The sequence below is a fragment of the Amphibalanus amphitrite genome, unplaced genomic scaffold (genome assembly GCF_019059575.1).
Source record: "Amphibalanus amphitrite isolate SeventyFive unplaced genomic scaffold, NRLGWU_Aamphi_draft 000601F_arrow, whole genome shotgun sequence".
NCBI classification, from domain to species: Eukaryota; Metazoa; Arthropoda; class Thecostraca; order Balanomorpha; family Balanidae; genus Amphibalanus; species Amphibalanus amphitrite.
The window spans coordinates 1-126,762 of record NW_024882095.1 but is presented as its reverse complement, the minus strand read 5'-3'; the positions used below and the strand labels follow the sequence as shown (position 1 = coordinate 126,762).

The 126,762-nt window shown below is 48.4% G+C and overlaps 5 protein-coding genes across 14 annotated transcripts; 1 reads left to right on the top strand and 4 right to left on the bottom strand.

Annotated features, from left to right (window-relative positions):
- Positions 1-20,076: 20,076 nt before the first annotated feature.
- Positions 20,077-56,807, bottom strand: LOC122394592 (elongation of very long chain fatty acids protein 6-like). The gene is made up of 4 exons (XM_043391591.1): positions 56,217-56,807; positions 55,681-55,842; positions 22,766-22,876; positions 20,077-22,160 (listed from the first exon to the last, which is right to left on the bottom strand). The coding sequence occupies exons 1-4, from the start codon at positions 56,537-56,539 to the stop codon at positions 21,917-21,919; spliced, it is 840 nt and encodes a 279-aa protein (XP_043247526.1). The 5' UTR covers positions 56,540-56,807; the 3' UTR covers positions 20,077-21,916.
- A 6,731-nt stretch (positions 56,808-63,538) lies between these two features.
- LOC122394591 (NAD(P)H pyrophosphatase NUDT13, mitochondrial-like) lies at positions 63,539-70,658 on the top strand. 3 transcript variants are annotated; one of them, XM_043391589.1, is made up of 9 exons: positions 63,539-63,629; positions 64,024-64,208; positions 64,336-64,451; positions 64,802-65,010; positions 65,374-65,465; positions 65,912-66,063; positions 66,556-66,704; positions 68,344-68,441; positions 69,538-70,658. In XM_043391589.1, exons 2-9 carry the CDS (start codon positions 64,069-64,071, stop codon positions 69,644-69,646), a joined length of 1,065 nt encoding a protein of 354 aa, XP_043247524.1. In that variant the 5' UTR covers positions 63,539-63,629; positions 64,024-64,068; the 3' UTR covers positions 69,647-70,658. The 3 variants fall into 3 exon arrangements, with proteins under 3 accessions (XP_043247524.1, XP_043247525.1, XP_043247523.1); XM_043391590.1 differs by having other exon boundaries at positions 63,623-63,656; XM_043391588.1 differs by lacking the exon at positions 63,539-63,629 and adding an exon at positions 63,801-63,879.
- Positions 70,659-72,535: 1,877 nt separating this feature from the next.
- On the bottom strand, positions 72,536-92,323 carry LOC122394600 (sphingomyelin synthase-related protein 1-like). 2 transcript variants are annotated; one of them, XM_043391597.1, is made up of 9 exons: positions 92,237-92,323; positions 91,632-91,800; positions 90,843-90,997; positions 81,667-81,839; positions 78,101-78,200; positions 77,180-77,297; positions 76,386-76,536; positions 75,809-75,978; positions 72,536-74,423 (listed from the first exon to the last, which is right to left on the bottom strand). In XM_043391597.1, the coding sequence occupies exons 2-9, from the start codon at positions 91,797-91,799 to the stop codon at positions 74,157-74,159; spliced, it is 1,302 nt and encodes a 433-aa protein (XP_043247532.1). In that variant the 5' UTR covers position 91,800; positions 92,237-92,323; the 3' UTR covers positions 72,536-74,156. The 2 variants fall into 2 exon arrangements, with proteins under 2 accessions (XP_043247532.1, XP_043247533.1); XM_043391598.1 differs by lacking the exon at positions 92,237-92,323 and adding an exon at positions 91,968-92,183.
- Positions 92,324-92,914: 591 nt separating this feature from the next.
- On the bottom strand, positions 92,915-97,771 carry LOC122394588 (DNA ligase 1-like). 5 transcript variants are annotated; one of them, XM_043391581.1, is made up of 7 exons: positions 97,622-97,771; positions 95,838-96,056; positions 95,685-95,807; positions 95,171-95,307; positions 94,570-94,725; positions 93,957-94,138; positions 92,915-93,481 (listed from the first exon to the last, which is right to left on the bottom strand). In XM_043391581.1, the coding sequence occupies exons 1-7, from the start codon at positions 97,754-97,756 to the stop codon at positions 93,141-93,143; spliced, it is 1,293 nt and encodes a 430-aa protein (XP_043247516.1). In that variant the 5' UTR covers positions 97,757-97,771; the 3' UTR covers positions 92,915-93,140. The 5 variants fall into 5 exon arrangements, with proteins under 5 accessions (XP_043247516.1, XP_043247520.1, XP_043247517.1 ...); XM_043391585.1 differs by adding an exon at positions 96,335-96,412 and having other exon boundaries at positions 95,685-96,056; positions 97,710-97,734; XM_043391582.1 differs by adding an exon at positions 96,335-96,713 and having other exon boundaries at positions 95,685-96,056; positions 97,622-97,724.
- Positions 97,772-98,323: 552 nt separating this feature from the next.
- On the bottom strand, positions 98,324-113,422 carry LOC122394586 (zinc finger protein 467-like). Of its 3 annotated transcripts, none has more exons than XM_043391577.1 (9): positions 113,299-113,422; positions 110,968-111,068; positions 107,831-108,050; positions 107,217-107,473; positions 106,312-106,422; positions 104,289-104,337; positions 103,148-103,350; positions 102,313-102,610; positions 98,324-101,910 (listed from the first exon to the last, which is right to left on the bottom strand). In XM_043391577.1, exons 2-9 carry the CDS (start codon positions 111,040-111,042, stop codon positions 101,816-101,818), a joined length of 1,308 nt encoding a protein of 435 aa, XP_043247512.1. In that variant the 5' UTR covers positions 111,043-111,068; positions 113,299-113,422; the 3' UTR covers positions 98,324-101,815. The 3 variants fall into 3 exon arrangements, with proteins under 3 accessions (XP_043247512.1, XP_043247514.1, XP_043247513.1); XM_043391579.1 differs by lacking the exon at positions 113,299-113,422 and adding an exon at positions 113,222-113,252; XM_043391578.1 differs by lacking the exon at positions 113,299-113,422 and adding an exon at positions 113,133-113,182.
- Between the last annotated feature and the right edge of the window lie 13,340 nt (positions 113,423-126,762).

Below are 126,762 nucleotides of genomic sequence, written 5' to 3'. Positions count from 1 at the left end.
TATAGTTTTCGTAATGAAATTGAAAGATTGTAATTTTTCATTACATAATACAAATTTTCGTATGTGGGATATTTTATTTGTAGGCGGAATTCTCCACATAAAAAATGATAATGACGTCACGGGGGCTTTACTCAAAACGACTCAAAACATCGGACCTACCTGTTTCTTATAGGTATCTTGATTCTGGCATCGTCACTCGTCAGCATTCATCGAAGACATCGCCCTCAACATTCGCTTCCGCCGCTTCGGGACTCGTTCCATTATAGAGTTCAGTGGTTCCACCTCATCGTTGCACAGGTGTCCAACAACTCCAAACATCTCCCGTTCACCTCGACGTGCCATCTCGTATCCGGCGCCTCCAGCTCACAGAAAATATCATAACCGACACTGCCATCCGGCGGCGCGGAGACTCATCTGCGGTGACATGACATTTTTACTGGATTAGAGCTAGATTATAGCCCGGTACAAATCGAATTACGGAGCCACACGGGCCTCCGGTAACGGGGGAACGAGCCTCTGGGGACGCAGTGCGCACCTGTGCCCCACTGAGCGCGGGCGAGAGTGGATGTCCCCGGTCCGCCGCGCCAGCTGCGGGCTCTAGGGGAGGGGAGAGAAACTGGGACGGGAGGGGGGGGGGGCCTGGCCCAGTCACTGTGGCTGCGCTTGTCCTTGTCCTACTGCCAGAGCACCCATATCCATTCACTTGTACCTAAAAAGGTGAGGTGACTGGTAAGTGGTAACGTTTTCTCCGACCTGATTCCAAACAGTGAGTACGGTGAAAAGAAAAGGCATGTGTTCCGCCTGTAGTCCTCCTCTCCAAAAGCCGTAAGCTGGCTTTATCGTTCATTGTAAAACTGAAATTTTGGTTTACTTATCTTCCTCACGACATGCACGCGCTTTTTGAGGGTACGATCAAATATTCATATAAGCTTCCTTGTCCTACATCCATCTACCACCCACCCCAATTCCACACCCCCTAACCCCCTCGCGAACCATTCCCTCAGGACCCTCGTTTCTGCCTGAGCACATTATCGGCGTGCGAGAGGATCACGTCACCACGCCACAGCCAATCAGCTACCGGCTTCATTTCTGCTATGATCGCATCAATTGCCATGGCAACGCGTCGGCTGATCTCGTTGTGGCTAAAACAACGTTAGCGGCAGCGATAATGACTCGATAAGGCGAATTTGGCGCAGGATTGAGTGAGCTGCGCCGAATTTGCCGCCGGCCGGCCCGCGCGGGGGATAAGTGGATTTGATGCGATTTATGGAGGGTAAATTGCTTGGGACAGACGCCATTGTGTACAGAGTGAAACAGCAGCGAGCGCGCCGGAGACGAGCCTGCGTTGTGAATCGTATTACCATCAAACCAACATTAAATTAGGATTATAGAAATACAGAGTGACAGACTGCGTTTATGCTGCTTCGAACGATAAATGTATTAAAATAGAGGTGGTAATCAGCCTATAAAATTATGCCTCAAATTACCGAATGCAACATTTGATAAGATTATTTTCTTTCTATGCCACCTATTCACGTAAGCATCAAGCACATATTCCGTTATAGCAGAAAACAGAAATGCATAGGCATGCGATTATTCATGTCATACTCGTATGTCTAGGCGATGTATGTGCCAGAAATCAATCGGTTGCGATGCATCAGGTGGGTCAACTATATCTAAAACATATAGGTGGCGTAAATCAGCATCTGCTGAAGAAAAACACCCTGATACACAATAATCGGAAACAAAGCGCTCCTCCTCATGCCCAATGTACCACCCGAGAGCGTCCCTCGCCGGACAAAGTTCCCAGCCGAGCCAACACCCGCCGGAGCTCTGTAGCCCCACAGCGGACCTCGGCTCTGATGGGGTTAGCCGGCGGGCCGCCCGCGCGAGAACGATATTAATGGTACGTACGTGTGCCCACCGGCCATCCAGGCCGATGATAAAAATTACCAGAGATCCAGACCCCAGAGAGTCGTGTGGTGTCCAGGGAGGGCGGCACGGTGATTCGATGACAAATGTTATAGAGTTACGCCAGCGAATGAGGTGAGTGGGACCCTGGGCGACTGATTCCAGGACCAAGAGATAATGGAGGGACTACAACACGATGTCGAATAAATGCCACTACATTTCATTACTGAATTTTCAGTACGATTGGCGGGTAACTGATGTAGACAAAAATATTCAGAGTAAAACGATTTAAAACGTTTATATGTGCTGAATCATTCAAGTACAAAGTTGTAATTAATTTAAAGTGAGAAGACTTCTGTCCACGTAAAATCAAACACAAAATTACATGGAGCAATGCCACCTAACAACTCACATTCTTCAGACACGCAACGATTTCAAATACACGTATCTAGGGATTTTGTAAGCTCAATGCGCTTCGGTGCTATACAAGTGACAACCATTTAAAAGAGCTTAGGCCTCTTGCACCAAAATACCTAGAGCTAGGTAGAATCGGCAAAATACCTACCTAGTAAAACTACCTACGGCGGTAACTTCTCTTGCACCATTCTACCTACCTACCTAGGTAAATTTGACAGCTCGCGTTTTTAGGATTTGTTTTGATTGGCTGTTTGCGACGAATTATTTGTGGGCGCAGCAAATAGTAACTAAAGGAAACTATTAAATGGATATTGTTTTTTATTAATATACATTTTGGTATTACGAAATCATTTTTCATTTATGTAAATACCGATGAAAGTTATTTATACATTAAATTATTTGAACAAATAAGCTTCATTTCCATGGCAACGAGTGAGCCTTCAACGTGGTTGTTTTGGTACGGAGGTTTATTGGCTTGGTACGGGCATGGTACGGGGAAGCACGGAGCATTTGGTCAATTATATTATTATTCACTCAAAGCATTGATTTATCATTGTCTAAGCATTTTGTAATGCCTAATTTACATAAAAGTACCTACCCGTGGATTATCATGTCTTGTGCCTATTGTTACTAATTGAATCATTTTACCTAAGGTTTTGCTAGTTATTTTGGAAGCCCGAGTTTACCGTCAAATCGTCAAAAATTCCTCCGCGAGTACTTCTTTCCGGCTTTCGGTGCAAGAGAAAAGCAGCCGGTCGGACTTGAACAATTGGTAAGTTCCTAGGCCGTTCGGTAGAATTTCTAGGTAAATTTTCACGGTATCGTTTTTTGGTAGGTAGTTTGGTGCAAGAGAATCTAAGTAAAATCGGAATTTCCCTAGGAAGGTAGTTTGGTGCATGAGGCCTCTGGCTAAATATCCAGACGGATAAATCACACGTTGTGCCATAAGGCGTTTTCGCTTTCTTTCCAGCCACCGGATATCTTATAAATGGGGCAATATTTAGCCAAAAGTGATTCTATCTCATAGTCTGACAACCTAAATGGAAGGGTAAGTGGCGGAACTATGAACGCTATTATGTGAAAGCCGCAATCTCGCACCAAACGATGAGAGTGCTCTATCAATAGGGAGAAAGTGAGCAAAATTGTGAGCCTCGACTGAACGTACTAAGGTGATAGGCAGGTAAAACAGCACTGTTATCATTCGTTCAAAAAATAACCCGAAACAGCGTCAACGCTTCTAGGTGACATCGGTGGCATCGGTGGCCTCTTGGCTCCGGCTAAATTACTAAGCCACTGGCTCTGAATTTTCATTGCAGCAACAGACAAGGACAATTCTCAAAGTTCCCTGTATCTTCATTCCACTTATAGAGGGAAAAGAACGGGCGAAATCCAGCAAAGTCGGCAAAAAAAACTAGAACGTGCGGTGCCTACCATGTGACGCATATATTTGTGGACAATGGCACCACATAAACAAGTAGATACGCAACACGAACGGATTTCACTATACGCATTTAATCTGATCATCATGGGTGTCGATTTGTATACCTTTGGGGGTGCTGCAGCACCCCCAATGCTCAAATGAGCACCCCCAATGGTTTTCCGGGCACCCCCAATGATTTTGTCCCTCAATAACTCCCACTAACTCTGCTTGAGGAAAATAATTGTTCTGCAGTCTTTCACTACAAAAAAAAATAAAACAATTACGCAATTTACAAGGCATGAAATAAAGATGTAAAGAAAAGAAAAGTTAGTTTTAAGAAGAAGGGCGAAAAAAGACGTTAAATTGCAAAGACACTTGTGTGGGTCCGTCGTACACGGGTGTCGGACTCTTAGAGCTGCTGGTGCGTACCCTTTACAAGCCGGCAGGGGGCTCCAGAGACCGGCGACGGGCCCTCAGAGGCCGGCAAAGGGCCATCAGAGGCCGGTGGAACCTTCAGAAACCCTGTGGGGTCGTCTTTAGAGACCGGAACGGACTCAGACGCCGATGGGGCCCTCAGAGTCGCCGGTGTGGGGCCTTCAAATGTCACCGGTGGCAGGGTGGCCGTCACATGCGCACTAGTGGGGCCTTCAGAAGCTACGATGCTGGGACCTCAGAGCCGCCGATATAGGGCCTTAAGAGGTACTAGTGTGGGGCCCTCAGATATGGCAATGTGGGGCCCTCGGACTGGAGGCGCCGGTGTGGGGGCTTCGCAGTCGCCGGTGACGGCCCTCACAGGCGCTGTTGTGGGGGCTCTCAGAGACACTGGTTTAGGGCCATCACAGGCGCGCGTGGGGCCCTCAGAACTGCTGTTACGGAACGGACCCTTCATAGGCCGACAAAAAGATATCAAGAGGTCACCGGTGCCTTCAGGAGCCTTGTGGGGTTCTCAGAGACTGGCATGGTGCGCTCAGACGCCGCTGGGACCCTCCGAGTCACCTGTGTGAGCCGTCAGGGTCGCCGGTAACTGACAATGGCCCTCAGAACCGCCCATGTAGGGTTTTTAAAGGCATTGGTGTAGGGCCTCAGAGTTAGGGGTGTGGGGCCCTCAGGGACGCCGGTGTGGCGCTCAGGGGCGCCGGTGAGGGCCCTTACAGTCGCCGTTATATGGGCCCTCAGAGAAATAGGTGTGGGGCCATTATAGGCGGGTGTGCAGCTCCTAGAGCTGGCCCCCTATAGGCCGGTTAAGACCCCCAGAGGCCGGCAAGTGGCCCTCAGGGGCTGGCTTGGGGCCCTTATGGAGATCTTAATGTTGGTACTTGTGGGCCCATGAGGTGTTCTTACGAGCCCTGTGGGGCCCTTCTGAGTCTAAATATAGCCAACGTGGACCCTCAGCGGCCAATTGGCGCCGTAGGGCCCCTCAGGCCCGAATAACCCGATGGGCCCCTGAACCTGATGGGGGGGGGGGGAAATCCTGTGATTATCAGTACCTTATGGGGATACCCAACCATGCCTTGCACGGTTGTGCCCCATGGCAAAGCTGCAATCTTTCACCCGGTGCAGGGGTTGAGCACCCCCAACCATTTTGAAAAATCGACACCCCTGCTGATCATGTATTCCCTCCCGGTCGATGAAAAGCGCCTGACGCCGCGGAATCGCGCTGCCGTACGCTGGCGACATCTGTCGACGGAGCCGTGAAACACCATGCCCTGCGGTACAGCCCTCTTATACGGCCTTGGTACAGCCTATCCTGCAGGCACGGACACGTAGTGTCATCTAGCGAGAGGATCGGCAACTAGGCAGTCCAAAGTTCGAATCACAAGGTTACGGGGTTCCCAGCAAAAATTCGGGTGTCGCGATGGACGAATCGAAACAGAACTTTACCAATACAAGTAGAACAAGTAGTAGCTCTTTAGTCTGCATATTTCGTGGCAAAGTAACTAAGACCAGGCACGTACCCAGGATTTCGCCCAGGAGGGGGCCACCTGCTTTCGAAGGGGCCCCCCACAGTGTATAGGGCCCCCAGGTTCCCCGGGGGCCCCCGGGAGTCATGAAGAACCTTTTGATGGTGGGGGGGGGGGCATAGTGGGTACGGTCTCTCCTGCAGACGTAGGTGAGAAAACGCCACGTGTGTGGGAAAACGCAATTCAGTTCTTTACAACCTAATGTAGCATTTGGTTGTGATTTCTCGCGTTCAACTTCATCAAAGTCAATTAAAACGGTCTCTGTAACGGTCTAAGGCTAAGCCTTGAGAAAATGTGGAAAATTGGAAAGTAAAAATATTTTTGCTTGAGGAGTGTGCATGAAACGCACAGCATTTTATGAGCGAGCGCCTCAATTACTGAACATCCTCCAATTCCGAATATGTAAGTATATAATATAATAGTGGGGAATAAATGTCTCGTTATCGGAATTCCACTATCTGGCAACTAGCCCTATGTAAACGCGGCTATTATATGTTTCACTAGGAATCGAGCGCAATTGTACTTTTAGCCAGAAAATAAATGTTTGTGTAATTCTGGGACATTCTGTATTAATTGGAGGAATAGGACTTAGGAGGAAATGCGATTGCAAATCGACCCACATCCCTGTGTTAGCCAATGACGCCTTTGGGGCCAAGGTTGGGGGGGTATTCAGTTTAGCCTTTTTGTTTTTCTGTGATATCTCCGGCACCGTGAAAGATATTGGCTCCTTCAGATGAGTGCCTACTCCAGTCACTACTTATATCCAGTAGCCAGTAGCCACTCAGATGATTTGGGATCAATCAGGTGATAAGCGTACTTTCAGACGACCAGGGGCCCCCAGTCGACCAGGGGTTCCCAGGCGACCAGGTCCTCCAGATGACTAGGGGCCCCACTGCCCCAGGCGACCAGGGCCCTCCAGGCGACCAAGGGCCAATGCGATCAGGGGCCCCCATGCGACCAGGGGGCCCCATGCGACCAGGCCCCCGCTACCAGGGGCCCCCAGGCGACCAGGGGCCCTCTAGGTGACCAGCGGCCCTCAGGCGATCAGGGGCCCCCAGGCGACCAGGGGATCCCAGGCTACCAGGGGCCCAAGGCGACCAGGGTCCCCCAGGCGACTAGGGGCGACCGGGGGCCCCAGGCAACCAGGGGCCCCCATGCGACCAGGCCCCCCGGCTACCAGGGGCCCCCTGGGCGACTAGGTACCCCGAGGCGATCAGGGGCCTCAATATCATGCAACCAGAGGCCCCCATGCGACTAGGGCCCCCTAGGCGACTAGGGGCCACAGACTATCAGGGGCCCATACGACCAGGCCCCGGGCTATCAGGGCCCCCTAGGCAACTAGGGACCCCCAGTCGATCAGGGGCCTCATGCGACCAGAGGCCCCCCATGCGACCAGGGCCCCCTAGGCGACTAGGGGCCACAGGCTATCAGGGGCCCCCATGAGACCAGGCCCCCGGCTACCAGAGGCCCCCTAGGCGACCAAGGGCCCAGGAAACTGGGGGCCCTTGGATGACTGCAGGGGCCCCTCGGGTACCCAGGGCACATAAATGAAACTTTAATATCAATTTTTCTTCCGAGTAAAAGACGTTTTATCCAGTGTTTAAAAAAATATCCTGGGGCCTGAGGGGCCCCCTGAGCGCCGAAGGCGCTCAGGGGGGGGGCCTTGGCCCCCGTGGCCCCCCCCCCTTGGGTACGTCACTGACTAAGACTAAGCTACGCAAATGGTGTGTTTGAACGCAGTAGCGGCGGAACACCTTCAATTGGGGGGCACTGACGACTTTTGGTCCCATTCTTTCCATGCAACGCCCATAGGTGATAGGGCTAATGTTAAAATGCCAAAATCAAAGGGAGGCACGGTGCCCTCCCCGTTCCGCCGCCTATGTTTGAACGTTATTTCCACTTAGCACGCAATGTCTGCAGGGCCAGGGAGTCCAGTAAAGTGCGGACGCGGGACGACGGTGCAAATGGGTCACCTATCGCTAACTCATCAACGGGTATCCAAGGATTATAGGCTAAGCTTTCGAATCAAATTTTATCAGAAACATTTAACATTTGTGGCAGCACACGTTTAACAAATAAAACTCTACATACGGCTACTCAGCAAAGATATTCAAAGCGTGTTACCAGATAATTCTCCTCTATAACCCAGCTCTCCCCTGTCTGGCTTCTCCGCACGCCTCTGCCCAAACGATCCGGTCGTCTTTAACGGGTAATTTAGCGCACATCTCCATCTGGGAGCCATTAGGGCCCATCGCAGCCGGACCATTGCGTCTCTTCTCATTGCGTTAAAGCGTTTCACGGGCGGTAATGAAGTTGAAGAGAGCACGTTAGCCACGCTCTCTGGCGCGCCGGATATGTCTCAATTGTCGGACAAACAAAATGGCTGCCGAGTGGAGAATGGAGCGGGGCTCTCCGGATGCGGAGATGGCTCTGAGATTGGCCGACGCCGGCCCGACCATTGTGCTGAGGAATGGCGCCTTTGTGTGCCGCGTGCGCCAAAAGTGTCTGAAGACGGCCGAGAGAGCTTTGCGGCCGGCTGATAGATGGCAGGCCATTCGTTGCCAAAGCGACGGCCGTAAACAGTTGGTAAGTGCCCCGATAAAGGCGGGAATGATGCGGTTATGGACGCGAGAATCGCCCTATTGAATCGGACAGATTCGGCCGACCCTTCTGCCAGCCAAAACTGGGCATTAGGCGAGACGTCAGACGAAAATTGTGAGCGCTATTTCGGAATGAGATTGCTGTTCTGGAGAGACAAATGCGGTCTGCTGAATGCGTAAGTGACTGTATCTCGAGGAAATATGGTTTGGTCGTTTGAATGACTTTGGATTATCTCCGGTTTGTTTTGTTGAAGTTTGTTTGCAAAGCCAAAAGATCTAAAAGGGCAAAATGATAAGGAGCCATACTGAAACCGTTCGGTACTAAAATTGTATAGAGATGAGTCTTCGCTACGTTTCTGAGCTTATGGAAATGTATGTAGGTACTGGAGTTTGGAAACGTGAAATTAACTAAAAGTTGCAACTTGCAGCTTACGGATTACAAGTTCTACAATAATAATTATAATGTAATAGAAGTTAGAACCATAATTATATTGCAATAAAACCAGTCTAGCTGGGCTCGGTTCATGCAATACTTGCATTTCCATCTATGCGGGGATGTGAACTGTGAAGCGCAGATGGCTTTTGTGACATAAGCACGAAAGACGTATATTGCCGGCTTGCAGATAACTAACCCGTATATGAAGGAGGCGTTCTTCAACCTTATTAACATATCAACTGTTTATACAACTGAAAACAGTCATTTTGATAAAGTTCAGGCAATGTTCTTAGCCAGACTAGCGGTTTGCAGCCGTGCGGCGCAGCCTACCTTTCAGCGGTTACTGTAGTGCCATCTAGTGGCAAAGGCGGCAAACTGCGGTTAGCGCCATTCTATGGCGCCATGGAACATCGGCGAGGAGTACGGTAAACATATTTTACATCACTGTCTTTAACCCTATTACTGGTGGGCTCTCTGGACTACGTTAAATGGTGGAGGGGGGCCGATTCGGCCCCCCTTGATATCTAGAAAACTAAGTGTCTGCCTGATCTTAACCCGCGCCCCACTGGGGGGGGGGCTATTTATAGCCCCCCCCCCTCCCGTTTTTCTGCAATAACTTCCAAACCGCTTGACGAATCGACGCCAAACTTTCAGTATGTACCTTCGGCTGCATTAATTTGACACCTTGTGTCAAAATTTGAACTTCGTAGCTACCATAGGTCGGCCGGAAATGACGTCAGAGTGACGTCATGTTCGTCCGATTTCGACGCAAAACATTGAACCACGGCAATCGCTCCCAAGAGCTCAGTTTTTAAGCTAGATCCAATTTCTTTGCATGAAAGAACTCAGAATTGACCGCGCTATCAAACTGCTATCTCGGATTTTCAAAATTATGAAAATTTCGAAAATTTTATATAATAATATTCAAAATTTATATTTTTATATTTTTTCAAAAAGTTTTAGACTTTTCGAAAAAAACGGAATATATGTGACAGAACGCATGATTATGACTAACTCTAGCAAGTTTTAGCTAAATATCTTCAAAAATGGCCAAGTTATACGCATTATTGCAAAAAAATTCACAATTATTAATTTTTCAAATCAATTTTTCAGTACGTATTTGGCATCGTACACCAATATAAATGGCACCATCGTGTTCCTGAGCTCAAGCTGCATCCAATATACACCTTTTTGTTGAAAAATTTCAACTTCAAAATTTGACCTTTTTTGACCTGAAAGTGACCTGACCTAAGCTAATTTCGACTCAAAATGACCTTGAATGACACAGACGACATCAAATTCGAAATCTATGGCCTAAATGGACCATAAAACATGTGTCACGTGACCGACGCATGATATAATATTTTCGTGACCTGTGATGACCTGACCCTGACCTGAAAATCAAAGTACAAGTTTGGTACCCTCAAGGTATCTAGAGCATCTGTTCACGAGTGTGGAAATCAAAAATGAGCCTGATCTGACTTGTAAGACGGCGGCCAGAGCCCAAAATATGAACAAGCCAAAGTGCTAATAATTTTTACTTTGACCTGACCTGTGACGTCATCGGTGACCTCGAGGTCAATGAAATTAGGTTTCGCTCGACAGTTTTTCCGGGGCTATCAGACGCCGTTTGAATTTTGGCGATCGGCCCAGTAGTTTCGGAGTTAGGAGGGGGGGCTATGAATAGCCCCCCCCCCCCCCCCAGTAGGGCGTGTTATACACAGACCCCAGTGGGGCGCGGGTTAATGGGACAAATGCCATTCGATTACGCTCATCGTGAACTTTCAGACTGACTTTAAAAAGTAAAAAAAAAAATCAAAATTGGGGGTCCTGGAAGCAGAAATATTCGAAAAAAATCGCGTTTTACATCTCATCGGTAAAAATGCTATAACTTCTTTATTTTTTGACCGATTTTGATAAAACTTCAGGAAACCATTCTTTGTGAACTGGGCCTTCATATATATTCCGGTATCTTGGATATTTCAAAAATCATAGGCGGATTCAATCATTCAGGTAAGCTAACTTGGGATGATGTTTTGAGTTTTTGTCATGGCATATCACGTGTCTTATGACATGATGTGTCATACGAGTATATCATGTAAAATATGCAACGTGAGCACAAAATACACGTTTTCGTTAAGCATAGGCGGATTCAGGCACGCTAAGACTGGGGCAGTACATTGATATTACCCCCTTTCTCAGGTACCTGGATCCGCCTATTCCAATATTTTCATTGTAAAATGACGTCACATAGTCTTTAGGCGTATACATATGACGGGTGGTGCCACTGGTCACCAGTATAACCTAAGTAAGTCACTGCTTAGCGGCAAATGTCGAAACAGTCAAATCTGGGCCAAAACTACCCCCGAGAAACTCGTCCTGGAGACGCTTCTGCGGAAGCTAGAAACTCAAAAATTTGACACAATGTTCCCAATGAATAGCAAGGAAAAGTCACAAAAGTTCGAGCCCCTAGCTGAAGTGGTTTTCCGTCGAGAGCAAAAAAAAAACTACAGGAATCGCCCCCCCCCCCCCCCCCAACCAGTAATACGGTTAAACAGTGTCGTTAATTCACAATTCCACTAATGTATGTAGTTATCAAAGATCTAAGATCCACCCATCCTTCGTTTCGAGAATAAGTACTAAGTAGCTAAGACGACTTAATTTGAACGCTCAGGTGAATTCAGCATTGCCCTGAAAAAAATTACCTTTTCCCATCTAAAATCATGCGTCATTAAATGTGCAAACATTATTCGGGCAGGGAAGGAAGATAAATAGCGCTAATTTACTGTGATCCCTTGAGCAACGCATAACACTTACCAGGGTGAATAGGCAACGATTTATGTGTGTCTACAATGTCATCTACATGATGTACCTAAACATTTGCAATGTCTGTACTTTGCATGAAATAGTTAATAGTTATAACGAACCAAAAGTTTTCAGGATTCATAATTCTAAGATCACGTGATGTAATCGTCGACAAAAGTATGCTTCTCTGTCTTCATAGCGTTTCCAAATCCTACCAAACCGGCAAACACTTTTCGACTTACACAATACACAGACACCTCCAAGAGAGAGCCAGCCTGCGTCAGGGGGCGGGCTCTCCGCACCCATCCCGTCGCTCCCCTCCTCCCAGAAGAGTGATGGTCCCTCTTCCTGGCTCCGCCTTCCTGGTCTGATTACGCCCCTTATTCAAATACACCGCACTAACCATAATGTCCACACAGACATCGTTTGGCGCGCTTTTTCGTCGCATTTGGCGCGTTTTGCGCCGCCGCACCATAAACATTTCCGCGCGGCGTCCTGTGGCGTTCCCGGCCCGATCAGCATACAAAACGGCGCGCCGCCACGCGCGGCCAAATGGCGCGGGCGCGGCGTTACCGGCGCGGGCGCGGCGCGCCATTATCGTCGGCCGGAAATGACGGCGGCGTTTCCGGCGCGCCTCTTCAATCTGGCGCGGCTTCCGAGCGCCGCTATACCAATATCGGTCTGATGTGATTCGCCGGCGCTGATTTTTCCGGCGAGACGAAGATCGGGGGGACGGGGGGGGGTGATGGGGGTATGGGATGTAACGGGGGCATAAGGCTGCAGCGGGGGCTTAAGGGGGTTGTTTTCAGGAGACGTTCGATAGGACACAGGTGACAGAAGAATTAGCAGTAGAGACACTGATAGATATGTTGAGGGAAGAAATTGAGAGAAATCGGAACACCGATTCAAAAATTGAAGCGAAAAAACAGTGCGAGGGAAAATCCCTCTAGCCCAACACTTCACGAGACGACACCACAAAACGACATCGATGAACAACTCTGAGAGGGGAGAGACGACACTGAGAGCTGCGCCATGCGTCGAAATCACACCGCTGATCGTCGCACGAGCACCGCTGCTCGTCGCCGCCGCGCCGGAAAGCGTGTCGGAAGTGCGCCGAGTTTGTGTCGGCCAACAAGAGTGGCGCGTATCCGTCGCCCGGTGGCTGATGATGTGAATGGGGAGGCAGCGCGCGAGGGGAGCCGCCGTACAAAAGAGACCCGTGTTATCGGGGGAGGGGGCGCTGGGGCGTGCGGCCGGCGGCGGTCTGGTGCCGAGCTGGTGCCCTGCTGGTGGTGTGGTAGCCACAATAATGCGTTGGTGATCTGGTGGAGGCTATGTTGTCTCAAACTTTCACCCTTCATGGAGTGGAATGCTACCTGCTGCTTTATATGGGATTCCTGAGATCGTTTTGAGCAATGACGCAAGGGTGTAACTAGATGGAAATTACTAAAACACAAGTGATGCGCTTTTCCATTGAACTTACGAGCGTGCAATTACATTGTCGGTAGTGCTTCCTGTGAAAGCAATCAGCATTATCAAGTTTGTTTCATAGATAGGATACGCAATAAGCTAGTTGCTGAAGTAGCGCCTCAGCCCTCCACACTTGTGAAAACATTTTCCCATGCTTAAATTACTAAAGAAATCACACTTCACCAGAGCCGCTTCTACGAAGCGATTAACAAGTTAAACATTACCCGGACCAGAAACAGCTCCAAACATATTACCGAGTTGGACCCGCTAAACGACTCAGAAATCCAAACAGGTGGTCGAAACAATACCAGTCTGCCGCCCGGGGGTATCCAGAAATGTCGGGTTATCATGATCATTTACTTAGCCTGATTAACTTGCTAATGACATACACCTACTTCATTACTTGAAGATAATTACAGAACGGCAGTAATCATCTCAACCAGCGCACATAAGGGCGAGAGTTCCGGCGTAATCAGTCGGAAAATAGACCCAGATGTCGCAGCCTGTTAGGGTGAAAATGAGACGTCCTATTTACGAGATGGAGTGCCCTTCAAATCGGAAGTGCTCTTCAGTTTCGTGTCGAGATCAAAAGTGTAAACAAATAAAACAAAGCAGCGACGGCAGCCTCCACTCAGCCGAACTCGAGTGAGATGACTTTTTCTCCTTCAGTTGACGATTCTTGCAGTAATCACAGAAATCCCAGAGTTTGTGAATGAAAAATTATGAAATTCGTTCACAGAGAGACACATTTTAATGAAGATCCGCAACTGATGCAACGCATGCAATATACATAGAAAAGGTTGAAATATTATAAACGTTTATTTAAGTCAATTACACAAGTGGATACTCAACTTTAAATTTGTTTATTACTTCCCGTAAGGATATTGCAATAAACATCTTAGTAGAACGTCTTAAAACTTGCGTAAGTCAATTCACTCTATTTATTCGTAGAGTGACATAAGTCACTTCATTTCTCACATGACATGAAGATGGTTACGAATGGTTAAGTACGTAGCGTCTGATCCCGTAGCTGAGTTGGTTTGGTAGGACACTGGATTCAGGGCAATATAAGCCCAGGTTCGAATAGCTCCGGCACTCGATATATGAGAAAGTAGAACCTTGGTGGGATGGTGTGCGACCGGAGGAGCAGCCACAGCCCGTTGAAGTCAATTGGAGCCGGTAGGTATAGGACCGTGCCCAGCTGTGAAGCACACGAACGGAAGTAGTCTCACATTAGACATACTATGATGTCCTCAAGCCAGGGGCGGATCCAGAAAATCTCCAAGGGAGGGGCCATTAGAAACCAGGAGGCCCCCCCCCCATAATCCCACCTGTTGGAGGCCCCATCTTCCCACTTGTTGGGCCCCCCCCCCCCCCCAAAAAAAAAACTGCGTCTATTGAGCTTATCTAGCTGTTCAGGCAACATCTCAACATCTGTGCAGGCTTGGAGGCCCTCTGTGCAGGTTAGGAGGCCCTGTAAAAGTGGTCATCTCTGTGAGTATAAGAGACCTCCAAGTTATGAAAAGCTTTACCAATCTTCTAACAAAGAAGTCTTCTCAGCTAGTCTTCTAGGAAATAACTAAGTGGGTAGGTTAAAAAAAAAAACCTCATCGGATTTCGGCCACTTTATTTTCAGGAGGCCCCCTTTTCAGCTTTTTAACTTTTTAACTTTTTATTTTATTTTTGAAAAAAAAATCGGCCAAGGGGGGGGGGCCATGGCCCCCATGGCCCCCCCCCCCCCTTGTATCCGCGCCTGCCTCAAGCGGCCCCACCTTAGCAACTGGACAATATCGGACCGCTTGGCAGCATGAGCTTGAGCCATGAGCCCAGCGCGGTGCTCATCATATTGAACCTTAGTACCACTTTGGTGACAGTAGGTCAATGTAAAAAATAAATGCATTATAACCAAGGAAGGCAAGCTACAGCGTATCAAAGCTAAAAGTTCGAGGGATGTTTGTAAGCAACGAACTGTGCTGACCTGATGTGAGATGATGGCTGTTCACTGCTGAATGTTGCTCACTGGCGAATCCAGAAAGGTGGTCTCGGACGCTGCGGGGGCATACCCTCCCCCCCCCCCATCAAAAAAAAAAATCTCCAAATTTCATTAACTCATCGGAATTCGATTCTTCACGCAGTGCTATGCAATTTAGAACAAACTTTTTGTAAAAAGTTAAGTATTCATCTTACTCTCGAAACACTGCAAATTTTCGTTGATTTCGGGCGCTGCGGGGGCACCCCCCCCCCCCCTGGTCCGCCAGTGCGGCGGCTGACGGCTGCTTGTTCCCATTGTTTTCATAACCATAAAACAAAGACGTGGGTGCACCCCCCCCCCCCTCTTGTATTGACCCTTCGTGTCATATTTGATTGATAAATCAGGGAAGTAGTCCAATAAAGGCGGGATTACCATCGCGAGTATAATAACTGAAGTTCCTTATGGACCCTGGGCTCGTGTCAGACTTCTGCGTTGCAACTCGCTGGCACCAGCGATATTGCTCTGAGCACCTCCGCTGTGATGGAGCCGAGGCGGAGGCCGGAGAGTGCGGCAAAGCACTGAAAAATGCTTCGATTCGAAAACAGTCCGATGCAGGCTCGTTTGCTTTAAAAATAACAAAATACTCAATGGATATCTAAGCAAAGGTAACTGAAAATGAATATCACGTTCATTGGCGAAGAGATGCCATCGCTGTCGAATCACGAAACCTGTATGGTCACAAGGTCCCGCGAATCCGGACGCCCAGTGGCGCGGGAACTTCTTCCAGACTGGGGGGGGGGGGGGGGGGGCTGAACCATCATAGAGATCAACCTAGGGTACCCCCAAATCTAGTTTTCTCATCGGTTTTAGGCCACTTATTTTTCAGACCTTGGCCTTTTCAACGAAAAAAAAAGAAGAAAATATTTGCAAAAAAGTGAGATAGGTATTCCGTCTCAGCTGAGTGAAGAAACTACCGTTTTGGCAACCTGGAATAAAGGTTTTAAGCTGCCAAATGAGTTGCCGAGTCAGTAAAATAGGTAGATTTTTCACTTACATGCTTTCTTTCTTTGTGACTCACAACCCCTAATTTGGGGAGGACAAGCTGCCCCAACGGTTCCTGGCCTCATAAAAAGATGTGAGGCACCGCCCCCACGGCCCCAGAGTTGTGAGGGCAAGCTTCCCCCACTGCCCTCTCCCCCGGTTCCCGCGCCCAAGATTACTTTCTCGCGCCTATGTATGAATCTATGAAATTGTGTTGGTAGATTTCCGATTTCGATTCCTCCAGCTGGGGGGGGGGGGGGGCTCAAATACATTACGAGCCCCCCCAGCCGAAAAGTTGGAGGGGCTCAGCCCCCCCCCCTAGCCCCCCCGGTTCCCGCGCCACTGCGGACGCCAGTCGCCAATATCCTTCATTTACATGTTGCTTGCATTCAAGTCATACAATGCACGAAAAACATGATGCTTTTCAAAGCAATGACCAAACGTTTGAGCCTCTAAAACAACAAACAATAAGTCAGCACAGTGAAAACCACCCTCCAGGAAATGCCGAGCATCAGCCCCGAGACGCGAACCTTCCGGAAGGTTCGGCCGGGCGACGCGGCCAAGATGGCCGCCCCTCCGCCAGGTCAGAGACGTCAGGTCGGCGGGGCGTCTTTTTACAGAGGCGGATCCAGCTCAGAGGTTTGGGGGGGGGGGCAAACCATAAAAATTTATCGATTCTTTCCATGCATCGTCCATAGGCGTAATGTTAAAATCATGCCGTTTGGGGGGGGGGGGGCAAATGCCCATTTTGCCCCCCCCCCCTGGATCCGCCACTGTCTTTTTAAATTACATATAAAATGAATCCATGTGTGACTACTCAATTTATTATTTCAGAAAACCTGTGAGAAGAAACAGTGATCGTTTGATCACCGACTAACCTGCAGGCGATCCCAGAATGAAGCTCAGCCCCCTCAAAATCCGCAGCCTGTGTTTCAAAGTCAAAGCGCAAGGAGTCGGCCATCTTGATCGGCAGCAGACGACGCGCCGGCTTTGTGGCCACTCTGACTCACTGATACAGGGCCTCCTCTAACATACCCACTGGGTGGGCAAATGCCCACCCAGTCACCATAAATGCCCACCCAGTGGCGTCGATTTGCCCACCCAGAAGCAAATGCAAAAATAAAGGTCCGGCCGGACGTCCGGTACTACCACTTCGGTTTCCCGAAAAAGAAAAGCTAGCTAGCAGCCAGTGCCCCAGTGCCTCACTCACTTCCAGTTATTTCTTAATATGGAAGCATTCGTGACCTCTAGATGACCTCAGGTCACCCGAACTTGGAAAACCTGGATGTTGGTTATAAATATACAACTCGGTGAGCTTAGCATACCCTGCCAGTTTGAATCAAGAACAACTCTGTTACTCTAGATTTCATTGGCGAAATAGCTTATTTTCAGTGCCATTTTGACCATGTACCGGTTTTTGTGACCTTGTGACCTGACCTGAGGCCATTGGAACACAAAACTCACAGGTCACACGTCAATTGGCTGCCCCAAGTTGTGTCTGAAATTTGGTGACGCTAAGTTTTATGGTTCTTACGCTATAAACGATAAACTCAGCGATTCCGTCTCCGCTAATATAGTCCAATTTTACCCTGTTATTGTACCGGTTTTAGTGACCTGGTGACCTGACCTAAAATAGCAGAGACCTGAAAATTTTAAGGGAAGGTGTCTAAAGGTTGCCCCAGAGGGTATGCCAAATTTTGCGGCGCTACGCGCCGCCGTTTTTACGTTATTTGCGAAAAACCTAAGGGGGGTTGCATATCAACCCCCTTGGCCCGGCGAGGGTTAATGTCGATATAGGGCCGTATATAACTAGATGAAGAGGACGCGTCAAAAGTAAGCTGACCATGCCTCCTAAAAAGAGGCAGCGAACATTATTAGATTTCTGCTTCAAGGAGCCCGAGCAGTCATGGACATGGTAAGTTTACGTTAACTTTGCAAACTATCACCTTGTTTCCAATAATGGCACAGCTTATTTGGTCCCCCCCCCCCCCGGCCCCGTCACAGGTTTTGAAATTGGGTGAACCCCAAAAGAAGTGGCTGGATCCGCCCTTGGGCAGGGGAGCGGCGAAAAATTTTGCCCACCCAGTGAAAAATCCTTAGAGGAGGCCTTGCACTGATAAATACATCACTCACACTCACCACTAAAAACACTCATCCCTGACCCCAATCACACACTTCACGAATCACTGATCACTCAATGAGCACCGCACTACACCATTTTTCAACACGAAAACACTGCGCAACTCCACCAACGCATCGCTGTCACCTCCGCACTGACTTCCGGTTTAGGGCGGGCGCCGGGGGAGGGGAGGGAAGGAAGAAAGCTTTCGCTGGATACAAATCATGCTATGAGATTGTAATTTGTGCTAATTATGCATTAAAATGGACAGACGGTAAGATTTTGAAAACATTTGAACCAAGATAAAGTATTTTTATTGCAAAAAACAAAACCAAAATAAACATTTAGTGTGGTTTCAAGAACTAATATAATAGGTGTTCAAAAACAATAGTTAGAAAACAACAATAACAATCTAAGCAAATTATGATCATTGTGACAACACAGAGCAAATGTTGAACGTGGGCTTCCATTTATAGGTCTCGATTTATCGTTGTTGCATTGTCAAGCTTGCAGCATTTTGCCACCACTTTTGGAAATGGACAACATTTCCATGATTCTGGCAAGAGGCATCTATGATCATTGATCATGCCCCATACCTATGGTGGGTCGTGATGTACCTAACTAGCGTAAAAACGTCAGGTCCCGTTGCTTTCTCAGCTGCAACAAATCATAAACAGCTGCATAGTGCATATCTACCGAATCACTGGCACCGGTCACGAAAATTCCTGAAAAGTGGCCGCTCTAGTAGCCATCGCGTTTGTGCAGTGCACGGGAATTACAAAGCACAGAGCACTGCGGTAGTTTTTTTCGAAGACCTAGGGTAAAATGGGGCGGGCGTGGGGGGCCTTGAATGCCTGGATTTATGTCTATGAAGGAGTGGACTGAGGTCTACCGAGATGAAAAAAGACTGGCTGGAGATATTGCAATAAAAAATCTGACAAACGAAAAAAGAGGAGGAAGGAAAGGGACAAAAAAAAAGATGAGGAAAGCACTAAGCAGCAAGACTGAGCAGTTTCGCCGCAGGCAGAAGCTCTTTTCTGGCGAGTATTCAATCCTACAATGTCCATAAGAACAGCTCTCGGCAGGCACAGAACCTTTCCCTGCCCTCCTCCCCTCCCCCTGGCTGATGTTCTCGAATCAACAACCCATTTTCCGTCACCCGAGTGAGCCGCGGAGTGTTTTTACAAAACACCCTCGTATTTACACGCAGACCACGCGCTGGATCTTCGGCCAGATTTGAGATTGGTCAAATTTGGCCATTATGGAGATGTGCCAAAGGAGTCGCACCACGCCAGGAGTGACGCCGGCAGAAGGCAGAAAGCGATGTTGGATTTCTCAACATGTCTGAAAACTCAGATCGCGGCGGTCAACAGCTCCTTATGTGGAAATGGTGATGTTTTGATAGTTGTCAATCAGTCTCCAGTGATGGGGAATAACGATATGATTTGCTGGCGAGTGGTTATCGCGACAAAATAACCCGTGGGAGGTCTGGAGAAAATGCTCCGATATGTCCTGATTCCTTCTCAGATTGGGAGCCAGCCAAAATGCAAATGGAGATTCTAGTCAGGCGCCATCCGCTTATCAGCAAAACAGTGGAGACCTATAATGCTAACCGACGCATTTTATGTAAATTTATGCACACATACGGCGCACTTTCAATGTGTTCAATCATCTATGGCTGCCTACCATTGTGGCACGAGGGGGAAATAGGCAGTGTCCTACCATTTAGTTATGGAACATTCTGTATTATTTCATTGCAGCGTAGCCTCCCCTAGACGATCAGGCTAACGCCTGAATAGGTGAGTCGTTCATATCATATGAACAAATCGCGTTTTGTGTACAGACAGTTGCAACAAGTTTACAACTCATCTCTTCACTTCTCGTAAGCGACAACCATCAATCGGACCACTTCAAAAAGCTGCAATGCCAGCCACATAACGATTTATTCACATTCAAAACAACCACTTATCCTCACAGAACACTTCAAACTACAATACTTTCTCGCATCCCTCGCTGTCACATTTTTAGGAGGTGCCCACTAACATTAGGTATTTCACGTGCCTCATCGTTCAACAATTTGGCGCCCAGCCAAATCAGCGTCAGCGAATCAGACTTCTTGTAGGCTCGGAATTACATTGGGTCTTTGGTTCGCCCACATTCACGTGCATTGATCATCCAAACATCATCCATTCCACATATGCACGATCTGGCAACAAAATAAACTAAGCCATCCCGTCGCACTACGCTTCAGTATGTGCTGCCATCTTTTGACTAAGACAGAAAGCTATAGTATCCATACATGTCGCACCGTGCACACAATTGGGCCGGGAATCAGTTGTGTACGACCAACCACGAAATTTTCAACTCCGCGCTACATTTACAACACGTCGTAATTTAGCCGCGACGTAAGCGTTACAACATACTTTACGATATGCACAAGAAAGCTCTTACAACCGCAACTCAATCAAATTTAACAGCACTGTGAATCAACGACGCCGCAAATCTGCAACCACGATCCACACTTTTCCGGTGCAATCCTCCCTATTGTTTGTCTGACTCTTTCAACAGACAACACACCAAACCACTCGGCAGCTTACTAACCCTGTACGATGCACATTCACATGCCGAAACTAGCGCTCCGTCGAACATTTCAAGGGTGCATCACAGACAGTGTCCTCAATCCATAAACGGTTCGCCACCCGAGCTATGTAAGGCTGGCTCGACATTTCTCGTCTCAGGCAGCTCGGCCTTTGGTGCGACATCAGCTACACTAGCGCACTCTATCCTTTCAGTTCTGTTTCGCGCTCGCTGCTTCGCGCAACAGAGGCGTACTGTATTAGAACAGGCGCATTTAGAGTGGCCGTTTTAACTCTACGTGAGCTTGGTATTCAGGTCAACGTTCGAAGTTTTACGTTGATGTTTGGGTGTTAGCAAGGCTCTCTGGCCCGTTTAGATGACCAGCGAAGGAATGTAGAATGGACTCTCTGTTCTTATAAGCCACGACGTGGTTGTCGGAATGTCAAGTGGAATGAAGACGAAAACAAATTTGTCTGTCAGTAAATGCACAAACATGAAACAAAAGTGAGTATCTTTCTAAGTGCAAAAGTGGAGTGTCACCACGTTCAAGGATTCTCACAACAGCGTATGCTAGTTAAAGGACACTTTCTGCGAGTGTTGCATTGCTATTGACAGCTTTTGAGAAGCTCACTATTCAAAAGTGCCCGTGGATCATCTATGTGCTAGTTGTTTCCACATGCAGTGTTTGTGTAAGGCACAATGATTTTGTGATCGTAGGGAGCGAAAATTGGAGCAATTGTCTAGCATATGCAAGTGTGGCAAGATGACTAAACCGTGGATGAGATCTTGAGCATGACATAAAAATTTTCCTAGCATTTTCAAATCAGAGCTCATGATAACGACAGACCACGAAACAACGCATCTCTAGAAACAATGAGGAAAATCAGCTCCGATGTTTTGACAGTCTAAGTGACCGAGCTGGTTGAGAAATCACCAATAAATCACGTCAACCTAATAGAGAAAATGAGTCAACTTGAAACCGACGCCGTGCAACTCCAAACATAACCAAACGTCCTAGCCCGATGTAAGCATAACAATAAACAAAGCGGGTTTGCCCAGAAAATTGGGCCATTTAATTGACAAACCCCCTTCTTCCTTCAAATTCCCTTCAGCCTGCACCCTGCGGCCGACCAGTGGCTACGAATCCACCTCTGCACGATCACCCTGCCATCTAGCGGCCGCAGGCGTTACTCCAGCTTCTTCACCACTCCGTTGGTGGCGCTTCTTGGCTTCTTGGCAATGTACGAGTTGTAGAAGAAGTTGGTGAAGAGCGCGAAGTAGCTGAAGTACATGATGAGCGCCAGGTTGATCATGAGGTAGGAGACGTCACACTCTCCGCCGTTGGATTTGACGTGGATGGCGTAGAAGTTGACCAGACAGCCGACCACCATCTGGGCCAGCTGGCAGGCCGTGATGGTGACGGAGATCCACCTGTGACGGACGGAAGAGGTGCGCCGTGAACAACAAACAGCACGTGAAATAATTCACACGTAGAACGGACGAAAAGATATTCGAGGCAACCGGCAACGGACAGACGGCCTTGGGACAGACGGCACTTCGAGAAAATTGTGAGAACACGTAAAGCATCGTTATCCGCGGCACTCAGGAGGTCGAAAGCAACGGAAAGACAGCACTTTGAGGTTGAACGTCGTCGTCAACTGACCAGACAGCTTTGCTTTTCAGTCAAACACGTGGGAGAAAGAATACTTGGGAAACACGTCGCCATGACTATGCAAGAGACAGCCTCGCCTAGATCCGAAGACCATCTGAGAACCCTGGGACCTCTTAAAAAACCGTAAGTGAGCCGGAACTCACCAAGGAGGGGGCTCACTGGAGACCAAGGGCATTACCCACGGACTATAGACATTACCCAGGGCCTGAGGTTAGGCGAAGCCCAACAGGATTTAGTAAGTCACTTGGGGACGCGGTAGCGGGGTCCCTGTTCTGCATCTTACCTGAGGACCCGTGTATGTATCTATCTCCCTGGGATAGTTAGGCGCTGATGTGAAAAGTAGCTGACGCTGATGAGACCTTACCTGGGAACCCGGTAGCGCAGCGCCTTGAAGGCGTAGTAGCTGTACATCATCGAGTGGACCGTGTAGTTCATGTTGACGAACCAGCGCGCCGTGGTGATGTAGTCCGAGTAGCTGTAACAGAGAGGTCGCGGGTTCAACTCTCAGCACTGGCACATTAGTCCGAGTAGCTGTAACACAGAGGTCGCGGGTTCAACTCTCAGCACTAGCACAAAGACGCGATCTGTCTTGAGTGAGTTTAGTGGGGCGAATCGGCGAGACTGGAGCTTGGTAGATTCGGTTTCAAGATGACAAAAGTGCATTGCAGGATGGTTCAGTTGGTGGCGATGGCAAATAAAATACACAAGTAAAACATAAGAATACATAAAACGGTCACAAGTCAGAGCCCGCTCGGTCTCAGTCATGGCTCATAACCAAATACAGAATAGGCATACGGACAGACACAGCGTTCCAACTGATTGTAGAGAGGATGGCCGAAAACGAGCTGTTCCCGCTGACCTCAGCTCCCACTGAATAATCCACCGCTAGGAGCCAGAGACAGAGATCGCCATATGTCACCAAATCGTCATGAATACCGTATGCAAAGAGCTACCACATCCGTCTCCACACAGCAAATGTCACTCGCAAATATACCGCGGCTACGATCATGGCATAATGACAACGTGGATTGCATATTTGAATGGGTGGGCTAGGAAAATCGGTGACCAAACAAGGAAAATATGGCTACAGAGATGCTTTTATAGTCGACATCATACCCAAAATTGGGCGATATCAGCATGAGAACGTGGGTGAGAAGAGAAAGGAAAAGTTTGCCAGGACCCCGTAATCCCCACTGCTATGCTATGCGTTATGCAGTTGTAGTCAGCCCAATGGTGCAAGGCATTTGCAGTCAGGTAAGTTGTCAGAGGTGCTATTAATAGAGATAGGAGAAACGCACGACATGAGGCTTGCTCAATGTGTTCCATTTGCAGCTCTGCTGGTCTGAGCTACGGGTTCGAGCACATGCCTAAACCAGGCGCGAGTACATATGTGCTAACGGGAGCACCCGACTTATTTACATACACAAGAGTGCAACTGATGCAAAATATATATATCCCAGAGAGAGTTTATTTGCGTCGGGTGCTTGTAAATGCCAGCGCCTTATTGGTTACTGCGTTTCATGGCGTTAGCATGCAGGAAATGTCGTAACACGTAGACATCGCGAGGGAATACCCCTTGTTCGTTTGTTGGGGGTTAGGGGCGCGCCGACTGCGAGGTCATCGAGGGAATACTCCGTCCTCGCCTATCGAGATGCCGATTTCAGAGCATCGGGAGTGCTCACCAAACACTTCACAGGAGGATCTCAATAAAAACCCTCCCTGCTCCGAGTTACAAACTACAAAAAGGAGCAAAAGGGCGCTGCTGCTCTCACCTCCTCAGCATCCAAGAGATCGTTTAAAAAGAGAAAGAAATAGAGAAAGAAAGAGGCGAGAGAGATGTGGAGAGATAGAGATAGAGATAGAGATAGAGAGAGAGAGAGAGAGAGAGAGAGAGAGAGAGAGAGAGAGAGAGAGAGAGAGAGAGAGAGAGAGAGAGAGAGAGAGATAGAGAGAGAGAGGGGGAGAGGGAGAGGGGAAAGAGAGGAGAGAGAAAGTGGGAAAATAAAAAGGGAACAATGCAAAATCGTAGCGGCTTTCTACTATAGGAGCAGTTAAAATAAATACGAGAACAGTCCCTGAAATATCTCAGCACATAGAGCCACCGGGGATACACCAATCGCGTGCTAAAGCAGAAACGCCTCCAAAGGCGGATACAAAGTCACAATAGCCAGTCGATATTCTATTCACTCGTATCGCCAGCCATCAAAGGGCGTCGCGCAAGCATCACATTCGGAGCCAGAGAATACCAATCGATGGGCCATTGTCACCATACGGCGCGATGGCAGAAAATCGTTACGAACGTGCCGCTGTGAAACGAGTACCTGTCGACGGAATACTCCAAGAAGGCGTGGAATGGAGAATAATACCGGGGAAGTAACGGTATAATGGTTTGATGACTGACGAATTTAATGTTAGCTGTTAGCCTTGAATTTCAGCTTCTTTTACCTGAACTTCAGCAGCTTTTTCACTTTTTACAAAAATGGCTTTAGATGTCTGGGCGAACAAGGATTCCTACCGAACTTTGTTATAATAGGAACTTTCCAGAGCCTGAATACTTTGAAATATTGAACATGAGCTATCCATCATTTCCCTGGACAACAAACGTGTGCTCATTTAAAACCCAGGTTGGCCCAGCCCCTATTCAAAGCACCCAGCACCTACCCAGACCCACCCATCTGAAAATCCGGTGGACCCGACCGATACCGCACCCAGTTCACACTTTCATTCACACTACCGCACCAATTGGTCTAATTCCTTTACACTGTGCACACTTGACTGATTAGATATCCAACTCTGCACTGTGTATATGCGGGGTGGGGTACCGTCAGAGTCCCGTGGAGAGTAACGGTGGAGAGCTGCGGTGGCGAACTATTGGCGGGGGATAGGCCAGCATTAGCGGCGAAAGGAGGGTTAAGTCCATGAAGTTCACCAAAGACGTGATTGGAGCAGCGGGTAGGAGAAACGTCAGAGAAAGGTATGGGATAGCGTGGATTAGACTGGTGAGACTGGTGTGGATTACTGGGAGAAGTGAAAAGTGTAACAAGAAAGGGTAGAAGAGAACATAACAATACAAGACAAGGATATTATAGGAAAGAAGAAGAGAGGAAACAGATGTGGCATTATAAAAACGAGCAGCGAGACAAGCCGCGGCATCACGGACCGGAAGGAGTAAGCTTTTCCGATCAGTCACAAACAGCGATTACAATGGCACATCCGCATCGTCCTCCCCCTATCACTTCATGCACACACAGCTGACAAAGGCTCGACAACGTCCGCCCTCGCCTAACAGGGACGGAAGTTGCGTAACGCTCACCCAGCGAGCATACCATTGATCAATCCCTGGAGCCAACGGTGTCCACCGAAACAAATCAAATCCCGAGTCACCAGGTCCGGACCAGGTAGTCCGGACTCCGGATTGTATAGTCGACTACGGAATGATGTTCCACTTTTCACAGGCAATTATTTGCCTGGAGTGGTAGGCTGTGCCGCATCACACGGACTGAGTTCACAAAGTATAGCTGTGTCCCAATGCTCACAATCGACACGCTTAATTGCGTGATAAACGGCACAGCTTAGCGCTCCGGTCAACTGATAGCTTAGTGAGGAGTGGAACATCATTCTGTAGTCGACTATACGGGTCAGGGTCAATTGGTGGACGTAGGTCACGAGGTCCGGGTCATTACGTCCGGGCCACGCGGTTCTTGCCGCCGCCTAGTGACCCGGTAGGTCACCGAGTCCGGCTATGACGAGCCCTATGTCCGGGTTACTTGTGTGAGATCCACTGACATTGTAATGTCGAAAGCATCGCACTTCCGATGAGTGTCTTAGTGTCTTACGCAAACTGAGTAGTGAGTAATTGTGTTTCCCAGAAGGGATCCCGATGTAACTAGCTCTAAGTGGCTCTGAGATGAGGAATTCCCTTATCGTCACACCGTAAGCTTCTCAAGTGCGGACTGCGGAGACCGGGGTTCGCGAGAAGAAGGAGCGGAGCCAGCTTATGAATGCCCGCTGCCAAGCCTTGTCCGGTATGTATAGCCGATGTGTGAAGAGGGGTCTAACCAAACCACAAACTATGATGTAAGACGACGCAAAGGACATGTACATGTCTGAGGCTGCACCTTTCCAGACTTCTCTACCCTCACTATTGCGTGAAGTAAGCACACGTAATGAGAAGAGACTGAAAACATGTGTTCCCCACACCTGGGAGTTGTTAAAAAGGACGGATGTGACGCCTTTCAGGACATTTCTTCCCGGTCACCTTTCAGAATGCACTGATCTGATAAAATACATTGTCCACCAAAGCCGTTGTCACGAGCCTCACGCACAGCTGAGTGCGAATAATTCATGAAGCAGATTAAAGCAGCATTGTCGCACAAGCAAAAAAAAACACCGTTAAACAATGTAATGTACCGCTCGCATGATCAGGAACAAAATCAAAAAGATAATCTCGAACACAATCGTGTGGCAATCTCGTGAAGAAGAAATGGAAAGGCTCCAAGTCGCATGTTTAAAACCGTGTTTTAGCAAGTCAAGTGACACCTCAACGAAATACCACATCATCTCTAAATACACCCTGGTCATATCCTTCCACTGGCCCCAGTAACAAGCTCCGGAAGTCCGCTATCCCCCACCCCCACACAGCACCACACGGGACACCGCGACCGCACGTGAGCGCGCATCAGGCGACACGTGACGCGTGGCGTGACCATCCGTGACGTGTGGGGTGTCACACGCCGCGTGACGGCACACTCGTCAGCCGTGACGCGGTGCGTGCGCCGGCGGTCACGCTGTGACGGTGGCGGGCACGCAAACAACCACAGACCGTCACTTTCTCTCTCTCTCTCCTTCTGCGGCTCGGAGACGGAAGTGGCCGGCTAGAGTGTTGCCATGGAGATGGTAGCGATTGGAAAACAGTGTCTCCAAGCGGGGAGATGTAGTTTACGAGTTGGAAATCGAGAGGCGGTTTTGGAGATGAGAGGCTCGATGTTTGTTTATCGTTTGAGATTCTGTGTACACAGAACAAGGATATAGACGATTACATCTCAACTAGGTACTTGAAGTGTGCATAAAAACCACGATATGTAAAACACGATCCAATAGTGCATCGATATTAGGAGATTTCGAGCATTCTTACGACCTCAGCAAAAAGATCAAGCACATAAGGTTATGCTTTAGCAAAACGAAGCGTAGTAAAGGGTCCCGAATGAATGAAAATGAAAGGCACCACACAGACCTTCGTCACACGGCCGTCCCCAAACCAAACAATGGCAGGTGAACCAAGCGACGGAGCCGCAGACTTTCACCCAATTGCGGCTCCGTGGTCTATTCGAATGACGGCCTGTTCAAACTGTCGGGGCGCTGTGATGCATGCGGCCAAAACAGCCACTCGCAGCTGCTGCATATCGCCGTCAAACTATCAGTATAATGGGGCGACTCACAGCTGCTGCATATTGCCGTTGGGTAAGTAAACTTGCAGTAGGTATGAAGGCTGAAGCTACCTTAGTCCCCAGCTCAACTATCAAACAGCTTGGTGATCTGATTGTCGATTTCTGCAATCAAGATATCATGAGTGGCCACTTCATGGAAGAGAACCATAACGTTAAAAAACCTAGGCAGCAACAGCCTTTAATTAACGTCGAAACTCAAAAAGTGAAAGCAGCAATTTCATGCACAACATGGACACCCCAGGCCAAAGATCGCGGGTCAAGTACGACAGCTTTCTATCAGCTTCCCGCCCGTAATAGGGCAGCTCGATTGTAAATCACACTACGATGTTAGCCGTGCCTCGATAACACTATCACGGTAAAACTGCGCAGTGCATGGAGGTTCTCGTGAAAACACGAGGTATCACGACCCCACTGCAGCCCACAAGCGTGCTAGTTAGTATGGACGCTTGTTGACGTAAGTGAATGACTAAATAGGTTTTCTGTCATCAAAAAGAGCAGAAAAGAATGTGACAGCACATTAGAGACCATCATTCGCGAATGACCAAACTGCCTTCCCGATCCATCAAAGATTTAGGATTAAGAAAAAAAAAAACATTCTCTTCAGCAAAACGACAGATGACGCATAGTTTCGGAATGCGCGTGTTTATCATAGACAGAGAATGTACGAAGTAAGCTCGATCATTTGAAGTACAGAAGTCTGAGATGATGAGGTCGACAAGTTAGCGTTTTGGGCGAATGGACTGTGAAAGTCATCTGTACCCAACAGTGCACGAGGCTAGCTTTGCATACCATAGTGTGCAAGGTCATAAAGCATGCCTGGGGGAAGGGAAGTATCGCAACCACTACAGAACAATGGTCATGCACGCAACTACGTCGACCTCTTAATCAAAGGTTCGGTAACATTCTGAAGTTCGTTTCAGATTCAACTAACAATACATCACGTCTAGCTTCATAAACTACATAGGTTCTAAGGACATGCGATATGCGGTTTTGATTTTCTATTAGCGAGACGTGTCGCTCACAAGCATACGAAATCACAAAGTTCATGGCAGAATATTCAAAGTGATGATCTATGACATTCAACAAGCCCCGGTGCAAACCTCGTGCAATGAGGTTACGTGCACTCTTGTAATCCCTGTCCGTCAACCTAGGGCAATGGTTGATTGGTTATGTGTTATGTCTAAGACAACAATTGGTAGACTTTTTGGTAGACTTTTTTCTTCCTGAGTCATCTGTACCCGACAGGCCTCTCTCCTGATGGTGGCCTGTAACCAAAGAGTTACAGTCTTCTGCTCCCGAAAGCCCTGTCCGACAGCCTTCAGTTCAATTCAGTTCAGTTCAGACAATTACCTGTCCTAACAGACATCTACCCGACAGTCCTCTGCCCCTGACAGACCTCTGTCCTAGCATCCATCTGTCCTGACAGTTATCCAATAGTACTCTACCCCCAACAGCCTTCTGTCATCAGTACATTCCCCACACCCGCGATGCCGGTCCGGCTTTCACTCCACGGGGCTGACAGGAAACACGATTCAGCACCTCCGTACCTCTGTATACAAACGAGCACGACCAAGCACGGCTAGGGACGGCGTAGAGAACGCCCGAGCACGCCCGGCACGGCCCAGTATGGCCGAGGGCGTCTGAGGAAGGAACCGAGCGCTGTTCTGGGCGAGTGAGCTCCAATAGTGGCGCAACAGAGGAGAGGGGAACAGGAAGGAAAGGACATGGTGGGGAGAGGCTGCGCCGGTATGGGAGAAGAAAGACGGACAAAAGGGCATTGTTCCATGGAGATGAATGAAAAACAGGAGGTTGATAGGATGAGGTATCTGGAATTCCCCAGAGCGTTACTTGATGCTAGGACCATTTTCGTCTTTCAATATATTCCTTCCACGTCTTCATGTCATCTAACTAACAGTGTAAAAAGTCTACCCACGTCTGAACCAAACAATCAGGTAGCTTTTGAAATACTACCGGAAAATTGGAATGTAACACAGCCGAAAAGTAGCCAAAGAGCTCCCCGCCATGTTTCGTATCGACTTCGTGCCGACATCTCCCGTTTGCACATGTCTTTTCTAAATAAACACTCTCGAGTGGTTATCAGCCGCCACTATCAACTACAACGGACCGCTCGATCTTGCATCAAAGTTTCAGAGACAGTTGTAGGCTAGCGACGGAGCGGGAACATCACGAAAGACAGGCGCGTCAACAGCCCTCTGACATCGATCCAGACTGTGGAAGGACCTGTTACAGATCCCCGGACAGACCAGCCCCGTGGGTTCTGTGGCGGACCAGTCGAGGGAAGACCGGACCAAAGATGGATCAGCTACAGTCCCAGATGGACCAGTCCCAGGCAGACACCAGTCCAAGACAGACAGATCAGGTCCCAACGGACTAGCAACAGTCTGTGCAGGAATGATTAGCTACGGTCCAAAGATCGGTGTGCTACTCTTCAAAGATGGGCCGGTCACGGTCTAACGATATATAAACTATGTCTAAAGGATGGACGGACTACGGTTCAAAAGGAGCCACTTATGGATTCCCCGACACACCGTCTAACCCAAAGCCAAGACTGGCGCCCAGCGATAGCGTTCACCGTCTCCGGAAAGGCTGATAGCCGTCTCCGAATAGACCTGCTACGGTAATAAAAAAGTACAAAACACTGTTCAAACAATAATCAGACAGTCCCGGCCAGACACGAGTCTCCTAAACAACGTCTCTGATGACAGCGCCTGCTACCCTTATCTCCCTAAAACAGGCGTGGTCTGATGGCCACCACATGGCGCACCATCCCACCCTCGCCACACGCGGGTCCAAAGTCCTGACACGACCACGCTGCCCTCAGTTGGTCACAGATCAATGGTCAGCACGTGTGACGACGACGTCATATCGTGTACGAGGTATGACGTCATACGCAGTGTGTTGAGGTGACACATAGTGGTCATACACCGGAACGAGTCCACGATGGTTGGATCATGAGAGGAGGGGAGGTACTTGACCATCAAGCAGACCACTTCACATAACGAGAGAACACTTGACTAGATCTACGCTGTTAGTTACAGCTGAGTCATAAAGCTCACGATACGCTGTGCTCATTTCTAGGAACTGTTTGAAATGTTCTGAAGAGATACGACATTGCGACATGCTTGTTACGGAGCCGTGAATGAAGGAATGTGTGCTTGTTACTGGGCTGTTACACTGAAAATGTCCCTCATCGGCATGAATTAATTACCCGGGTTGGCAGGTAAGGTATAGTTCCAGTTTATGTCTGTCATGAAGGATTCAACATTGATCATGAAATCGATTGAGTTATTAGACATCCCGAATACCATGAAACGAACGGACAAACCGAAACCATGTTATCAAATTACTATTGACTGCTTAATCCGACCGTAATCAGTCGAATCTTGCAAGCTTTCCAACTGCCTGGAATTATGTTCAAAAAGATCGTAATTAGACTATCCTTCTATGAAAATGACGGGACGATCGCTCACCTCGTAGGTAATCCATTTTCCAATATCAATCGAACAAATCCAGCGAATTCAAAGAACCACTGAATCGCACACAGCACAAAGCAGATCCTTTACAGACTACCATAAACATTAATGTCCGGGGCGTGGCTGGCGACCATAATTTCGCCATAGTACGAGCTCCACATTTCCAGAGCTGCAACTCACCACTGCGAGCCCACAGCATGCGACCGTATAGCGGTTACTGCCGGGGAGGGGTTCATTTCCGATCCCTGACCCATGGAGGTCTATCTAGGGGTCATTGGGGTCATTGAGTCGGGGGAGAGGAGCAGAAGTGGAAAAGAGGGGAGCGGAGTAGAAATGGAGAGGGATGGGGGAGGGGAGAAGAGTAGGTGGGAGCAAGGTAGAAAGGGAGATGGGTAGAAGGGATGAGAAAGTAAGAGAAAGGGTGCAGGGAATAATGATGGAGGGGATATTCCTAAGGGCAGCAGCGCAAAGCCTGTCAAGGTCTGACCTCCTCTGTAGCCCTGGAGCCAGTGTGTTCAAATAAGCACATGTGTCACCCTCGATGTCGAACCGTCCAAGGATCAAAGGCTCACTCTGTCAGCTCAGAGTTCATTGGACTGCACGAGTGGCGAAAACGACATGACCAGGCACGAGTTATCTGACCCATGTTTCCGCCCGCAATGCACGAGGTCCGGGGGCGTGGGGCCACATCCGGAGGCCAGCTAGCGGGCGATAGGGGTGGGCCGGGTGGCGAGCAAACTGGAACGGTGGGTATGAGACAGGCCACAAAAGCAAGAAGATCCACAAAATTATTTCGTCATGTTGTGTATAATATGAAGTCGCCAAAATATAGCAGAAGTCATCTTTGAAAGAACTTTCACGTGTCTCAAATCCAAACAGCGTCCGTAGTCCACTCATTCCACATCGGAAGATCAACTATCTTCCATGTCCCAGGGAAGACCGGAAAGATCACGTCACCCATTCCAGACGGCACGATCACGCCCACACCACGTGTTGGACCGACGCGACGGACGGGTCCAGCCCGGACCAGCCCGGTCCATCGCCAGAGGCGTGTGTTGCCGGGCGGGGGCGGACGGCTGGGCAGAACGGTAGTGGTGTCAATCTATAAATATTGAGTGATCGAAATCAACACCAAATACCAACCGTAACTGGGCAACAATGACACAAACCAAACACATTTCCGAAGTCAAAAATAAATTAGGAAAATAAAAAGCTTTTTACCGAATTTGGACAATTTTAAGAAAACAGATTAGATCCATAAAACTATTAAAATACCAAACGAATAAGGAGTCAAATATCAAACATAAAGTCAGCATTATTTGGATATCAGAACCCGCGACAAAAATTTGGTGTCCAAATTGGCACCTCTAGTAGCGGTTAGCACTGAGTGGACAGATGGTTGCAGCAGCAGGATAGGTGGGGGTGAGGGAGGGGGAGCGGTCCACCCCACCCCCGATCATAGAGATCCGACCGCTCAGCCAGCTGAACAATGCGACATAACGCCCCGTCATGGTATTCTGCCGGCACGAAAGGCGGGGACGGACGGCGGTGGACGGTGGTCAGCCATATGGACAGCGGTGGGGGGGGGGGGGGGGGTGGATGAGGCGTGGGACGGGGAGCGACCGGACGGAGGGAGGCATGAGCTGATGCCTGAGGGGAAGGGGTTGAGGGATTGAAGGATTGAGGGATGATCAGAGGGCTATGGGCTTAGAGCTGGGGTGCAGGGAATGGGCTGAGGGGGAGGTAATGGGCGAAGGGGAAAGGAATGGACTGAGGGGGAGGGAATGGGCTGAGGGGGAGGTAATGGGCTGGAGGCGTGGGCTGCGAAGGGCTAAATCGAGGAGTGAAGTGGCTGACGGGCTGACGGGCTTGGAAGGAGGAGTGGCATGGGCTGAGAGGCGGTGGCTAAGGCGTGGGCTGTAGGGATAGAAACAGCAGCAGCAGCAGCAGCAGCGTGATAGGAGCATCGGGAACGAACAGGCCCACCTTTACAGAGATACGAGACAGCTGTCGGGACAGCACAGCTGGGACCGGGTTTGATAGACGGGGACGGCCGGTAGCAGAGTAGACCGGAACGGATGTGGGGAGGAGGAAGGGGGATGAGATAGGGAATGTGTGAGGCGGGGTTGGCTAGACGGGGCGGGTCACCATGCAGGCTTGTAGAGATGTGGGTTGGAACAGAGCTACACAGCAGACACAAGACAGCAGATATAGCGGAGAGACTAGGATACTGGATGAAACCGGACCAAACGGGACAACTCCGACGTGAGCCGCAATTTGACGGGGCGGAACGGAAAAGGGGCGGGACCGGCAGACAGACATCAGACACTGCTACACATAAACAGCAGCCCGCAGGACTGTATGTACGGACCGAAGTACCTAACAAACAAACTAAAATGAAATTAAAACAGGACTGTTTTAAGTACAGCCACTACTGTGCGAGTGAAAAGCAGACGGCAGGATGAGAGCAAAACGGAGGGCGGAGAGGCAAGAAGTCAAATCCACTGAAATACCGCTGACCAATCCGCTGAGCATTGACCTCGGTATACAGTATACAGAGGTCTACGCGCTGACTGCTCTACTGACCGATCAAATGACCGATTGACCGATCTGCTGACCGCTGACCGATCCGCTGACCGTCTGACCGTTCGGTCAGCCGGCGCGCCGGGACAGTCGGGCGCCGTATCGCCGCTCTCCGATCGATTTGTCTGGGTTCAGCAGTGCGGTCGATGTCACGCCGCCGCGACCGGGGTTCGGCAGACGGGACGGACGGGCGGGCCACCGGACAGGCAGGTGGAATACTCAGATGGAGAGGTAGGGGACACCTTTGGTGATTGAGTGGCAATCAAGTAAAGGCTATCAATCGACTCTAACATTAGTCATTGATCATATCATAGATGGTGTATGTGAAATGGCGAGGGAGACCGCCAAAACTTCTCGAGTGTTTGGCGTATATGAACCACTTGAGCAATAACAATTTATCTTTATTTCGTCTAGATTTTCTCAATGAGTTTCTTCTGCTTTTCCATTCTAATTTCAGTCAAAATTCCCAATAAATCATGTAAAATAAATTTCCTGTTGACTGACTAGCATGCGGCTGGATTCAATTTAATCAATTTCTATCTCCATGAGCTTCCAAAAGGACTCCATCCAGCACCGGCCATACATCCGGAACACCACAGCGTCTATCTGCCCCCGTTCCGTCCACTGCGCCGCGGACTCTGTCCCGCTAGGCTGTCTGATTGGTCCCAAGTGATGGAAGTGCCGGCTCGGACCGCGAGTGGCCAAAGTGCGGGGTATGGTGGCACGATAGGGGTAGGAGAGGAGAGGAGAGGAGAGGAGAGAGAGAGAGAGAGAGAGAGAGAGGAGGGAGAGAGGGGGAGAGAGGGGGGAGAGGGGAGAGAGGGGGAGAGGGAGAGAGAGAGAGAGAGAGGAGAGAGAGAGAGAGAGAGAGAGAGAGAGAGAGAGAGAGAGAGAGAGAGAGAGAGAGAGAGAGAGAGAGAGAGAGAGAGAGAGAGAGAGATGTGACACGCAAGCCGGGGAGAGAGAGAGAGGAAAGAAGCAATGCGACATAATTGAGGGATTAGCGATGATCTTAGGACAAGTAGTCAGTCTCTTCCTTATAGTTCTCATCAAATCTTATCTTCCCGACGGCTTCCACACACTGAACATGAGTGTTCCGTACTGCGCCTATGGACTATGCACTATGCAGTACGTCGTATGCATCGTACACTTCACCAGTGCCACGCCGCCCTAGACCACGCCCCCAGCCTACCTCCGTTAGCGGATGTTGTCACACCATGACACAATCGGTCTCCCACACCCCCTCCCCTCCCGTCCCCCCCCCCCCGCCTCCCTTCCTCACCCCCGTGTCGATATGACGTCATTTGTCCTCTTTCAACATGGCCGCATACCGTCCCCACCACCAGCGGCGCAGTCAGGAACACAGTCAACACCTCCCCCCCCCCCCCTCCCCATCCTGCCACCACCCCGCCGCAGCGACAGCAACCACCCCACAGCCGCCGCGGTCTTAGCGGACTCAGGCTTGCATTGAGGTGTGTTAGGCAATGCTATTGACAACACAGTACCCACATTAGAGCTTTGACAGCAGGAATGAGAAGATAAGGCTTAGGACGAAGAATTTGATGGCATTGTGACTGTGCTGTGACATATATGCAAATAGGAAGGGAGGTGTTTGCCAGGGAGGGACCGGAAATAGGGTTGCAGCGTTGCAGGAAGCACGCGGCATGATAGCGCAATGACATGATAGTTCTAATGCTGACTGGTGAAACGTGTACATTGGGTGGGCGGATAGGAGAAATATGTGCATTGTGCATTGTGTAGGGTGTAGTGTGAAGTGTGCGACGTGTCGAATTATAGACACAAGATACGGGGGGGGAGACCCAGTACCGTTGCAGAACTACCAAAATCTATATGAAAATCTATCCCCTGGCCTGCTGCCTAACCTAGCCCAGCCCAATGGCAACAGCAATATCACCAGTACCAGACCAAGCCCTACCATCAGCTCAGCACTGGCTAGCATCGTTCCAGCACCGGCCAATGATAAGGTCGGCCCAGCCCCAACCAAACACCACCCACATCAGCCCAGCAAAGGCACCAGCACTAGCCCCGGCCCTGCACCAGTACCAGCTGCCGCCGCAGCCTTATCGCGCTTCCCGTCACCGGCCATGTGATTGCCTGTCACACACCAGACCGAGCGACGGACCGGCCGACGGCATCGCAGCGGCCTGCAATCACCGTGTGTCAACGCCCGCCCCCGCTACCCTCTCTCCCTCTTCCTTCCACGCCTCCGTAACTCCCCTCTGCCCTAAGCTTTACCTATTCATCATGTCTGTCTCTGTACCTTTTCTCGGATCGGGGCGGCTGCAATCACCGTATGTCAAGGCCCTCACTCTGCCTTCCACGCCTCCCCCTCTCTCTTCTCTCCGCCTCTCTCCCTCACTCTCTCACTCTCTCTCTCTCCTCTCTCTCTCTCTCCTCTCTCTCTCTCTCTCTCTCTCTCTCTCTCTCTCTCTCTCTCTCTCTCTCTCTCTCTCTCTCTCTCTCTCTCTCTCTCTCTCTCTCTCTCTCTCTCTTCCACGCCTCCATAACTCCACTACCCTGACCTTTACTTATTCATCCTGTCTGTCTCTGTATTCTCGGATCAGACAGATCTGCAATCACCGTATGCCAACGCCCGACCCTCTACCCTCCACGCCTGCTCCTCTATTTCTCTCTGCACCTCACTCACTCACTCACTCACTCACTCACTCACTCACTCACTCACTCACTCACTCACTCACTCACTCACTCACTCACTCACTCTCTCTCTCTCTCTCTCTCTCTCTCTCTCTCTCTCTCTCTCCCTCTCTCTCTCTCTCTCTCTCTCTCTCTCTCTCTCTCTCTCTCTCTCTCCCTTACTCCACTCTGCCCTGACCCCTGCCATCCACATTTGTCGGTATTCTGGTATTGGACAGGCCTGTAATCACCGTATGTTGAATCCCTCCTCCCTCACTCTTCTATATATGTCTCCCTCACTCCTATCCCCCTGCCCTGACCCCTGCCGCGTAGCACGTCAATCTCTCTCTGCAACCCATCACAGGGCTGGCCCGCAATCACCGTATGCTGACTTCCTTCCTCTCTCCCTCTCCCTTTCGTGCCTCCCTTACTCGCTAATTCCTCTGCCTTGCCTTCTATCGCCCACCCCTGCCCACAGAGCCGCAACTCAGAAAGCTAGACAGAGCGAAGAAAAGCCAAAGCCACGCCGCCCGCCGACCCAAAGCCAAGCGGCTCCGCGCACGCCACGAATTTGCCCGGCCGCCGCGCGGCTCACCCCGTCCGCCCCGAGGCGACCGATCACGTGACCGGTCAGACGCCGTCGATCACGTGACCGTCCAGTGCCCCGGGCGGGGGTCACCCGCTGGCAGGTCGGTCGCTCGCCAGGCCAGCCACCGCGCGGCTTACGTCACAACGAGTGCCTTCGGTTGAAGAGCAGGACAGACAGAGGACAAATCTGAATCGTTGAAACATCAGAGCCACTTAACACTCCACGAGCCAGGTGTGGATGGCCGGTTGGTGAATGGAAAGCGAAAGAATAAAAATATACTTATCAAATAAATAAAATGGATACGGGCAGCGGAATGTAAGAAAGGGTCCTAAAATCATCTCTTGAGCCAGGAGACAAGAAATCATGAATTACTTTGCATTCGACACAGTTCGTACTTCTGCTAACTTAATTTTTTAGGATCAACGTTCACTAGAAAAAAAAAACTACAAAATCGATCGATGATTCCTGCCCTAGTCAGGCAAAACAACACCAAAACTAATAGCAAATTTAACCAGAAAAATAAGAGATCACAACACCAGCGACCCAAATTAGCGTGGCGATAAGCGCTGCCGGTTATGACGATTGGTTGTGAAACTTTCACAGAATCGACAGGCCAGAATCACGCGAGCTATCGATTTAGAGCCTTCCGTTTAAATAATTGACACGATGATTACAAATCAATAGAACGGTGGAGCACACCGAAGTTTGGATTCAATTCGTTTAGAATGGTTAAAGAGTGCGTTACTCTTTTTCTCTTTTTACAGTTGACAATAAAAGTAAATAATTTCGGAACAAGGTGTGTCAGTTCTGTAAGTGAAAGATTACAAATAAATGTTAATGCGCCTTTAGGCAACCAATGTCGAACGCACAATACACAAGTTGAATAGAAAATTACATCCAAATCTGCTTTAATTGCAGCATATTTAAAATGACTTTTTCAGTTCGATAGTTTAAAAATAAATATGAATCCTAGCATCTATGTAACATTCCCATCCCGAGTCCTTGACACAACAAAATCTGAGCCAGCAATTACGCTCACAGTGGATAGATCACATAAATCACTTGCATGCCTTCCGCACATTAACTTCCTTTGCTAAAAGCATGCCCAATAGGTACCCAGTCCCTAAATAAGCCTTTCATCAACCGCATTCCCTTCATCAGCAGTCATCATTACCCCAAAAATAACCACGAATAAATTCGTCAGGGCATCCGTCTCCTGCAGGTCACCTAACCGCGTCTATAGCCGGGGGGCAGGTCTCAATCGAAACTCGACACCGTGCGGCTACCGGTTGCCATGGCGACGAGTCCTGGATGACGTCAGAGGACCGATTGACGACCTCTGGGGCGGGGATAGGGAGGGGGCGGGGCGGTGACGAACGCAGCCGAACCAGGGCGCAAGAGGTTCGAGCATCCCGCAAGAGAAAAAACGTGCTAAAATAGCAATAACCGTAAAACAAGGTAAATAATTAAGGTGAGACGGAAAAAACGACGTCAAGTAGTATTCGAAAGAAATTCACGTGACTGTAGGCATAATCAGCTTTATAAAAAATATATATTGTGAGGTTATGCGGCTTAAAATGCTGAGCAGCTACAATTACATCCCCTATAACATCCTCAGTCCCTCTCTCTGACGATCCAAACTGTAAGCTAGAATCGCTCTGGTCACTGTTTACCTGGGATAAAAATCGTAGATTAATCATTGCCGCTTTGTACCGCCCGCCTCGTCGCGCCGTCGCTGCACTCGATGCCGACTTCACTCTTTTAGAGCAGCAGTATCAGCATGCTCTGATTCATTGCCCAGAGTGTGACGTAGTGCTTGCCGGAGATTTAAACTGTGACTGGCTTGCGGCTGGACCCTCGAAGCGAGCTCTCAGCGACTTTGTATCGAAATATTCTATGTTTCACCACATCAACGAACCGACATTCTCATCCGGCTCTGCCATAGACGTCACCATCACTAACCGAGAGATCGTAGCTCGAAGGGGAACTCGTTTTTGCCATTTTAGCCCTCACCTTTTTACTCGTGTACTGATCAGTGTCCCTCGTCTTCGTCTCAAGCCACGCGTCGTGCAATGTCGTTCTTTTAAACGCTTCAACATGCAGTCTTTTGATGCGGATTTACTAGCTGTCGACTGGTCCTGCGTCTTTGCGGCCTCAAACATTTCTGATGCATGGTCTCATTTTATTCGTCTTTTCGCCCCCATTGTTCAGCGTCACGCCCCTGTCCGAACTGTGAAACTGCGCAACCCCTCCGCTCCCCCCATCTGGACGACACGCGTCAGCTTCTGGCTGACGGCGCCCGAGCGCTGCGCCTGTGGGGTCGCGGGTCTGATGGGTACCGGGAGGCGAACCGTTTGGCCCGCGCTGCCTTCAGAGCGGACAAGCGGCGCCATATCGGACACCGCGTGTCTCAGCAGGGACGTGGGTCTGTCTGGCGCTGCGCGGCTAACATCTTGGGCAGTAAAAAGACAGCTTGCACGATACCACCTACCATCTCCGCCGAACAGATGAACGAATTTTTTGTCCATGTCGGCCCACGCGTTGCCGCCGAGCTCGCCGCGCAGGGTCCGCCCCCCTCACTTCCCCCGCGACTGCCCAGGGTGGGAGCCTGCGCCTTCCGGCTACATCCGATCACGCTCAGCACCCTACATGCCATCATCAGCTCTATGAGCAACTCCCCGTCCCGCGGATCTGACGGACTTTGCATTCGGACCATCAAGCTATCCTTCAACGCCATCAGTCACGTCCTCCTCCATATCGTCAACCTCTCCCTCATCTCCAATATCTTCCCGGAATCCTGGAAGCATTCCCTCGTCCATCCCATCCACAAGTCCGGTGATCCTGCCGATCCTTCCAACTACCGTCCTATTTCTATCATCCCAGTCCTTGCCAAAATAGTGGAGCGGGCAGTTCAGCGCCAACTCTACTACTACCTTTCCTCCAACCATCTCCTCTCCCCAACCCAACATGGCTTCCGTCCGCAACACTCTACCGAGACCGCCCTCACGTGCGTCACCGACAGCATCCTTGCTGCTACAGATTCTGGCCTTCTCTCCATTCTTTGTCTCATTGACCTTAGCAAGTGTTTCGATGTTATCAGTCATGCTAAATTGCTCGAAAAACTCCAGCTGCTGGGCGTCGACACATCCTGGTTTCAAAATTATCTCTCCGGTCATTCGCAGAGTGTAAGCCTCACTTCCTCTGATGGCCGCGTCAAAATCTCACCTCCTCTACCCATCAATCAGGGCGTTTTTCAAGGTTCTAGCCTCGGCCCTGTCCTCTTCTGCGCGTTTGCCAACGACCTGAGCTTGTACGTCTCCGATGGACTGGTTATCCAGTACGCCGATGACACCCAGGTCTTGGTTTCCGGCCCTAAATCTGCTCTTCCAGCGCTTGCATCGCGCATGGAAAGCACCCTTTCCTCTCTTGGCAACTACTTCCTTGCGAACGGCTTAAAGGTTAACGTAAACAAATTCGAGCTCATCACTTTTGGTTCTAGACAAAATTTGCGCAACCTCCCGACGATTAAAATCAGATACCAAGACACGTGCCTGACGCCCAGCACTGAGGTCAAAAATCTTGGTGTGGTCTTCGACCAGCACCTGTCATGGGACGCGCATGTGAGGGCTGTCTCGCGTAGATGCTGCGGCATCCTCGCAACACTATCCCACCTCCGCCACTTCCTTCCTCCTGACACCCTTCCCGAGATAGTCACCGCCCTGGCCGTCTCGCACATCCGCTATTGCCTCTCTGTTTACGGCAGCGGCAGCGCTGGCAACCTCGCAACCATCCAGAAGCTGCTCAACTTTGCGGCTCGCGTGATCGCGGGAAAACGAAAGTTTGACCGCGTGTCAGCTGTGCGAGACAGGCTGGGGTGGCTCGACTCTTCTCAACTCTTCCAATACCAATCCCTCTGCCTCCTTGACAAAGTCCTCTCCTCTAGCCAGCCCGAGTGCATCGCCCGTCAGGTCTGCCTCAACCGGGACCATCATGGCCATGTCCGGCACACCAGACAGGACGATCTCCTGCACGTGCCACCCATCCGTTCGGAGGCGGGCCGGCGACGGTTTGTATACCGCTCTCTCCACCTCATGAACGATCTGCCCATGTCGGTGCGGAACCAGCGAGGTCCGCGGTTCAGGCGAGCCCTGAAGGCCCACCTACTCTCGAGACGAGACACGTGATGAACGCGTTTTTAATCATGATGCCGTGCAGGTGGTGTTTTTTATCCTGAGCTATATGTATATCTTAGGTTGTGTAACATCGTGAGTGTGTATTTTACCCTGCATGTTATGATCCGATTTTATTGACGTGAAGGCCATAATAGCCACTTGTCTTGTGGATGGCTCTTTAATAAACTACTACTACTACTACTCAGATCAACAAGAGCTTTACAATCCGTCCCCGCATGTTCAACAACATTACCATCACGAGTTGGATGTTTGTCACAATAAAAGCACCTGCACCATGTGATAATGCCATGAGTTCAAAGACCGCTTGAAAACGATGTGGGCGAATGAATTAACGTATTGATCCATGAATGAACAAACCGAATGCGTAGCTTCTTTACCACCTGCATATCTAGCAGGGGCAATCAACACGAGGTTTCGGGTCAATACTAGTTGCATTACCACAGACACACGTGAAATGATTGATGAAGTTGGTCGTTAGTAGGTCTGGCAGGATTTATTTTCCTTTGTGTTCTGTATGCATTTACGCTCGGGCATAATTTGTCAGTTCTGAGAAACTGACGTAATATTGGCGTAATGTGGTATTGTAGCAACGCATTACGTATGTGGTGACGAATTATCGACAGGAATTCCAGGTAGCACACATTAGAGCCGTAAAAACTGCAGCGGTGATGATGAATTGGGGTTTTTGGGCGCCCGGACTACAGTGGTCATCGGCGCCCATTGACAAAAAAAAAACTAAAAACTGCAGCGGTAGACATAAAGGAAACAAATATCGTCAGCACAATTCAACTATAAATATTGAATAGTGTTCAATATTCCACCCAATTAAAACCAATAAAGATAAACCAAATATTTCTGATAGATCGTGCTGCATGTATGCATAAGAAGTGTGCCAATCGGACAAGAGCGTAATGACAATTGGGCCAAACATCCAACAGAGCCTTTGGTGTCGCCGACTGTCACATAGAAGACGTCACAGCTCGGACAGATGACGTCAGCAAGGCGGGGTCAGAGACCGCGACTGGGCCGGTAGGACCGAACACCGCGACTGGGCCGGTAGGACCGAACCGGAGTATGGAAAATAGAACGGCGACGGAAACCAATGGAAATATTCCGCGCAGGAGCGCCACGGGACAGAGAAAAATGAATTGATTGTGGAACAAACCACCGTGAATAAGTGATTCACTCCATCACTTGAGATCGAACTCTCTGATTCTGTCTTTGTCACCTAAAAATACAACAGAATAGCCTTAGAACAAGGCATGCCAAACCGCGCACAATATTCGAACGCGAGAAACGCGTACCTGAGTGGCCCGGTCTTCCCGTTTTACATTTTCTGACAATGTGTTTGATCTGGATTTATTGACCACTTTATCCAGTCCAGATTTACTACCGAGATTTATCTGTCAGCCACGTGAATACGCGCAGCTCAAATGATAATCGAACGATCTATCTCCGGCCAAATTTAAAACGGAAACCGGACAGGAGACGCTGACTTATTCAGTAAGTTCATTCAGATATGAGTACGTAGCGTCCATTATAGTAGCCTCTCAGAGAAAAACTGAAATCTGGCCATTTTTCGCCGTAAAATGAGCATTGAACAGGGCTTTGTCTTTTCGGTGCAGCATTGATAATACATCTCTACAGTTCTAACCTAAATCGGCAAACGCGATTCACTAAGCTGTCGTTTTTAAGAAATGCAGTACCGAATGTTCAAAATATTTTCCAAAAAAGAGAGAAGCACTAGTACAGTACAATCAATCTACGATTCTTACATGGCCACACTTCTTACCGCTTGTGGAAAACTAATATCTAAACTAATCTCGACACTCAAGTCGCGGTTCGCATATCCATCGCCTATGACACACCACACACTGTGAACCGTGCAACAGTGCACGAGTTACACAGCCCCACATACCTACAAGCCCTACCTGTGACCGAACGATGCTCAAACCGCTGACTGAGGGCGCCACAGGAATGTTGCCGGTCTAACATTGTGTGGGTATAGGGCTCTATTGGAGTTAAGCTGTATTGTGAGGGCCAGGTAATAGAGCCACGCCACCCATGTGACGGCGTAACTTGACGTTATCACATTATTTGGTGTCATTATGATGCTAGCGCGTCATTTTCAAGCAGTCTTCTGGAGTCAGGACCGCATAACCTTTCGGCTTTTGCGTTAGCGGGTAGCTTTCAAGACAGTGCTTGGTTTAAGTATGACATTTGAGGCCATCGCTTCACGTTAGCACGTCAATTTGACAGCGTAGCTGACGTGTTGCTTCGAACATTGCGGTAGTGGGTTATCCATTAAAGCCCATTCTTAAGTCAGCCATCAGGAAACATATCACCATATCACCGTGGGGTCAAGTAGTTTGGCGGAAATTAAAAGCACAGCGGTGACATTTCATTAGCTCATCACTGCAGTTTAACCCTCGCCCATGTAGGGGGGGGGGGTTGGTGCAACCCCCCCCCCCTGAGGTTTTTCGGAAATAGTGTAAAAACGGCGGCGCGCAGCGCCGCCAAATTTTGGGTACCTTATGGGGCAAACCTTGCGCATCTTTTGATAAAAAAAAATTGACCGGGTCATGTCAGGTCACGGAGTTATGACGTCACAAAGGGAACAGCCTCCGGCCGGATTTTCACAAACTGAGTGCCAACGCCCGAGGTTTCCTGCCGGTGGTACGAACATCGGTTGATGGATCGTGATGAAACTTCCCATGCATGTTGGGGCAAGTATTGGCTATCATATGGTATAAGAAACTTGACCGGGTCAGGTCAGGTCACGGAGCTATGACGTCACAAGGGGAACAGCGTCCGGTACTATTTTTGAAAAGCGCCCGAACCACTATTTTGCTAATTCTTGTCACCTCAATGGGAATATGCAGCAATATTAGCTTCTATAGGGAGCAAATGGACCTCCCAAATCCAAAAATACAATCAGATTTCAAAAATTTAAATTTTGATTTTTCGAATTTCTGCCGCCGACTGTGACCTTGCCGACTTCCGGCGCTCCCAACGCGCCATTTTTAGAGCTAGGGAAACGAAATACATACCAAACGATAGAGAATTGATCAAGGAACACGATAGTGAAGGTTTCAAGTCGATATCTCCCACCGTTTTGCCGCAATCGCCGCGGAAAGTTGAAAAAGTCTATTTTTCCGAAAATTTGACCTTTGACCAGTCAAAAGTAGGTCAAATGTTGACCTAGGACCAAAAAATATACCACCAATCGCGAGATCTCGGCGAGAGCAATCCGATGGTCTTTTCCGTTAAGCTCTACGACGCTCCGTTTTCAAACGCCAAGGGGGGGTCGCACCAACCCCCCCCCCCCCTGCATGGGCGAAGGTGGCAGATCGCCGTTTACGGGCGAGGGTTAAGAAGGCATGTTCGTTGAACGTTACTTTGAGCCAGAAAACAAATCAAATCGGTAAACTTCGGCTAAATTACGTTCATCTATTACAGAAAGGTTTGATGTTCTTCAAAATGCATCATTGCTGGGCCGCTGCACTGGTTACTTGGCGTCATCGACCCCAGGAAGAGCATCCAATCACCACATAATCGTTAAAATCTAAATAAATCCAGTCACCGTCGTCATGCGCGGCGACACCACCTGAACATCATACAATGCCCCAGTTAGACTCCTAACCGTCTTCCGATACCCGTTCAATCACACGATCCAAGCTCTAGTCATGTAGATGGATATTTTCCGATACGATAACGATACGATCACATTCCGACACGTCTTCCCTGTGGCTGACGACCCGGTCAAAGGTCCCTGGGGCCTCCTCCGGACCGACCAGAAAGGTTCCTGGATAGCATCCGTTTCTACCATACAAACTCGGCACCAAGGGGGGGGGAGAGGGGAGAGAGGGCGCTGGCAGACAGTTGGTAACACTGGGGGACAGTGGAGAGTAGAAGGGAATGGTGGGGTGTGGGCGGGAATGGTTAAGTGTGGTAGAAAATGGTGGAAGGTAGGAGGGAATGTTCGGAGGTGGGACGGAAAGGTGGGCGGTGCGAGTGAATGGTGGAAGGTGGGAGGGAATGGTGGAAAGTGGGAGGTATTGATGGAAGGCGGGCACTGGGCAGTAAAATGAAGAAACGGTGGACGTCGGACGGCGGTAGACGTTGGGAGGTAAAATCAGTGGGCACATGGTGGGAGGTGGGAGAAGTAGCAGATGCGGGACGATAGGTGGTGGGCAGTGAAAGTAGACAGTGGATAGACAGAAGTGAGAAGACTATAAGCGGTGGACACTGCAGTGTTAACACAGGTGGACGGTGGGTCCGGCAGACTGCGGTTGGTAGTGTGTGGTAAAAGACAAGCAAGTATGAGTGGCTGCAGGCAGGCGGGCATGGCAGCCCCTGGGTTTTGTAAGTTGACAGCGGAAAGCAGGGAGAAAACACAGCAGCCAAATAGCGGTTAAAACCAGAAAACCGGTTATCAAACGGTGGACATAAGGCAGAAAGGCATCGAGCGACAATCGAGCGACGGACAGCGGGCCGCGGAGCACGGCGGGACCACACTGGAGGACCTCGTCGGTCCTTCGTCGGTAGGGTCCTAACCGGTACGAGCCCGATTAATCCAGTTCGGGGCGGATCGGGTCAGCCCGGCCCCGGTGAAATGTGGGAACAGGACGGGTCGGGTCGGGGTCAATTGCAGTGAGTCAGAGGGGAGCGATTTGTTTGTTTGTTTATTGGGGCTTAAGGGCGCGCCGACTACAAGGTCATTTTGCGCGCGAGGCGGCGCTGCGACACGACAGGTGAGGGGGACGCCAACGAGATATGGGAGCGAAGCAAGCTCACGAGGTGAAATACAGAGGATGAGCGTCTTCAGAAACTTGACGAAGCAAGATAGAAAGGAAGAGAAAGGGTCGGAGCCCGGCAAGACACAATCGGGATTGGTCGCTCTGTATGAAGAACAGAGGGAAATAAAAAATTACCTATTACACCACTGAGAACCCATACGTACCAATCGGAATACAAAATGGGCCCAGAAAATCGAATTAGAAAGAGTTACAACTTACAGTGCGCCTGGCACCTACACAACATTCAAACCCTCTAAGTATCGGTTAGCTTCCGATCCTAAGCATCACCTCCGAAGATTGTCGATTGTCGGAAATTTACGTCACCCATACCGATAGCAACACCATCGGTCCAACAACTATCAACGACCCGTGCAGCCGCTCGGCAACATGTGGTCTCGGTGGCTCGGTATGAAACTCACACCGATGCTTGGACCGCGTACCCACACAGTGATACCTGGAGACCGCAGCGGGCCATATGGTATCCAGGACGACCAGACAACGGAACGGCGGGGGCGGCGGCGGGGGCGGGGGCGGCGGCGGGGGCGGAAAGGGAGCTTGCGCCAACAAACCACAATGAATCAGCCGTGTTAGGCAAATTCTAGGAACGTACGATCGAACCGGTGAAGCATCCGCTTACAATCGACGTCCAATACAATGCAACAATACAGAGCGACAACGCCCAACGCCAGAAAGGCGTTAACAATTGTAAGCATTGCTGGCTGATCAAAGAACCATCAATACCCAATGGACTGGGAGGACGCCAAAGTCCGAATGGTACGCAGAGTTCTAAGAGGACCATCCAACACCCAAAGAGAAGACTCCAAATGGTACACAGTTTTCTTGGAGGACCAGTAAACACATCCAATCGAATGGGAGGTCTTCAAACGGTATTCACTACGCAGTGTCGCTGAATTAACACCTGACTAATGAGACTGCGCTCACGTGGTGGAGTGGGCGCAAGGTCCTGCCCCCACTTACAGTTCAGGCTATTAGGAGAACTTATTGACGCCAAACAGATGTCTGGCTTATGAGGTTATTAGCAACAGGTGTTCTGCTTCAGGGCCTACGCATCTGGCCAAGGACACTAGGTCGAAGAGTGTCCTTTTTGACCAACACTGATTGAGTGAAGGACAGGGACGAAAGAAAAGCAAATTTCGGTCTCGACCGGCTTGACCTTTGTACAAGAAATATTGCGCGCACTTGCAAGCGCTAGACTTCAGAACATCGAGAGCAAATAAATGAAGTAATTCAATAAAGTAACTACAAGCCAAGCAATGTTCAAGTGATGGTGGCCCAGTGATGCATTGTTCAATGCGCTGTCGTGCGCAGTGAGAACTATAGACGCATTAGGTTTACTGACAACTTACAAAGCAATTAGGACGCTCCAAACAATGACTGATAGACAACTCAAGTCGAACGAATAGAAACGGGCTTAACAGTGACGTTGATGGTGCTGGACTGGACAGGGAAATAGACATTTCCTGACAAGAACAAACTAAAAATAATCTACTTCATTACGATAACCATCCAAAAACACTTAAATTGCGGTTCAATCAATACATGTGGACGCAGATATATTACTTCCCGAAAGTTGGATTACTAATTACTAGAATCGTGACGACATTTCTGGACAACCTTGTTGAAACTGTACAAATCATCAATCGATTCCACGTGAATTACTGAACCGTAGAACAGGGTGGGCGGCGCTGCTCCGGTCCCTCTAATCCCTCCCACTCTCTCGTTGAGTCGCCAGCGTCATCGGCCTACATAAAACCCTATTGGATTACAGTTTTATTAGGGGCCGTTGGCCGGGCCGGACGCGCCCCTAGGGAGGGTGGAGGGGTGCCTAGGAGTGGGCACGTGTCCTGTTACCTGTCGGGGGTCGAGTTTAACCCATATATGCATGAATTAATTTTTTGTCGAGAATTTGTATGAAACTTTCTAGCATTGTTAAACAACATGTTACTAAGCTGCTGACATCAACTGTTTTGTTTTTACATTTAGTGCTTGCCTGATATGATCGTTCAAAGTGACGTACAAAAATGTACGTCTATGCCAGGTGTCAACAAGACAATTGTGACGTCTGCCGCCGCCGTCCTAAAATAATACATCCGATATCCCTAATACAATGCTAACGTCTTTCGTACTTCAGAAGCGATGTATGAGGGATGGGTTGGGGTGGGGATGGGGTTGTGGAGGGGGTAGGGTGACGTCATGTCATCGTTAACCTGGGCGAGGGGAATAACTTGTGTTGTATGGTCAAATATGATGTATGATATTTTGTGTTGCATTAGAGACCCTTGGAAATGGTAGTTACAATTCATACGTTGAATTAGGAAATAGATGTAGATCATGTATGATGAAAATAAGGAAATTTGCAAAACACAACTCAATTATGTCAACTTTTACCGTCTATTGAAAACTTGTCTTATGTACATAATAGTCAACATAGTAGATCTATAAAAAGAGCACGTTGTCAATGGCGATCAGGAGGTGTTCTGCTGCTGGCCACCGACGCGGTGACCCTGTGCTCCCCTGTGGCAGTCACAGTCCGGCGCCCGGCGCGCTCCATGCTGACTACCTGACTGCAGAGCTTCTTGAGGAGACAGAAGATGTAGCCGTTCCGCTGGGGGCCTTCGCCCAGGACGTCTGCCTCGGCCACGCAGCTGACGCGTCGGTCGTCGTAATGGCACCACCTGTCCCGTCCCACACTGTACACGTCAGACACTGTCCCGAGCGCGTGGCCCCGCTGTAATGACTAAAGACGGCCATCAGCCGGACGTAAAGTCGCCGGCATGGTCAACGGAGCAGAGCGACTGGTCGCCCTCGACTTAGAACTCGGAGAGGTGCGTCTGTCCAGGGGCGTCGGCCGGCTCTTCCTTCCCCAGTGACGGCATGATGGCCTCTTGGAACTCGTGATCCTCGACCACGTCCATCCAGCGCATAACAGCCGCACTGCAGCCGTTGTTGGCAGTCGTAAATGCTTCGATGGTCTGATTGGACTTCTTCTTGAAGGCGTTGATGTCGGTGAATTTGTTCGCCTTCAGAAGGCGATTCTCTCACATGGTACCCGTGCCATGGAACTGGCGCTTCTGGATCTCTGCTGCAAAACCGATCATAAGGGTCAAGCTTGGTGCTGCTTTGGAAGTGACATACATCCATAATCATCCCGAACCGGTTGAGCCGGTGGGTGCGACCAGTTACGGGCTCAGTTACGTCTTTACGGCTCAGTTACGTCTGTTACGGCTCAGACCAGTTACGTCAGGCGGGCTGGGTCAGCATTCTCTTCGTCGCTAGGGTCTTCGTTTGTGTCGACGCGAACTTCCGGCGGCTCTAGGACGACGACCGTGACATCGGCGACTCGACTTCGCTCCTCGATGCCATCCAGATTACAGGGCTGCGGAGTCGGAGTCGGAGTCGAAGTCGGTCGGAGTCGACAATTCTGACCGGAGTCGGAGTCGGAGTCGATTTTGGAAACCGGAGCCGGAGTCGGAGTCAGAATCACCGACAAACCCATCGACTCTGCTGACCTGGCAGGGCTGCTGATTCGGGAGTCGGAGTTGGAGTCGGTCGGAGTCGATAGTTCTACCCGGAGTCGGAGTCGGAGTCGGAGTCGGAGTCACTGAAAATCCATCGACTCCCGCAGCCCTGATCCAGAACATCGTTTAGGCTCACATTTGCCATCAAACCAAAGCATAAACGTGTTTGATGTTTGGGAAACAAAATGTAACGGATATGCATAGACGTACATTATTGTACGTGCGTTTTTGTGAAACGTACTATTTTTGGATTCGCTTGGTAAGCAAAATTAGCATTATAATGACACCACTCATGAAGTTAGGGTCATGCTTGAGCAGATTGCTGGCAACGAAAGCTAATCCGGGAAAAGCACTTAACTATAATTAAAAACACTTGGCTCACCCTGGGTCGAGCGTCTGAACGGGTGAAAATCTTCCCGTTGCGGCATCAACAAACCGAATGTCTCAAACTCAACACTGAATGCATTGGAACCGTGTTTTTTGGTATTCACCTGACGGCTAACAATGTAAATGATTTAGAACGACCGCGTTTGATGGCTCATTAGCTCTATTTCTATAAAGATGGCACACATTGGTCAACTCAAATTGACGTACATTTATGTACGTCTATGCATATATGGGTTAATTACAGGGAGCCGAGACAGGCGTCCAGACGTGGACGAGCGAACGGCTGGGCCGACGACACGGAAAGCTTTGAGGAGAGGGACAGAGGTTGGTTTGGGTCCAGGCGTGGCCATCCAAGTGTGTAGACGTCGCAATGTTCGGCTCAACTGCATTCAGACATTGTTTTATGGACTCAAAAGCGGTAACTAAAACGTAAAACAACATTTTGAAAGCCATGCGATTGTTGGAAATTAACCAAATAAGATTTTACTTATCCATGTTTTCCAGCCGAGATAAACAAAGTAGAATGTCATCTTGGTGAGACGGATTAAAAATCACGACGGGCTAAAATCATACCACTGATGGCACTTCGCTCATACGATAATACCCTTCAGTTCCGGTACGTGGGTGGCCGATCGACAATCGGTAAGACACGCTCTCCCCCGTCCCTCATCATTGCTCCTCCGACCCTCTCCCTTCTCCCTGCTCTCCCCTCCTGCATACCAGATCCGTCACTCTACCCGCATCAACGGACGACGCTTCGGGGCGTCGTCATAAGAGCAGAGCACGGATCGATATCTACGCCGCTTGATGAGCGAGCTATAAAAAGACGGACGTAATGATACGTCCGAGCCCATTATGAACTAATCAGCACTAGCTGTAATCCATCCGAACGGAGGTTCGGCTCGATAGGAGCCACGTCGAAACGACGGCGACGCAGGAACGACAGAGCGGAGACGAAGGCGAAAAAAGGTGGACGAAAGAATGACAGGAATAATATGTATGTATGTATGTATGTATGTATGTATGCATGTATGTATGTATGTATGTATGTATGTATGTATGTATGTATGTATGTATGTATGTATGTATGTATGTATGTATTGACATCAAAAGCCTTCCACATATGGCATGGCGATTACGGCTTTGAGTAAGATGATCATATGCAGAGAAATAATAATAACCAAAATACAAATGTAAGTAGTAGGATAGTCTAGCTGCGGAATGTCACATCGACTTCAAATGTGAATCAAACACTATTTCGTAAAAAATGGCGGCGATCGTAAGCCACCTTGCCACTCCTCAATTTATAAATCATCCTCTCGCCCTCCAAGCGAGACGCTGACATAATACTCATAGTTAAACACCCATTACATCAACCCGAGTCCCGATACATATCACATCCATCAAGAGCAAAAACCGGTTTTGGGTGAGCCGCAAACCATCCCATTAAAATGCTTACACGACGATTACACGCCAGATTCCCGGCTATGGGAAATGATGAGCCAGACGAGGTAATCAGGAATTACAAAACGGGTACATCCGGGATAATAGTCTCAGTTGTAATATCGCATAAGTTACATGTCTGCTACGAGGTGAGGCATATGAGTCAGCAGACTAGATGGCACTGAGTACCTGAAAGAGGGAGTTGCATCTAATAATAATATAATGTTTATTTGAGCGATGCTCCCGAGCATTGTTTTATTGGTTGGATGACGGATCTGGTGTCAGGCATTAGGCATGTTTAAATAAATGATGAGGGTAGCGAAAGTGTAACTGCTCTCGATTAGATTTTTGTGGTTCGACAAGTTAGATTATATCAATAATTTGTTACCTATATATCAGTCCCACGCACAAGGGGGAAAAGCTCAAATTATTGAGCGCTCAAAATATTGAGCGTGTGACGTCAGAGGCTCCCATAGGCGTAATGCTGAGGGCTCAAAAAATTGAGCCGTTTCAGGAACACGTTTTGCAAAAGCAACTCGCAACACCTAGGGAGAAATGGCAACACCCTAGGAGAATCACTAATGATGCAAAACAGATTAGGCTTTCATATTTTTCACTGCTCAAGCTTCAATGATTGGGGGAACACCAATTTCTAGGTCGAAATCTTACGGCATACCAGGATGCCTTAAAAACAGGCCAATATTTATGTCGAAATAAAAGTTATTTTTTGTCCATTCACGTTTTTTACTAGGGTTCTGTTGGAAAGAGCATTTTTCATACTACTCAAAATGATTGCGACTCAATTTCACATCACCCATATCGGAGAATATTTTTCATTTGGCGGCGCCGTTTGTTTATTTCGTCGCGACGTCTCCGGTCGCGTGGTTGTCGTCGTCCTTGTGTTGAAGGTAAGTTTTTATCGTTTTAGTTATATTTAGATGTTAAAAGGTACACTGAAAAGTTTGAATATGCTGTGATTTTAAATTTGGAAACACGTAAACGTCAATCAATTCACGTTTTCCTCGATTTGCGTGCAGATAAGTAACTGTCGACGAAAGTGGCGCCATCCGATATGATGTTTTGAGGGAAAGAGACACAACATATTTACGTGAAAATTTCTGTTTTTAGTGGTCTAAGTGCTTCAAAGAGGCTGTGAATGTTTTCTTCACACAATTTTTCATTAGGTATGATGAAGTAAAAGGTAGTTTCAGTCTTAACTTTCATATAATTGACATTAAAACATATGATAGTCCACTGCTATCAGTGATTGAGTACCTTGATATTTGGCATTTCTTATTAATTTGAATGTATTCTCTATCCATATGTCCTGATAGTAAGTGACAATACTCTGCCAATATGTTTCCATAGTTTTCACATTCATTTTCCAGTCCTTTACATAACATCACAATTTACAATCAACAAAACTCAACTCCTTCGTTACTTCACAACACTGACAGCATGACAGACTGACAGTCAACTATTGTGTGTGAATGCTGAAACAGGATAGCCACTTTGCTGACTGGCTCATTTGAAATAAGATAAAAATGATCCTTTATATCATTTCCATCTGGAGGATCGGAGTCAACGGAAAAGGAAGGCCACTTTCAAGCCTCCAGGTTTAGGCTGCCAGACGCCAGTTGGCAGTCACCACCAAATTTATAATAGATTAATTCATTATTATACTTTGAGACCCTTAGGTCACTGGATCGGCATCACATTTTCAGTTTCAATATAGTAAAGGTTTTTATTTGTATGATGTGAAATATTTTCCTGAATCAGATTTTAATTATCCCTAGGTACCTGGTAGAGGTTTCGGATTTAATGCTCGTTGTTGGTGTGCAGTCAGGATTTTTTGACAGGTCCAGATAGGGAATCCTGAGCAATTTTATAGTTAAGTGGTCTCCTTATAATCACCACACATTTTATCAAAAGCATTTGTAGAATTCATTCAAGGAAGAATTTTATCAATGTTGCACCCATTTCTTAGACGACCTAGGCTGCATCTTTTTTTAGTTCCTGTTGTATGACATATTTTCCATTTTGTTCCACTGCATAAAGAAAAAAAAATCGTTTGAGATCACCAAACAGCTTTTCTTTTTCTGGCAGGTCTGCACAACCAAGCGGTCGCTGGCGAGGACGTCGGCCGTCCCTGTGGGTAAGGTCATCTGCTCAGCCTTTGTGGAGATCAGCAAGACGTCACCAAGATGAAGACTTCGCTGGAGCAGAAGCCGCTGACCCGTGTCCGATCGGGCAGGTCATGCTCGACGGCACGAGCCACAACTTGAACGACTCGGTGACATCAACAACATGGTGGAGCAGGTGAATGAGTTTGGCGACGTGTTGTGCGACTGCAAGAAGGGTTGTCTGCGTGTTCTGGCCGGCGGAGCGGCGACGCTGCGCAGTCTGTGCTGGCGGTGAGCAGCTGGCCGTGGTGACCGCGCGCGCCCACATGCGCCGACAACCTGTGCGGCTTCGACGGCCCGGGACAGCCCGATGCCGCCCACTATGCGATGCCGACCGCGCACTGTCCACACGGCCACATGGAGGTGTGCCCGCGCCTTTTGCCCGCACGCCGCTACCTTGCAGCTGGTCTGCAACCACGCCGTCGCCGCCTGTAGCCCGATAACAAAACGGCTGTCTGATAATGCCGCGTGTTCTTTGTGATGTTGCTACTGTGATGGTTGCTACTGCTGGTCTGAGACTCGATGTTTCCATTCGTCTTTTACATGTTAAGGATTTGATAATGATAAGCTTAGTCCGAGCTTAGGTCGTTTATATCATTTGTTATATGGCATATTTTGGATCAAAGCAGTACGACACTGCCTCCTGCTTTTGTGATGTATGCTGGCAAGACGCAGGTTCCGGTCGCAGGTCACCCGGTTCCAATGTGGTCGGGCTGGCATGCGATAATGTGATGTTGTTTTGCTCGTCTCTGTGTTCCACACTTGATGATGTTTGTGAATCTAACCCACATTGTATAGTATTTTTGTTTGTTTGCGGCCGATGGCCTTGTAAGTTGTAACCGTGGCAATACAGTTTTTCCTGTATAATTCTCCAATATTCAAGCGTGGGTGGATATCTTTCTGTAATCACGTATTCCCTTCTCCCAGTACTGTCAGAAAATATCAAGGCGACCGATAAAACTACTAGCGGAAAATGTGACATGATGCCATGGGTTTGTGAAAAGTTTAGGTACCACGTAGCATTCAACTTCCTGCATTTCTGTTTCAACTCAGTTTAACGTATTTCAACGAACATAACATCAAAAATGGCAGCCAGTACCGGCTTCACCTGTCACGGAGAAGGCTCAATAAATTGAGTGTAGATGCTGGCCGGCACTCAATTTTTTGAGCGCCAGCTGACTGTCGTCTGTCGTGGCGCTCAATTTATTGAGTATCGCGGTCCCGAACGACAAGTGGCGCTCAAAAAGTTGAGCGTCTTTAGGGCATTTTCTTTCCGAAAACACCGATATAAATTATCACGGCGAGTGTTCGAGAAGAAACCTTGTCGCTCTCTCTTGCCATTGATACCTTATTTGGATACGATATTTGCCGTAGTGTGACGCTAGAGGCATTGTAAAATACCATCGTTTCGCCTATTCCTTCATAATGGGGCCCGCTCAATTTTTTGAGCGCTCAATAATTTGAGCTTTTCCCCCTTGTGCGTGGGACTGATATACTCAGACAAATTTAAGAGATGTTAAATATAAAGAAAAATATCCATTAGTACTGATATCATCTATTATCTAATATGGGAATAATAGGTACACCACTCCCCACTAGTGAAATAAATGAATGCATTATGAGATGAGGAGGGTTATGATCCCCATTAAATGTCTCTTGCTTCTTGCATTTATTGAATAAAGTCATAGCATATCAGGCTAGTGTCTACAATCTGTATTTATGTAAAAGCACATAATATGGAGTGTGATGATCTGTGTTTGCCATAGGCGATTTTACTCTTATAGAGTTTTCTGTAGTTTTACTCTAATAGTGTTACTCTTAAAAAGTTCTGCATAGAGACAGAATCACACTATGTCAATAACTAGGAAATAATTATAAAGCTGGCTGGCTGGCTGGCTAAATGGGCTGAAATATAAACCAAATGAGTTAGTAAGTTAATAGCAACTCTGCCCCTCTGAGGCACCTACCTGTACCAGGTGAAGATCAGGACGGTGACATGGTGGTACCAGTGCAGGAAGATGAGCGGCTGCTTCCTCAGCACGATGAAGACGGTGTCACCCAGCTCAGGCACCTTGGACATGGTGAACAGGTAGCTCCAGAAGGCAGACACAGTGTTGTTCTGAACAAAGCTGTGGGTGGAGAAAGGGCATTGGTCACATGCTTGAATGTGTACGTGATCTTGCTGAAAATAAGAAAAATAAAAAATGAAAACTGCTGAAATTATAAAAATTTGGAAGCATGTTAAAGGATTTGTTGGATTATGGTATATCTTAGATCAATAGATGTTGACTTTCTGCACAAGTGACCTGACTGCATTTTTCCTCATTAAGGGCAGGAAAAATATGGTAATTCTATGGAACAAATTAAAGTTTTCCAATAGATTGCCAAGATGCCAAGAGGCAGAACTACATTGCTCAAAACTAAATGAACTCATTTAAAATATTTGAATGAAGAAACAAACATTCCAAAATTCAGTGATGAACAAAATGACAGCAAAACTCACCTAGGGCCAGCCACACAGCAGGAGTGATGTAATCCGAAATGCCTCAGGACAAACAGCATCTCTGGGACCGTCCTCATGGTGCCGATGATGCTGAACACCGCCAGAAAGAAGTTCCACAGGGCCAGAGTGTTCCGGAGCTCGAACCGCGGGCGAGACTGCATGTAGTGTTGGCCGACGACGATGAAAATCATGTAAGCGCCTATGTAGTACATGCAGACATACCAATTTTCTGACATCCACTGGCGTCTCTCCTTCTCGGCGAAGTCTTCCTCGAACTTGAATACGTACGAGTAATTGGGCATACTCATAGAAACGGTCTCCATCTTTGCAATGTAGTTCTTGAACAAGACCTAAATCACGCGCACAGAATTGATTAAAACTGTGAATTTTGTTTCCGACGACCGGCCGTCCCCAACCACGCACGCCGACGGACGAGAATCGTCTGCGCCGCGCCACTCGCGCGCACCTCTTTTGAAGACAGCTGATTCTCAAGGCCAGCGGCGAAGCGGCGATCCCAGGCGTAATGGCTCGGGGGGATCAATTTTTCCGCGTGTTTCGAGCGACGAGAAGCCACCGCGAAGAAAATAAGTCTGCATTTGATAACGCGATAATCGTTAGCTGATTATGGTTACAATTATTTCTAATCGAACTCGAGATGCAACCAAATGACGTTTATTATTAGTGTAATGCGAATCATTATTATTCACATCTTGTACTATGAACGTCAAACCCCTTGAGACCCCACTTTTTTGCGATAATTTTTAAATGCGTCAACTTTCGTTGACAATATTCTGGCATTGTATGTTTCAGAACCTGCCGAAACTTTTATTACTAAGGTATTTTGACGCCAAACGATTATGGAAGGTATGTACTTCTCATTCACTCGTAATGCTAAGGTCAATTCAGGCCCGGGGAGAGGCTTGCGCTCGGCCACACTCGAGCCCCGCCACCAGCGCCATCTGCTCTAAATGCCATCTACCAGCGCCCGCTACCGCTACCACCTACCGCCCACCATCAAGCCTGAATGGAGCGAGAGACGCGAGTGACCGGTCGCCGGGCAAGGAGCGCCGGAGGGGTAGGGCGGAGCTTAGCGCTGACGTCATTACGTGGCTCCGCCCCATGAGCGCGTAGCCTCTACCCAAACAGCAGATACGTTCCGTAAAATTTAACATTACGAGTGAATGAGAAGTACCTTTCATAATCGTTTGGCGTCAAAATACCTTAGTAATAAAAGTTTCGGCAGGTTCTGAAACACATATTGCCAGAATATTGTCAACGAGAGTTGACGCATTTACAAATTATCGCAAAAAAGTGGGGTCTCAAGGGGCATCAATGCTTTTCGAAGGTATCAGGGACGCGGAAACTAGTTTGAAGTTGTGGGGGCAAGGGTCATCAAGATTACTTAACTACTCATGGCTGTGGCGGAGACCGATTCCGGGGACAAAACCAAGGTAGTTACTTACCCCAAATTAAATTTCTCTTCGGATTTAGACCACTTCATTTCGCGAAATGTCGAATAACGTAATCACATAAATTTGAAGAAAAAAAAGTTAAATATATCAAAATTACTGCGGACTTCACCTCTGCGCCGTCGAAGGGGGCATTCAAATGCATTAGCCTTTTAAGATTCGAAAACTGCAGACTTTGAAATTTAATATTTCCGAATTAAAACAGTTCTCGTTGTGATTGCCCAAATCGGTAAATGCAGGCTAGGGACCCCAATTTGACTATCTCAACTCAAAACTAATGTTAGGTGGGATGGTCACTTTAAAGGAAATGAGAGGAATGCCACCATATCAGACTTCAGAGCTACCCCTATGAATTTTTTACGCTAAGTAAATTTCGTCGGCCCACCCAAAGTGGCTCACCTATTTTTGCCTTCATTCCATTTTATCCAACCGTGGAGGGGAGGGCAGCTTGGGTAATCAAAACCAAACTACCCCATTTTTTATTAGTTCGCATTTGGGCCACTTCATTTTGAAAATTACCAAAATTCCAAATTTGAGCGCAATCGGCCCAGCCGTTTTCGAGCTGTCGAAGCGGGCTCCTGCACGTTGCAACTTGCACGTGCACAGTAAAACATGGGTCAACATATTTTTCACGGCACCCTTGTAGCCTGCCCCTAACCTAAGTCCCTATACCAAATGGTGGCGCAATCGGCTCAGCCGGAAACAAGAACAATATTTTTAGCGGTAAGCCGATGGTCTGAGAGTTGAAAGCAATCACATTATCTAACGAAAAAATATCGATATTCAATCGGTATGAATGAAAGCGCCATATTAATTATGTAGTTGAAAATTAAGCTGAACTGCTCAGTGCTCACTGTCGAGTGTCGCACCTTGGCTAGCTTTATTACATAAGTTATGTTTTTCTGCTGAAAGAATCACTGAGATTTTCCAACCGGTCCTTCCCCGTCGAGACGTCGTCTTATTTATTATATAAACCTGCTGATTGGAATTTCCGGTTATGTTCAGTATTCAGACTTCCGAATGTGACGAGATGGTGTAATTTCCCGACAGAATTATATAAAAGGATAACGTGATTATGTCTGTCTTTTCCATTGCTTGACTTCTTAATTTCGAGCTAAGTCATCGGGACCGAAAATGAATATAAAAATACCCAAGACTAAGAAAGTGAAGGTCAAAGTCAGTGCCAAGGGTATTGGGTACCTTCCCAGTAATGGTCCATTAAAAAGGACTAACTAGTAACTACAAAATAATCCGATAAATAGACCCATACTTGATTAGCAAGAAACATACTTAATAGATGGCCGGTTTGCTGGACGTCTCTAAATAAAAAGAGGATAAAAACTGAGCACAGTAGTCTATAATGTCAGTGCCTACCAGTAGCCCATTTGATGAGAAGTGTTGTTTTTTGTTCGACCAAGTTTAAACGTAATTGCTGCTTTTTGGCGAGCACAAATATTTTGACTCGTGATCACACAGTCTGAACGGAGATAGCTGATTTTGTTCTACGGTGATAAGCATCGGCTTATTTTAACGCACCAACGAACAGGCAGGTATTACCACGATATGATCAGCAAACACTAAACACATGTTAGTGTCAACTGTAAGGACAGGTAACGCCTATGCTGCGTAGTTTATTTCTCTAAACTGGAAATTTTTAACAATCATGTACTTCCCGCAGCTTGCTTAAGTATCTTTCAGACCAGTTTTCGCATCCCCACCCTGACATCAAAGTCACCTTCATGCACCAGACATCTCGGTAATCACGCCTCTAAGATGATTCAATACAACATTACATAATGTTTCACGCGGAAGACGGTTTATTGCGTTCATATCTGAAGCATGCATTACACAGGATTATCCTGTGTACATTGCTTGTAATTGTGGTCGCGCGACTTTTCCAGAGGACTTATCTGAGAGCTCCAGATAATGTGGGTGGGTCTCGCATAACGAACAACATTCAGATTATCTGCAATTTTGTCATATGAACTTTGCTTTAGGAATCAGACGGATATAATTCTCGGGGAGTGGCGCGTTATCTTATTTTATGTAAATTTGAGGATATGCTATGAATTAGTGCACGTGCGTTGTAATATAATCAGCATAATGGTCATGATAGGCCCGCTTTGTAAAAATGATCGGCTACATGTCACGCGTGATGAACAGACCCAGTGTTTTTATATACCTTGAACAGACCAAGGCTATATAGAACTCCAAACAGACAAATGCCGTTATGGCTCGTTATGGCTGACAGCAAGGTGTGGTGCGCGCAGTTCCGACGAAAACTGTGTGTGTAATGTATATGTAAATATATGAGGAAGTATGAATGGTTTCCGTCTAGCTCACACTCGTCAAAAATGATGTTGCATTACTAGGTTTTAGGTTTGGCATACCCTGGCCACTGCGTTTTTCGATGGAGGATAGTTTTCACTTTTGAAATGAAATAGGATGCATATTTCACATCTCCAGTGTAAATTACGTCATCCGTTTACATTTTTTTGTTTCGAAATCATTTCATTTTTGACAGTCTAGGAATGTTGTGTGTATACCTATTATATCACATGTTTGTTTTTACAGTTAGGGATGAGGAATGAGGATGTATATCTATGGATACTTTTGGGGCACCCGGCACTCACGCACAACCGTAGAGGTCTTTTTGACATTTGAGGCTGGACCGAAATAATATACCGGCGCCCGCCCCTTTATTTTTATTCTTTGGTACCTAATTGGTGCTGTAAGGAGCAAGGCTGCGGAGTCGGAGTCGGAGTCGGAGTTGGAGCCGATCGGAGTCGACAGTTCTTCCCGGAGTCGGAGTCGGAGTCGCCAAAATCTTACCGACTCCGACTCCGGGGTCGTAGTTAACGCTGCATGGCTCAACGTCATGCACTGCACCTGGTTGATTGACGATACTGCACTCGAAATTATATTTTGTCGAAAAAAGGCAATTTTGCTGTTTTGGACGAACGTTTCCAGCGAAAGAAGCAGAAGACGGTGAATGCCCCAGAATCTGCTTCTTAATTCTGCACTGTTATTTTTAATGCATATTTACAATACAACGCAAAGCCTTGGAACGCACAAGGGATCGTTTCAGGCAATATAACTAGATGCCGGCAGCGCTCGTGCGTTGCCTTGGGCCAGAATTGGAGGATCCATAGCCCACGATCCATAGCCCCCCGCACGCGCAGCTTGCACCCCTCGGATATTATCTCGCCGGAATGTCGTGATCAAATGTATTCTTCTTATGACCTGCAAGTTTTGAACCAGTTAGAGCTGCGTTTACCCTGCAGGCGTGGCAACGTACGAAGGGGTGCAATCGGCTTGCACGTGCATAGCTCATGCACCACAGAGTTTAGCTCAACCAAATGTGCATTATTTTGGAGGCCTTGCCTGGGACTACCATTGAACCGATTTTGAGGTTGATAGCTTAAAATTTCTTTGAGCCATAGGACCTCACGTCAAAACGGTTTTCCGACCCCAGCACGTGCACTGCAGCCTGCACCCCTCGCAGACGGTGACCCCCCTGGAAACTGGTTCAAGGTGTTACCGATGTGTCCCGCCAGTATGGCTTTGCCCGTGACCTCGGGTTGACCTGTAGCCTTGACAAAAAATTTCGTGTCACCGAAACTTTGAAGCGGAATAGCATGTGCCACGAAGCACCGAGCGAACCGAGGCCAGCACCAAAAGTTTACCTCGCCGGAGACGAATCAAACGGTCCCACTTTCGTCCCGATCGGTCCACCCATTTTGACTCCAGGTCCAAAAAAGCTTGGACAAACTCACTCACATACTCACATACTCACATACTCACTGACAAACCACGGTCATAGTGACAAACAGGTTCAGCCCAAGGTTCAGCCGCCTTGGTTCAGCCGAACTTTTTTTCAGCGACCCACCAATGGGAATTTCCGGATGCAAAAGCATGCTATCGCATGCTTTTGATCCTCCAATTCTGGAAAACATATCCATTAGGTATGAACTTCAATATCATGATATGGATTTTAATAGAACCATCCGGGGTCGGAGTCGGAGTTCGAGTCGGAGTCGGAGTCGATTTTTGAAGCCGAAGACGGAGTCGGAGTTGGAGTCACCCTAAAATCCATCGACTCCGCAGCCCTACTGGGAGAACGTAAGATGTATAGTTTATATGAACGTCAGATGCTACATATTCATATTCAAAAACATTAGTCGGTGTGACTGTCTGAGCATGAAAGAGTCGAGACGAACAATCCAAAAACATGCGTGCATGATTCGACCCCATCAGCTTTAGTTCCTGGAGTCGCCCCTGCTGGCACGTTATGCGGCTTCGCAAATAAAGGGATATATTTGACCTCTATTTTTGGCTGTTTATAAGTGCCAATAGAATATTCGGAATATACACAATACGAATAGAGGTTTTACTTTTATAACACTTATGTTATCTTAATATCGATTTTTTGAATTATAAAATGTTTTGAGCAATTTTTATTTAGTAGCCTTGTGCTTAAGACTGTTTTCGTTCATTAATGGCGCATTCGCTACAAAATACGTCTTCGCCTTCGGGGATGTTCCGATCAAGATGGGACCGTGTATATCACACCACGGTGAGATTTACACAATACCGGCCATTTGTGTAAATCACACCCACCCCGGTGTGATATACACAAAATCTACTACGTAGTGTAAATCACACCCGGGTGAGGAATACACAGAGAGGGCAGCTGTGTGTATATCTCACCACGATGTGACCTCATAGCAACGCTGAACGTCCATTGGTCAGAGCAGTGACTCTGCTCGCCCATTGGTCAGATCAGACTAAGCACTACGAATATTCCGGCGGGATTCCGGGCGTCCTCTCTCTCGGAATCAGGTGACCGCCTGGCCTGGTGGTGAAGGTGCTTGCACCGTGATACGAATGTTGCGGGTTCGAGTCCCGTCGGTGCGGGCGCTTTTTCCCGCATTTTCGCTTTTCCTTGGTAGCGGTGGGTTCGCTGCCGACCGACAAGTTTAAAAGCACCAATACAATATGGAAAGCGACGTCTGAATGCTCGTGGCGAAGCGGTGCAGTGCCGAAGGCAATGCCTTAGGAGAGATTACAGGCAATGGTAAGTCAAATATTTTTAGGTTAAGTGGTTGTGTATCTGGCTTCAGGCCGAAGGCCTGAAGCCTGATGCACAACCACTTAACCTAAAAATATTTGACTTACCATTGCTTGCAATCTCTTCATGCGAGTACCTTCTTCCTCATCCACGGGTAGGCAAAAATCAGTAGGTCAGGTTAGGTTAGGTTAGGTTAGGTTAGGTTAGGTTAGGTTAGGTTAGGTTAGGTTAGGTTAGGTTAGGTTAGGTTAGGTTAGGTTAGGTTAGGTCAGGTCAGGTCAGGTCAGGTCTAAGGTTTGGTTAAGTGTATTGTTACCGTGCCTACTGTGTAAATCTCACCCAGGTGCTGCGTGGTTTGACACCCAGGTGTGATTTACCCACTACCGAGCACACAGTGTATATCACACCCTGGTGAGATTTACACATTGGCTAGGCCTACTGTGTAAATCACACCCAGGTGCTGCGTGGTTTGACACCCAGGTGTGATTTACACACTAGGAGCACATTGTGTATATCACACCACGGTGTGATTTACGCATTTGCCGGGCCTACTGTGTAAATCACACCCAGGTGCTGCGTGGTCTGACACCCGGGTGTGATTTACACACTAGGAGCACATTGTGTATATCACACCCCGGTGTGATTTACGCATTGCCGGCCCACTGTGTAAATCACACTCCGCGTGGTGTGATATACACAGGAGTAGTGTATTGTGTAAATCACACCCGGGTGAGGTTTACACTACAGTGCGATGCATTATGTAAATCTCACCGTGGTGTGATATACACGCGTCCGATCAAGATACCTATAAGAAACCGATACGGATCAGTATTTGCCCCGTATCAGCGTGAAAGACGGAGCCAGTTGGTTTTGGTCTGCAATGTTTGCATCAGTTATATGGTTATTTTAAAAACCCTTAATTTCCACCCGTATTTTTATTGCTGCTGGCGCTCATTCTCCGCCTGTTTCTCTCTGTCTCTTTGTTCGTTTGGTCAACAGTGTGACAACAGCAGCCAAACTGAAAGCGCTCCAAAAGTCCAAAGTAGAACTACCTAATAAAAGCTGTGGAAAGGAGAAGAAACTATGATTCAACTAAGGATTCAACATAGCCTTGGATTCAACAGTAATTTTCCGGTGGTCTTTAAAGTATTGTTTTTTGGTTGACATTTATCCTGAGGACCTTCTTTACAAGTCAGAAGTTTTTTTATTGTATCAGTATTGCTTAGCATTTTCTCTTTTAATTGAGACATGGTGTTCCATTTTTCAGAGTGCTGACTTTGCATCTTTATGCTGAAACAGGAAGGACATCATCATGATATCTTGCAAGGCTCTCCTACCAGCATATGGGATAATCAGCAGCTTCCAGGTGCTTTTACGACACAGGTCCATGTCAACATTGAGTTACGTGCAGAGAATCAAACTTCTGCAGGCCTTGAAGGAGGATGATGACAAGTAAGCTATTGAATGCTTTCAGATGTTATTTTTCAGACTTCATTTTGTACAGTTTGATGCATACCTTTTGATATTATACAATTTTTCATAATTCACACAAGTGGATAATATAAATTGTTGTTTTCAGAATTGTCAAAGTCCGAGAATCTGGCAGAGTGCTGCCATTTGTGGCCAAGAAACCCCTGATTTCTATGCCTGAAATGGGACAGACTGCACAGACACTCAGGTGGATCAGTTTTTCAGGTGAGGCTGCTACCATGTTCCCTTTTGTCAGGCATATGACATGCTTGCTCTGACAGAGACTGGAAAGATGATGATTGGCTGCATTGTAAGGGGAAGGGCATGGCTCCAGTCCAGTTCACTTGGTTGGTTTGTTGGTTTTGTAAATGTTTATTCAAGCAAGGACTGTGGTGACTACTGACTGTGATGGCTATTTTTGGTTGAATACTTTTTGGTTTTGTCCTTTGATTTAGTAAATTAAGACAGATTCATTTCTCTATTGATTTTAGCATTTAACAATTATGGTGTTAGCACAACAGTGACATTTCTGACAGCCATAATTACATTCCTTCCACACTTTTGCCCGATTTCAGACCTGCAGCGTCTCTACCCATCTGAGGACCTGGCCAGCCGCTCCATCCTTCTCAATTTGGCCGACACCGGCCAGGCGTGTTTCACGGCCGACCTGCCAGGCGGCGCTAGTGTCGCGGCCGCCGCTCAGGCCGCGCTCGGTGGGAAGTTTGTCGATCCGCGGGCGGCGCTGTTTCTGCTGCCGTGGGAGGAGGCCTGCACCATGTCACACGTGAGTAGCCCCGCGGAGGTATCACTCGGAGCTGTTCACCAAGGCTTGAAGTGGTTACGAGTCTATTACAGACTTAAGTAAACAATGTTTTTGCTCAGTTTTTGTTACATGCCGTATGTGAAAGCCAATGTCGCGCGCGAATTCTCCACCATGCGATGGCTACTTCCGGTGCTTGATATAAGTATTATGCTCTGTGCTTATATTATCTGTCGGAAATTATTACGTGGTTAGCGTTTTTTTTTCTGATAGCAAATTGACTAGTAACCAGATTCATCACGATCAAGTTATCACATGGTGATAACCTGGGTTTATCACATGGTTATTTTCCCAGCAGTAACCTTCTCTCGCACCGATCTCCCTCAGGCGTTTTCGATGCTGCACTGGCGCGAGACGACCAACTTCTGTCCGGGCTGCGGAGCCGAGCTGCGCTCCCGTCCGGCCGGACACGCCAAAAAGTCAGTGAACATCCTCCCCCTCCCGCCGGTAGGTGGAAAATGGGGGACGCTTGGTGGCTGGGAATCCCAGAGAATGGTGCTGGTGCCGCCGGACGTATCCTATCGAAGGACAAGCCCGAGCTCAAATTACTCGTAACTTTTTCATTAATATTTTCCCGCTCGTTTGTGTTGTGCAAATATTTTACAGACTGTTCAAGATTCAAGATTCCTAAAGATCAGTGGACTAGTAACTACTGTTTTTGACGCACTGTTAGACCGTGGGATAAACATGTTATGTCACATGGGGGATAAGAAATATGTACCTGCATGTGTCTCTGCTACACTGTTATCGTTCTCAAAGGTCGTATTAATTATCCCCTCTATTCCTTCAACGACGTCATGCCCGTGTATCGCCTGCCTGCCCATTGACGTAATACCCTCTGTCTGATGCAATGACGTAATTCCAGCTGCCCGTCGTGTGATACCGTCCAGTACCCAATGACGTCACCGGTGGGTATCACTATGATCACGGACGCTGCTCAGACGCGCGCACTGCTAGTCCGTCAGGGCCGACACCCACCGGGCATGTACAGCTGCGTGGCGGGCTTTCTCGAGCCAGGTGAGGAACGGAAAGGGAACCAGGGGAGTAACGGGGTTCTGCCCGGCATGTACAGCTGCGTGGCCGGGTTCCTCGAGCCAGGTAAGGGGATGGGAACAACAGGAACCATAGGGAACCAGATAGAACCGTACAACCAACAGGAACCATAGGGAACCAGGTGGAAAAATAACCTGAAACCAAGTGTTTTGGGACATGGCATTGGATTGGATGGATTGGAAACATTACGGGAACCAGGTCTCACCACCAGAACCGGAGGGCGGAGGCCTATTGCACCAAAATACCCACCCAGGGTGAATTGTGATTTACTTAGTTTCTCTTGCACCGGGCATCCACTCGAAAACACGACCGTGACAATTTACCTATGTAGAAATTCTATCGATCAGAGAAAAAGCAAACTGTAGGTTGGCGTTCGAATTCACTTAACATTGGCACCTTGTTACGCGCTCGTGTTTTGTCGCAACTTTCATGACTGTCATTTCTCCGACGCCTCAGGTGAAACAATCGAGTCGTGTATCCGCCGCGAGGTGGCCGAGGAGGTGGGCATTGACCTGGACGAGGTCGGCTACATGGGGTCTCAGCACTGGCCGTTCAACGGCGGTCAGCTGATGGTGGGCTGCTACGGACGGACCGAGCAGACGCAGGTAAGAGAGGGAGAGAGAGAGGGAGAGGGAGAGGGAGAGGGAGAGAGAGAGAGAGAGAGAGAGAGAGAGAGAGAGAGAGAGAGAGAGAGAGAGAGAGAGGGAGAGGGAGAGGGAGGAGAGGGGATGGGATGGAAGGGAAGGGCAGGGAAGGGAAAGGAAGGGAGGGAGGAAGGAAGGAAGAGAGGGAGAGAGAGAGAGAGTGCGGGAGAGAGAGAGAGAGAGAGAGAGAGAGAGAGAGAGAGAGAGAGAGAGGGAGGGAGGGATGTAAGGAGGGAGGGAGATAGAAAAAGAGAGAGCGAATGGGAAGTAAGGCCGGAGGTTCTTTTCGGTATCTACCGACATACCACTCACTATTGATAAGCGTTTAGGAAGGCCTTTAAATTAAATATTCATTTGCTTTAAATTAAGAATAAAGTTAAGAATAAAGTTAGTAAAGAATAAAGTTGTATCTCAGTTGCCCATGAATAAGCAATAAATGCGAAACGTCGGGCTATATATCATTTTTTCAATTTTAACTTTATTCTTAATTTAAAGCAAATGAATATTTAATTTAAAGGCCTTCCTAAACGCTTATCAACAATTGTCAATCTATATATATCCAACATGTCAAGAAGTGTTATGGAGGAGCCAATTAAGTACAAGCAATTTACGTTAGCCAAAAATGAAACCGAACGATCGAACGAATAGTTTCTTCAAAGATGCATAGAGGAAAAAGTTCTTCCTTCCTCAACGCCAGTACAGCCGAAATAGAAGAAACAGCATTTCACTCCAGCAGCTAAAGCATATCTAGAAGATGCAATCAAGACTTTGCAAAGTAGGAACGTAATCTTGTCGAACCGCATTGGAAACCATGTGCAACTTCCAGAACATCTGAGAGATCGACTGAAGGCAGTATCAGCTGAAGTTGAAATGAACTTAAAAAGGAAGCTAGACAGATTATGGGATCCAAGTGATTGGAACACAGCTGGAAACATGTCTCTACAAATGTACCAAATGATGGAGCCATTAGGGCCCTTCAAGAAGTATTATGACTAGTGGACGATGTCCAACTCCCAGTTCCAGAAAAGGATGATTACGTTAGGCTGGTCGAACTTTGCATAAACGGACGTGTACGTAGAAACGCATTCGATCGATCGAACTGATACGATATCGTTTAGTGAAAGACATGTTTATAGAAAAGCGTGCTGTCAATGATGATATTTGAATTTTTAATGTGTATGTTGACCAAATTGTGCTGTATCTCAGTTGCCCATGAATAAGCAATAAATGCGAAACGTCGGGCTATATATCATTTTTTCAATTTTAACTTTATTCTTAATTTAAAGCAAATGAATATTCAATTAAAAGGCCTTCCTAAACGCTTATCAACAATTGTCAATATATATATATATATATATCCATACCACTCACTAGTTGGCAAGGCTACGTAAACAAACAATATGTCATGGGTATTCCGAAAGAAAACGTATAAACTAAACTATAAACCGTCGTCAAGTAATAAAACCTATAAGCACAGAACTTCCGGTAAAGCTCCGGCACACAAGGTAGTGACTAGTGTGGGTCGATCAAGCCCCCTCACCAAGGTAGTGACTAGTGTGATTTAGGCTTAAGCCCCCTCCCCTCCCTCGTTCACCGCCAGCTGGACATTGACACTGAAGAGTTGGAGGACGCGCGCTGGTTCTCTGCAGAGGAGATTCTGGAGGCGTACAAACGGATACAGAACAACCCCATGGCCAGGTGGGTGTCAGGTAGTCCGGGGAACCAGAGAGTCTGGGGACCCTGGGAAAGGGCGCGTGAGAAGGCCTCTGTTCTGGTAGTGCGAAACGAGTGATGGTGGCCGCTTAGGAAGCTTACCTGGACAGGCAGTTCAGGAGGCCGGGAGATGAGCGCAAAGCTGCTGTAGTCGGTAGATCACGGAGAAGAGGCGTGATAGTAAATCGCGTCACACACTAGGCCGCACGTAGTATTCATAACACTAACGCGCCATAGTCACTCCTGCCACTACACTGATGCACTGATGCAAAGTATGGTCACGATACGTAGTGTAGATGCGCATTGCGCAATGATCACTACGCACTTTCATTCACTCTTTACGAGTCACAACCCTAGTCAGAGCCACCACCCCACACACCGCCCCACTCCTAGTTCCTACCCCTCCCTGCGAGCGGACGGGGCCGCGCCGCCCGACTGACCTCACTCAGGTCATACAACGCCCGCAGGGCGGCGCAGGGGCGCATCCAGGCACACTGGCCAGGGGGCATGTTTCGTCTCATTGAGACGATCCCACCGGTGCACATACTTGCCAAAAGGATTTCAATAGAATATTGCAAGAATAGATCATTTGTTTGTAAAATGAGTAAATTGTTCACTGGCTTTCGACTCCTCATGGTTCGTAGATGCCTCTCAAGGCTCGACTGCTTGCCTCCTCACCTATCCGTGCTTCTATCCTCAGGAAACTGAAATCCTTCTCTTCCACGCCGCAACCCCCCTCCGGGCTGGACAGGCAACTTTATCTCATGCGGGCTGCTCCCTTGGAGCGGCACCGCTGCTCCCGAGGGAGCGCACCCCGTAGCCGGGTGCAGTGAGTGCCTTGGGGCTGGGTGGCCTGTCTTCGGACGGGCTCAGCCCCGGCGACTCACTAGGGTGCCTGCCCAGACCAATGTCTCCCCCTAGTTCCTATCATCCTTCCGGCTCTGCAATGGTCTTGTCGACCGAAAGGGCCTAACCCAACAAAACAAAGCTTGCCTCCACCGCCAGTAACCCTCGTTCTCCCATCCTGTTCAAGATGTCAGATTGCCTTTGACAGTATTTCTGATTGCACCTCCACTTTCAGGATCCGTAACGAGACCCAGAAGGGTGAGCTATGGGTGCCGCCGCGCGGAACAATCGCAAACAGGATGATCAAAACCTGGCTGACAGACTGCGGCCTCCTGCCGCGGTAGCACTGCCATCTGTGGGCGAAAAGGTCAACTATAACTTCAGGGACTGGCCGCCGGCGGCGCCATTCGTTAGCGACTGCCGTTTTCTGCACATTGTCGGGATATAAGTCAGTTTGACGCTGCAATAATCAAGTTTACTGGCCAAATGCAAAGTGATACAAATTCTAGAAGTGGTGCGTCTTTACCAGCGCTGACGGTGTACTACGAATTTATACGCCGAAACCCAGCATCGCTATTTGTTTCGGTTGCTATCTCCCCTGCAGCGCATCAGGATTGTGGAGTCTCCATCGGCTCTGATGCCAGAACAACTGTTTTGTGTGTGCTGTCTGAGAGATGCTTCTGTGAGCCCGATTGGTAGGTTACTGATCATTTAATGGAATGCTTCTTGTGCCCAAATTCGTCACACGGAAGGCGTTGTATGTCTGTTGGTGAATTGCATGCACTCCTTTTTAGCGATTTTGTAGAGCGCGTCTTATACATTTTTTTTCCCGTTAGTTAAGGTGATAGTGCAATTGTTACGGTAAATGGTTATTATCAATGCAAACAGTGTTCTTAGGCTAGTCACGCAGAACCAATGAATTCACATATTTGTGACATTTCGTCTTTAGATGCGTGTTACCCATAGCTTTCTCATCCCAACTTTTAGCAATTCTCAATTTTCGACACATTATCCTTTGAATGAAGCGGCCTTTGCCCGTCTACTGCTTGTGTGTCAGTTGTCACAATTTTTGAATGCAATATTAAAATTCAAAACGATTGCCTGCTGCAACCTTTCTCGTCTAATGCTTGAGGCCTTATCATACGAACTACCTCAGCTGTTTACCAGTTACCGCGTTCGCAGGTAAAATGTCTGCTAAATGCGTGAAGTTTCTTACTAGATGTCAAGCTGCATACCCATGATAGTCCAAAGTGGTTGTATGCTGTATGACGTGGTTTTGATAGTTGGTTTGTCTTGTTTGTGACTGTGATGGTGACAAATTGAATGTAAATACCACTGTACAGGTACAACCCGCTTGCTCGAATGTTTCTCTTCATAGACCAAATTTATTTAAAGTTTCGAAGGAATGATGTGTTTTGCCGCTGAGTCACGGTCTTTAAAAGCTCTACTGAGCTGCAAGTGCGAGGCGCGTCTTTTCGGAAAAATATTAGTATGAGCTGTCCGGCTCGGCCTGTGACGCTTTTTAGGGGCTTTATCTCAGCAACCACACACTACACGGCGCACAGTATTGGGATGAGCCTGCCCATTGCACGAGAGCCTGCTCCTGAGGTCTAAGGAGTTGCTTTGAATGAAGCCGACCGTTTGACGTTAAGACCGGATCAGGGGGTACGAGACGTGGAGAAGGATTTTACTGTCCTGAGGATGGAAACAACAGAACGGTGGGGTATGGAACGGCATACGGTCGAACATAATTACCACTTAAGTGCCGAACATCTTGCATGTTTCGTGCTTTCCTTTTCGATTATAAATCGCTAACACCGCACACTCCATACCTAGCCCCTTTACAAAGACCAATATACCTGGCCCTTTTACAAAGACCAATCCATAGGAAATGCCTGTATTAAACGCACCACGTCCGACCACCACCTGAGCTGAGCCGATTGTGAAGCATTGAGCGTTGGTAGCACCACATGAACAGTAAATACAGTTCGCGTCGATATTGAGTCACGGTTTCAGCGTATCGTAACAGCGAGGGAGCCAGACGAGCATTCCCATGTGATTGATACATACAAGCAGTGTCATATTTTGGTAACGGGTGCTAAAATGACGAAAGCGGTGGTGAATAATTCGAACGGAGGCCGCTTTCTTGTATACAGCTGCTGTATGAGACACAGAGTATGAACACAACTGTCCGCGTTTTCACAACAAAAACTTCTCACAAACGGACAAACGGAACACAAAGCTCGGTTGGGTCGTGCGCTGAAGCTACTGGACAATATCATTGGTTTGGACAGGTACATACAGGGCACTGAGACACACTGAATTCGGCGGGTGGCAAGCGGGGTATGTGAAATGAATAAAGGCCGCCCCACACTGGACCTCGCATGCGGGTTGCGAGTTTGCGGGCATAATACTAATTCATAGAGTGATTAGACCGTTCACTTATGATAACTTCATGAATACAGTGAAGCCGGCACACCTGCAGAAAATAACATATAGTCGCAGTACCAGCACAACGAACCAAAATTCGACTCCAACGAAAAACTCGCAAACCTAGCAGAACTCACAGAACTCGCAGCGAGGAAAATCGAAAGTTGACTCAAAATCAACTTTTGGAATGCGATGCAATGTCGCTCGCAAGCTAAAAACATGCAGACTCGCTTGTTAAATGGTAGTGTGGGTCACTCAGCTTAGATTATATTATTTGATTTTGAAGAAACCCGAAAACCCAAAAACTCGCAACCCGCATGCGAGGTCCAGTGTGGGGCGGCCTTAAGCTGAGTGCATTGGAAAACGGGGCAGAGGCCAGTGACGGAGAACGATGGCGTAGAAATAAAACGGCGACTTGATTCATGCGAAGGTTGCATGCGATTTTAACCGTATTAAGGATACCTGATAAAGTAACTTACTGACAATGCCTATATTAAGCTGAGCGGTCGCTAGTCAATGCAATAAATATGGGCCATCAAATGATTTGAGTGACAATACTGAAATGACACCGGAAGCACAGGATATTTGCGGTATAGCAACCGAAGGAGCATACCAATACAAACACAAAGGTTGTGTGGTAATAGGAACATATGACGTGACAAGCTTAAACAAAGACCGGCGAACACCTACCCCCCACTTCTAGCTACCCTAATATAATGCCATACAGTTGATTGAATCGAGTACAACGATCATTAGAAGCTGAATCAGCCTTCTGTCTCAGATGAACAAATCACTCTCTCGCCAACTTGTCTCAGTGATTTATGCACTTAAACATATTGTTATAAAGCCACTTCTAACCCAAACTAAACAAATGCCCCTAACGTAACAATCAGGAGACCAAGCTAATCACCGTACAGAGCTATCGACTAGAATCTCACTACTCCGATAATCTCCCGCTAACTAAAGCACGTGCGTGATTTTCACTGTCTCACAGTATCGGCAATACGCAGTAGGAAGAATTGTTGAGCGGATGCATTTGATAGACGCGTTTACATATATCACCAAAGGCTGAGTTGTGGATGGATATTCACACAGACACCCAATTCTAACCCAACTAACACATACATAGACGCGCACGCTCCAGGCGCCAGCTTTGCGAGCACATTCGTTTCAATCTTGATGCGAGATCGAGACAATCATGGGTAGTTTCATATCAATCCATACATGTGCGTTGTGTCCATGATTGCTACAAAGGCCAATCGTAAGATCATCTGATTGGCATTTTCATCAACTACAAATTGCCTTCACTTCCACATAATGCGACAGGATTGCAACAAAAGAAATCACAGAGCAGAAGTATTTATGTGTAGCATCGTGTGTGCATTAGTGCAACATCAAAGCATAAGATTGAGTGCAAATATGCGATAAATACATACAAATCCGTATCAGAACTTAGCAGAAATAGGCGCCCATGCTGTTAAATTATTCACGATGCCTTATACAGATTGACGATAGGAACGGACAGGGACGAACTCAACTCATGATTGCAGAAAGACAGTAGCAACGAATTTTATAGTATGAAGAAAATTTTGACCACGAACGCGACAAAGAAAAATGGTACGTAACTACAGCTGTTTCATCTCTTACGACACAAGATATGCAGTTTAATGATGCTTTCGATGTTATTTTACAGAAAAAAAAACATGCAAGTAATTTTTCCAAACCAACCAAACTTTATCAGAAGCATTTCATATGTAAATTTCCAAGTTGCTCAACACCTGCTTTACTTTGCGCGTTACCTCATTTTCTCAAGCAATCCTCCTTCATAAGCAATCTACAGCTCATGTGCGTTCAATATCATCTTCGATACACGCTACAACCCCTATAATCAGTGTAAATTTATAGGATAATCAGCACAATCCGGATATTGATTGTAAGCATTGGGATCACAATCCTCCGCTTCAATTACACCAAATATGACGTCATTGATTACGTCATCTAAGTCAATATACGTCATCGTTCGTCTTACGTCACCTTAGAGGTGTTCATTCACACGACTGACTCAATGAATCAGCTGAGGGGAGTTGATAGGAGTCACTTGACTCACTCATATAAATTATTATAGTGAGCCAAGTAACACATACAACCCACAGAGTAATGCCTCACACACAACACAACACATCACATCACACATTCGCCAAGCGATTTCATCACCGTCATCACATCACATCACACATATCACGTCACATCACATGACATATCACCTCACATCACATTATCACACATAACTTCACTTGACATCACATCACACATATCTTGTCTCATCACATTTCATGCCTCACATAATCACGTGATTCACCTCATCACACATATCTCATCAACTTACATCCCTCACAAGTCCCCCATCATCCTTTCTCTCATTTCTTAGCGCCTATGTCTGTGCTTCCTCACACCATTCCTCACCCCTCCCCCGTTCATCTCCCTCCCTCCCCCCACGCTCAACTTCCCTCCCCCTCCCAGCACCCCCAGATGCCTGGCCTTCTCCATGGCAGCTGACGCCATCGAAGCGAGCCACTCTCGAGTCACGGGCCACTCGAATTCGTTGGGCACCGTGCCGTGGACGTTGGCCTCGAAATAGCTGAACATCGGAAACCAGATGCGCGTGCGCTTCTCGTCGGCGCGCTTGCGTTTCTGTGAAAAAAGGAAATACGACGAGAGGTCAGATATACAGATTATATCAGAAAATTTACTTATATTTTTTTGGGGGTGGGATGGGTTGGCAGTTGGGAGGCTGCAGAAGTGAAGAAAGGGGTAGAATAAGCGATAGGCTTGGCACAAAAAGACTCATGCGTGAAAATAAAGGGCGTCTCGTAATCGGGAATAACGGATGAAAACCCACTTTAATTCGAAGAATCTACAGAAAGACTTGCACGAAAGGGAGGTTGAGAAACGTGTGTCAGAAAAGAGACGATGCGAACGAAAGAGATGCTTACAAAAACCATTTTGAGCTTCGGGACAATAATTTCGGGAATCATTTCTAAATAAATGCGTAGTACCTACTAAGTCTTAATCACCCAAATAAGCAGAGCGTGATCAAGGGTGCAAACCTGCAGTCGTGGGAAAAGGCACGGGCGGTGACCGGCCCATGTGAGGACATCGCCATCAAACCACACTGCAATGGTACTCTCAGGCAAACCAAACTATGAAACACTTCATAACCGCAAATGGGGAAAAAAGGGCAATAAATTATGTCCGAAACGGCACGGGGATCAAAGCAATCTCCAATCAGTAATTATGTGAGCAAGACAAACTCAGGCGTGAACCGGACGCCAAATCTCACAACTGTGGCTACGCTCAGACTCGGGGCGATATTAAGGCCTCTGTATGGCAGAGGATGGCTGCTGCAGTAGTATGGGGGGGGGGGGGCAGCTCACACAGTCTCACCCAGAGGAGCCGCGGCCCGGGCTCTCCCGGGGAGAAGTCCCTACTCAGAGAGCGGCGCCACCGGCAGCACTCCTGAAAGGAGCCGACACGCGTCGCACGCGCCGCCGCACACACGGACACACAAACACCGAGACAGAGAGCTAACGCGGCGGGACACTGACACACAGCCAACACAGTGTACCACAGAGAAACAGGCGACTTAGCAGCGTTCACAGACAATAGTAAAAAACCGCGAAAAGTAGGGCAGTGGGGCGGCGCAACGATTACTCGCAGCGGGAGGGCGACCCGCCTCACCGAGACCAACATCGAGCGTGTAAGATACTGAAACTCCGAAACCGCGGCGGAAGATACCCAGTAAATTAAGATGAAAAAATACGGAGCTAACACTGCTACTGAATGAACACTTTTTTCCTCAGTAACAGCGACGATGGTAGTGGGTACTATTTACACGACACTCATAAAATACAGAGAACAAAAAAGGTGCAACCTGACAATCAAGACATAAAAAACTAATCGCATCACACTTAATGACATCACTTCATTACAGCTACCTCCAAAATTATCCCCACCCCAAGAATCGAACCCCCAACCTCTCGATAACCACACATCTGTACAGCGCACTCAGTACTCACCACCTGATTGTTGGCCAGTGTGTGGTAGTACATGAAGAGCCGGGACGTGATGTAGAAGGCGATGAACACATCGATCGAGTAGTGTTCGTGAGCAGAGAGGATGAAGAATACACCGAACACGTTCAGAAGCCAAGTGAACGTGTGGAGGAAGTAGATGCGGCGGGGTGTGTCTGAAAAATGGGGAGACAATGGGGGCAGCGGGTTAGGATACGAGTGCGACCGAAAAGTAACTCCATTGATATAAGAACATGCAATTAAAAAAAAATTAGGAAGGGCTAGATACTTCAGGTGAGGACGACTTAACACGAAAATTAACATCTAAGTACGAATGCAAAAAAATAAGGGCAGCAAAACTACTTGACTTAAACGTAATTCCAAAACCTCAGTTAACTGATCCACTATAATTGACAGCTAATTCAAAAACAGAATTGACTTACACTCAGCGATATCAATTCCCCAAAATTTATAAAATCCACAAACATGCATCCATGAGCAACGAATTCCACCCCCAAACCTCCAACTCTTCCTCTCGCTCCCCACACTCTGTGATAACTCATCATAGTAACTCTGAACTCACACTCAGTGATGAAGAAGTTGAGCATGGTCAGCGCCACAGTATGTCCCGAGAACATGTAGTCACCACAGGAGCGGACCCCCTGGATGCTGAGACCGGCATTATGCCAGATGCTGTACGCCTGGTACAGCTTGGCGTATATGTCGCCGTATTCCTGTCCGGAGACAGAGGTATGTCAGAGAGTGTACTGATACAGCTTGGCGTATATGTCGCCGTACTCCTGCCGGAGACAGAGGTATGTCAGAGAGTGTACTGGTACAGTTTGGCGTATATGTCGCCATATTCCTGTCACAGGACATATGTAGGTATGTCAGACAGTGTACTGGTACAGCTTGGCGTATATGTCGCCGTACTCCTGTCCGAGGACAGAGGTATGTCAGAGAGTGTACTGATACAGCTTGGCGTACATGTCGCCATACTCTTGACAAGGACAGAGGCATGTCAGAGGGTGTACTTATATTAGATATAAGAAACACACTTCCAGTCATGAGGTAGAAAGTGACAGATAGAGCTTTAACGCCGGAAAAATAAACTAACAATCGTAGGTACTCTATATTGCTTAGCGGCTAAGTCGTCCGTCTCCTATATAGTAAGGCGACAGTCGAGGGTTCGAAATCGAATAAAAACACTACGCCTGACCCTCATTCTATATCAATGTAGTAGTTGGCACTGAGTAGAGGGCATCGATTTACCTTACCTAGGATCGCGTCAGAAATGAGCGAATGGGGCACCGGCAGCCCGGCCTCTCCCCCTCTCTCTCTCTCTCCCTCTCTCTATCTTTATCCCCGTTTTCTCACCCTTGGCGCGCAGGAGAGGTGGGCTCCCGGCACGGACAGCGAAGTGATCAGCATCGTCACGCAGCGCAGCAGGTACACGGTACCGCAGAGCGAGTTGAAACGACGAATCAATATAAACCTGTGAATTAGAGACGACGTATCAATATAAACCTGTGGAATAGAGACAACGGATCAATATAAACCTGTCACACAGCGCAGTAGCACCGCAGAGCGAGTTGAAACGACGAATCAATATAAACCTGTAACACAAGGACCACAGAAACAACATATCAATTAATATATAATACAGAAAAAACGGATCAATATGAGCCTGTAATGCAAAGACAGGCCGTCATAAAAGACAGAGCAATGAAAACCTATCATTTTGCGGAAGAGCGTACACGGTAGCGCAGAGCGAGTTGAAACAACAAATAAAATATGAATCTCTAACAGAAGCAGAAGAATATATAAACCTATAACATAGAGATAACGTCCAGGAAGCGGCATATCAACATAACCCTGCGGCACAGTGACGAAGGAACTATAATATAAACATACGGAAAAACGATCGATCGATATTTACACGTGGAGCAGAAAAAGGATCATTAGGTATAAACATTCAGGACAGACGCCAGATATGTTTGCTATACGCACAGTAAAAAGCCTTAAATTCGCAATGAAAAACAACATCTTTTGGACCCGACGGGATCAGCAAAGGGGCTTATTTCCAGCATTGAATACGCATACAGCGGACGTATTTGTAACGGATGTACATCATATGTATGTGACGGATGTATCTGAACGACGGATCTCACTCGCCCATTTCTATGCAATTTGCAAATACCTATGTTTCTCACCCATGTTCTCACCTATGTCTCTTACCTGTGTTCTCACCTATGTTCTCACCTATATTCTTACCTGTGTTCTCACCTATGTTCTTACCTATGTTTGTGCACGAGCAGGACGGATATCCAGATGACCAGCAGAGTTGTACCGATCAGTTCACAGATACTGAACGCCCACGGAATGTGCGGAATGTTGTCTGCAACAACAAACAAATAAACAATTAGTATGAGGGACAAATAGAAACGAACACGGTATGAACGCCTACGGAATGTGTGGAATGTTGTCTGCAACAACAAACAAATAAACAAACACGGCCTGAGAGACAGACACAACCAAACACGGTATGAACGCCCACGGAATATGCGGAATGTTGTCTGCAACAACAAACAAATAAACAATTAGTATGAAGGATAAATAGAAACGAACACGGTATGAACGCCTACGGAATGTGCGGAATGTTGTCTGCCGAGAAAAACAGCAAATTAACACATATGAGAAATAAACCGAAATCAACACTGACAAACAACAAACAGAAACAACTACTTATAGGAAAACGATCAGAAATTAACCCGCGCCCCGCTGGGCTATTCAGCCATACGCGCCCTGCTGGGGGGGGGGCAGATTCTGCCCCCCCCCCTGTCTAACTTCCGAACCGATGGTCGTAGAAAGACGGGGAAAACGGCAATCGAAAGCTCTCAACAAGGTGGATCTTAAGAGCCCAATTTTTTTTTTTTTTGCTTAAGTAGGTCAGAGGTCAGGTCAAGGTCAGGTCAAGGGTACAAAATGCAAGTTTCTACAGTATCGGCCTTACGCCGTAGTTGCCGAAGAATGGACTGAGACTGAATGCCCAAAACATGTTCTTACATAGACTACCAAGACAATATTCGTTGCATACAATGTCATTCAAGATCAAGGTCAAGGTCAGGTCAGGTCAGGTCAGGTCAGGTCACCAAAAACAAAATATAGAAAAGGGCATGTGCGACACATGTTTTATCCCGCGCGGGGCTGGGGTCTCCAGCCGAACGCGCGGGGCTGGGGGGGGGGGCAAATTTTACCCCCCCCCCCCCTGTTATCTCTCGAACTAATGGTCCGATTTGGAAAATTCAAACGCCAATCCAAAGCTCTCATCACGAACAACCAAAAACATGTACTTAATTTAAAGTTTGAGGTCAAGGTCAAGGTCAGGTCAAGGGTACAAATTGCAAGTTTCTACAGTATCGGCCTTGCACCGTAGTTGCCGAAGAATGGAGTCATGGACTGAGACTGATTGCCCAAAATGTGTTTTTAGGCTACCAAAACAATATTCGTTGCATACAATATCATTCAGAGGTCAAGGTCAAAGTCAGGTCAGGTCACCAAAAAACAAAATATAGAAAAGGGCGTGTGCGACACATGTTTTATGGGTCATTTTACTCATAGAATTCAAAAGGCACACTCAATAAGTGATATGGACCACCTCTGGATGAATTTCAGGTCGAGGTCAGGTCAAGGTCAGGTCAAGTGAGGTCAAATTTAGAAGTTGGTTGTTAAGGCCTAAAAAGGTGTTTATCTGATGCAGTTTTTCACGGCGAATCGAATGGTGCTATTTTTGTTTCCGTACGAGGTCTAGAACTTCCAAAAAATCATTTTTCAAAATGTTTGTGTGTCGTGACGTCATGAAATTTTGAATAACTCCCACATTTTTGAACCGATTCTTCTAAAAATTGGTATGTAGGTGCACATAGACCACTTCTCTGACATATATTCCGGTTTTTTTTCGATACACCCAAAATTTTGGATTTTATAATTATTTTCCCCAAAAAGTCAGTTTTTTTTTTTAATTTGGGCCAAAATCCAAAATTTTCAAAAAACCGAGATAGCCATTTGATAGACAGAGTAGAATAACGTATAACCTTTTTTTGTTACGTCTTGATTCCCTTAAAAATGAAGATGTTAGCGGCGTTTGAAATTTTGCCGTTTTTGAGGCGAACATGACGGCACTAAAACGTCATTTTCTCAAAAAATTTCTGACGGATGATTTCACTCAAATTTTCAGGGAACGTGTCAAAGTGATGTAAGAAAAGGTACTGAAAGTTTTGCGGCGCTGCGCGCCGCCGTTTTTGAGATATTGCAAAAATTCGCGAGGGGGGGGGGGGGGTAAAATTTACCCCCCAGCCCCCCGCGGGTTATGGGTCATTTTACTCATAGAATTCAATAAGCACACTCAATAAGTGATATGGACCACCTCTGGATGAATTTCAGGTCGAGGTCAGGTCAAGGTCAGGTCAAGTGAGGTCAAATTTGAAGTTGGTTGTTAATGCCTAAAAAGGTGTCTATCTGATGCAGTTTTTCACGACGAATCGAATGGTGCTATTTTCGTTTCCGTACGAGGTCTAGAACTTCAAAAAAAAAATCATTTTTTTTTTCAAAAATTTTGTGTGTCGTGACGTTATAAAATTTTGAATAACTCCCACATTTTTGAACCGATTCTTCTAAAAATTGGTATGTAGGTGCACATTGACCACTTTTCTGACATATATTTTTTTGAAAAAAAAAATTGGGCCAAAATCCAAAATTTTCAAAAAACCGAGATAGCCATTTGATAGACAGAGTAGAATTACGTATAACCCTTTTTGTTACGTCTTGTTTCCTTTAAAAATGAAGATGTTAGCGGCGTTTGAAATTTTGCCGTTTTTGAGGCGAAAATGGCGAGCATGACGTCACTAAAACGTCAATTTCTAAAAAAAAAAAAAAATCCGACGGATTTCGCTCAAATTTTCAGGGAACGTCAAATTGATGTATGATAAGGTACTGAAAGTTTGACGTCGTTGGCGTAACGCGTTTAGAAGTTATTGGCGAAAAACGAGAGGGGGGGGGGCAGATTCTGCCCCCCCCAGCGGGGCGCGGGTTAACGCAATTAAAAGAGCAACGTCCGCGCTCGTCGCAAAGAGCCGAGCATTGAACATGAAAATGTGAAAAAATAGCTGCAATATGTAGCTTATTAGAGTGTGGATAGTATCGAGAAACGCACGAACAAAAAGGGCCTAGGTATCCATGGGATGTGCAAAATATAGGAAAGGGATCGAGAAAACTGAACGAAAATACTCCTTTCGAAAGATGAGTTTGAGATAAAGGAAAAATAAGAAAAAGAATAAAGAAAAAATATGTCCAAACGAGCAGAGGCTTATCAGAACGGGACAGACGTAAAAAGTGAAGCAAATACACCCAAGGCATCTAACACTCTGTGCCAAGGTCATGTGCATCTACTACCACCTGTCCGCCACAGCAGCGGCTGTTTGCGCGGCCCACAGCTGCTACACACAAACAAGACATCTGGCACACATGTGGCCAAAACAATACCTGCGCGGAGCGGCTAGCGAGCAGGAGAAAAAGTTTTGATTGCAGGGTCTACAAATGTTATAAAGCACTGATGAAAGCTTCAGGTGTCATGCATCACGCCAGGAAATAATGTTTTTTTTTTTTAGCTAATATGTTGTAGTTTTATTCAACTACCACGGTACTAACCACTGCTATGTTTCCCGGTAACACAAACCGTGAACTCGGGTAAAAAATGAACGGCATTGACAAAGCATCTAACAACCACTCCTATCGTATCTGTAAATTAAGCGCCAAGCGGCAATGCCTTTTATGCGAGACAAGCAAAATCCCGTGGGGCACCTCACCTAGGAAGATGTCCGGCAGCGGGGGGTAGCGCTTCATGTCGGGCACCCGATCGTGCACGATGACCATGACGAAGGAGGTGATCCAGGTGACCAGAAGGAGGTACAGCATGGACAGCACGGCCTTGAACCGCTCCGGCCGGAGGGAGGTGGCGTAGCCCAGCAGCGCGCGCTCCCTGACAGCGGGAGAGAAAAACACGGGGGAAAACGTCATTGGAGATGTTGGTTGTGGGGTTGGAAGGCAAGTAAGAGAGAGAGCTCAAGTTAGCGATATGTACAGTCCACAGCAGAAGTAGTGTGGGGTTTCAGTCATGGGTATGTTCTGCTTCTGAAGCTTAGGAACGATTAACCAGATTACAATGAAACTTTGAATGTAGCTTATATGTATCGTCAGCCTTGCAGCTGCAACTTAAGCTATTGACATCTTCTTTTCGATCACTCCGCATTAAACAATCGCCAGTCAAAGCCAACCGTTGAGATTGGTAAAACCCTACATTACTTTAGCGGTGGGCTGTACGTTTCATTCACTTTCGCAAAAATAAATAACTGTACAGTTGTGAAAGTCTGGGAACAGGCAGCAATAACACTTTATCGATGACAAAGGCCAAACAAACATTATAGCCAAATAGGTATGATGGATAATTGCATAGGCATTTCACATCAGCGGTGTAACTTTCTATATGTATGGGGGTGCAGGTGCACCCCCATCCCCTGAAAGTGCACCCCCATCACGTCAAAGTGCACCCCCATAGGCTAAGCGGCGCCCCACACGCCGCCCGACACCGCTACGCTCTTTAGCAGATGGCGAGGGTAATTTCTCGGCTACATTCCGTCTGTTGTTGTTGTTGTTGTTGTTGTTCTTCCCTCCACTTCACTTCAGTGAAGTGTAGCCTGTCGGCTCTGGGCGCCTCTGGCGGCCGCCGCCAGGGCCGCCACCACGGCGGTCTCCCGGACCTCCTCCGGTTCCGGGTGGATGGTATAACATGTTCTTGTTCTCGTTCCCATCAGGGCGGGGCAGCGGAGGAGGACATGGTCCGGCTTGTCCGGCTCCTCTCGGCACAGGGGGCACCAGGACTCTCGACATTCGTCTCTGTTGCACCCCTGGCATCCGCCTGGGATCGGAGACGGGGAGCGTCCGATTCTGTGCAGGTAGGACCGGGCACCAGACCAGTGCCCGGCCCTCAGCTGGTGGACATCCACCGCGCTGGACCGCTCCAGGCCGGTAACTCGGGGCGGTAGGCGGTCGCCCATCACGGACCGGAACCACCCGGCTGGCCAGTTCTTGATGGTAGCCTCTCTGGCGGCTCTGGCTACTGCTCGGCAGATGGTCCTGGTGTCGACGGGGATGTCCTCCTGTGGTAACTCCGCCGCTTCCTTTGCTATGGCGTCTGCCCGCTCGTTGCCTTCGATCCCGCAGTGGGAAGGCACCCACTGGGCGTGAATCGGGCGGTGACCCTCCCGGGACAGACGCGAAAACGCCCGCCAGATCCTGACGCCTAGCGGTGACGTCTGCGCGGTTGGCCCCGCCCGGAGGGTAGCCAGGGAGGCCATACTGTCCGTGCAGATCACGATGGGGATGTCACGGTCTCGTGGGTTGTCGAGCAGGTGCTCAAGCCCGGACGCCAGGGCGAGCATCTCTGCTCGGTAGCTGGAGCAGTGTCGACCGGCCGGTGTCTTCAGGTCCTCCTCCTCCCCGTCCGACCAGGTGACCACAGCTCCAGAGCCTCCGTCCTTGACGCCACCCTCCACGGAGCCGTCTGTCCACAACCAGGTTGCTCTCTGTGGCAGAGCGGCAAGATGACGGGTGGCAGCCCGTATCTTCTCTCCCTCTGTCGCACCGGTTCGTAGCGGCCCCACGTCCAGGCAGAATGTGACGTTTCCTCCGCGCTCCCACGGCGGGATGCGAGGAGGCAGCACCGGTTCGATTGGTGCGGTGACCTCCACCTCAGCCAGCATCTGGCGGCCCAGCGTTCGCCACCCCCTCACAGAAGACAGCCGCGAGGGCGCCGTGGCCTCAGCTGTCCTGCGCAGGGGGTCGGTCGGCGGTAGCGCCAGGGCACGGCCCAGTAGCCGAGCGGCGAGGACCTTCTTCCTTTCTTCCATAGGGGCCAGCCCCGCCTCCGCCATCACCGCGTGTGTCGGCGTGGAGCGGGGGCATCCAGTGACGATCCGCGCGGCCGCCCTCATCTCGCACTCAATGAGCTCGGCGTGAGATGGCGCAGCCGCTGGCAGCCATGCAGCGGCAGCGTGCTCCAGAGCCCCCCGGACATATCCGTTTGCGACTGTTCGCAGAGCCTGTTCGTCCAGCCCCCAGCTACGACCGGCTAGGCGTCTCAGGTGAGCGACGCGGGGGCGGACCCGTCTTCTTAGACGGCGGCAGTGTGCTCCGAACTGGAGTCGGCGGTCGATCTCGATGCCCAGGAGCACCAGTGAGTCGCCCGCCCGCACCGTCTTCCCTGACACCTTGATGGTGCACCCGACGGCGTCCTTGGCGTTCTGCGACAGCACTAGCAGCTGGGTTTTCTCTCCGGCCACCAGCATCTTGTTTCGGTGAGCCCAGGCGGCCAGAACGTCCGCCGCTGTCTGGGCGCGTTGTATCGCCGTCTCCAGAGTGTTTCCGGAGCTGAGCACAGCAGTATCGTCAGCGTATATGTACGGTGAGATGCCAGGTGCGCGGAGAGCCTCGGCTAGTCCTGCCGCCCATAACAAAAACAACTGGGGGGACAGGACGCTTCCCTGAGGGAGGCCCGCGCGGAAGATCCGCTCCTTGGAGAGCGCACCCTGCACCTCAACCCGCACACGACGGTCTCGTAGCCAGCTCCACACCCAGCGAACCAGGCACAGAGGGAGGCCCAGCTCGAGGAGGCGCAGCTTCAGTAGTTTGTGGTCCACCACGTCGTACGCTCGGCTGAAGTCGTACGCGGTGAGAAGGTACTTCTGGGCTGTGCTGCCGTCCGGTCGTTCAGCACGCCTGTCATACTTGGGCCGCTGCCATCCGTCTTGGACGTTCTGGACGAGCCGGCCAATGCTGTCTTCTGCAGACCGCTTGGCTCTGAAGCCCACCTGTTCATCAGGGACGAGGCCGCGACTCTCCGCCACGAACGCAAGCCGAGCTAGTATCAGTCGCTCGGCGAGCTTGGATACGCTGCTTGTAAGCGCGATCGGGCGGTAACTCGTCAGCAGACGCTTGTCCTTAGAGGCCTTGGGGATCGGGACCACGGTGGCCGTGCGCCACTCCCGGGGGACCTCCCCGACTCTCCACGAGAGGTTAATCACGCGGAGGAGGGCACTGCGCGCCACCGGACCGAGATGCTTGATCATCTCGTTGGTGATCCCGTCTGGTCCTGGTGATTTCTTCAGTTGGAGAAGTTGGACCTCTCTGATCAGCTCTTCCTCGGAGAATGGCGAGCAGCACCCGGTGTGGTCGCCGTCACAGTCGGCGCAGCGACGCGGTTTGAGATCCGACAGTCGTCGTCGCGCAGCTCGGTCGATCTTCGGCGCCCTCACCTGGCGGGAGACGTGGGCGTACTGGGCGGCGAACGCATTGGCCTTCTCCTCCTTCTCCTTCTCCTCGTGACCGGCGTCGTGCTGCTTGCGGGCTTGGGAAGCGTCCAGTCGTATCGTCCCCCAAAAATGGGTGAAAGGGGCACCCCGGCAAGAACCGGACTTTCTCAGCAAAAGTGGAGCGCCCGAGGCAGAAGTGGGGCACCTCCAACGTAGGTTGGGATCGTCAAGCAGAAGACTGGCACCCCAGCGGAGGATAGGCGCCCCCAATAGAAATGATGCACCTCAAGCAGAACTTGGGTTCGCCCAGTAGAAGAGCGCCCTCAGTAGAACACGGGCGACCCCAGCAGAAAGGGGCGCCTCACCAGAAGAAGGGCGCCCCAACAGAAGAAGGGCACCCCGCAGAAAGGGGGCGCCCCACCAGAAGAGAGATGCCTCCAGCAGAAAAGAAGCGCCCTCAGCACAAGGATGGCTCCCCAGTAGAAAGGAGGCGCCCCACCAGAAGAGGGATGTTTCCAGAAGAAGAGAGGCACTCCAATATAAATGGAGCACCTCAAGCAAAAGTTGGGCTCGTCCAGCAGTAGTGGGGCGCCCCCAGCATAAGAGGAGTACCCCGAGCATAAGGGAGCCCCCAGTAGAAAGGGGCGCCACACCAGAAAGGGGCGCCCTACCAGGAGAGGGATGCCTAAAGAAGAGATGCGCCCCAATACAAAAGGGGCACCTGGAGCAAAAGTTGGGTTCGTCCAGCAGCAGTGGGGCCGGGGGCGCCCCCAGGTCCCCAGCGGCTCCGGCGGAAGTGGGGCATCCCCAGCAGAACAGGGGCTCCCCAGCAAAAGCGCAATGTCCCCAACAGACATAGCCGAGCACCTTCAGCAGAAGTTGAGCTGACTGAGCAGAAGAGGGCGCTCTAGCAGAACAGTGCGCACCCACAGAAGAGGGGCGGTTCCACCAGAAGAGGGGCGCCGCCGCCAGAAGACGGGCGCCTCCAGCAGAAGAGGGACAGCCACGCAAAAGAGGGGCGCCGCCCGCAGAAGGGGGCGCATCCAATAAAAATGGGACACGTCAAGCGGCAGTTGGGCTCGCCGAGCACAAGAAGGGCGCACTCAGTAGAAAAGGTCGAGCGACTTAAGCAGAAGTTGGGCTCGCCCGGCAGAAGAGGGACGCCTCTAGCAAAAATAGGGCATAACCGGGGAGGAAATTGTCAGACTCCAGCACTTCCAGCAGAAAAGTGAGACCCCAGCAGAGGAGGAGCGCCCATCAGAAGTAAGTCCCGCCGAGCAGAAGAGGGGTGACCTCAGCAAGAGAGAGGCGACCCCAGCAGTAGAAAGGCGCCCAATAAAAAAGGTGATTCCAGCAAAAGTGGGTGTCACCAGCCGCCGAGCATAAAAAGGGCACCCCGATTCTATAAAGTTGGAATAAAAAAGTAAAATGCAATTTTGTTATAAATTCAATTGATTGATATTCGTGCAAACGAATTTAATGTCATTTCGTACCTAATACCCAACTTTGTACCATTTTACTCTAACATTTGGGTGTTAAGTGTTCATACAATTAAAATTGTACATGAAAAAATATTCATTTTATTTCAAAAGTTTTTTGTACCTACAAGTAGAAGCCTTGACATCCGTTTATCGGTGCGCCGGTTAGAGGGCCTTGGGTTAATATAAATGAACTGCAATCCCATTTGCAACATCAGACTGTGTTCAAACTAAATCGGAGGAACACAAAATGGTGATCACTCTTAATCTGAATTTCGAAATATACCAACAAAGCATTTTACCGAAATTGAGAGACAAAGGCGCACACAATTGGGGCACACGGACCCATGCCCCCACCCCCCATTCGAAAGGGGGACCATCTCAAATGGCCCTCAAATTGGCCCCTAATCTTAATACCACCGAAGACTGTCTAAAATGAGCTGAAATGACGATTAATAAGACCAGGAGGGCCCATCTCGGACCCCAGCAGGCCCAAATGAGGTCATACAATGTCCAGCGCAGTCAAGGGGAAGGTAATAGATGTCAAATTTCAACAACTTTCAAAAGGCCCCAAAGGACCTTCAACTGGCGTCAAAGGGCCCTCAGAAGGCCTTAAAGGGCCCTCAGATGTCATCAAAGGCCCTCAAATGTCATCAAAGGGCACTCAGCCGACATCAAACGGCCTCAGAAGTCCTTGAAGGGCGTCAGAGGGCCCTCCGCCGGCGTCAAACGCCTCCAAAGGCGTCAAAGGGTCCTTGGCTGGCGTCAGAAGGCCCCCAATTGGTGTCAGAGCGCCCTCAACTGGCGTCAGAGGGCCCTAAGCTAGCGTCAAATGACCCTCCGAAGACCTCAAAAGGGCCCTCAGCTGGGGTCAAAGGGCCTTCAGAAGGCCTTGAAGGGCGTCAAAAGACCATGAGATGGAGTCAAACGGCCCTCCGAAGGCCTCAAAGGGCCCTTAGCTGGCGTCAGATGGCCCCCATCTGGTGTCAGAGGGCTCTCAGATGACGTCGAACGGTCCTCAGCTGGTGTCACATGGCCTTCAGAGGGCCTCAAAGGGCCCTCAACTGGCGTCAAAGGGTCCTTAAAAGGCCTCAAAGGGCCCTCAAATGGCGTCGAAGGGCCCTCAGTAGGCCTCAAAGGGTCCTCAGCTGACATCAAATGGCCCTCAGCTGGCGTCAAATGGCGCTCAGAAGGCCTCAAAGGGCCATCAGCTAGGTCCAAAGTGCCCTCAGCTGACGTCAAACGGCCCTCAGTAGGCCGCAAAGGGCCCTTGGATTTTCGGGCCCTTTGAGGGCTTCTTCGTTGTGACAGTGCTGCTTTGTCGGTGAGGTGCGCGGTCGCCGTGGGTCCCTCGCACGCCGCCGGGACAGCGAGAGGTGGGTGATCGGGGCCGCCGTACGTGCCCTGGTACGGGCTTCCTGAATATCTGTTACGACTGGTACTAGGAAAGTGGGCATGCCGCCTCAAAATTGTGTCTTTGTAGTAGGTTTGTGGTATAAAAATGAGAATTCATGTCGATGTGCACTAGTAAATGCGCGAATTGACAAAGGGGTGCTGCCCCGCTCATACACATCCGGACCAACCCGTGACTAGCCTACGCTTCTATACACTGTAAAAAATATTGACGAGCTATGTGTCAAAACAAGGGTCTCGAAACAGTCACCAGGTTGTCAATGCTTCCGGTACCTACCACTTGACTAGTTACCGCTTAGTTAGCTTACAGGCTGAGAACTATCCAGATCGTTATGATCCGGTATTGTAATGATACCCTAGGTGTACCTTTGTTTTGAAGTGCTGAATTAACTATCAAGGTTGTTTGACGTTTGTTTTCGCCTCAATCCGAAACGAGGAAGACCCTCATCAAATTATTAGGTGAAAGCCAGCCTCAGGATGATCAAAATACTAGGGGTAGTTTTGTCATAGTAATCTGTGAAGGTTGAGGAACAAGCCGTAGCAATGCACTTGTCACTAAACCAGCCTGAGATTATTCGCCAGGTAGCGGCTGCGTTTCCCTACTTGCTGAATCATGTTAGCAACTTTCCATTTCCAGACACTTTTTACGGCAAATAAATTGTTGGGTTATTTGGAAGGTGAATGACAATTTTATTTCTATAAGTCAATACATTTGTATTTCCGATTGCCCTAATTTTTTTTTTTTAATCGTTTGCGGTAGGTTTTTATTGTTCGCAATAAAGTTGCGCACCTGTGAATCCTTCACTTAATGCGTTCCCGGCTTCCCGGCGCCAGCTGTTGCGCTGTGCCGTGCCGCGTTCCGTCCGGGGTGCGCGAGTCTGTGCAGTGCGAGTGTTTATCACTGGGCAAACCTGTATCGTTTCCATTTGTGCAGTGTCTAGTTATGAAGAATTGCTTGCCGATATATGACCTGCAGTGATCGACGTTCTGATTCAATAACTTGCCATAAGCCATTATTCTCAACCAAATCGCGCAGAGACGTTTGCAAAGTTGTCGAGGGGGGGGGGGGGCGAAACAAGAGCGATTTTAAATAAATTGCTCTCCATGCAGTGCAATAGGACTTAGGTTTAATTTTTCGAAAGTTGTGGAGCCGCCCCCGGTGTCCGGCCTGGCCAACTCTCTCAAGAACCGACAGCTAACGGAACACTGAAGTTTCACTACGACGATTTCCGCCAAAGTTATGAAGAAAGGGCAAGTGCAAGAAGTACAAAACTTCTCTTGGTAATCAAAACTTAGGTTTGGCAAATTCCAAACCCTAAGTCACTACAACTGTGGATATAAATAAGCTGGTTATTGACGGCCAAGCTCTGGCCAATCTGAGGTTCAGACCTATCATCAAGTTCATGAGGCAGCTGCGGTTGGGCGGCTCACGGGCTCCACTGCATAGGCTCAGACAGGTACTCTACAAAATGTCGTCTGTGTTCTTAGGTTCAGATCTATCGATAGGTATGTGCATGCTTCTGATTCGATTGATAACTGTAAACGGGCGCTGGAAGTGAAAGATTCGCTTGATATACGAAAGGTGCATTGCAAGAAAGCATATTATTTCAGAAATACACTTTCATTTTATCTTGAGCGTTTTTGGAATGGGCCGGATGAATTCGTCATCAAACTGGTAAGGGATTTCGTTTGAAGACCACCGATATTTAATAATATGATGGTCTTCAAACGAATTCGCTGGCAAATTCGATGACTGGATTGGGCGGCGTAGGATCTGCTGGTCATCTGACTATGGGTTGAGCAATACGTTAGTTTTGACCTAGTTTGAGCTTCATTCGTTAAGTAGGAACAAGACGATGCTTCTTTTGAGCATCGTCACTAAACAAGCCGCCCTCGTTTTGACATTGTTTTTCGTTATTATTGTTACTAGGTACTTTGTTACCATACACAGCATTAACGAGGACCTGCTTCCAAAACAAGGCAGAAACGCTCCAGCTATTTTTGGGACGTGGTAAAAACTAACCGACACCTGGTAACTGTCATCTGACGAACACAAAACAAGCCAGGGGCTCGCAGCGTGTGTCAAAAGTAGGATGCAAAACTAGTCTGTACCCCCGACATTTAGCGTTGAGAATCATTTGACGAGGGGCTAGTCAATATTTTTTACAGTGTAGCCAGGCTGGGTCGGTCGGCCGGCCGGCAGTCAGGCGCTACCCGCGCTGATTTCTGAGGGCCTTGCATCCACGCTTATTAATCGAATATTTTACGTAATTGTTAAGATGTTGATAATTACTCACTGAAGCGTATGTGAATGAAACACGCTGCGTAAACAAAAATGGAAAATTAAATGCTTTGAAAATTGAACGGGTACTGAAGTAATTGTTTTATCATGTATCAACAGAAGCTTAGTTTCAAGTCAACCGAAATATAATCGCGTTGGGGAACTTTTTCGGCTGGAGCCTGGGGCCCTTCGGCATGGAGGGCCCCAGTTTGCAGGTCGTGCCCCCCCCCCCGTTCAAAAATCCTGTGTGCGCGCCTGTTGAGAGATATGCACCATCTATGCTCCTTGGAAGCGCCCCTACCCTCATTGAAGGTCGCCCCCATCACCAAGTGCACCCCCATCTAAAAAGCAAAAGTTACACCCCTGTTTCACATGATTACCTTCCCAGCCACCCGTATTTCAACGTTTGACTCTTATCATCCTATCCCCAACTCATTCTAAGTAAGCATATGAACTCTCTGCTAAAACAAATCCCAAACCTTCCCTCTCCAGCCTGGGCTCACCTCTCGGGGACCTCTTCCACGGCATCTGTGTCACTGGACTCGACCGCCGCAATCCGGCGCTGTTTCCGGGGCGAGCCCAGCACCGCCGAGGGACGGGAGCCGGCGCCCTGCAGCTCACAGAGCCGCAGCCAGAGGCGCTTCACGTCCCCCAGAACCTGGTGGAGGTCGGAGGGGAGGAGGAAGATCGTACTTGTCAAACATCAAAGGCTCAAGCCCCTGTTTCAAGGCTCTCGGCTACCATGTCTCCATGAAAACTGAAGTGCCATTACCTGGTAATGCCTGCCATTAAATAGGAACTAAGTGATAACTGCCAACAATAAACAACGTCTCTGAGCATTTATTCATCTTGTCCATTAGATATCTTTGAAAAATCTTCAAAGTTCAAACTGCCTAAAACAAAGGTCAGATTGTGTCAGGGTAAGATAGGTTATGTGTGAACTGGTTAGGAAATATTTTGTCAAGTTAAATTCATTGGCTTGATTGGAAACTCACATATGAAAATTTGTCAAGTCAAACTATTAACTGGAAATCTGACAATACTAAGGTCATATCATAGGCATCCAGAACAGACAGGTATGGGTGCTGCTGCTATGCTACTACTACTACCTCATTATACATTTTCAACCAAATTCATAAATTTAAATCAGATGAGGCAGAGCAATAGTGTCAATGGTACAGAACAAAAAGGCCCACTCACAGTTAACTCAATTCACAGTTCACCAATGCCCCAAGCCCCCGACATCTAGTCCGACTGGTTCTCTGAGAAAAACAGTTCAATTGACATCCAACCTTGATTTCTAGTGGTGGCTGTTTGAGGTCCTGTTCCGTCAGCATCAGCAGACAGCTGCCATCCAGCCGGTGCGGATCGCAGAGCAGGTTTGTGTAGCTGGAGAAGCCGTGCTCGTGTAGCCATTGCCGCACCCGCTCCACGTCCCACTCCTCCACGGAGTCAGACATTCTGTGGAAATGATAGGCAGTCATTTGATTACGAGCCATTTTAAAACGATACAACTTCTATCAAAATCACACACCTGCAATCAGCTAACTACCTGTCTAAACTGATGTGACATGGAGAAAATAAAAAAAGACTTGGATACAATTATAACACTCATTCCTACCGCTCACCTTGCATGAAAAGATATCGGTTAGGAATCCTTATTCAAAAGCCTTGCTTGAACACCAATCCAATCCAATTCTTAAGTCGACAATTCAACAATGGTTAATTGCTGACAGTTCACAACCCTAAATTAATTACAAAATAATAAAGAAATACACACACAATGTGCAACATCACCCCCACTACTGTGTTCACACAAAACATATGTTCACACTATGCACAAAATACGGTTGTTCTATATACCCTGAAAATACGTGGTGGTTCACGTGATACTCACCCGGTTCACCAACCGAATGCAAAGCTCCTTGGCGCACAGTCCTAGGCGAAACCCGAAATTCTAGGCGGATTCTCGGTTCGATGCGTTCACGTTCCCGCGTTCGATGTCTCTCGGACGGCGAAGATTCTACGCCGTCCGGCCAATCACGTTCCATAACCGCAGCCGAGTCCCCGCTAACCTTGGACGAGATTGGCCGGACGACGTAGAATCTTTGCCGTCCGAGAGACATCGAACGCGGGGTAAATTTCGAATCAAAGCATTTGACGACTACGCAAGAACAGCTCCTGTAGTTTTTGCTTTGAAAATTGCTTTTGTTTCAGGTTTTTGTGAGTGGAGTCACGAACAGTGCTTGCAAAATAGTGTCTCTTTTTCGCGTAACGGGTTTCTTGGCTAATACCTTCCCATATTCGTTCTTGGCAGTTTAGTACTCCGAGCTCATATGGTAGCCCTTGACTGAGTCATATGATGCCCTCTAAATCCGCAACTCAACGACGCGGACACTATGCAACTGCAGACATCCGATATTCCATTTATTTATCCCTATATCCGGCCTTCACTTGCAGACTGCTTTCGCAATTTGGGCTGATGGAAGCTACCAGCGAGTGCTGTCTCGCGTAATGAAAATACAATGATGAATGATACCACCAAACGCCCACCCGAAAGCTGAAAACAACTGAATAAAGACGTTATCATATATTTTTCGACAAGCTCTCGAGCCCTCTCAGCTCAATGCTCACGTCAGCCACATCAAACGAGGCGACACACAAGACCCATATGAAAACAATGCAATGACACCTGAATGTCCCTTGTATATGGTGAGATGCGGATGAGGCGTAACGCTAGAAATCGCCGCGCCTTATATCCCGTGTGAGACGCAGTTACCCTTCCAAACGTCCTGTGCACATCACTCTTCATCGTCATCGTCGTCGTCATCGTCATCATCCTCATCATCATCATCGTCGTCGTCGTCATCATCATCATCCTCTCCTTCTTCATCGTCGTCGTCTTCTTCCTCATCGTCATCTTCATCCTCACCCTCCTCATCCTCATCTTCTTCTTCGTCGTCATCCTCATCATCGTCTTCCTCTTCCTCCACCTTGGGTTCTACCTTGACCTTCTTGGCGGGGGCCTCCACGGCCGTCTCTGCGGCCTCTGCGGGCCTCTTCTCGGCCTTTGCGTCCGCTCCCGGTGCCTTCCTCAGGAAGGCGTAGCTGACAGTCAGCGGGTTTCCGAACAGAGTCAGGCCTGGCGAGGGAGAAGACAAAATGTCAGTAATGGCGCGGCAGAGACGAAAGAGGGTCAGACATGGCCTAGAGGGATACAAAAAGGGTTACATATTTCGCAGTGCAGCCAAAGATCGTAGAGAACGTGATGATCTAGACGAAAAAGAGACGGAGTGAAACGACGAAAAAATGCACGTGCTAAAATAGAACCGCGAGTGAATTTTATTTTATGCCCGCGGATAGCTACGGGAAATATCACGTATAAAGCCATGCCAAAAATAGTTTAGCCAACTAGGAAACAATAAATGTTGAACGAATACGGTACGCAACTAATAAACAATTACAGCTCACACACAGGCTTCAACTTCTCGCGCTAGAAGCCACGAAAAACTGCATGATAAATTTCTATCAATTCTACAAGCTCTCAGCAATACATACCAAATCGCCTTTTATCTCCCACACACCCCTTCCCTCCCCCCCCCCCCCCACCAACTCACCCTTGGACTTTTCGAGCGCCTCGGTGCAGGCAGCAGCCGTGGCGAACACCACGAAGCAGTACTTGTGCTGGTGCGACTTGCCGCGCGCGTTGTTGGTGCCCCGGATCACCACGGAGATGGCAGTGGGGAACAGCTTCTTGATGTCAGCCTCAACGGCGCTCCCGATGCCGCGCACAAATAGCCTGAAAGGAGGGGGGGGGGGGGGGGTCAGATGCGGCGGCCGAACGGAGCAAGGCAGACGGACACATGGATTGATATACGATGCAAGCTCGCTTGCGGATCAACGGACAAGGCGAAGGCTGCGGCAAAAAGAGATTGAGCTGTGAAGCTCAGAGTTAAATCTAAAATGATCGTTCCTCATTGCTCATATCAATTATGATATGGGGCTCCACCATATGGAAATGTTCAGCCATAAGTGACAAGGCCACTGGTCCATTTATTTGAAAGATAGTCGAAACTTTGATGTGCAACTCCAAGTCTCTTTTCTTCCTCTAGCCTCATGTCGAGACCCTTCTCACCTGGTGTTATCCATGCCCCGGTTGTTCTGAAACTCTCGCTCCTTCCCCCCCTCTCTCTCTGTCTCTGTCTGTCTGTCTGTCTGTCTCTTACTCACCTGGTGTTATCCATGCCTCGGTTGTTGGACTGGAACTCTCGCTCCTTCTCTCCGACAAAGTTGACCTGGTTCAGCTGTCCGTCGGCGATCAGCGGCTGCAGCTTCGAGTGCTGCTTGTCCGCCTCGGCTTCGGAACCAAACTCGACAAACACAACACTGAAGGAGACGGAAAATATATAATAAATGCGAGCCAAACTCCACAAACACCACGCTGGGAAAGGGGGATTATCATAACTGTGAGGCAAACTCCACAAACACAGTGTGCACTGTGCAGTGTAAGGGGAGACAGAACTGGCTCAGGTCTGGTGAAAACCTGAACTGGTAAGAGGCAAGACTAGCCAAAAACAAATAGCCATCGGCAAGGGTTAATTACATTCCCGATTCATGAAATGCCCGTTTCGTGTTCATTCGATGCGCTCTAAACAAGCCCTGTAAAATATTACGATATAAACAGCACTAAGTTGCAAACATGAACAATAAAAATATGACAAAATAGGATCAAACATTAAATATATCAGCCAACCAACTAATCACCCAAACGATCAAGTTATGCCCTAAATTTCGGCTCTCCGGAGACCGCGGTCATGATCGTGTCACTCACTTGGGGAACTTGACCGAGGTGGCGGTGGGTACCAGCTTCTTGACCTGCTCCACCGACTGCAGGGTGCCGGCCGGGAACGTCAGACGCACCGTGCGCGCCTGCGTGTCACGCGCCGCCTTCGCGTTGGGACCCACCATCTGTCAGAACAGAAGGGGCAGGGGTGATGTGAGGGACATCTTGGTACTCGAGCTAACTGTAAAAGTCAATGTTCGGGACGTAAAAATAACTACGCCCACAGCATTGCCAAGCAATCTGAAAACGCTTCCCTCACTACTCGACAATCAGCCGCGAACGAACTAGGTTATTCTGGAACGGACAAAGTCTTCCGACACTGATCTAATCTACATGATCTACATGATTAATCTTATAAGTGTGAGTTCAGAGTTCAAGATTTGGAAATAAGACCGATATGAAACCATCGCGACTCAGTTATAGGAAGTGAAAACAATCTGGTAATACCTGGAACTAGATTCTCAGAACGAAAAAAAAAACACTTCTAAAAAAGACAACTAACCTTGGCCTGCTCCTTGGGCGACTTCTGCCACTTGCCCTTCTGCGGGTTGATCTGTTTCTGCTGCTGCGGCGTCTTCTGCTTGGGCGCCGGCTGCTGAGGCTTGGGCGTCTTCTGCTGCTGTGGCTTCGGCGTCTGAGGCTTGGGCGTTTGTGGTTTGGGCGTCTGAGGCTGGCTCTTGGGCGTCTGACGGGGCGGCATCGGGGTGTCTGGCTGTGGCTTGGGAGTCTTCTTGGGCGTCTTACCGGGGGTGGTGCCGTTCTTCATACCCGGAGTCTGGGGCTTGGCGCCGCCCTTGGGCGTCTGCTGGGGCTTCATCTTCGGCGTCTTGGGGCCCGGGGTGCCGGCCGGCGTCTTCACGGGGGTCTTGGCAGCCTGGTAAAAGAAAGTGCGTCAAAAATTAGACCACATACTGCCCGTGTTTTTTACACTTCATAAATTTCCACAAAAATATGCATAACAATACTTAGCTAAGTGTTTGGACATCTTTTTGAATGACTTTTATTTCCCCCGGTGATAGAGAAAACAGGAATGAGAATGTGCAGTTGCTAAACGAAAACACAGATTCAAAGATCACGGGAAAATATTGTTTTAAACCAGTTTAAATTGTCATTTTAGAATGCTGATCAGTTTTCCCAAACCACATAGCTTACATCCGTTCACCAGCGCACGGGTACCAGCTGTCCGTTCGTCCCTCCTCTCCCTCCGGCGAGCCCACCCCACACCAATCTCTACCGATCGTGGACCGTCCCGCCGGCCGGCCGCCAGGTCACGTCAGGTCAGCGCGGCCGGCCGGCGGGGGACGGCGCGCGCCTACCGCCACATTTCACTCAGAACACAGGGTGGCGGCTGCGGCGCCCGGCGGACCCCGGCGACCACATGGGAGGCAGCAGAGGCCGTGGCGGGGGCCGGCCCGCCACACGGGCACACACAGATGCGGGCCGGCCCCCCGAGCGCCGGGAGTCCACCGCACGAGCGAGGGACTGGGGAAGGGGGGAGAAGACACCCAGCGGCAGACTGCAGCGGTGGCGACTGAAACAGCAGGTGCAGGGTACTCGGTGAATGAGACTCCCGGCCAGCTGCTGATCTGAGATGAATATAAAATCGGCAAGGGGGGCAATCCCCCCTACGCCCCCCAGTATCCCGATGATAGTTTGCATTACTAATTAGGCTTGTCTACTCGACTGCTTTCCAACGCCGCCTTGCAAGCCTGGCTCAGATCAGCCGTTCCCGAGCTATCGGCAAGCTACCCCCCTTCACCCCCCCAAGTATCCTGATGATAGTTTGCATTACTAATTAGGCTTGTCTACTCGACCGCTTTCCAACGCCACCTTGCAAGCCTGGCTCCGATCAGCCGTTCCCGAACTATCGGCAAGGGGGCAATCCCCCCTACGCCCCCCCAGTATCCCGATGATAGTTTGCATTGAACTGACGAATCTAGCGACTTTTCCCAAACCAGTGGCAGCATGTGAGACGCCTGCTATAACAATACCCTACTGTGGACCGATTCTCCAACATCAGCCACACCCAAATACAATTAACAGCACCCAAACAATTTTATTCTTTCAATCTAAGTCAAAAGTTGAAAATCAATTTTGAATGGTGACTTCCTTCACCAATTGACACTAGCTGAGCCATGAAAAACTTGTAAAGGTGGAGCTTGTACGCGGTAAACCCGTTGCCGAGATACAACATAATCATCTATTCACCAGGCTGAATGGATGACAGATTAAAAATCGCTAAATTAGCTGAAAAATATATAATAAGCAGAGGAAAAAAATGGAAAAATATGTACAACGCTCTAGCAGTCCACGCAAACAAAGTGGAAGTGCCCCCTCAAAAGCATAGATCCCAATAACATCACAACTCAATGACCATAGTGCTCGTTCTTAGCTTCGACATCAACTTAATCATTCCTAGAAACAAAGACAGAAACTTACCTTAGCCATTGTATATGATAAAAACGGCGAATATTTTAAATACGGTCTAAACGCCTCGGAATCCGCCAGGAAAGAGAGATTGCCCCACGCGGTCGATTCCTGCGGCGCAAATGTCTCCACGTGACAACTAAACATGGCGCAGGCTTACCACTAATTTGCTGCTAATTTTTGTAGCATACTATTTCGCCCATTTTCCTATGGTCATCCGGGATTCTAACGGATACACCACCCACGGGTACTATTTTAAACATATTTCTTATCTCTGCGTTAGTTTATTTCCCGGTAAAGGTCGCTGATTGTATATTCCCTCAAATATAGAATACCTCTTGTTTAAAGCCAGCGGCTGGGCGGCAGTTAGCCCTAAGCCCAGCATCGCATATGCTAAAACGCTGATGAATCTGTCGTTAGGCGTGGCGTCAGGCGTGTAGCAAATTCGAGGGCATTCAGTCACGAGTGAATACCCGCACAACTTTTTGCTTCCCGTATTTCAGCACCTAGAACTTTCGGCCCCGTGCCTCCTTGGCCGAGATTCAAGATTCTCGACTCCATCTCAATAAGTTACGCGTTTGAATCCACTTAATTCCCAGCCAAAGACACACCAATCCCACTGAATGATGGGCAAAGTCTTGGAGAAGAAGATGGCTAGTCGCATCGTCAAATCGAACATACCCCACCATCGGCCGCTGACCCTTCAAACTCCAATCTGAGTAATATATGCATGTAGGTATATTGACTACCATAGTTTCGTACAGTCATTACCGTGATGCATACACTCGTCAAGATACACACTCGCTGAATCAATGATACACAAATCGTGCAAATCACCTCAGACAGATAACAAGTCATCCGTAAAACATCAGCGGTGTACAGACTGTTGCATCGCCGGGGGGCCGCGCCCGCGCGCAGCGCCGGCACCGGTGTGTGTTTGTGTGAGCTCGTGCGCCAGGCACCAGATTGTGAGGGTGGGGTGGGGTGGAGGGGGGATTTGGCCGACACAGGGGACGCTGATGAGTACCGGAGCGGTCGAGCGACCTGCGCTCGTCCGTTGAGCAGGCAAGATTGGTTTCTCACACTGGCGATGTGTGTATCTTTGAAAAGAGGTCCGCGGTTCAACTCAGCACGTGACTAACGCAAAAATACAACTACCGACGCTCGGAGGCATCACCGATGACCTCTCAGAGTCCCGGTTGACCTCGCAGGGTCAAGTTGACCCCAGAGGCACATCGGAGGCGCGTCGAAGCATCACACTCATTACAAACACGCATAAAAATCAGACTGGGATGCCCGTCCCCTAACTCGCACGATGGATATCAAAGTAAATTATACTTATACATATGGTCTCTACTCAGACTTCCACGCAAAGCAAACATTCACATCCCGCTTCGAAAACGAAGATCCAACATCACTCCGTCATCACACAGTCACTCAACGTCGTAAAGGTTTCGTAAAAATGATTGACTCTGGGGTTGAAGGAACGCACAGCGAATCCTTTTGGGTCGGACAAAATTACAACAAACTCGCTCAACAATCAACACTCGACACACGGACAAACAAGACTTGAGGTCACCCATGAACAGGGGAATAGGTCCCGGGAAGACATGGTAAGGCACTCGGACGCCGCCAAAACCGACGTGTGGTGGTCTGACGACTGAGGGATAAAACTCGAAACACCCGACCTGCCACCACACACCGCACACAGTCGTGAGGTGAAGTGTGACCTGGGCCGGCGCAAGGAGAGGTCTCATTGAGCGGTATGGGGCAACGGTGGCGAGTGAGGTAACGGGACAAGGAGAGCAGACACGCCCTGGGTTTGTGATATCCGGCAGAAGACGACCGAAGGTAGGTACCACCAGTTACACTCAAAACCGACAAACATATCTGAACCAGACTTCTAGACAACCGTATCAGCCATAGATATCTCAACCAGACTTCCAGACAAGCATCAGAAATACTGATATGTCTGCATGAGACATCCAGACATCCACAAAATCTGCAGACATCGCAACATAACATCAGACACCCCATAGCAAACACAAGCAACTACACACAAGAAAGGGATCAACACACATCCTGTCCACGGAAGACGTACATCACTCTTCACAATCATTTCAACTTGCCCATACATCGGGGACCTTAGCAGTATACGCTGCGAGAACATCATACGCAAGGCACTTAAGACAAAGCAAGACGCTTCGTCGATCAAGCAGGAAACAAGGAACGATAAAACAGCCGAGCGAGCTGGAAACGAAAAACCAGAAAACGGCGCAGCGAGCTGGAAACGGCGGACAAACAAGCACACAGCGACAGGGCACGCTTAGTGTAAACGTGAACAGTGGCTGACAATAGGCCAGTTTTGGGGACCCTTAGTGAGGTGGAAAAAACGCAAGAACCGACAATAAGAAAATGCAACTGATATGGAGGGGAACTTCACGAAGCGTAGCGATAATGTTTGTCGATCTGTTGGTGGCCGTTGTACATTGGTTCTTCAAAGGAAATGTGTATGGTTGCTGGGATACGCATTCAGCCACCGGGGAGGTAAATAGAGAATGGAGCGCCACCAGAAGTCCGCGAGCCGACAACAATTGCAGATAACCAGAATACCACGCGAACAAGAAGGGAAGCTTCACGTTTGGCTGTCACCATCGCAGTCAAACAAACTGTGGAATGTCTACCCACTCTCTCATTGCACACACGCAAACCGACCGGAATAAAGCTTTACGAAATTGCAGAGCAGCGCGCGCGCGCGCACTGTTCGATCGAGCACCTTCGGGGAGCGCGGGGTCAGCTGGGACGTGTACCAGCCTCCGCCCAATGCCTAGCGACTACAATAATCGTATGCCCGCGGGAATCCATCGGCGCAAAGGATCATAAAACGAAACCGCGCGTGGACGCGATGACTCAAACTCTCGCGATAAACGTTCTCACGTGCGTTAGCCTGCCCGGATCTTCCTAAACGCAATCTAGACAAACGCAACTGCCGTGCCCTGCCAGGTCTCACGCTTAACACAACGCGTGACACGAGGCATTCTAACTGAAACGCCACAAAAGCATTTCAATAAAACCTACCTAGTTTGACCTTAAACATAACCACAATCCGCCATGCTTTCATGCTCTCACACCATCCCCAACCATCTCTCTTAAAAATCCCCCACCACATCCACACATTAACTGCTCTTAAACATCTTAAACATAACTGTGCCTGTCCTACCCACTCAAGCATAAACTCTACCTAAGTATGGAAGCGCTTATTCACGCGCGCGAGGGCTCCAACCGGCAATGCCGTGCCGATCTCGCCCAGATCTACGCCGGATGCGTGGAGAGAGCGCGCGAACCTCCGCGACATTGTACTACGTCCCCGCAAAAGATACAAATACTACAACTACCTCTACCGAATCGCGTCCCGGCCGGAGCCAGCCGACTGCACGCGTTCGCTCGCCGCGAACGAGGCTAACGAAAAGCCTCCTTAAAATGTTGTACCTCAGTATATAATGCCTGCTGTCCTGCCCTTGAAATAACCGTGGGTCTGTATCATAGCAATCACGACGGGGTGATTTCTACGCTCAGCTACGTGGCCGAATCTACGGCGCAGCGTGGGCCGGTGGACCTGCGAGCCGCCGCTCAGCGGGGTCGCTCCAATTCCACCAGTTTGTCTCTGTTTGTATGTGTGTTTGTTGTTTGTATGTGTGTTTGTAGGGGTGTACGCGAGTTTGCGTTTGAAGTTACAGCGTTCGACTTGGAAACGCACCGCCAGCGGTGTCCCAGTCGGCAGCTGCTGGATCCCGATACCGGATCCCAAGGCGGATCCACCGCGACCCCACAGGGATCCAGTAAAAGTCAATGCATCCCGGCACATCCGGGCATGCCCAGGTACCGTCAAACCTGACACGGAGCAAACTCCCGACGTCAGCCAGGGGCTGAGACATACCCGAGAACCTAGAGAGGTCTCATTTGATAACCCAGTGAGATCTCATCAGAGAACTCAGCCAAGTCCTTTCTGAAAACCCTGACGAGTCTCATCTGAGAACCCTCTACGGTCTCATCTAAGAACCCATTAAGATCTCATCTGAGAACCATCTCTGACCACGATTCTCGGGCGTCTCCGCGGCCCCGGAGCGTCCCACCGGTCTCCTGCGGTCCTCCCGGAGTCCGTGTATCCCCGGACGGCCCTGAGAACCCGGTGGGTTCTCCGGGGCGCTATTCGGACGCCGTCTCGATGGCTGGGGTGCTCCGGGAAGCCGGGGTGTTCAGGGCGCACCCGTGCACACTCCGTTTGTGGTACTTGAGGTTACCTGCGGGGAAGGCAATGGGTTTAGACTAGAGTTTAGACACAGTGCAAGACAGACGGGAGGGGGGGGGGGCTCAGGGGCTATCGCTATTGTAAGGGCCTGACAAAAAATGACTTGATATATCGAAACAAAATCATCCGTTACATACAACACGGAGAAAGACGAATATCCCTAAAACCATTACGACAATATTATCAATAGACTTCGCTTAACAAAAAAGAAGGAAGCGTCTCTGAAAGGATGATTCGAACTTAGCATAATTTGCTTACTCTTCTCGATTTCTTTTATCACAGCCCTTCCTCCATCCAAAAATGACTGAATTTTCCTTTCTGAGCCCTTTTATTGTTCCATTCATCCATCTCATCCTCCCATCCTCTCCCATCTGGTCCCATTCACAGTACTCACCTCTGGCCGGGAACGAAGCGTCACAGAGGTCGCATCTGAACGGCTTCCTCCCCAGGTGCACGTTCTCGTGCTCAATCAGCGTCTGCTTCTGGGTGAAGCGCTTGTTACACATGGTGCAGCTGTACGGCTTCTCGCCGGTATGGATCAGCACGTGGATCTTGAGGTGGTCCTTCCGACTGAACCGTTTGCCGCAGAGAACGCACGGGAACGGACGCTCGCCCGTGTGGATCCGCTCGTGACGGTTCAGGTGCTCCTTGGCTTTGAAGGTCTCGCCGCAGTAGCGGCACGTGTAGGGACCCTGTTGGTTGGGAGAGCGTCAGAAACTGGACGGGGTGGTTTTAGCAAAGATGTTCCGAAAGTCAAGTTCGTATTTCATTTAGGATGAATACATTTCAATTTTGAAAATGACTTTAACAAGGTCCACATTTAATGTCGAGACGTGAGCATGTCTTCAAGTGACAGATCTCTCACAAATTGTATGCATGCAATCTGATTCGCAACACAGTCTTTGAAATGCACACTGAATACAGGGAACTCGGCCAATCAGGTCCAGTCAGAGATAACTTCCTTCCTCCCGCCTCCCACTTCCCGTACCCTTCTGGCTCCCTCCCATAGGTGGAACATTGCGCCGAACTGTGGGTGCCCGAGCGCAGCAAATCCGTCGCCGCCCTAGCGGTGACCTTGACCTCCGCCGTCTGGTGCGGCTCCAAAGCCAAGCCGGCGTGGAATTGGGAGAGCTCGAGCACCCACAGCTCGGCACAAAGTTCCACCGATAATCCCCTTTCTCCCTTTCGCTCCGCCTTCCTTAAACTCCACACCTCGCTCTTCCCCGTACCTTTTTGGCTCCGCCGGTGCCCGCCCGGGGCGATGCCAGCTGCGCGATCAGACTCTGTATGTGAGCGTTATCCATGCCACCGGAATCCATCGGCGCCCCTCCGAGCAGACGGGCGCCCGTGGCCAGGGGCGCCGGGGGCGCCGGACTGGGCGCCTGGGCGCCGCCGCCTGCCGAGCTGCTGTCACCAGAGTCCGGACACGAGTCTGGAATAAACGGGAAGGGCAGGGGAGAGATGGTTTACAGCTGCGGCAGTAAACAAGTTTGCTGAGGTAGTAAAGCGATTTGCTAAGGCGGTAAAGTGGTTTGCTGGGGCGGTAAAGTGGTTTGCTGGGGCGGTAAGCGGTTTGCTAGGACGGCAAAGTGGTTTGTTGGAGCAGCAAAGCAATTTGCTGTATGTCAGATAGTGCTGTAAGTACAGAGCATGGGTATTTTGACCTTGGTGAATTGAATTCCATGACTGGGTACATTAAGGTGAGGCATGGTCAAAAATTTGTCCAATCTCGTTGCTGCATACTTTTTGAAGGAGTGTGGGCTAGATTACTTAAACACAAACGTTCAGTACTCAGCTAGAAAATAACTTTTTCTGGGTGGGTAGTTCTAAGTTTTAGGAAACTCCCGGTAAGATGATTCGAGTCAAAGTTACGTAAAAACAAGGCATAACCGCGGTCAGAATTTCCACCAGCTAACAAGTCTGAATGTCACTCACGACACAAGCAAATTTTGAGAAAACCCATTCTACACCTTACTGGAAATTACATTGTTGTTGATTTAATGGAATTTAAACAGATAATTCAGCAGGGAAAAACAATAACTGTCAAGGCCAAGGCCAAGATGAACATGCGATACAATTATTCACCCCAGTGAGCAAAAACAACATAATCAACTATCAGGTAATGCACAACATTCCAGGAAAATATGCCACTAACAACACATTATGCAATGCGCATTGCTTATTGTGGGATCAGGATAATCGCCAAAGAAGATGCATGGAAAGAAAATTTGCGAAGACGTCATGACGCCAAATGAAACGAATGAATACCATTCGGCACTCAGTGATTGCTCTATTTCTCAAACAAACAAAACCAGCCAAAGGTGGCTAAAACAGCCCATTCAAACACGCGGGTTGACCCTTGCGACCTACCGGTAGCCATGGACGTTTCTCCTTGTACCTCGTCTTCCTCCGTCTTAATCTGAAAACACAAATCAAACATGATGCTACTAAAATACGAGCACAATTTAACTCGTACAGCACATTAACTGCCAAAACGACACGTAAAATTACGCAGCCAATGCTGTTCACGGGAAAGCATCACCGGCTGCATAGACAATGCATTCTACATCACTTTGTTCGCAATTTCGTTAACTTCACCATACGAATGCAGCATAGTATGTCATTGTTAGCGTGTCAGTATGCAAATGCCAGCCTGTCAGTCTCAGTATCGAGGCGTCAGTCTGTCAGTATCATGGTGTACGCATTTTTAGGCGTAATTTCAAAAAGTTAAAGGCCAAATTAAAAAAGTTTACGTTCGAAATGCACGTGAGCGTTTTGAATTTGGTCTTTAACTTTTTGAAATTGCGCCTAAAAAGGTGTAGAGTGTCGACGCGTCAGCAGCTAATGTGCATCAGTATCAGTGTGCCAATATCAGTGTATCAGATATATCAGCATCAGTATCTCTTCCACACCCATGTAATCAGCTTGCCAATATCAGTGTCACTGTGTGTTAGCATCAGTTCATTCATTGGGTCAGAACTGCAATGTTGGAATTGTGAATTTTGGACCTGGTCCCGGAGAATAAAATCTGTCCGGAGAACCGGCCAGCTGTTAAAACACTTAAAGGTAGTGTGCCAGCTTTCCTGGACCGTATGGAGTTAATGGCCCAGATAAGGAGAACCGGATTTTTAGAACTTATCCATACCTTCAAAACTCATGGAAACGTCTTAAATTCTTCAAATTTTGAGTACCCCAGTGCGAAATTCGCCCCGACGGGTTGTCGGTCGTACCCCAACCACATTTCACACCACTATGAACAATAAATGCACACACTGAAATCGCTATTACCGATATGCTCATCCAATCAAGTTTCGATAAACCCGTTCATCATCATCTCCTGCGGTTTCGAACACGCCTGTTAGGTGGTGCGGTAGACCGCGCCCAAAGCCAGAGCCCCGGTAACGTGAGGTAGCCGAGTCGGGGCAGCGTGCGCTGACCCAAGCCGGGGCCGCGCGTCCTCCCGGTGTCATGTGATAGCCCGGGGCTGCCCGCGGGGATGCGGTAGACCGCGCCCAAAGCTGCGGCCCCGGCTTGGGTCAGCGCACGCTGCCCCGACTCGGCTACCTCACGTTACCGGGGCCCTGGCTTTGGGCGCGGCTTCTGCTCATACTTTGTGGTGCGGTGGTGGTGCGTCGGGCCGCGCGCTCTGACTTCGGCCAAGAAAAATGCGTCAGCTGATCATTGTCATTTCTGCCACTTGCGTGTGGTGAAATGGGGTCATAACTTAAGAGACGGCTTTTTCATATCAATTATTTTACATAAAATCATATTTCAAACCATAAATAATGTTCGACAGCCAAATAAAAGAAACAACACCAATACAGGCTTACAGTTTAAGGCTCGACATTGTACTGTTGTCTACGATTAGACAGCTGATAACTCATTCCCGTACGTCGTAACTCTATAATGACCTTTGCTTATTGTCACATGTGCGCCGCATTCGCGATTGTTGCCGACGCCTGTTTGCAGCTCAGCCCACTACAGTTGTTATACATATCGAAAAACCGATAAACTTTTAGGCGAAAAAGGCACTATTCCAGGCCAATTTTTGATTTTTTTTTTGCGATATTAGGTAAAAACAGAAGCTTCTTATCCCAGGAAAAATAAAATGGGAAATCTTTCAAAGGTGGCACACTACCTTTAACAGGAAAATCATATGTTTGGCCTAACTAAATGTAAAAGTTAAATGTGTTCTCTCAATGCTATAACTGCATTTTTAGGCGTAATAATATCAGTTTTTCATCACACAAGCTGGAAATTTAAGAGATATCAGGTGTCGGAGTATAAATTTGTGAAAGAGAACAAAATCGTTTGGAGCCGACTGGGACCAGCAAAGGGCCTTATTTCCAGCATGACCCATGTCACTGTATGCCAGTATCTCTCCCATTCATACCGATGTGATGAGCGGCATGGCTCCATCCTCGGATGTATCATCTTCCTCCTCTGGCGTGGTGCGAGGCGAGTCCTGGGGCGCCGACTCGCGCTCCGAGGTGGTCGCTCCCAGCTGTGACAAGAGAGAGGGGGCAGTTAGTGGAGAGGAAGCGAGGGTGGGGTAAGGGGAAGGAGGAGGAAAGAGAGAGAGAGAGAGAGAGAGAGAGAGAGAGAGAGAGAGAGAGAGAGAGAGAGAGAGAGAGAGAGAGAGAGAGAGAGAGAGAGAGAGAGAGGGGCGGGGTTAGTGGAGACACAGGGAGGTACAGAAGAGAACTTACGAAAGAAAGCCAGAAAGGTATGACTCGAACGACGCACTATGGAGATAGAACGGTAATGATGAAACATAAAAAATAGAATAAAATAAAATAAAGACATTACCAGTTACACTTAATACTAGCCAAGGCTCGCATTTCTTGCTCACTATTTCCTTTCACCCCAGCGTTTGCCGTAACTTCTATCTCCCCTGGCCCTTCCACCTCAAACCCCCTTGCTACCTAGCTACTCCCTTGTATGCCTCCTACCCTCTTACACACTGCTCCTTGGTCTTGCTCCTAGGTATATTCTCATTCCCTCTACGTCTTTATTTCTACACATCTCTCCCGCCTCCCCTTCACCCTCCTACCATATTCCCTTACAGCTTACACACTGCCCCCTAGTCTCCACTCAACCATGCACCTTTATTTCTTGTTGGGGTTTTTGGGCGCCCGGACTACGGTTATCAGCCGGGCACACATGTCTCCCTGCCCTGCCTTCATTATACTACATCTCATAGTATAATGAAGCATTCCATCTCTTTCCCCTCCTGAAAGCATTCCTCCCCTCCTCCATCTATTATGACTCGAGGTCTATTATGACCTCCTCCTGTACCTTATTGAGCAGCGGCAGCCGCAGTGTATCCAGTACGGCCGGCGGCGGCGGGACGCCCATACTAAGCGCCGTGCTCAGAGCCAGGGGCCGCGCGCCGGCGCCGGTCAGCAGTGCCGCCGGCGGGCCCTTGCTGGGTGTACTCAGAGGCGGAGAGGGGTACGGGTGGAGGTCGGGGTCGGCGCCCGGCCGCGGCTCACTGCCGCCACCCACACTGGCCAGACCCTTGATCTGGAGGTCGGTGGCCGTGCGGAGCAGGTCTGTAAGGAGAGAGTGTAGTGAGCCAAAGGGAAAAGGGCAACGTGTCATCATGTCAGCATGAAGACATGAATATTGGCGTAACAGACGATCACTTACCATTCATCACCTTCTCTCTTTTCTCCCACATGGGTACTAGTTGCCTCTGCTACTTTCTCTTCATTCCTTCATTTCTTGTCCTCCGGCATTTTTACAGTTACAGCAGCTGTTCAGCTTCATTAGCCCTCCCTTCCCTATCACTTCTCATTCACTCTTTTCTCTCTTCAGCTTATATTTTTCCTAACTCAAATTCAGTCTTCCAGCATCCCTCTCCTCTGTCATACTACCCCACCTTCCTCCCCTCCTCCCTCCGCTCTTACCCGGCAGCTGATCCTGTCGCACATGTGCCTCTCCTCTGTAGATATACTGTAGTAGCAGGTGCAGTTCCGCCGCCGACACTCCCCGCAGGAAAACCACCGGGTGCTTACAGGGGTTCCGCTCGAGGATATCGCGCAGGTAGGGCGAACACGCCGAGAGCACCAGTTTGTGGGCGAGGAAGGTGCGCCCCTCGGCCGCGAGAGTTACATCCGTGAAGGCCTCCTGTCGGGGAAAGAGAGAAGGGGAGTGAGGGAGTGGCATCGGCAAACGCCTCCTGTCGCGAGAAAAGAAGGGATTGGGAAGACAATCATTGGGTAGCATTGTAAGGGTTCGTAAAGGTGAAGGTTCTGTGAGAAAATAGGTGAAACTGGTGTCTTCCGTTAAACTTGGTAGGTAATGTTTCAGTGCGATTTTGTGAAATTCAATTGATCATCGCTTTTTGAAGACGGGCTACATCCCCATCCCTCTTCTCTATTATTTTGTTATCAGATATGTTCATACCCAATGTAAGATTCAAGTTAAATTCAAGCGCGAAACTCTTTGACTTTGTATGCTTAATTGACCATTGGGCGATAGCTTCATTTCTGCTGAGCTAGACAGCAGACACGATGCGTTCTGTTCTCCGCACACAACCACCTGTAACATTCCAATAGTCCAGAGTCTGTTCAAACAATGACCGTTGAAATTCCACAGGAACGGCCGGGTCCAACATCTAACCGAAACATCTCCACACACAGCCCCTCGTCACTTGTCCTACCCCGGCGTTTGAACCCCAACCTGTTTCCAAGGACACATACTTCAAACCCAAGCTTATTCACAGCCACCTCGTATTCATCAACAGGTCCTCGGCAACAGAATGCATACAAAAAGATGCATATGTCATGGCACACCAAACAGAACTATCCTGATGAGTATGCAGGGGGCTTGGCAATGGATATTTCAATGGCCCCTCATCCTGTATTCCCATCGGTTCGGCCACGTAGCGGCGCGGCTGAAAACCAATTAAAGTGTCCAGCGGTGCGTGCGAAATGCCACCATCAGGGACTATTGTACTGGGAGTTTCCGGCCGGGAGGTACGGCTGTGGTCGGAGGCCCGTGGGGTGCCATGGAATATTTGGCACCGCCGTAGTAAATACTCGTACCTGACCTTGCGAGCGTTGCGAAACATGTTTGAGAGATGGGCCCCCACGAACGGCGCTACGTACTTTGTCCCATATAAAATTGTTTAGCGGTCATTAACGTATAATTACAACATACTACAAGGTTAACGAGCCCGAACATTTTTTTTTTTTGCATTTTACTGATAAACCCCATCACGAAACACAAGTCGATTAACACAAAACACATAAATGCCACTGATTGGGCTCAATCCTTTCCACTGTCGCCCCTTCCCTCTCTAATGCAGCACAACGCTTCTCCTGTTCCCCACCTTTCTTTTCAATACTGGACGACCGTGCGTCACGCCGTACCACCCCCTTCCCCTCCGCTCCGCCGCCCCCTTCCCCCTCCTCAAAGCTCAGCCCACAGTCCACGAATCCCGAAGCAAACAAGATACCCCGTAGTCCCTCGACTCTGCTCGGTCACTCCCCTGTCCTGAACCCACTCTACCCAATCTACGGAGCCCCCCCCCCCAGCTCTCCACTAGACCACTCCGTAATACTGTACCCCCACCACGAAGGTCCGCAGCCGGCAGCCCCACGGAGCCGAGCCGGATACGGTATTTGTTTACGCCCCACAGAGCGCACAGACCCAGTGTTCCACCGAACCCGATGAACTGGGGTCCACATACTGGCCAAACGGCCTGGCCGAACAGCCTGGCGAGTGGCGAAACAGTCTGGCGAAATATGCCTTAGGCGTGTCACCTCAGAACACGGTTTTGGGAATGCAAGCACTTTAGTTGAAAGAGCATAGAGGAATGTAGTGAGAGTTGGTTCTTACGATGATAGTGCGAGGATGAATTCAGGTTGACGGTGCTGCGAAAATGAAGTTATATGAGCTATTCAGATGTCTTGTAACGTTGATGGCTCGTTGAGCTTTCCAACGATGTTCGGAGCGTCTGATTAGTGTTACGTTGCGTGAACAATGTCATGTGATCAAACCAAATACGCATCAGTCGATCACAGAGGTCACTGAACTATTCAACGACGAGCTAATGTCTGCCAAATAAACACCCAATATCTAACCATCCAACAGAAGCCGAATGTCGCAATTCCCCGACCCAAGGCCACACCTTTCCATCACTATTCCCCTGGGCCTGCGGAGATATCCAATTTCCGACCCGTCTCAAGGTTCCCACTACCGTCCGCCCCAATATCCCCGGCGACAGAACGAGCACCGCATCGTCCCGCATAACCTTGAGACAGCGAAATAATACCATTATTAATTATCTACGAATGAGCGCGTCGCGGAACATGGGAGCAGCGTCATATGAATGGATCAACAAATGTACGACTGCGATAGCCGAAAACCGTCGACGGAGCGCATTAACGTAGAAGTCATAAACTCATTCCCATGTCAACCATTTCAGCACCACGAATAGCACTCATCTTTGACCAAAAATAGCAGGAATGAAACAAAGGTTACAAACGCACAAAATGACTAATAATATCGTAAGCGCACGTTGCCGATTACACGGCATCATAAGTCATAACATGCAATGCTAGCGTGCATTTTCGACACCTATCTAGCAGCGTAATGTTGAGAAGAGTGGTTATTTTCCATGGATCATGTTGTGAAGTGTCAACACAACCCTAATGGCAAAACACTCGCACTTATGTGAGATGGAAGGGGGGGGGGGGACTGGAAGATGATGAAAATGCTTCAGTGTTTTGTAAATAGCCTACAAAATACAAAATGCAGGCTGCGACCAACTCCCATCATCAATGGTTAAGCAGACAATATACCTTTCCATGGAGAGACACAAGGCTGCTTCACCTCAGCTCTGCTTGGTAAGACGCCACATTTTAGTGATGACATGCTAGTGTAAGTTTTGGTGTTTGGAACAAACAAACAAACAAACGAACCAACAAACCAGCCAACCCACCAACCAGCCAACAAACAAGCTGTAATTGTCATTCTGTATGTGCAAGGCTTGTAATGTCAATACATACATACATACATACATACAAACAGCACCTACCTGATCCAGCAGTTGGCCGAAGACGTCAACAAAGTTGGACTGGTGGTTGTTCCATTTCAGTAGGAACTGGTCCATAGCCACAGCTGGGCTGGCTGCTAGGCCTGATAAAGAAAACATGTCTGTCAGAAGATTTATCCAGAATTGGAGGATCAAAAGCATGCGATAGCATGCTTTTGCATCCGGAAATTCCCATTGGTGGGTCGCTGAAAAAAAGTTCGGCTGAGCCTGTTTGTCAGTATGTATGTGAGTTTGTCCAAGCTTTTTTGGACCTGGAGTCAAAATGTGTGGACCGATCGGGACCAACGTGGTACCGTTCGACTCGTCACCGGCGAGGTAAACTTTTGGTGCTGGCCTCGGTTCGCTCAGTGCTTCGTGGCACATGCTATTCCACTTCAAAGTTTCGGTGACACGAAATTTTTTGTCAAGGCTACAGGTCAACCCGAGGTCACGGACAAAGCCACACTGGCGGGACACATCGGTAACACCTTGAACCAGTTTCCAGGGGGGTCACCGTCTGCGAGGGGTGCAGGCTGCACGTGCTGGTGGCGGAAAGCCGTTTTGACGTGAGGTCCTCTGGCTCAAAGAAATTTTGAGCTATCAACTTCAAAATCGGTTCAATTGTAGTCCCAGGCAAGGCCTCCAAAATAGTGCACATTTGGTTGAGCTAAACTCTGTGGTGCATGAGCTATGCACGTGCAAGCCGATTGCACCCCTTCGTACGTTGCCACGCCTGCAGGGTAAACGGCGGCTCTAACTGGTTCAAAACTTGCAGGTCATAAGAAAAAATGCATTGAATCTTGACATTTCGGCGAGATAATATCCAAGGGGTGCAAGCTGCGCGTGCGGGGGGCGGTTAACGGTTTTGACGATGGATCCTCTGATCACGGGAAACGTCGAGATAGCGACACAAAAGTCGGTACACTGATAGAACTAGACACAATGACACATGCTACAGGATGCTATGAAAATGACTGCACTGGGGTGCCTGGGACATGAACTATGCACGTGCATATCTTACTGCAGGTAGATATCCACACCAATTTCACATGCTTCCAAGCATTTTTTGGATGTTTCGGTTGGTTTCAGGTTCAGTCCAAGCTCAGTCTGGGTTTCGGTAGTTTGGCCCGGTGTGTGCCTTCAGTACCGTACCTCCAATTCTGGCCCAAGGCAACGCAAGAGCGCTGCCGGCATCTAGTATATTGCTCTACCTACAGTCTGAATTAGGAATTCAGGAGCTCCATTCAGAATCATATAGTTGTGAAAACCAACAACCTTCTGCTCTGGATTGGAGGTTATTCAGGCTCTGATTCAGGTCAATGGACTTAATTAATGTTGTGTCTTCGAACTACTGTCCTAAGACTGTAGATGTCAAGAAAGCTGTTGGAAGCAACAAGAGGAAAACAGAAGCTTGCTTGTTTGCCTTACACTTTCAGCTATTAACAACGAGTCTTAAACTTGCCACCTTCACTTTTTTGTGAGCCACTTGGCAAAGTGCCATAGTTTTTGCACCAGCTACCAAAACCAAATAACTACAATACCTACCTATGTTTTTTTCTTGAGTGTTATTTAACACCATCTGGAAGCCATGACAAGTGATAATAAATAATAATACAGATATATCGCAGCTGACACGGCTCAGCAGATTTTTTTTTGCTAGATGAATGAAACCATCATTCAGTCGGTGAAATGAGCCATGCCATTAGCAGTTTCAATTTACAATATACCATAATGATAAGCAATATTCTAATTTAACACAGCACAGTATCTTATATAATATCAAGCTTTGACAGCTTCAATATTACCTAGTAGTATACTATGCAATGATATCAGAGTTCCTAGTCACCTACCGAATACACGTTTCCAATTTTTGTTTATGCCAGCCATGGCAGAACACCAGACATCATTGCTTAGTTCTTTTGTCATAGAAAAATTGGCAGCATCGCAAATATCACAAGTGGCATCAATAAAATACAACAAGAAGAGATGTAGAATCAACAGGTGCGTCAGAAAACCGCGCCAGATTTGTATCACGGCATAATAAATAAGCTTCCCCTAGGCAAACATTCCCCAAAACAAACAATTGACTTTCAGAAAACCTATAAAACACCCTCGATGTATCTTAGGGGGATAAATGGGTTTACAGATGAACAAATGAAAAACCTAACCACGCCGTCGCGTAGCCAAAGGGGCGTGTTCCCCTAGGGGCCCCCTTTCAAAGCCGCTGAAAATGGCTATTCACGACCGAGTCAGGTACCTAAAATATCAGCAAAATGATCACATTGATGCATACCATCAGATAGAGCATGAAATAATGGTGAAGTAACGTCTTACCTTAATTTTTCCCTTATTTGTTTTTGCACCTAGCAACCAGCCCCAGAGGAGCCCTCCGAGTTTTGCGGTTGCTGACCCCACGGGAATGAGAACCTTACACGAAAATTGCTGATTTTTTTCAATTTTTATCATTTTGTTGAATGAAAAAGGCATTAAAAATAAATTTGAAATGGTAAACATCAAATCTATAAACTTCATGATAATTTTGTTTTAAAAACACGACAAGTAATTATTTTCTTCCTACCAGGCAATGTTTGTTTTTGCTGTTCAAGGTCGAGTGTGAGAAGCACACACTAAATTGTACTTGTTTTTCATTATGCTAAAACAATTGAGCAATTTTGGTCAATTTCGGTCAAGATGAAGGCTTTTCATTTTGATTTATCATGAAAATAAATAGCCGGTCCCGTAGCTCAGTTGGTTAGAGCGTTGGACTCCGCGTGGTGAGCATAGGCGGCGGAACGGGGGGGGCACCGGGGCACCGTGCCCCCCCTTGAATTCTGCAAGGGGGGCACCAATAGCAAGGTGCCCCCCCTTAAATTTGATGTATTAGTACTAGGGGCAGATTCGGGGAAAACTCCAAGGGGAGGGCCATGAATCGAAGTGGTGCCCCTACCTATGCCCAAAATTAAAACCTCAACGGATTTCGGCCACTTAATTTTGGTGGTGCCCTATTTTCAGTTTTTTTTTATTTTCTTTATTTTTGGTTAGTCATGTGATGACTAGTGCCCCTGCACCTGCTAGGCCGCTGATGCCCCTGGAAAGACTGTGGTACCTACCTACCCTGCCCCTGACAAGCCTACGGTGGGCCCTGACATGACTTAGGTGCCCATGGGCCCTGACAGGCCTGTGGTGTCCTTGCTAAGCCTGTGGTGTCCCTGGGCCTTGGCAGGTTTGTGGTGCCCCTGTTAGAACGCAGGTGCCCTTGACAGGTTTGTGGTGCCTCTGACAATCCTAAATTGCCAACGACAGGCTTGTCGTGCCCTTGACAGGCCCATGGTGCCCTTGCGAGGCCGGTGGTTCCCCTGCGAATCCGATAGTGCCCCTGGCAGGCCTCTGGTGCCCCTGGCAGGTCTGTGGTGCCCCTGGAAGACCTGTAGTGCTTTTGCTAGGCCGATGGTGCTCCTGACAGGCCTGTGGTGCCACTGACAGGCCCGTGGTGCCCCTGCTAGGCCTATGGTACCCCTGGCGGGCCTGTGGTGCCCCTGTCGGCTGTCAGGCCTGTGGTGCTCCTGGCAGGCATGTGGTGACCCCAGGCCCTAAGTCATGACCCATGTGACCTCCACCCTGGGATTCGCCACTGATTAGTACCATGCGATGGCTTCTTGGTAATTTGTTACATGTAGGATTAATGGAATTTATCAAACGAGAATAAGGAAGAGACAAACACATAGGTACTTGGGGATCAGCTTATAGTTAACCACACATACGGGCAGGGGTGTAATTTTCCTAAAATGATTGTGGGTGCCCAGCTGTAGGGGCGCCCGGCGCCAGGCCGTTTTGGGGCGCGATAGATATTCTTTATGTGGGAGCCTAAATTAACACCGAATTTGATAACATTGCTAGCCGAATGGCGCTTCAAGTGACGTGTCTGACTAAGCAAATACACGCTTAAAAGTGGAAACTGACCGGAAGGACGTAAAAAGCTGTAGAGGGCGCCATCCAGTAGGAGGGGCACCAAATGTGGAGGCACCAGACGGTTACGACTTACGAGGGCGCCGTGAGACGATGAAAAGGGCGCCATTCTCTTGGGAGGGCGCCGAGTGATTGAAAACGCTATGTGGTCCAGGGGCGCTAAGAGGCCAGAAGGGCGCCGCACAGTCAGTAGTGCTACGTTGGTGGGGACGTGGGGACGCCAGATGGTTACGAGGGCGCATTGAGATCATGAAAAGGGCGCCATTCTCGTAAAAGGGTGCCGAGTGATTGAAAACGCTATATGTGGTTCAGGGGCGCTGAGAGGCCAGAAGGGCGCCGAACAGTCGAGGGATGCACGGTGAACAGAGACCTAAGGACGCGAGACGGTCAGGAGGGCGCCGTTAGACCATGAGAATGGCGCGGTGCTGTCAAAAGTGCGCCATTCTCCCAGAAGGGCGCCGAGTGATTAAAAACGCTATATTATCCATGAACGCGAGACGGTCAGGAGGACGCCGTTAGAGCATGCGAAGGGCACCGTACTCTCGAAAGGACGCTTGCAGCCTTGTAAAAGACTTGTGGGTGCATTTTCATCATTGTGTGGGCATACATAATTCAGGATTGTGGGTGCATATGCCCCCACAAAGAGATATAAAATTACACCCCTGCATACGGGGGTGAACTGCCATTTTCGTTTAGTAAAAAATAAAATTAAAAAAAAATCATCGTGTCAGGGCTGTGACGAAAAATAAGTGGCCTAAATCCGATGAGAAAACAGGATTTGGGGGTACCCTAGGTTTGGCTCCTTGAGCCATGGTGCCCCCCCTTGTCTCAAATCGTTCCGCCGCCTATGGTGGTGAGAGCACGCGTTCCCGGTTATGACAGTCCGGGTTCGAAGCGCGACGGGCGCTCGACATTTATGGGCCTCCTGACAGGTATGGTTGCGGTTGGTGGCAGGCCGTAGCCAGGCGAAGTCAGCGAGGGGACCGGCCGTGCGCGGCTTTGTGCGCACGACTTTGGACTCTAAATTCTGCCATAGAATCGGAATTGCGCGATCGGAGGGTAGAGGGCAGGGTCATCGCAACAAGCTTTGCTTAGCGGTGGGTCTGTCCTTGTGAATCCTTCCCATCAAAAGGTTCGGACTAAATTTATAAAAAAAAAATATGCAACTAAGGTAGCCACGGCTCCTATTGGTTTTTCAAACTACTCTAATGTCAAATGTTTTCATATACTATTGTGAATATGTAAAGCATAGCGATATTTATGCGTATCATTATAATCATTTTTATCATAATTTAGCACCGCTGTAATAACAACAAACGCAAATATGTGCATGCGTGTTATACACAGATGCTCATTGCTCAGAGCCTCGCGAGCGAGAGCTGTACCCAGCTGTATACCTAGGGTAGGTACCTAAACTTCACGGTCATTGCACAATGCACATGAACTTTAATTAAATCGTAGTACCTAATATGTATGACAAAATCAATTGTTCTTGCTTAATTGTTTTTGGTTACGTGGACCAATCACCAAACAAGTGCAAAATCAAATAATATTGTGCCTACCATTTCAGTAAGCGCCCTAGACCAGCTCAGGCTCGAGCCGCGAGGTCGGGAGCAGATGGCAGGCGTGTCGCCGAAGACCCGAGACAGAGGTCAGGCGCGTCGCTGAGCGGACCCGGCAACGGACGGCAGAGCCGTAGGAACTGGGATCACTTTCCGAAATTTATTGGTACGAGGCTCTTGTGGTCAATTTGGACACAAAAGACATTCTTACCATGCAGCGTCGAAGGACTCATGATGAAATTCCGATTTTTTTGGTAGGGGCAGGGCTGGCCGCTGGGAGTGGGGTCCTACGAACTACGAAGCACACTAAACACTAAACACACTAAACGACAACCATCAACCATGATCATGGGTGAATCCAGTCCAGCTTCCGACGCTCCGTTCCAGCATTAGGCATGCGGCATGCAAGTCTCTAACCAAAAGAGGATCTTGACATTATGAGTCAACATGGGAAGCGAATGATATGTGTGAATTGCAGGGCGCTATGGGAAACCGGCTGCGTATAAACGAACTATAGGTATATACTGCGTGTTAAAAACGGCCTTTTCTCGTGCAATTGATCCATCGTATGGTTGACGCAAAATTATTGTGTGCCAAGAATTCGAGGCTCAGGTAAACATACCAATTGCATTGACCCTAAATAAATCATGGCTATGGTAATTAAATTAGACATGAACCGAGCTTCGAAGGCAAACGAGCCATGCAAAATAACAAAAACTTGTGAACATTAAGCTCATTCGTAAGTGCGAATTCCGCTACGCCATCCGCGACATAATATCATTCTCTTTCGATTGGGAGAACGGACGCAGAAATTAATTCAGCAGGTATCGTTTGATGAGACTGAGAGGTCCTTGCTTGAGATGCACTCTAAAATAAAAATAAAGCGCGTTCCGAATGCAAAACTAAGTCGGTAAATATGCATTATCGATCACGTTTTACGCAACCGAAAAACCCCTAGCGACGCAGAAGCATGTGCGATTCTGCAGACCTCTCCATCTCACAGCGTCTGACACCTCTCTGGAGGTCCCACCCCGGGGTCAAAAATAGCCCCGCGGTCCAACGCAGCGGACAGACGCGCATCCTGCAGCAATGCGGCGGTGCGGGTCCCTCAGTCCCTCAGGCAGACAGACACACACACACAGAGACAGACAGACAGACATACAGACGGGTCGGGAACAGTCGCCACGGGGCGGGTCTGTGGGCGGCGGCTCTAGAATGGTCGCGTGGTTTGGCGGTCCGGTGTGGTGACGCGCAAAACCTGCATGGAGACCTAGTTGGGTGGAAAATGGTGATCATGTCTAAAACGCGAGATGTGAGGTCTGGCAGGATTATGAGGCAATACGGCAACTAGACACGAAATCTGGGCCTCGTTTCATAAAGCGAGTCCGTAACTTACGCAGGTTTTTGGTCTCGTATTGCAAGCGCATATGAAGCGATGTCGATAGTTTGAATCGATGAATTTATTTATCTTGCAAGCAAGAACAGAAGGGGAAGGGGAAATAAATTTATCGCTTCACATGCGCTTGCAATACAAGCCCGAAAACCGGCGTAAGTTACGGACTCGCTTTATGAAACGAGGCCCTGATTTGACCACCAGAATGGAGCTTTGATGCCTATATGCCCTGAAATGAAGCTGATATTTACCAAAAATTAAGATCACTGTTTCAATTGCGTAATTTGTATTCCTTACAACGATACAAATAACACGGATGCGGGACTTCCACCACCCGAGGGGAGGGGAAACGATTTCGTAGTGCTAAATAATTTCACTGTGGGACTTATTTGGTGTGTAACTGCCTGTGACAGAGCTGTTTGCATAAGGGTGTGCGTTTATTGAGTCGAACCTCCTAATCTTAAATCACGGCGGTCCGTTCACAAATGACCGGACAAATGCACCTTGCCATTTTTTATGTCCGAGCTTACTAATGACGTTCGCTAATTAATTAATTTAAGTTGAAACCAATGAAGGGTCTCTGTGTTACACTCTTAAGATGCATAACTAATCCAAACAATTAATTACCTCTTTTTAATATGGCGCATGAACACAGGTCTCCAGACCTAGCTCGCATAAAGCGCTGCAATGATTTTCTCAGCAGCCCAGTACCCTGCGCCGGCATCCGCCCGACTACAGTGCATTATTTTCAGCACGCACTGGCCTGTCTGGGATGCGCTGCAGGCTGGCTGCCCCTCCCCCCCAAACGGCAGCCATGGGGCCTAGCACGGTGCCAAAAATCACACCCTGCCCGGGGCAGTGACCGCTGCCACCTCGAGGCGAGGTGCCACTGCCCGCCGCGTTCCGATGTATGGCTGCAGATAGTCAAGGTCACTGATTGCAATATTTTAAAAATATGCTTAGCATGCTAGGTTAGGTACTGAATTTAAAAAAATGACTTGAGACTCTACATTTTTTTTTGCGTATTTCGATGCGAAAAATGACGGATTTTTGTCAATTTCGCGAGCGGCGGGAGAGGACAAGACCTAAAATGCCCCCATCCCTTAAATCTGCCAACGCTATGCTTTCTGGCAGGTTCACCGTTTATAGTTGAATCCTTTGACAAAGAAAACACACACACACACACACCCACACACACACACACACACACACACACACACACACACACACACACACACACACACACACACACACACACACACAGCTGAGAACAATTGGGGAAGAACTAATTTTTTTTTGGGGGGGGTTAAGGAAAACTTGACAGTTACAGGTATGTGATATAAAGTTTCATTAAGAGTGGTAGAAAATTTGACGGTTACGATGCAATGTGTTACCACTTAAGCGGGAATATCACAAGAAGCAAAAACGTCTTTCTTAACATTCCTGAAACAAACTTTGTCGCTACATCTTTTAGCAGCAACAAAACCTAAAAGACCTCCTTTCCTCATGTATCGCCGCCCATGGGCGCTTTTATGGCACATCATGCCTCCTCAGAGTCGGGTTCCTTTCTCATGAACCAGCCGCGGGCCAAGCGGGCGGGGAGAGGCGCCACTTCGCTGAAAATTGCGAAACCGCTCGGCGCCCCAAGCCAGAGTCAATATGGCGGTGCGTCGGATTTGAGTCGCGCCTGACAGTGGTTGCGAAAGTAAGCAACGTGATGGAGCCTTGAGCTGATTTTAATTGCGTGCAAAATTGCGGTAAGCGGTAAGCGGCGTTTCAGTTACCGTGCCGCCGCGCTCCTAAACGACCTACCTCCCGAACTTTCACAGCTGCCACCCTCTTAATTCGCACGCGCTGTCAAGTCTCTGTGGAAAAACGATAGACCATCGTGATGACCTGAATTAGGCACTCGTCTTGTATATAAGTACACGGTATGTTAGAAATCGTGCATATAGTCTTCCTGTGTGTGCGTGTGTGTGTGTGTTGTTGTTTGACTGGTCTTTGTTCCTGCATGCATAGGTATACCCGACACAGACTCTGGGCAGTAATCGCCACGCCATGTGTGGATCGCCCATGATCGTAAATACATACATACATACATACAAAACTTACGACTTAGACGCGCAGTTGGGAAGATGATGTGCAAAGTATGTGCCTAGGATCCCTCTCATGGCGTTTAATTTGAAATCATACTTCAGTGCTACAAGACTAGGATATTAAACCAGTATAACGCCTTTTCGGGCGACTAACGGAGCGAGCGAGAGGGTGGGCCTTGCACGTGCGAAATTGCGAGGGGGTACCTCCAACTGACTTGTGCACGGCACCCTACTAACCGGTCTCTAGCGATGTGCCAAATTTGGGCACAATCGGCCCAGCCGTTCTCGAGATCTGGAAGCGGCACCCTGCACGTGCGCACGTGCAAAATGGGTCCCAACTGACTTGTGCACGGCACCCTACTAACCGGTCCCTAACTGTGTACCAAATTTGAGCGCAATCGGTCGAGCCGTTCTCGAGATCTGGAAACGACCCCTGCACGTGCGCACGTTCAGCAGCACCCCAACTCTGGCACATGGATATGCAGTGCCTAGTGGGTGCCTACCTACATGCCAACTTTCAGCGCAATCGGCCAAGTAGTTACCGAGATATTGCAACAATTACAAAACTGACACCTCTTCGTTTTGCACGTGGCACGTGCATAAGGGGTCACCCACATGCATCGGGAATAGTCCAATACTTGGTAGAAGGAATGAAGCTACCCTACAAAATTTACCGCATGTAAATCGGTCAAGTGGTTGCTGAGATATAAGCCTCGCAAAAGCGTGACCACGGCCGGCCCGCTCATACTCAGAAATTTCCGTTAATCTAAGGAAAGACTACGCTCGCTTCGCTCGCTCCGTAACCATTACGAAACAATCTTCATAATGTGGGCCTGCTGGGTATGAGGTATGATATTAGAGTTGCTTATTTAAAAACCACGATGGGTAGGTAAAAGAATGACACTTGTTACAGGGATTGTCCTGAACGTTTATTCGCCACCGATCAAAGACTAGGAAAGCGCTGTTACACGTATTTCAAATCGAGCTCGACTGACAAACACCGCAGCTTCCCATATGTATCCGACGCATTCAGTCGAATACTGGTGATCGTTTGCCAATGTCTCCATCAGTCACTCTCATATGTTTGTGTTTAAACACTGTCCTGTGTTTGGATTATGATGCGACGTCTGCTGACATTACCTCTATCACTGTGACTATCAGAAGCAGAGAGTGCGCAGGTGTATCCCAGATTGCATGTGATGGATGGATGTAAACGAAATGCGTAGCCGGGTTTCAGCTCAGGTAAGTGTAAATTTTCGGCCGACCTGTGCCATGGAACAAAATGGCTGGGTGCTATTACATTTGTGCAAATATTTTCCATCTCAAGGAAGCGAATCAAAAAACATATAAAAGACTAACCTCTTAACCCTCGCCCGCACATGGGGGGGGGGGGGGGTTGCCACCCCCCCAGGCAGTCTTTCTGCTCTGCACTCAACATTTTTAGAGCTAGAAGGCTGATTTTTCGTATAGCTGCTCGTCTATCCTTTCTTGATGTCCACTAAAAATTTCAAGTTTCTGTGATTTTTGGTTTCGGAGATATGACCTTGTTTTTCAGGTCATGTCATGACCCAAACGGCCAATTCTCAACATCTTGCGTTTGCCATGGGCCTTGTGAGCTTTTGACACCCTGATTTCGGCCTTTTTTGCCAGTCTTACCTCCCACCTATCATGGAACATGTTGTTCGACGATGTACAGGGGTCAAGGTCAGGGTCAAGGTCAACCTAGGTCATCTAAGATAATTGCGTTTTAGGCAAGCTGAATTTACTTCTTGTGAAGTTTTTTGACTGCATTTTTGGTAAAAGCTTCTCAGATCATGATTTCATGTTATATGGACCCAAAAACAATCGGTGCACACATCAGTATACACACAGACACACACAGACATACAAACACATATAATTGACCTTGACCTAACTTGACCTGAAATGACCTCAGCAGCAAAATTCTGGTCGGATAGTGTGACAAAGAGGTTCTAGCTGGCTTGGCACCAGGAAACAGCATCGTCATCGGTATTTGATAAGCAGCGCACTTGATATCCAACGGTGACCCAAAACAGCAACATTTTTTAGTTTGACCTGACCTGGAAGGTCAATGACTGACCTGAGAAGGTAAAACTGGGTATCATTGGATTCGTCTCTTCCCAAAGAATCTTTTTGGTCTTTACTGCTAAGCTCTATCTCCAACAGGAACGAAATGGCGCGGGGGGGGGGGTGGCAACCACCCCCCCATGTGCGTTCTAGGATGGGAAAATGGCATGTGCGGGCGAGGGTTAATGAATATCAAGAGATCTTTCTGTTATATCCTGGTAGTGATGTCAATTACGGAAAATCGGAACACCGATACCAAACCAAATACCAACCAAAAACACGGGAAAATACCGAAAGCAAACCAACTTGGGAAAATGAGGGAAATACCAAGTTTTTACCGATTTCTTAAGTACAGGCTCCACGGCACACTTTTTCGGTTTTTCGTTTCGTTTTTTTCGCTTTTTCGGCTTCAGTAGACGATCAGCTTCACTTGATAACATTGGTGTAGCTCCACGGCAGCGAAACCGAAAAAACGAAATCAGCAACTCGAAAAAGCGACGCGAAAAAACGAAAAAACGACTCTAAAAAGCGAAAAAGCGACTCTAAAAATCGAAAAAGCGAAAAAGCGAAGCGACTCGTCCAACCCAAAAATTTGGATCGACAATCAGTTTTTCGGCTTCAGCACGTGACGATGTGGTGATACTGATGCATGTTTCCAACGATTCATATTTCGGTACTCCTAATGGAAAGGAAGGAATGTAATCGCTCAATAGTATTTCAGTGTCGATATGCACATATTTTCCACGTGAAAGGATTGAATAGCGGTTAATTATGCGAGATATATGCACGTATTTATTTCATCTTATGATCTTTTGTAAAACCTGTTCATCATGCTTCATAGCCGCGCCCTGCTAGGGGGGCGGTGTTAGAACACCACCTGCAGCTTTTCGCTAATATCTCAAAAAAAGGTGGCGTTTCGCGCCACTGTTTTTGTCACACCTTATCAAGCACCTTTTTTACGTCATTCGTCATTCTTAACACTCTCAGGTTACAAGTACACAGAAGCGTATAGGAACGATGGGTGCAGTGGATGCAGCTGCAGCTGCACCCACAATAATTATCGAATGGGTGCCGACAGTGCATTCTGCACCCACAATAATCTGAAGCAAAAACCCCTTTTCGCATCAACGCTACTTCACATGCAGTATGAGTTCAGGATATTTTCCCTTCTACCCATCTTTCGAGTCATTTGCTTCTTTGTCTTCATAACATATATATGTGTATGTATATATATATATATATATATATATATATATATATATATATATATATATATATATATATATATATATATATATATATATATATATATATATATATATATATATATATATATATATATATATATATATATATATATATATATATATATATATATATATATATATATATATATATATATATATATATATATATATATATATATGTTACAGGCAAAGTGAAAACTCGGGCATTTTGCAAAATGCCTAGGCAATTTGCAAAATGCCTGACTGGCTAGGCATTTTGCAAAATGCCCAGGCAATTTGCAAAATGCCTGACCGGCCAGGCATTTTGCAAAATGCCTAGGCAGTTTGCAAACTGCCTGGCCCACCAGGCATTTTGCAAACTGCCTGAAATTATTTTCTCAGGCAGTTTGCAAAATGCCTGACATCGAACTCACACCAGCGACGATGCGTAAGCATCATTGTAAGTGCCGCCAACAGGGGTTAATCACAAGCGCTACGCACCAAGTGGGAGGACACACAGTGAGACATTCTCCAGGTAGCGCTGCCGAGTCCAAGGTCACTGAGCCCCAGGCGGCGCGAGCGGCCCGGCCGACGCGCCGGCTACCGGGCGCCCGGCGCGGTTTTATCGGTAAACACGCGTTAAACACGGTTATGTTTCTAAGAGCCTTGATGACTCTGGAAATACTTTGTGTGGATATTGATTAGAAAAGAATGTTATTTCGATGTATGGTAGCTTGGTTGGCGAGCCACACGTCTACATTATCAATGCATTGTGACTGTGTAAAGATGAACATGCCCGTTACAAGTAAAACTGGTAATTTCTAAGCGTCTTTTTATTACAAAGGTGTGCACGTGGGTCGTGGATGACCAAAAACTTGCTTTTCTGTGAAAGCGGAAAAGCCACATGTTCTTGTTGTCTATGGAATGTATCTCATCTCATTCCAATGCATTGCCATTGTTTTTAGATGCTGTTTTTCCTGAAATGTACCAAAAATGGCTGATTTTTTCAAGATATAGACTATTTCTTTCCACGTGATACGTGATTAACAAAAATGTTTATTGGATACGTTTGTCTCTGTTCTATCGATCGCTGGCAACCCCGTGTCGCTGCGGCCCTCTCTTGCCGTGATGTAAATAAGCACGGGAAGCGAAGAATGTCGGGTCAATATTCGGCCGGTCGCCGCGTTTTTCCGCGCCCATGTTTCTCTGTGCCACTGCCATGCTCCGCGCCCCATCGCAGCATTGCTACACACGAACGGCTACAACTCCGTATACGAAAATTATATAGGGAGAAGTTGGCTCAATCTACACCATTCAGTAGTGGTTCCATCTCGACGGAAGAGGCGCAAGACGTGAGTATATTCGTAAATATTGAATGTGTTTGGGGCTCAGGCACATGGGAGCGACATGGTCAACGCCTGTGGTAAACAAAAACGGTAAAATAAATCAATCACAACTCAGGTATTTTGCAAAATGCCTGACCCGCCAGGCATTTTGTAAACTGCCTAGGCAGTTTGCAAAATGCCTGGTTGGTCAGGCAGTTTGCAAACTGCCTAGGCATTTCGCAAAATGCCTGGCTTTCAGGCATTTTGCAAATTGCCTGGGCATTTTGCAAAATGCCTAGCCGGTCAGGCATTTTGCAAATTGCCTAGGCATTTTGCAAAATGCCCGAGTTTTCACTTTTTTTTTCACATTTTGCAAAATGCCCGAGTTTTCACTTTGCCTGTAACATATATATATATATATATATATATATATATATATATATATATATATATATATATATATATATATATATATATATATATATATATATATATATATATATATATATATGTTACAGGCAAAGTGAAAACTCGGGCATTTTGCAAAATGCCTAGGCAATTTGCAAAATGCCTGACCGGCCAGGCATTTTGCAAAATGCCCAGGCAGTTTGCAAACTGCCTGACCCACCAGGCATTTTGCAAACTGCCTGAAATATTTTTCCAGGCATTTTGCAAAATGCCTGACATCAAACTCGCACTAGCGACGATGTATAGGTAAGCATCATTTGTAACTGCCGCTTACAAAAGTTAATCGCTGTCAATGCGCACCAAGTGAGGGGATACTGCGTTCTCCGGGTAGCGCCGCCGAGTTCAGGTCACTGAGCCTCAGCGGCGGTCGGGTGCCGAACACCGGGCGTGGTTTCGTGGGTAAACATGCGCTCGGTACAATGATTGTACTGTTTCTAGGAGCTCTTGGTGGCTTTTTGAAAATACTATGGGTGGATATTGATCAGAAAAGAATACTCTTCCAATTTACGAAAATTTGATTGTTACACGTTTAGGTACATTATCAATCGTCTCTGCCGGAACAGTTGCCCACCGGGGCAGAATACTGGACATCGCAGCTTTTACACACGGCTACAACTCCGTATATACGAAAGGTACGGAGACGGTGGCTCAAGTCCATTCAGCGTTGGCTCCATCTCGACAGAATTGACGCAAGACGTAGGTATACAGAGTGTCACGAACTTGATACGCGGTTGGCGCGGTCTTGTCCCTCCATGCCCCTCCTGAGTGTTGAATGGATGTAATTTGAACGGGTCCGGCACCAGGGCATCTGGACCAGGGCACTCGGCATCTAGATCGGTCATCCCCCGGTATCTGAAGATTTTACCCTGAAGCTGAAGCCGCTCAACCTCAGGCTGCAACCCTGACTTACCGTCATCCATAAGTGATGCAGCTGGATTTCGACAAAACCCACCAAATCTGGACCATTCAGGACTAGAGATTCAGACTTTTCAATGATGAGGCCGTGAGGCGATATTAGCCGTTTTCACGACGGCCATCTGGTACACATTTGGTTCACATCTGGTGCAGATTAGGTGCATATTTGGTCAAACTGGTTCAGTGTGTCTCTTTGTAGCCATCAGCTAGGCTAGGGTTGTACTAATTGCTTATATGCCTCCTTTGTCATATTATCAGAGAGCATCATCGGTTAAAACATGAAATAAATTCATAAAATAAAGATATTTGCTGTAAAAGATATATGTGCAGAGTTGGTCAAATTAGGTGCAATCGCCGGATAGCCCGTCGTGAAAACGGCTATTAGAGCTCTTCTTAGTCACTAACCGTCCGACAAGCCGGCCAACAGCAGCTCAGAGGCGCTGCACCGTCGAGACGGCGAAGCACCCACTGGGCACTGGGGATTCTCATTTGGGGCATGATGGGTTACAGAGGCCTATTTGAGCTTCACCAGGTGCCGCGGGGACAGACCATGTGGCCGCTGATAACTTGTCAGCGAGGTGCTGGAGAACACTGACGCAACTACGATGCAATACATTTCGGGACACAAGTACAACATCCCGAAAACAATTTCGTGACACCCTGTATTCGTGAGCGTGGAATGTGTCACATGTGTCCACAACACATGTGAAATGTTTGTGGGTCAGGCGCAGTGGAAACGTTTATGATCAACGCCTGTAG

What these genes read in the sequence shown, in the direction of transcription:
- LOC122394600 (XM_043391597.1), bottom strand. Translation starts at nt 91,799, where the DNA reads ATGTCTGACTCCGTGGAGGAGTGGGACGTGGAGCGGGTGCGGCAATGG. An exon ending in GTGGAAGAGGTCCCCGAGAG is followed by an intron (nt 81,840 to 90,842) that starts GTGAGCCCAGGC and finishes TCCCGCTGTCAG; the next exon opens with GGAGCGCGCGCTGCTGGGCT. An exon ending in CTGCTCGTGCACAAACATAG is followed by an intron (nt 77,298 to 78,100) that starts GTAAGAACATAG and finishes TCTAATTCACAG; the next exon opens with GTTTATATTGATTCGTCGTT.
- LOC122394588 (XM_043391580.1), bottom strand. Translation starts at nt 97,756, where the DNA reads ATGTTTAGTTGTCACGTGGAGACATTTGCGCCGCAGGAATCGACCGCG. An exon ending in CGCCCAAGGAGCAGGCCAAG is followed by an intron (nt 95,308 to 95,684) that starts GTTAGTTGTCTT and finishes CTGTTCTGACAG; the next exon opens with ATGGTGGGTCCCAACGCGAA. An exon ending in CGAGGCATGGATAACACCAG is followed by an intron (nt 94,139 to 94,569) that starts GTGAGTAAGAGA and finishes CCCTCCTTTCAG; the next exon opens with GCTATTTGTGCGCGGCATCG.
- LOC122394586 (XM_043391577.1), bottom strand. Translation starts at nt 111,042, where the DNA reads ATGGACCAGTTCCTACTGAAATGGAACAACCACCAGTCCAACTTTGTT. An exon ending in AGAAACGTCCATGGCTACCG is followed by an intron (nt 103,351 to 104,288) that starts GTAGGTCGCAAG and finishes CGTTTATTCCAG; the next exon opens with ACTCGTGTCCGGACTCTGGT. An exon ending in GCACCGGCGGAGCCAAAAAG is followed by an intron (nt 102,611 to 103,147) that starts GTACGGGGAAGA and finishes CCCAACCAACAG; the next exon opens with GGTCCCTACACGTGCCGCTA.
- LOC122394591 (XM_043391589.1), top strand. Translation starts at nt 64,069, where the DNA reads ATGATATCTTGCAAGGCTCTCCTACCAGCATATGGGATAATCAGCAGC. An exon ending in GGCGGGCTTTCTCGAGCCAG is followed by an intron (nt 66,064 to 66,555) that starts GTGAGGAACGGA and finishes CCGACGCCTCAG; the next exon opens with GTGAAACAATCGAGTCGTGT. An exon ending in CAGAACAACCCCATGGCCAG is followed by an intron (nt 68,442 to 69,537) that starts GTGGGTGTCAGG and finishes CTCCACTTTCAG; the next exon opens with GATCCGTAACGAGACCCAGA.
- LOC122394592 (XM_043391591.1), bottom strand. Translation starts at nt 56,539, where the DNA reads ATGGAGACCGTTTCTATGAGTATGCCCAATTACTCGTACGTATTCAAG. An exon ending in TGCTGTGTGGCTGGCCCTAG is followed by an intron (nt 55,843 to 56,216) that starts GTGAGTTTTGCT and finishes CTCCACCCACAG; the next exon opens with CTTTGTTCAGAACAACACTG. An exon ending in CTGATCTTCACCTGGTACAG is followed by an intron (nt 22,877 to 55,680) that starts GTAGGTGCCTCA and finishes TCTCTGTTACAG; the next exon opens with CTACTCGGACTACATCACCA.